The 135769-nt window shown below is 38.3% G+C and overlaps 20 protein-coding genes, 2 long non-coding RNA genes and 5 pseudogenes across 35 annotated transcripts in view; 9 read left to right on the top strand and 18 right to left on the bottom strand.

Moving 5' to 3' along the window:
- The window catches only part of LOC125471310, a 2355-nt gene extending 642 nt beyond the window's left edge, over nucleotides 1-1713 (top strand). Inside the window, exons 1-4 of one of the 2 annotated variants that reach the window (XM_048571591.1) lie at nucleotides 1-368; nucleotides 581-1018; nucleotides 1109-1415; nucleotides 1529-1713. The exon at nucleotides 1-368 is cut by the window's left edge and continues 642 nt beyond it. In XM_048571591.1, coding sequence (XP_048427548.1) covers nucleotides 1-368; nucleotides 581-1018; nucleotides 1109-1415; nucleotides 1529-1671 — 1256 coding nt within the window. In that variant the 3' untranslated portion in view covers nucleotides 1672-1713. Of the gene's footprint in view, nucleotides 369-580; nucleotides 1019-1108 lie in introns of both variants that reach the window. The other variant, XM_048571590.1, reaches the window with a different exon arrangement.
- Nucleotides 1714-2416: 703 nt separating this feature from the next.
- On the bottom strand, nucleotides 2417-8272 carry LOC103949906 (cyclin-dependent kinase G-2). Of its 4 annotated transcripts, XR_007253564.1 has the most exons (9): nucleotides 6496-8272; nucleotides 5866-6001; nucleotides 5644-5732; nucleotides 5343-5454; nucleotides 5159-5265; nucleotides 4917-5063; nucleotides 4497-4574; nucleotides 3826-3911; nucleotides 2417-2801 (listed from the first exon to the last, which is right to left on the bottom strand). XR_007253564.1 is itself a non-coding variant. In XM_048571588.1 (7 exons), exons 1-6 carry the CDS (start codon nucleotides 8226-8228, stop codon nucleotides 4964-4966), a joined length of 2277 nt encoding a protein of 758 aa, XP_048427545.1. In that variant the 5' UTR covers nucleotides 8229-8272; the 3' UTR covers nucleotides 4605-4844; nucleotides 4917-4963. The 4 variants fall into 4 exon arrangements, 2 of the variants coding, with proteins under 2 accessions (XP_048427545.1, XP_009359321.2); XR_007253565.1 differs by lacking the exon at nucleotides 4497-4574; XM_048571588.1 differs by lacking the exons at nucleotides 2417-2801; nucleotides 3826-3911; nucleotides 4497-4574 and adding an exon at nucleotides 4605-4844.
- Nucleotides 8273-11861: 3589 nt separating this feature from the next.
- On the bottom strand, nucleotides 11862-14736 carry LOC125471307 (uncharacterized protein At3g61260-like). The gene is made up of 4 exons (XM_048571582.1): nucleotides 13785-14736; nucleotides 12929-13748; nucleotides 12728-12809; nucleotides 11862-12203 (listed from the first exon to the last, which is right to left on the bottom strand). Exons 2-4 carry the CDS (start codon nucleotides 13720-13722, stop codon nucleotides 11994-11996), a joined length of 1086 nt encoding a protein of 361 aa, XP_048427539.1. The 5' UTR covers nucleotides 13723-13748; nucleotides 13785-14736; the 3' UTR covers nucleotides 11862-11993.
- Nucleotides 14737-18354: 3618 nt separating this feature from the next.
- LOC125471584 (2,4-dichlorophenol 6-monooxygenase) lies at nucleotides 18355-22735 on the top strand. Its single transcript, XM_048572192.1, has 11 exons — nucleotides 18355-19008; nucleotides 19420-19502; nucleotides 19611-19746; nucleotides 19965-20458; nucleotides 20545-20592; nucleotides 20744-20918; nucleotides 21011-21123; nucleotides 21214-21310; nucleotides 21396-21615; nucleotides 21690-21843; nucleotides 22115-22735. The coding sequence occupies exons 1-11, from the start codon at nucleotides 18807-18809 to the stop codon at nucleotides 22547-22549; spliced, it is 2157 nt and encodes a 718-aa protein (XP_048428149.1). The 5' UTR covers nucleotides 18355-18806; the 3' UTR covers nucleotides 22550-22735.
- Nucleotides 22736-23605: 870 nt separating this feature from the next.
- On the bottom strand, nucleotides 23606-25857 carry LOC125471297 (uncharacterized membrane protein YuiD-like). Of its 3 annotated transcripts, none has more exons than XM_048571552.1 (6): nucleotides 25697-25857; nucleotides 25409-25574; nucleotides 24836-24992; nucleotides 24514-24564; nucleotides 24190-24282; nucleotides 23606-24060 (listed from the first exon to the last, which is right to left on the bottom strand). In XM_048571552.1, exons 2-6 carry the CDS (start codon nucleotides 25522-25524, stop codon nucleotides 23980-23982), a joined length of 498 nt encoding a protein of 165 aa, XP_048427509.1. In that variant the 5' UTR covers nucleotides 25525-25574; nucleotides 25697-25857; the 3' UTR covers nucleotides 23606-23979. The 3 variants fall into 3 exon arrangements, with proteins under 3 accessions (XP_048427509.1, XP_048427508.1, XP_048427507.1); XM_048571551.1 differs by having other exon boundaries at nucleotides 25409-25619; nucleotides 25697-25854; XM_048571550.1 differs by having other exon boundaries at nucleotides 25409-25610; nucleotides 25697-25850.
- Nucleotides 25858-27624: 1767 nt separating this feature from the next.
- Nucleotides 27625-29650, bottom strand: LOC125471394 (annotated as a pseudogene).
- A 547-nt stretch (nucleotides 29651-30197) lies between these two features.
- On the bottom strand, nucleotides 30198-32077 carry LOC125471569 (geraniol 8-hydroxylase-like). The gene is made up of 2 exons (XM_048572134.1): nucleotides 31113-32077; nucleotides 30198-30966 (listed from the first exon to the last, which is right to left on the bottom strand). The coding sequence occupies exons 1-2, from the start codon at nucleotides 32001-32003 to the stop codon at nucleotides 30349-30351; spliced, it is 1509 nt and encodes a 502-aa protein (XP_048428091.1). The 5' UTR covers nucleotides 32004-32077; the 3' UTR covers nucleotides 30198-30348.
- Nucleotides 32078-35862: 3785 nt separating this feature from the next.
- On the bottom strand, nucleotides 35863-38185 carry LOC125471393 (annotated as a pseudogene).
- A 311-nt stretch (nucleotides 38186-38496) lies between these two features.
- On the bottom strand, nucleotides 38497-46206 carry LOC125471348 (geraniol 8-hydroxylase-like). Of its 2 annotated transcripts, XM_048571666.1 has the most exons (3): nucleotides 46124-46206; nucleotides 39166-39787; nucleotides 38498-38920 (listed from the first exon to the last, which is right to left on the bottom strand). In XM_048571666.1, exon 2 carries the CDS (start codon nucleotides 39734-39736, stop codon nucleotides 39170-39172), a length of 567 nt encoding a protein of 188 aa, XP_048427623.1. In that variant the 5' UTR covers nucleotides 39737-39787; nucleotides 46124-46206; the 3' UTR covers nucleotides 38498-38920; nucleotides 39166-39169. The 2 variants fall into 2 exon arrangements, with proteins under 2 accessions (XP_048427622.1, XP_048427623.1); XM_048571665.1 differs by having other exon boundaries at nucleotides 38497-39787.
- Nucleotides 46207-48848: 2642 nt separating this feature from the next.
- Nucleotides 48849-50186, top strand: LOC125471392 (annotated as a pseudogene).
- Nucleotides 50187-51280: 1094 nt separating this feature from the next.
- On the bottom strand, nucleotides 51281-53276 carry LOC125471273 (geraniol 8-hydroxylase-like). The gene is made up of 2 exons (XM_048571523.1): nucleotides 52227-53276; nucleotides 51281-52080 (listed from the first exon to the last, which is right to left on the bottom strand). Exons 1-2 carry the CDS (start codon nucleotides 53115-53117, stop codon nucleotides 51463-51465), a joined length of 1509 nt encoding a protein of 502 aa, XP_048427480.1. The 5' UTR covers nucleotides 53118-53276; the 3' UTR covers nucleotides 51281-51462.
- A 1755-nt stretch (nucleotides 53277-55031) lies between these two features.
- On the bottom strand, nucleotides 55032-57539 carry LOC125471390 (putative disease resistance protein At3g14460). Its single transcript, XM_048571715.1, has 3 exons — nucleotides 57237-57539; nucleotides 56692-56768; nucleotides 55032-56598 (listed from the first exon to the last, which is right to left on the bottom strand). The coding sequence occupies exons 1-3, from the start codon at nucleotides 57537-57539 to the stop codon at nucleotides 55032-55034; spliced, it is 1947 nt and encodes a 648-aa protein (XP_048427672.1).
- Nucleotides 57540-57683: 144 nt separating this feature from the next.
- On the bottom strand, nucleotides 57684-60881 carry LOC125471380. The gene is made up of 3 exons (XR_007253579.1): nucleotides 58959-60881; nucleotides 58712-58803; nucleotides 57684-58440 (listed from the first exon to the last, which is right to left on the bottom strand). It is a non-coding gene; the product is annotated as an uncharacterized LOC125471380 (long non-coding RNA).
- Nucleotides 60882-62799: 1918 nt separating this feature from the next.
- On the bottom strand, nucleotides 62800-64740 carry LOC125471667 (geraniol 8-hydroxylase-like). The gene is made up of 2 exons (XM_048572364.1): nucleotides 63708-64740; nucleotides 62800-63572 (listed from the first exon to the last, which is right to left on the bottom strand). Exons 1-2 carry the CDS (start codon nucleotides 64596-64598, stop codon nucleotides 62955-62957), a joined length of 1509 nt encoding a protein of 502 aa, XP_048428321.1. The 5' UTR covers nucleotides 64599-64740; the 3' UTR covers nucleotides 62800-62954.
- Nucleotides 64741-65232: 492 nt separating this feature from the next.
- Nucleotides 65233-66066, top strand: LOC125471668. The gene is made up of 2 exons (XR_007253767.1): nucleotides 65233-65374; nucleotides 65473-66066. It is a non-coding gene; the product is annotated as an uncharacterized LOC125471668 (long non-coding RNA).
- A 4719-nt stretch (nucleotides 66067-70785) lies between these two features.
- LOC125471225 lies at nucleotides 70786-72374 on the top strand (annotated as a pseudogene).
- Nucleotides 72375-73177: 803 nt separating this feature from the next.
- LOC125471259 lies at nucleotides 73178-79059 on the bottom strand. Its single transcript, XM_048571490.1, has 6 exons — nucleotides 78714-79059; nucleotides 78498-78606; nucleotides 77742-77862; nucleotides 76847-77638; nucleotides 74337-76389; nucleotides 73178-74033 (listed from the first exon to the last, which is right to left on the bottom strand). Exons 1-6 carry the CDS (start codon nucleotides 78907-78909, stop codon nucleotides 73606-73608), a joined length of 3699 nt encoding a protein of 1232 aa, XP_048427447.1. The 5' UTR covers nucleotides 78910-79059; the 3' UTR covers nucleotides 73178-73605.
- An 8315-nt stretch (nucleotides 79060-87374) lies between these two features.
- LOC125471359 (protein Iojap-related, mitochondrial-like) lies at nucleotides 87375-89636 on the top strand. The gene is made up of 4 exons (XM_048571682.1): nucleotides 87375-87771; nucleotides 88071-88158; nucleotides 88570-88667; nucleotides 89349-89636. The coding sequence occupies exons 1-4, from the start codon at nucleotides 87490-87492 to the stop codon at nucleotides 89421-89423; spliced, it is 543 nt and encodes a 180-aa protein (XP_048427639.1). The 5' UTR covers nucleotides 87375-87489; the 3' UTR covers nucleotides 89424-89636.
- Nucleotides 89637-90332: 696 nt separating this feature from the next.
- LOC125471356 (3-oxoacyl-[acyl-carrier-protein] reductase 4-like) lies at nucleotides 90333-93190 on the top strand. Its single transcript, XM_048571680.1, has 11 exons — nucleotides 90333-90698; nucleotides 90867-91012; nucleotides 91105-91158; nucleotides 91272-91352; nucleotides 91440-91485; nucleotides 91565-91659; nucleotides 91743-91775; nucleotides 91857-91991; nucleotides 92104-92197; nucleotides 92294-92376; nucleotides 92877-93190. The coding sequence occupies exons 1-11, from the start codon at nucleotides 90524-90526 to the stop codon at nucleotides 92907-92909; spliced, it is 975 nt and encodes a 324-aa protein (XP_048427637.1). The 5' UTR covers nucleotides 90333-90523; the 3' UTR covers nucleotides 92910-93190.
- A 533-nt stretch (nucleotides 93191-93723) lies between these two features.
- On the top strand, nucleotides 93724-94858 carry LOC125471358 (TLC domain-containing protein At5g14285-like). The gene has a single exon (XM_048571681.1). It carries the CDS (start codon nucleotides 94023-94025, stop codon nucleotides 94758-94760), a length of 738 nt encoding a protein of 245 aa, XP_048427638.1. The 5' UTR covers nucleotides 93724-94022; the 3' UTR covers nucleotides 94761-94858.
- Nucleotides 94859-95235: 377 nt separating this feature from the next.
- LOC125471355 (DNA polymerase alpha subunit B-like) lies at nucleotides 95236-99485 on the bottom strand. The gene is made up of 16 exons (XM_048571679.1): nucleotides 99310-99485; nucleotides 99146-99221; nucleotides 98798-98929; nucleotides 98295-98655; nucleotides 98113-98208; nucleotides 97930-98009; nucleotides 97584-97659; nucleotides 97308-97484; nucleotides 97050-97154; nucleotides 96857-96952; nucleotides 96672-96764; nucleotides 96513-96551; nucleotides 96378-96419; nucleotides 95956-96086; nucleotides 95718-95844; nucleotides 95236-95539 (listed from the first exon to the last, which is right to left on the bottom strand). Exons 1-16 carry the CDS (start codon nucleotides 99383-99385, stop codon nucleotides 95381-95383), a joined length of 1866 nt encoding a protein of 621 aa, XP_048427636.1. The 5' UTR covers nucleotides 99386-99485; the 3' UTR covers nucleotides 95236-95380.
- Nucleotides 99486-100535: 1050 nt separating this feature from the next.
- Nucleotides 100536-103334, bottom strand: LOC125471651 (annotated as a pseudogene).
- Nucleotides 103335-104367: 1033 nt separating this feature from the next.
- Nucleotides 104368-107701, bottom strand: LOC103949899 (E3 ubiquitin-protein ligase mib1). Its single transcript, XM_009361038.3, has 2 exons — nucleotides 106335-107701; nucleotides 104368-105873 (listed from the first exon to the last, which is right to left on the bottom strand). The coding sequence occupies exons 1-2, from the start codon at nucleotides 107037-107039 to the stop codon at nucleotides 104602-104604; spliced, it is 1977 nt and encodes a 658-aa protein (XP_009359313.2). The 5' UTR covers nucleotides 107040-107701; the 3' UTR covers nucleotides 104368-104601.
- Nucleotides 107702-109936: 2235 nt separating this feature from the next.
- On the bottom strand, nucleotides 109937-112836 carry LOC125471560 (glyceraldehyde-3-phosphate dehydrogenase, cytosolic). The gene is made up of 11 exons (XM_048572116.1): nucleotides 112711-112836; nucleotides 112521-112556; nucleotides 112321-112421; nucleotides 112091-112206; nucleotides 111871-111970; nucleotides 111325-111471; nucleotides 111172-111232; nucleotides 110978-111075; nucleotides 110725-110867; nucleotides 110526-110609; nucleotides 109937-110337 (listed from the first exon to the last, which is right to left on the bottom strand). The coding sequence occupies exons 1-11, from the start codon at nucleotides 112712-112714 to the stop codon at nucleotides 110202-110204; spliced, it is 1026 nt and encodes a 341-aa protein (XP_048428073.1). The 5' UTR covers nucleotides 112715-112836; the 3' UTR covers nucleotides 109937-110201.
- A 5010-nt stretch (nucleotides 112837-117846) lies between these two features.
- Nucleotides 117847-118611, top strand: LOC125471477. The gene is made up of 3 exons (XM_048571906.1): nucleotides 117847-117980; nucleotides 118114-118202; nucleotides 118296-118611. The coding sequence occupies exons 1-3, from the start codon at nucleotides 117948-117950 to the stop codon at nucleotides 118450-118452; spliced, it is 279 nt and encodes a 92-aa protein (XP_048427863.1). The 5' UTR covers nucleotides 117847-117947; the 3' UTR covers nucleotides 118453-118611.
- Nucleotides 118612-118747: 136 nt separating this feature from the next.
- On the bottom strand, nucleotides 118748-128238 carry LOC103960492 (hydroxymethylglutaryl-CoA lyase, mitochondrial-like). Of its 6 annotated transcripts, none has more exons than XR_007253645.1 (12): nucleotides 128079-128238; nucleotides 127767-127964; nucleotides 127471-127671; nucleotides 127065-127145; nucleotides 126815-126978; nucleotides 126047-126183; nucleotides 124555-124670; nucleotides 123482-123747; nucleotides 120375-120989; nucleotides 120081-120245; nucleotides 119649-119966; nucleotides 118748-119546 (listed from the first exon to the last, which is right to left on the bottom strand). XR_007253645.1 is itself a non-coding variant. In XM_048571902.1 (8 exons), the coding sequence occupies exons 2-8, from the start codon at nucleotides 127878-127880 to the stop codon at nucleotides 123499-123501; spliced, it is 1062 nt and encodes a 353-aa protein (XP_048427859.1). In that variant the 5' UTR covers nucleotides 127881-127964; nucleotides 128079-128238; the 3' UTR covers nucleotides 123340-123498. The 6 variants fall into 6 exon arrangements, 4 of the variants coding, with proteins under 4 accessions (XP_048427859.1, XP_048427860.1, XP_048427861.1 ...); XR_007253644.1 differs by having other exon boundaries at nucleotides 120375-120974; XM_048571902.1 differs by lacking the exons at nucleotides 118748-119546; nucleotides 119649-119966; nucleotides 120081-120245; nucleotides 120375-120989 and having other exon boundaries at nucleotides 123340-123747.
- Nucleotides 128239-129046: 808 nt separating this feature from the next.
- LOC103960485 (3-oxoacyl-[acyl-carrier-protein] reductase FabG-like) lies at nucleotides 129047-131160 on the bottom strand. Of its 2 annotated transcripts, XR_007253667.1 has the most exons (4): nucleotides 130779-131160; nucleotides 130019-130248; nucleotides 129332-129724; nucleotides 129047-129220 (listed from the first exon to the last, which is right to left on the bottom strand). XR_007253667.1 is itself a non-coding variant. In XM_048572083.1 (3 exons), exons 1-3 carry the CDS (start codon nucleotides 131158-131160, stop codon nucleotides 129446-129448), a joined length of 891 nt encoding a protein of 296 aa, XP_048428040.1. In that variant the 3' UTR covers nucleotides 129220-129445. The 2 variants fall into 2 exon arrangements, 1 of the variants encoding a protein (XP_048428040.1); XM_048572083.1 differs by having other exon boundaries at nucleotides 129220-129724.
- Nucleotides 131161-135769: the final 4609 nt, after the last annotated feature.

The following is a 135769-nucleotide window of genomic DNA, read 5'->3' as shown; positions in this document are numbered from 1 at the left end:
GAGGAGAAGAAGAATATAAAGACACGCAATTGGACCAAACCCTCCAATGGCTAGAAACGTTTCTCACTCTCTTGGGCTTCAACCAATCTTCTTGGTTGAGCCTTGCTCTGTCCTGGACGGCTCTGGTTCTCATCGGTGTGGCTCTTCCGGTGGTTGTGCTTGTGGTGTTCAACTGCTCCGACTGTGACAAGTATCAGATTAAAGGGTTCGAGCTCGTTATCGTGGGATCGCAGGCGGTTCTGGCGGCGGTCTCTGTGCTCTGCATCTCTCACAGTCTTCGAAAGTATGGCATTCGGAGGTTCCTTTTTGTTGACCGCTACAGCGGTCACATGGTTCGGTTTCGAAACGAATATATCAAGCAGATTAAGGTATAATTTGAAATGGTTTACTTGATGAATTGATTGTGTTAAGAAAATTATGCTATGCTCCGGTATATGGCATCCGTTGAATGAATGTAGCATTAGATGTGCGGCCAATGATTCAACGGCCACAGATGTAGGTGTATATAGCATGCTAGAATTTTCCATATATGAACGTAAAATGTGGTAACCAAATTTTCTTGGGACATATATCTTGGCAGGATTCTTTCTGCTTGCTCGTTCGGTGGGCGCTCCCATGTTTTCTTCTGAAGACTCTACGTGAGGTCGTTCGGATGATTTATGTCCATCAGGATTCATCGGGGTGGGGGATGTCGATTGGCGTACTGTTAGCCTTGGTTCTGTCATGGACTTATGTGAGTACAATCACTCTAACAGCCAGCATTTTGTTTCACTTGGTCTGCAATTTGCAAGTTATCCACTTCGACGATTTCGGAAGGGTCTTGGAGAGGGAATCTGACGTGCTGGTGTTTATGGAGGAGCATATCCGTCTGCGCTACCATCTCTGTAAAATAAGCCACAGGTTCCGGATCTTCCTCCTGCTGCAGTTCATAGTTGTCACCGCAAGCCAGTTTGTGACTCTATTCGAGACCACAGGATACAGTGGCGAAATCAGTGTCATAAATGGAGGCGATTTTGCAGTACGTTCAACGCTTTTTGTGTGTATCCGATTGTCGGTAGAGTAACTTCCCGCTCATAATTCCTTCCTATTTTTTCTCCCAAATTTTCAGGTCTCCACGATTGTTCAAGTTGTCTGCATTATCCTTTCCCTGCACGCAGCAACCAGAATTTCCCATAGAGCGCAAGGCATAGCGACAGTTGCCAGTAGATGGCACGCGTTAATGACATGCAGTTCTAACGATACATCTAACAACAGAAGCTCAAACGGCTCGGTGAACTCAGAGGCTGCCAATGCATTAAACTCGCTGCATATAAGTTACTCCGACAGTGATTTGGAGTCGATGGATTATGTTCAAATGCCTAGAAACACACAGCTGGCTTCGTACATGTCTTCGTACCACAGGAGACAAGCTTTTGGTATGGATCAGCTTTCATTGCTTCTGAAATACATTTCTTTGTATTCTCTTAGTTCGCTTGTGTTGGTTGTTGAAGCGGCGGATCACGATCCATGTTTTTATTCTCCAATGCAGTGTTGTACTTGCAAACCAACCACGGAGGGATCACAATATTCGGATGGACGGTCGACAGAGGCCTCCTCAACACGATCTTTTTCATCGAACTATCTTTGATTACCTTTGTGCTTGGAAAGACGTTAGTTTTCTCCTCAACTTGATACGTTCCCACTCTTTCCCGGCCACATTGGCGTTGAGAAACCGACCTGCGAAAAAAGAAGTTCAGGGTTCATGCCCAGAATCGTTGATTTGTTCTGGTTTGCATCGTCATCTCTTCACGATGTGGTACTTTGAAGCGTACGACTTGTTTCCGACTACAAGTCCAGCGGTCGGAGAGAAATAGGAAGAAACTTGTATGTTGTAAACTGTATACTTCAAATGCCAAATTCACGCTTCCTTTTTGTATACCTTCTACATAGGAGAAGAGTTTAAGATGATTTATTTATTTATTTATTTTGGTCGACGGTTTAAGTAGACTGGAAGGTACCATTTTTCATTGTTGTATTGAATGCCAAATTATGTAATTTTTTTCGGAAATTACAAAAACGCTCGAGTTTCTGCGTTCACTAACATATAAAAATATCATTTTTTTTTCTCAACTTCTCTCTACAATTACTTATGCGTAGAGTATCAAAAGTACAAATTTTCACTAAAAAATCGTATCAAATTATAAAAAAATAAAAATTGAAACGACTAGGGTACTAATTGTTCTGATTCCCTTTCCTATGCATTTCCCACTTTCTTCCAAATGAGGAACACGTTTGGCGAACCCGGTTGCACCAATTTTCACCTGACTACCCAGGTTTCATTGTCGCATGCCTAAACCAAACATCAAATTTTTGGAATGGACCGCTTAGCCAAATTCCCCCTTCCCTTAGTGTAAAAAATATCGATGAATTTAAAAAAAAAAAAAATATATATATATATATATATATTTGGAATGGACCGAGACAAGCAGTGAGATTAATACACTACAGACTAATCGGTGCGCAAATGCAAACTAACATTTTCGACAATGCAGACAGAATCGAGTCCCACAACGGCAGATCGTTAGCTGTGATTGTGCATAAACTTCATCAGCTAATTACCTGTATGTGCATGCGATGTCTCTACCGCCTTAATCTGCCTCTCGAGCCTCAATCAGCCACCACCTGCAGAAAAGCATATGGCAAAGTATTTGTCTACATTCCACCTAGGCTTACTGATTCTTCTCATACGATATTTGGTTAAGTTTATGGGAAGCAGACAACTACATTCCATCTTCAAGCAACCCATTCGACTCCAGCCGTGCCTATAATGGAATTACGATACAGATAAGCAACAATAACCGAATATCAAGGAGTGTCCTCTTATCCATTAAAGAGACGAAAATTCTGAAAACCCATTCATCGATACAAAACTACAAAAGTTGCACCATATGCCAACAAAGGTCGTTAAAATTGAGAATACATATTAAGGTGCAGATTAGTCATTTTGCAAACATATTCACATCTTCAAATGACCAACACTGTATTTGGAATTTGCATGAATCAAGGTAGATATATATATTTATAATCAGAAAAACATATGGATTGAAAACACACAGAAAATCAAGACAGCACAATTGGCGGAAAATCAGCTAGAGTTTCCTCTAAACCATGTATATAAACCGTAGTTTATATGCTTCGAGTTAGTCATCCCTATACATCAGCGGACCACCTTAACCCTAACTTTTTCTAAACATAAGTTTCAAACTTTCAAACGAATTACACCATCGTACTAACTTATATCCAAAGAAAAGACTCCTATAACTCTTCCAGCTTTCAACAAGATGGTGTTTGTGAACCAAGCCTTAAGTATTCGTAAGGATACATGCATTGGCTTTTCAAAGTTCATTATATAGAATAATTTTGGACCAGAATTCATATCCTCATTTATGTCCTAAAAAAAATGCACGAAACAAGACAAACATACAAAAGAAAGGGCTAGATGACAAAATATGTTTCTATCGCTACTATAACTAGCATTTCAGTATCTACGCATTCAGATTTTAAGCAGCATTGAATTTTATTCAATTATATGAACAACATAAAAGCAAGCTGAATGGCCACAACATGCTCCTGAAATTGTCAAATTTAGATTATGAACTGTCCAGGAATTGCAACCAGAATTGATTTTTATTCTTCATTTTCCTAATGCATTTCTCAATACACTTCTGGAACCAAAAAAAAAAAAAGCATACACTAAAATGCCGTCAAAATAATTCACAGAAAAAACCATTAAGATCCGAAGAAGATAACACCAAAATCTAAACAAACCAAGGGTTTGCATAGTACCTCTAGTTTGCCCGTAGGAACAACTAAATGAAGTTCTATAAATTCCTGGAAGTGCAGGAAACCTCCTCAATTTGCTTGCTTTGATACTGCAGTGACATGCGCAGATATACGTCATAAACAAATCTGGAACTAGTGAAATGTTGATTCTTCACCACCAGAAGCAAAAAAGGGAATAACTGGACAAAGTGAATCATTTTACATGTCCACGGGTACTGATGGAGGTCAAATACCAAAAATGACACTAACAAGGCACTGAAGTAAATAAAGAATGAACTACTACACCAACACAGGGTAACCATAGAATAGAATCAATTTGGTACGAACTCACTGAAAATTTGAAAATAAAAGAACTACACTAAGCAATAAAGTTGATATCTGAAAAACTCGATGCCTACCCAGCCCAGAAGCAAAAAGAGAATGAATATAGTTACAGTTCTTGTGCACATATATTAGAAAGGTAAATTACCATGTAAACAGTCATGTACAGCATTGTTTTTAATACGTATTTTGAGGGCTTCAACTTCCAAGAAGTAACAGAAAAGATGTTTGTTCACTATCCAACAAATGTTTTAAACCAATATATTGTCTATATTATAATTAAATAATACCCTTATGGCTTAAAATCTTCATCCCCCAGAACATTCCACAGATATCAGAGAGTAACATATTACCTTAAAAAATAATATGGTAACTGTCAAACTCTTCATCTAGAAAAAGCAAAGAATGCCCCTCCACTTCACACCAACCGCCTCTTGCAAACACAACGTGAATATTAAATATGTTCTAATATAACTGGCAGTGCTAATATTGAAAAGCAAAAGAGAGCTGTTTACAATGTACCAACAAAAATATGTTACATTCACGAGTTTCAGCTGCAATTGATTCTCTTTTCTAAAGAAAAGGCAATGAAAGTAATGTCACAGATGCATTCCTATACGATGATCAAAGATGAAAGGCAAAGTTAACCTCGACATGAAAGCAATGTCACAGATACATTCTCCAACCAAATCATGAAGTGCCTGCTAAAAAACAGCACAAATGATCATCTGACATAGAATGTTTGCAACTTCCGTTTGAAGCATGTCTCTCACCTCAGCCATGTCCAATATCAAGGCCACAGATCACTGATTCATTTCTACTAGCCAAATACTCCACCAGTTCCTATTTGCCCTTGCTGCAACTCCTTTCTACGTTGCTCTTCCAAAGGATCTGGACTTTTCAACACTCTCCGCGTGCGCCTATTTACAACATGAATTTTGTTAAATGTAGGAAATCAAGTCCCAAGTAATACCACATGTGGGACTTGTTTGTAGCAATAGATAGATCAAGATACCTGTCCTGAGCATGATGAGCAGGAAAGGTAGGCATGAACTCCTTCGTTGTAGGAAGAGGAACTTCACGAAACCACTCATGATTCAGAGCATCTCCAGCTGTAATTCTCTGTATAAATTACAGTACATGTATAAGCAACTATACCAATCATACCCAAATAAAGCAAGTCTAGGTAGCAGACTTACCTCTTCAGGGTCATAAGTTAGAAGCCTGTTCAACAAATTAAATCCAGCATCAGAAAGTACTGGAGATCCAGTAAATGGCGTAGCTGGGAACTTCTTGCGCAAAAGATTATACCTGAAAGAAACAGGTCAGAAGTTAATTCATAAATGAAAAGCTTAGAACTGAAAGCATCACCAATGGAGGCCAGATAGCCAGATGAGAATCACCCAAAGCTGGAAGCCTGGGAAAACAGCGGCAAGAATAAGAACATCAAGATGTCACAATGAAAATTTGGGAATTACTTCAAAAAATATTCATACTTACGGGTGCTTGACAAAGTTGACCTTCACTCCAGGAAGCTTGGAATATCCGGGCCAGATTGTCTCATTTGGTGTGCCAAGGATTCTAAAAATCTGTAGTGATTATAAATTTTTATGAGAAGTGCAGTGATTATAAACTTAAAGAATAAAAATAACTAAATCCGCAAGTATGTGAATGAGTAAGAAAGTAATCAAACATCAAGCACATCAAATAAAATTAACTTACCTTGTCAAGTTGATCAAATTCAGTTTTCCCATTGAAAAGTGGCTCCTTTGATAATAGTTCAGCCATGATACAACCAAGTGACCACATATCAATAGCTGTTGAATATTCTTTCGCTCCCAACAGAAGTTCCGGTGCCCTGCATTGAAATAGCATTAATGACTAAAACTTTTGAGGGTACACAAAAGTATGCATCTACGATCTACATATAACATACACAAACACACATATACATGCACACCAGGCAAAAGCAAACAATAACCCACACATAACAAATAAAACAAATCATAGGAAAGACAATTGTGGAAAACCGGACCAGCTATATCAATGGCCTTTATCACATTAAACCCATCATGACTAACATATGCTGAGATGGCATCAACCTTGAAATACAAAGAGAGATGCCAAGAATACAAAGTTAATTGTACAGTCAAATTACTTGAGAATAAAAAGAACTGAATCCAATAACAATGAAAACCCGTGAAACCATATGTCAATCTTGAAATTCAAAGTGGAAGTCGTCAACCAATTAAAAAAATCAAAGATGAATTAATAGGTTAAACTGATACGCATAAAACACCTAAAGGATGAAATTAAAAATAAAATAAAGAGCAATGGGCAGTTGCAGCTCACCTGTACCAAAGTGTAACCACCAAATGAGTATATGGTTTTAAAGGACTCCCGTACTGACGAGCCATCCCAAAGTCACATATTTTCAACTCACCCCGGTTATTCATAAGCAAGTTAGATGTCTTCAAATCTCGATGAAGCACCCAATTATCATGAAGATATTTCACACCTGCCAATAACTGAAGCATAAGGCATTTAACTTCACTCTGACTGAATGGCTGCTTCTTTGTCTCCATGAGTGCTTTAAGATCATGTTCCATGTACTCCATCACCATAAAAATACTATCAAGGTTACTCCCCACCACCACTTCCTTCACATCAACAATTGATGGGTGATGAAGCGAAAGAAGAATGTTTATTTCCCTAAGAGAAGTCAATGGGAAACCTTCTCTTTCCTTCTCCATCTTTACCTTCTTCAAGGCCACAATTTCTTTAGTTTTCTTATCCATAGCTCTATATACAACACCATAAGTGCCTTCATCGATCTTGTTTAGTCTCTCAAACTCGTCAACACTTCTACAACCCTGAAGCATGTTCACGCTTCTTTGTGGAGGAGCTGCAGGTTCTGCTGTCTCGCGAGAGTTATTGTCATCATCTGAATCTGTGTCTGACTTACTAACACTAGAATCATTATTACCATGATCCTTGTCAGTATCCATAAAGTCATCCCTCTCTGAATCATTATCATGGTAATCATCCCTACTGGAAGATCTTATACGGGCATCTGTTTCATCAGATTCAGATGACTGCGCTCTTGCTCGTTCGGACTCGTCTCTCTTAAGCTCCCCCGACTCTGAGTTTAATGAATTATTCTGTACTCTATCTTCCACTGACCCTACCAGAGGAGTTTTCTTCCTCCTTTTAGGCATTTCCTGGTTCTCTAAACTTTCACCTTCATCACCAGGTGATATGTTTCCTGCTGCCCATCTTGAAGATGATATATTACGGGTGGGGACATATTCTTCATCTTCTAGCTGCTCTGCTTCATGATCATCACCCGATTGCTGATTTGGTGAAGATATCCCTAGTGGAGACTCAGAGACACCATTACTAACATACCCAGACGCCACTGGCGCCTTAACTGGTGAGGAAGATTGTAAATTCTCGACTTGATCAATTTTAGCTGAAGATACTTGTACACTGATATCTGAAATAACATTAGGAGACTGATGATGTACCCTAGACAATGATGGTGGTGGAGGAATTGCTGCACCCGCCGTGGTGATCTTACTTTTTGATGGATTACTCACTCCTTTGTCATCTCTATCCCAGACAATTGGCGAAAACTTCCTTTTCTTCTCTTTTGGAGACTGAGTTCCATTCTCCACAACTTTTGAAACCATACTTTCTTTGACCTGCACTGCCGATTCAATAGCATCGTCAGACCCACTCTCACTCGACAATTCACCAGGTTCCCTATCCAATGCCCTAACCGAAAACCCACAAGGCTTGGGCCCACGGCTCACAACCCAACCACTGCTATTGCTTGAATCATTCCTAACCGAAGAGGAGCGATACCCACCATTAGCCGCATTCCCCTCCTTAATATCCTTCTGCCTAACCCTAATTTTATCTCTCAAATCCCTAGCTTGACCCATTTCAACATCAGGACTTCCGTTCCTAATCCTTTCATAGTCCTCTTTGGCCGTAGCAAAATCCCTCCTTGGAAAATCAAAACTGGACTCGCGACCCCTGAACTCATTTTCGCGATGGTCCCCATGTCTTCCAGCAGCCATAAATCTCTATATCCAAAGCTCTAAATCACCACGGAATAAGGAACCCTTATCCCAATTCAAGTTAGCTATAAAACACTAACCCTAAACCCCCACAAAATTAGCCCAACTACTTGTTCCCAATATTTGAATTGAAAATTCACAAAATTCGAAGAAATTGAACACGCAACCCTAAGTCCCAACGGACTCGGATCCAAAAACAAAACGAAATTCAAACAACAGAGCAGAAAACAATACCAGTTACTTATTCAATTCTCGAGCTATGCAGCCACGGAGATTACTCGATTTCGAAACGAAACCCTAGAAATTGAACAAGCAAAGAAATTGATAAATAGGTATAACTGGGGGAATTCGGGTTTGAAAGGAATTGATTGATACTGTTTCAAGAAGAGAGACGGCGAGCGCCGACTGTAAAGCGAAAGGAAAGCCCTCGACGGAAGACCGAGGAGAGGGAAAGAAGTGCGTACGCAGGTGCTTTGAGGTCGGATGGGCCTTTTGGCTTTGCCAATTTTATTTTCCTGCTTTTATTTTGTTTTTTGTTTTTTATTGATTTATTCAGTTGGCAAAATATCCGTTGACTCAATTTCCATTTTTTCTGGGGGCTGGGGGTGGAGTGGGGGTTGTCATGAACCTTTACTATCAAACATTTTGCCCTGTCAAAAGATTTTCTATTTGGGGCAAAATTTTAAGATTTCACTACAATACATGTGTACTTGAAGTATTGTGTCTTAAGTTTGGAAGAGCGGAATAAACGTGGATTCAAGAACTCATCTCAATACGATGCGATGGTTCTTAACTTAATTAAGTTCATTATTAGATTTTGATTGAGTTTTTTTAAAATGGCTCATTTCGCTGCTAATGAATCTATTTTATGGAAATGGAATATGCCTATGAATAGATAGTGCTTGTTGTTGCTGCTTTGATGTAGCGTTTTTGGTTTTGCTGTCTGTTTTTCTTGTGTCTACAAATCTTTGTTGCCTTTTTTTTTTATTTTTACAGTAGCACTTTGCTTCTTGTATTATCTTTTTCTCATCAATATATTTTATTTATAATAAAACAAATTTGTTGCAACCATTTCATTATCGCCTTTTCATGTCTCTCTCATTATTAGAAATAGAAAGTTTTAACGAAAAACTCACGGTACTGTTCATTTTAACGAAAAACCGTATTTTTACACTAAAACGTCAATCCTGGTACTATTCACTTTACCCTTTATTTTGTCCTTATCGTTAAAACTCAATGTTTTTAAGCCATTTTTATTAGTTTTTCTTATCATAGACTTCCAATATCTCTCTCTTGTTCATGTGATTATGTAACTGTGGCAAGGGCAATGTGGAGGCATTGGCTGCTATTGACCCTAATAACTTACATAATCTCCACTTTGAAATTTCATTTGACCCATATACTAGCTTAAGACAAATGAAATAAACAGACCCTTAATCAATATTTTTTAACTGACACAAATCAAAACTACGTCATCTATGTTATGTTTCACTTAAAAAAAAAATTAGCACGATTACGGATTAGTAATCATGTCATTAAACGCACGAGACTGATTTGATGAGAGCAAGTTACATGCTTTTCCTCCATACCAAACACACAGACATCCCCATTGACATACAAATTAGGGTAAAGTACAAAAAACTACCTCAACTATTGGGGTCACGACAGTTTCATACCTCATCTTTTAAAATTAACAATGTCATACAGCATCTTACGAATTTGTGACAATGTCATACCTCCGTCAAATTTTCTGTTAGTTTTTCTGTTAAGTGCTGACGTGGCAAGAGATAGAGATCACTTTCTATTAAAAATTAATAAAATATTATTAAAAACTAAAAAAAAATTTTAATATTTTTAAATATTAAAATAATAAATAAAAGTTAAAAAAAAAAAAAAAAAACCATTGTCGTCCCTTCCTTCCCCCTCTCTCTTCCCCATCTTCATCTTCTTCTTGCTTAATCTTTAACAAAAAAAAAAAAAAATTGAAAACACAACCCCCCCCCCGGGCCCCGCCCCCCAGGAAAAGGAGGAAGAACCGAAGAAGAAGAAGAAGAAGAAGAAGAAGAAGAAGGAGGAGGAAGAAGAGGAGGAAAATATATATATATATATTTGAAAACCCAACTCCACCCACGCCCGCCCCCCCCCCCCACCAAAAGGAGGAGGAAGAAGAGGAGGAATATATATATATATATATATATATATATATATATATATTTGAAAACCCAACCCCACCCACGCCCCCCCCCCCAAAAGGAGGAGGAAGAATCGAAGAAGAAGAAAAAGGAGGAAGAAGAGGAGAAAAAAAAATATATATATATATATATATATATATATATATTTGAAAACCCAACCCCACGCATGCCCCCCCCCCAAAAGGAGGAAGAAGAACCGAAGAAGAAGAAAAAGGAGGAAGAAGAGGAGGAAAAAAAAAAATATATATATATATATATATTTGAAAACCCAACCCCACCCACGCCCCCCCCCCCCCAAAAAAAAGGAGGAGGAAGAACCGAAGAAGAAGAAAAAGGAGGAAGAAGAGGAGGAGGAAAAAAAAAATGGAAACTGCAACCCAGGAAAAAAAAAATCCAGAAGAAGGAAGAAGAAAAAGAAGAAGAAGGAGGAGAAGGAGGAAGAATGAGAAGAAGAAGGAGAAGGAGGAAGAGGAAGAAGAAAACCCATCAACTCAACCCCCCTCCCAGCCCACCCGCGGAAGAAGAAGAAGGAGGCGAAGAGGAAGAAGAGGAGGAGGAGGAGGCAAAAAAAAAAAAAAACCCAAACTGCAACCCATAAGAAGGAAGAAGAAGAAAGAAAAATTAAAACATCCCCTCCTGCGGAGGAAGAAGAAGAAGAAGGAGAAAAGAAAAAAAAAAAAAAACCCAACCCAACCCAATTCATCCCCCCCCCCCAACACAACGCGCACTCATCTCTCCTTCCCCATCTTCATCTTCTTCCCCTTTTCCCTCTACCTGCAACCCATAAACCAAAAAAAAAAAAAAATCAAACCCAATTTCGCCCCAAGAAGAAGAAGAACCCTCTCTGTCTCCTCCCCATCTTCATCTTCGTCCCCTTTTCCCTCTACCTACAACCCAGAAACAAAAACAAAAAAAAAAAAATTCATACCTAGTTTCAGCTCAAGAAGAAGAAGAAGAAGAAGGAGGAAAAAAAAAGTGACAAATCCAGTTTCGGCCCAGGAGAAGAAGAAGAAGATGAAGAAGAAGAAGGAGGAGAGAGAAGAACAAAAAAAATTGAAATTGGTGTGGGTGAAGGAAAGGGGATGCCGCATCCCTAGGAAATTTTTTTGTTTTGTTTTTTTGTTCTTAATTTTTTAATATTTAATTATTAAAAATATATTTAATTATTTTTTAATGTAGCTGGATTAGTGAGTGGTCTCTATCTCTTGCCACGTTAGCACTTAACAGAAAAATTGACAGAGGTATAACATTGTCACAAATTCGTAAGATGCGGTATGACATTGTCAATTTTAAAAAATGAGGTATGAAACTGTCGTGACCCCAATAATTGAGGTAGTTTTTTGTACTTTACCCTACAAATTATTTAATTTTTGCTTTGTGCAACATAAGGTTGCATGCCAAAATACAAAATTATTGTAGAAAAAAAATGATATCGGTGAACTGGGGAGTCCCAAATTATTTTAGGAAAAATAAATAAACACGATAAAATTACACAGCGTTCAAATTACATATTCAACAAGTGGCAGTAAAGAAAAAAATGAAAGAGGAACGGTACGTGTACTATAAGCTATCGCTACCAGCAAAGAGAAGGCAGCTTGAAAGAGAAAGTAGAGGGCAAATGACCAGTCCTCCTTATGTAATCTGCCTTTTCTGAAGTCCTCAAAGCATTTTCATTGAGTTTGGCCTCTGCATTTGCCCTCTTTTCTTCAGCTATTCTTCTGGTTGCTGCGAGTTTATTCGTTAACTTTTCTTGGCCCCGAGTTTTCATTCTCTCCGCTTTCACCTGGTACCAAACAAAAAATAATGAGTCAGAAAGCTGCATTTCAGTAGGAATTGGTACATGGTTGAGTGTGTTTCTTATGGCCTATGATTAATACTATTGGGAAGTGGAAAAACCGAATAATGGCGGTCATCAAAACCATTGAGCTCGCTCTCAAGTTATTGATACAATTTTCCATTAATGTTGTAGTACTTGAAGAAGATGTTGATCACACTGGAGCTTTGATTCATCAACGAAGTGAGTGGGGGAAAAGGGGTTCACGCTAAGGGTAGTTTTTCGTTGTAATGATGGAAAATAACTTAGCAAATGTGAAACCAATGTCACTGATTTGGATCTGCATTTATCTTTTTCATGAAAAGAAAAGTGAGCTGATGCTAGTTCTTTCTGCACTAAGGAGAGAAACTTGAACTTTTCCGGCGACTAGTATTAGGTATCAACAAACATGTAACGCAGACAAGTAGAACAAACAAAAAATTTCCTAGAAGAAACTGAAAATCCGAACGGAATCTCAAGAACGAGTTATATACCTCCATTTTTTGCATTTCCATCTCGGCTTTCCTCTTCTCATGGTTTTCCCAGGCTTGTATTCTCAACTCTTCACGTTTATACCTACAAATCCAATAAACAATTGCCCCAATAAGTCCCAACATTTGAGTAGAAAATACTCAAATTAATTGCAACTGGTTGTAATTAACCAGCAAAAACAAATCAGAATGTCAGTAACTCACCTTGCCATATATTTGGCACGTTCTGCTTCATCCCAAGCCATTGCTTTTGTTTCCAAGGGACTCGGTTTCGTACCTTGATCTGAACTCGGATTCTCAAACAAATTCTTGCAAGCATTTGATTCTTCTGCATAATGTTTCGCTGTGCCGCTCCCTCTCCCACAAGAACTGGTCTGATCATGACTACTTCTTCCCCCATCAGTTGATACTTGATACCCCTGATGAGCGCCCTGCCTCCCATGCTGGCACTGCCTCGCCGGGGTAGATGACCCCGAAGATATAGGGCTGCGCGCGGCCAGAGTTGTTGCTCGAATAGGGGTGGTAGTTCTTGAAGGTTCCTGGCTTGCAGTAGGGGTCATTTCTGTCCCCATGTCCCTCAAACATATAGATCTCATAGTCGCCGTCGAGTTCTCCATAGATTTGTTGCTGCTTCTCCACACTGAATCATCACAATCCACTTTCTTCGTCTCCACATCGTACTGATTCGCCATAGCTGACCTAGGACAGCCATTTTCTTCTTGTTGGTGATGTTCTTCTTCTCCATCTGAATAGTCCTGCTCCTTCTGTGGTACAGGAGCTATGAGTCTCAAGTCATCAGCATTTGAGTTTCTGGGTTTGTTTTTTTCTGCTCCTCTGGACAATCCCACCAACCATTTTTGTGCATCATCCCATTTGGAAGGTGTTGGTTTTCCCAAGGCTGTTCTGTGATGGGGTGTCCTGCTACCTCCATTTGCTTTCTGAAACTCAAAATTTATACCAGTCCCTCCAGAAATCTCCTTATCCTCTATGGATCTCATTTTCCTCAAAATTCACAAATCTCTCTCTCTCTCTCTCTCTCTCTCTCTCTCTCTCTCTCTCCCTCTCTCTCTCTCTCTCTAAACTAGAACACCATCCCACAGTATCCACTCAACCAAGTTGCAAAAAAAAACTACTATTTTGCAGTCTGCAATTGCACAGAGCAGATTCTAAGCAAAACCAATAAGATTAAAGATTCTATCTTTCTTAATTAACTTGTCTAACTTAATACTAAAACAGATCTGGGATGCAAAAACCAGTCCAAATATCTCACCCCAGAAAAACAAAAACTACTAGGAATTATGCAGCTTGACAGATAACCATACAAAAATACATAGATTTTTTCAGTAACATGCTTAGAGCACATGAGATGTAGACACCGACTAATAATCTTCCTACCCACTAAGAAGTAGCTACAATGCAAATAGACAAAAACAACTACATGAAACCAAAATTAATTACACTGAGAAGCAAAAACCCAGAAGAAAAAAAATATCTGAAACTTCCAAAACTGTAGCAAGGGACCAGGGGCCCATCTGGGATTTATCCAAAAATGCCAACTAACCTCTAAAGATTAAAAGTTTAAACCCGAATTAACCTGAAAGGTCAAATTTTTAGGGCAGATAACCTATTTGTGAAATGTCCCAGCTGAGAATTTAGGTGCAACTGGGTCCTATACTCCTATGACCGTGAGAATAATAGACCTTTTAGGCATGGAATTTTGTGACTGCAGAATTTACAAATGAAAGTTCAGATCCATTCCGCCATTAAAATACTTAAAAGAAATGCATGGCGGTAACAGTAAGAAATGGACTCGTTAGAAAACGAATTTCTCTGGGAATTTGTGGACTGTAATTTACCGAGGCAACTACCAAGTTACAAATTTAACAATTCACCTTCACCGTCGTCACTACTCACACAAGAGGAATATTGGGCAAGGTTACAGTAAAAGCCCGCAAGAAAAAATTGAAACTTCTCGGCTCCCCAGACAGTGAGAAAGGTTTTGAAATACGGTTGCCTTTTAAACGGTAACTAGCTGACGGTAGAAATATTTCTTTCTATTAAGAACACCATCATCATTTCATTTCGTGTCTGTCTGATTTCGGGGGTATAAGAGAAAGCCGACTATGTATCACTTTATAGTTTAATATCAATTTTCGTGTTCCTGTGTCAATATTGTAAATTATTATACTAATTCACGAATAGTCTTACTTTTCAAAGAATCTCCTTAGCATTTTAAATATTTTAGGTTTGAGTGAAATAATACAATCAGTTATAACTTTTTCTGTACGTTGAAAAATTAAGAACTTTCATAACACATGTATATCTACATTGATTGTAGTACCACGCATTAAGAACTTAATGTATGTATAAATTTCATTTCGCATGATATTGTATCATGCGCATAGACATCAGATGGACACATGTATATCTACATTGTAGTACCACATATCAACAACTCAATGTATGTATAAATTTTATTTCACGTGATATTGTATCATGAGCACAGATATCAAGATGGCGATATACTCGTATCACAAAAAGTTATCGTAGATGAAGAAGGATTGATTCTCTGAGGCAACTAATATTTAATCTTTGTGCCAATACCGTCCAATAGAAAGTTATCACGTGTAAAAAAATATATCACTCGTTTAATAAACGATTGTCACGTAGTTATTATCTGTTGGTTTGATGACACGTGGACGGTGAGGATGGAGGAGAGTGTCAGTGCCCATCAGGTGCAATGTCGGGGTGGGATTTGAATTGCATTAAAATGTGGGAGACCGGGGCGTTTTCACTTGGATGTGGTGAAGAGTTTTTTTCTGCTACAAGGTCAGGGTGGGCACAAAATAGCTGCAATTGGATGATAAATGGTTGCATGTCGACGTCATGGACGATGTCGTTTCCGTACTGAATGCCAAGATAGTGATACTTCTATTACTAGCCAGTGAGAAGTGGCAAGTAAATTGCCTTTTGAAGGGTACCCGCTGGAGGGCGAGGCAAGACAAGGGCAATACCATGTGAATTACCTTTTAAAAAGTGATTGACTTTGTGCAAGTTCATCGGTTTGGCAAGGATGAAAACAAGAACGATTACTATTTACAAACACACACACACACACGTATAAGAAGCCTTTAAGAGAAGAGATTCTTATTTTTTTTTTTAATATATAAAAATAGGATTAGTTGTGGGGTTCACATCGCATCGAACTTTAATGATCTGAATCGTCTATTTTTCAAGTTGCACCTCATAGATCATCCTTACAAAATATTAGCAAAATCGAAAATATTTAAGACATCTAATTGGGTTAAAAAAAATAACGAATACTTTGTTATATAAGAAACAATAAAAATTTATCTTGAGAATTAAATAGGCAAATAATTTCGAATTGAATTTTTGCAAGGATGATATATGAATTGAGACTTACGAAATAGACGGTTCAGATCATTAACGTTCGATGTGGAGTGGGGCCCTACACCTAATCCCTATTTAAAAAAAAAAAATGGGGATCCATTTGCATAAAGGACCTATATATATTTTAATGCTTTGTAAGTGTGTTGAAATGTGTACTTTGTAAGTTGGTTATTTGAACATAAAAATTTATGTTTAACTCTAAAATTTAATTTTAAATACAGAGTAAAGCAAAATATAGCATTACAAACAAATGTAATTAACTAAAAATAGTAAATTGTAGCAATGGTCCCTTAACTTTAACTCAATTTGAGCAATGATCCCTCAACTAAAAATCCATTGCCATTGGTCCCTCAACTTTAACTCAATTGTAGCAATGGTCATTCCAACATAACTTATTTTGACAAAGTTGACAAAGATGATCATAACGACAAGTTTTGATGAGTTGATGGACTCCAATTGTAGCAATGGTCATTCAAACATAACATATTTTGACAAAATTTTGAAGAAGTTGACAAAAAGGACCATAGCTACATATTTTGATGAGTTGAAGGACCAATAGTAATGGATTTTTAATTGAGGGATCATTACTCCAATTTGATTAAAGTTGAGGGACCATTGCTACAATTTAAAAGGCAAACGAAGAAGATAGTTCAATATTTATACAATAAAAAAAATTTCCTAGTTTTTTGTATCTTTCTCCCTTCTTCTTTTATTTTTAATTATTAGATTAAGCTTGATCGTTGGATTATTATTATTATTATTGGATACGATGGTCTAAAACGTGGCACACGACCCAACAATAATTTTTTCAAAATTATTTACAATTGAAACCCAAAGGCCTGGATCATCAGGCTGTTGGAAATCCAACGGCCCTCATCTCGCCACATTAGTCAGCAGTTGGCACAAAATTTGAATCTGTAGCAACAGGGCTCATGCTATTTGAAGCTATTAGCCTATTCGCCTAATATGCGCATTATTTACATGCGTAAAAAAAAAAAATAAATAAATTAAAAAAAAAAAAAAACGTGGTTGACGTTAGCCTTGCCTATCGACGCAAGCCTTGGCTCAAATTGCTCAAACTTGAGGTTAAAAATAGTCTTACCTGTCGACGCAAGCCTGGGCTCAAATTGCTCAAGCTTGGGGCTGACGGCAGACTTGCCATCAATTGCCCTCCACAAAAAGGACCCACAAAGGGGATTTTTTGGGCTTTGGGTAACGGATGAACTTGCTCTGTGGGAAGTGGGGCAGTGGCGATTTGGAATTTGACAATAAATCACTTCACATGACATCACATGAGGGTCATGTTAGCAAATGCATTTGCTTCCATTTGCATTGTTAATAAGTGATAACATATATAGTGAGATTCTTATTAAATTCCACACCCCACACTTTGTTAATTTGTTATTTTTTGCAACACCATTATGCGCTTGTTTTCTAGTTATGAGCAATTTTGTTTATGTATACCATCGCTTTTATTTTGTAGACACAATTGTCTCATCATTTTGTTGCAGGTAAAGTTTTTATCAGTGGTAATAATAATCATAATACTATGCTAAAGTGAAAATTTTCGCCGACGAAACGTTATAACATTCTAATGACATTACATTTAATTTATTTCCCTTTGCGTTTTATGAATATATGAGCAACAAATTTAATCTCATCTTTAGCATCTTACGTGCTTGCTAACACATTTTGACTCTGATGCCGCTTAAATTTTTATTTTGTTTACTAACACATACGAAATTAAAATGCGTATAAGCCTGACATTACAACAGTGCAATATCCAGCAACTAAAAAAAATCAGAAATTATATTGATTAGGGGTAGTTGATAAATTCATTTTCTTACGTAATATTGACCCCTTGATTCATAATTTCTCAAAATTCACCCATAAATAGCCTAGTTTTCTCGATGTTCATGGGTTAATTTTTCTGTGTGCCTAGAATACAGCCCGATGCATAAAGTGTTATAATACAAATATCCAACTACTTGTATTATAAACACTTAATGCATGAGGTCATGTTTCCTGCACACTAAAAATTCTCTGATGTCTGCACCAAACATTATTTAAGGAACACCCAAAGCTACACCCATGAGCAGTTTACACATGTATTGGCCCAAGCCCAAAATATTTAAAATCAAATCTAAGCCCAAAGTATTCAGTCCAGTCCCTCAACCGACCTTCTCCAACCCACCAAGGCCCAAGCCAACCACCAAAGCAACTACCACTCCTTCGCTCTTTGATCTTTCTTGTTCCTCGCTTCAATGGAGATCTATGAAGCACGGATATGGAGGCGGAGGGATTCGGGAGCGTGAAAACTCAAAGAATCTTGATTTTGGAGCGGCGGAGATTTGCCAATTAACAAATATTAAAACTAATACGACACCGTTATCTATTTATACAAGGTCATCTTCTTCCATACGCGTCTGAAACCTTTCCGCCGTCTTCCCACCGTCGGCAACTGCAAACAAGCGAATGCCATCGGTCGAACCAGTTCGGAACACGATAAGCGTCTGAATGCACCAAACTAAATCGGAGCTGTATTTCAGCCGCTCCACAGCCTCACCAAGCAGTTTCCCAGCCGCATTGAGCCGTTGCAGTTCGTCTACAAATTGAAGCTCCCATTCTTCATATAAGGCGATGCTCTGAACGTCGTTTCAGCTTCTGGGTTATGGCGGTTTCGCGGTTGTTCAGGAGTTTTAGCGGCCTACACAAAGCCAATGCCAGAATACAAGCATACCCATTTGGCTACAAGCATAGCAGAGCCTTATCATCGGACTCTTTCAACAATGGAAACGATACGGTGCTTCCGGTTCTGATCGTCGGTGCAGGACCTGTGGGTCTCGTTTTGTCCATACTTTTAACAAAGCTAGGTATGTTCTTGTCCTAACCGACTGTTTTCCAGTCCTTAGGCCTTGTTTGGTTGCCTAGAAAATGTGGGATGGGTGAAGGAAAACTCTATAATGCTCTACTTAGCAATTTTTAATATTTTCACCTTCAAAGATACATACTTTATTATTTTTCTTTCAAAAAAAGTAATTGTAATCAAATTGTCTGTAAAGGGAGTAGTAAGTTCGAGTTGTCGAATTTTCGGTGCAAATGCTGTGCTATTACTCTTTTTAATTTGAAATCATGCTTGAGATTTTCTGGAGGTGTTTGGAATAATGTGAAACTTCTTGTTGGAAGTAAAAAACATTTCGCTTCTTTTGCAAGAAATTTTATCAGATGAAATGTACTAGGTCTTGTTTACTTGAGACATAATCATGCATTGTATCATTTTGCAGGGGTCAAATGTTCGGTTGTGGAGAAGAGCAAAACTTTCTCGAATCATCCACAGGCGCACTTCATCAACAATCGATCCATGGAGGTTGGTTTCATTTTTGGGAGATATAATTAAATTATGAGTTATTTGAGGGATTTCAAGCTTCATTTTATTGAGGAATTTCAAGCTTCATTTGAACTTGTGTATTAGTAGGTGTTTCGCAAATTGGACGGCCTGGCGGAGGAGATCCAGAGGTCTCAACCACCAGTAGATTTATGGAGGAAGTTCATATATTGCACTTCGCTCTATGGTTCAATTCTTGGGTCGGTCGACCATATGCAACCCCAAGGTGCATTTGAACTCTTTATTATTCCATTTTTTCCTTACTTGGCACTCAGCTTTTAGGTCTTACTTATGGGATTTTGAGATTAGACAACAAGAAATTCTAATTATTTGAGATATTCCATACAATGACCATTCCCATGTATCCAAAATTTTCAAACATTTATAAATATACTTTAGGATTTGGTATGTTAGCAGTTTCATTTTGATTTCACTTTGTCTCAGATTTTGAGCAAGTCATCAGCCCGGTCTCTGTTGCACACTTCTCACAGTACAAACTGATTAGGTTACTACTTAAGCAGCTTGAAAATCTCAGCTTCAAGTTCTGTACATCTGATGGGTTGGAAGGCCTCAACCATGGAACCTTTCAGGAAAAGCAACTATTAATGGGGCATGAGTGTGTTTCCATCAAAGCGAGTGATGATTTTGTTTCTGTGACTGCATCTTTTCTCAAGGATGGGAAGCTTAAGGAAAGGAATATCAGATGTAATATCCTTGTTGGTACAGATGGAGCTGGAAGTACCGTACGTAAGCTGGCTGGAGTGGATATGAGAGGTGAAAGGGACTTGCAGAAGCTTGTGAGTGTCCATTTCTTGAGCAAAGTTCTTGGGAAGTATTTACTCAATGAGAGACCTGGCATGCTGTTTTTCATCTTCAATACTGAAGCTATAGGGGTCCTTGTTGCTCATGATCTCGAGCAAGGGGAATTTGTATTACAGGTATTGCAGGCTTTAAAATTGTTTTGGTAAACAAGTTTGGGGATGTAAATGTGAAATTGCACTAATTATCTCTCGTCGTCTTGCAGATTCCGTTTTATCCACCTCAGCAAAACCTTGAAGATTTCAGTCCCCAGGTATTTTCTTTGCAAATAAGTTAATTTAATGGAAATTGTTCTACTTGATCTCATGACTGACACTAAGTTTAAGGGCATATTCTTGTGGCTATGATGAGATTATCTTTCTTTATTGTGGGTAATTGCTCAGTTTAAAGGTAAAGTTTTGTAGATATGTGCGCAAATAATCTTCAAGTTGGTTGGTCGAGAGCTAGGAGACATAAATGTGATTGACATAAAACCATGGGTTATGCATGCTGAAGTTGCGGAGAAGTTTCTAAGTTGTGGCAACCGAATAATACTTGCTGGCGATGCTGCTCATCGATTCCCTCCTGCTGGGGGGTTTGGTTAGTATTTTTTTTTTTGTTATGCGAATAAGGGAAACTCGCCTGGGATTAATCATTCAAATGAGTTTAGGCCTTTTATGTGATTTATACAGGAATGAATACTGGAATTCAGGACTCTCATAATCTTGCATGGAAAATAGCTTTGGTAGTAAAGGGTATTGCACCGTCTTCAATACTTAATTCTTATGAAACAGAACGTAGGCCGGTATTGGCTTTATCTCCTTCACTTCTATTCTTTAACTTTAATGTGAAATTAGAATGGATCTTAATCATCAAAATTTGCAATTTTTTCCAGATTGCCGTTTTCAATACAGAACTTAGTATTGAGAACTTCAAAGCAGCCATGGCTGTTCCTGCTGCACTTGGTCTTGATCCAACTGTTGCAAACTCAGGTAAGCCAATCTACTATTACTTTATTGCATGACAAGCTATTTTCCTTGTTTGTTGGAGACATGTCGTTACTAATTTCCCTTGCAGTACATTGCGTCATAAATGAGGGGGTTGGTTCCATTTTACCATCTGAATTACAGAGGGCCATATTGGATGGAATTTTCATGATAGGTCGTGCCCAGCTATCGGAATCTCTTTTGAATGAAAACAATCCACTTGGGTCGTCAAGGCTTGCTAATCTAAGGCGCATATTTGAAGAAGGAAAGAGCCTCCAACTCCAGTTCCCGGCAGAGGATCTTGGTTTTAGGTATCACATTATTCAAGCTGCTTTAGATTCAAAGTCTTGGAGCTTGACTTGAGATTAACTTGAGATCAATTTAGGTATCTAGAAGGTGCACTTATCCCTGATAGTGATGGTGGAATGAGTGCTCCAGAAGGACCTACTGGTCGCCGGAGGGACTATGTTCCTTCTGTGGTTCCAGGTGCAAGGCTCCCCCACATGAACGTGAGGATATTGTCAGATACCTCAAGTGAGGTATGTTGCTATTGTTTTCTTTCAAATGTTTACATAATATATGTCTTTTTGCTGTTGTTGCCAATTGTTTTCTTTTCCTCTTGTGGTGAAATCATCTCGGTCTGTGTTGGCGGGTTAGTGGCTCCATAAGCCACGAAGCTTTATGTTTTAGTTCCCAAGTAAAAGTAATAACGCAAAGCAACAACTTCTTTATGCCAGTGTCAAAACAGATTTGTAGAAGATTAACTGTATTGCCAATTTTCATTCACCTCAACGGTGTATTCTTCTGTAGGTTACTATTTCTACACTGGACCTTATATCTGGAGACAAGGTCCAGTTTCTCCTCATTATATCGCCAACAGAGCCGTCTTACCGTCTTGCTCATGCTGCATTCAAAGTGGCCGAGGAATTAAAAGTTTCTGCAAGGGTGTGTGTGTTGTGGCCTGCCGGCAGTGTTAAAGGAGTCGAAGTAAAAAGTAAGGCATCATTGGCACCCTGGGAGAATTACATTGACCTCGTGGAAGTTAAAAAGTCACCGAATTCGTCATTGTGGTGGGATATCTGCCAAATGACTGACAAAGGAGCCATCTTAGTTCGACCGGATGAGCATGTTGCTTGGCGTGTGAAGTCAGGGGTTGTCCGTGACCCTATAGCGGAAATGAGAAGGGTATTCTCGGCTACTCTCGGCGTAAAACCACGTATTAAAGATCAAGAAACTGACACATGACATTTGTTATCGAAATAAAACCACATACTAAAGATCAAGCGACTTGACACTTGACATTTGTTATCGAAATAAAAGTGATCTTGATGTGCAGGAGTAACGTATTAGGTTTGTCGTAACATTCGACATTTTGCAACAGAATGTATTTTTATGTATGTCACTTTGCAATCAAGTGAGCTATGTTCTTTCTCTCTCTGTCTCTGTCTCTGTCTCTGTCTCTCTCTCTCTCTCTCTCTGCGCACCGTACAAGTTGTAAAGGAGGGAGGGAGTGAGATTCAAAAAGATAATAAGAGGGCCAACTCAGAAAGACTCCAACATGATACAATCAAAATGGTGAAGGGACAATCAGAAGCTCCACTTGAATTAGACAAACAAATCTTCAACTTCGCCCATCATATCTCCAATCTTATATCTTTAAAATCTAGTATTATCCTTCTATAAGTCGAGGGGAATGATTTTTGTACATCTTTTTTTATTTTTTATTTATCTTTAGACACTCTTAACGATGGTCCTTGATTCTTGTATTATATAAAGAAAGAATTTAATATATAAAAGAACGAATGGTGTCCATAGGGTGAAAACATGAGTGCAGAAATCATTTCCCGTAGTTAATTCCAATTGCTTCCTTAGTTGAACGGTTTTCAATTCTTCTTGGATAGTGAATTGGTTACCTCCCAACGCTTCGGGATGTGCAAACATGCTTATCTTTTTTCTTCACGGGAGGGAAATCTGAACTTTGGAAGAGAAATATCATGTAACTCGTTTGAAAGTGTATATAAAATGAAAGTACTTTTGATGAAAGTGCCTTTAGAATCAACCCTTGGTAAAAATAAAAGGGAATCATGAAACAACACTTAAGGTGCTTCTTGCAAAAAAACACTTCAAGTGCTTTTGGAATCCCAAAACAATTTCACCAAAAGCGATTTCAGTTATTTTAAAAACACTTCCAAACGAGTTGCGCATAATTATAAAGTACCACGTGATAGCCTCCACTCACAAATTTGAGGAGATTTTGGTTTTCACGCAATTGAATGTATGAATGAGTGGCAACTTTTGGCATCATAAAAGTAAAGTTCTACTTTACGCCTTGCTTGGATTACAAAGGCAAATATGGACCTTTACGTGAGGTAGTACCAAGGCAAAATATGGTCATCTTCAGTCAACCGAGCATGGTACTAATAGTCTCAACAAGACCGTTTCGTCGCTAAAAACACTTTTAAGTCAATCAAATTACATCTTGCAAACAATTGTTTTTTTACAGAATGAAGACATGCTAACTGAATTATAGACAAGAAGGCCTATGTCTTCAACGTTGGGGGAAATACCGCGTATGAAGATGGATCTGCAATTCGCAATCCAAATGTATATCAGATGTGGCACTAAGAGATGATACCACAATATCAGTATCTATGTGGATGTAAACCACTCCAGGATCATGTTGTATGACTGATTGTTATAGTAATCAAATAGCCCATGCATGCTGTGACAATTCCAAGCAAACTGCCGGCAACAACCTGTCAAACAGGAGCAAGGATCATCATAAAAAAAAGGTTTCTTTTCATCAAAGTTTTCGGTATCCTATACTCGTAGATACATCATCCATTAAATAATTTTAAGAGCACATACTAATGCAATATAGAGACCTGAGGAGGGGTGTGGCCGAGAAGCTCACGTAGTGGTCTGCTCTCAGCCAAAGGATGTTCAGCAGGGAGTTCATATACAATTTGATTCAAAACCTGAAGAATATTCATATCCAATGTTAATGCATAAATAACCAAATCAACCAAAATTTGAATATGATACTCATAAAGCTGAATTTTATGAGAACATGATGAAAAACATGGCATTCAGACATCAAAGTTTCGACGAAGTTAATTCTTAGACAGAGTGTTGATAAGAAACTCAAGAAAACGAAGGAAAGGGTGGGAAAGAGCTCAAAGAGATCCAGGAGATCAAAAACATCAAACCTCTGCTTGGCGTCCAGCCTGTAGTCTTACACCGGTTGCATCATACATCACCTGCCACCAAATTTTCTACATTAGAGATATCCTATTGACTTGTACAATCTAAAAAACATGATAACAACAAATCTTTATCATTCATTTTCAAATGTTTTTGTCACTGAATATATAGATATGTGGATACACATATTCAGCTGGATTGATATAAAATTCAGTTCGACGTAAGCCCAAACGACAACTTCACACTTTAAAAAGTAAACAAATTGCTGAAAGAAGTAAGGCCAAATGCTAGCTGCAAAATGCTGCAGAAAGAAATGAAGGGTCTTACCACACATGCTAAGATCAATGCAATTGCAAAGAGTGATCCACCGACGCCTTCTTGGAACCCAATGGCTGTAGCAATAGCAGTAACAGTCGCCGAATGAGATGAAGGCATTCCACCGGATCCAAGAAGTTGCTTGAAATCCCATCTTCTTTCCTTGTACCTGCAAATCTATCAAGGTTTAAGAACTCTTAGGATAAAATAATAATACCAACAATCACAAAAGGAAAGAACAACTTCCCATAAATAATTTCTTCACAGAGGCTCAATTCCATATACCAATCTCACGGGAATCAAATTACCATTGTAACTTCGAAATGTGGCCAATATTTTACAGGAATCAAATTACCATACAAGCATGTTTTGATTAAAGATTACGTTTTTCTAAGCAAGAATCAAGATCTGGGAAAAACCCAAATGTCAACTAAAAAAATTCAACAATTTTATTTCGGGTACATTGAATGATTGAAAAGGTCAATAAAGAACAAGATCATGCAGCAACGCAAAAACCCAAAAATTGAGGAATTGGGTCGGATCCAAATTCGGAGAAATGGTTGCAAAAGGGAGAGAGAAAAGTACCAGGAGGTGAATAACTTAATGAATTGGGCAATGGAGAAAGCTACGAGAGCAGAGAGGAGAGGGTAGTTGGTGAAGATTGAGGACGATGATGCCGCCGCCGCCGCCGCCTCAACCATCGCGCTTTTATTGCTTTCTTTGTCTAATTCTTCGAACGCGATTGCAAATTCTAAAAGGTAAAATCAAAACCCAAATTCTGAAAAACCTGCAAAATCTGAAATCTTCGTTTGTTTGTTTCGCGGGAGGGAACGCGAGCGTGACGTGATAATTAAGGGAGGACAGAGGACTGACCGATTCCACAACGTTCTACGGCGTTTTGTTTGAAAACAAAGGAAGGTGGTCGGAGTCTCAGAGGTGGGAGGTGGATTCTTCTTCTTCCGGCTAGAGGCTACAACCAGAAGCAGCTATGACTACGAGCAATGGCGTACTTTTGGTTGATTTATAACTAACGGTCTTTGCCTCTTTCTTTTATTTATTAATTATTAATTATTTAACTGAATATGCCCCTTTGTTTGTGAAACATTTTGGTAGAATATACCCAAATCCCAAGGTGGCATGATATGGCTTCCCCTTCTAGGTTTTTTGATCTTTAGAAGGATGAAGAAGGAATCAGTGTTTGTGTTGTACAATACAAGTTTCACAAATTCAGATTTTTGTAGATCGTTTACATGGCTTGAATCTGTGACATTTTGATCATAAATTAGCAACATTTTTATTGTACTAAGGCTCGTTCTTGTTCTAATAATTTACAGTGTTTTCTAAATTTTAGTTTCTTCTATGGCTTAAATGCTTAATTATCTATGTTTTTTTTTATATTGGTTGAGGTGTACAGGTATGTCATTTGACCAATTTTTTATAGACTGTATATTTCACAAAAGAAAAAAAAAATCTAACATATTAATATTGGAGAATTATCTGTAGAACTTTCACATAAGAAGTCTAATGTTACACTTAATCGCTATTTATTAATCATGATGCCGTTGACAACATGTAAATTATTCGTTTTAAAAAGTTGAATTATAATTAGTATTTGTGAAATATTACTTTGGAGAAGCTCGTGATATGTCTCATAAGCAATGAGAACAAACACCTTTACCGTTACACAAACAACTCATCCTCGTAATTAACGTCTTTCTTATTTTGCATCCTTAATAATAAAGAAAGTTGACCTCGACTATCGGTTTGTTTTCAAATTTAATGGCTTAACAAAATTGTACCTAGTTTTAATGTTGTGTTAGTCGTGATCTATTGACTTAATCTAGGGTGTGAACGTAGAGGTTTTAGTCTAACAACCAAATAGCTATCACACTTTTCCTCAAAGGGTTTAGGAAATCACTTTTTCTGAAGGGTTGGGAGTTGGTACTAGCTAGGGCTCAAACTTCTTGAATGGTTAGTACTACCAATATATAGCAACCCAAAACAAAACAAAATGGCCGAACCACAAAGTGAAGAGATTTCCAGTGCACTTGGATCTGCTCATTTTCGTCAAGAGAACGGAAATCACCTTGTTTCCTACTCCTAGTCCAACAACAACCATAGTAAATGGGAGGTACTTGAACAGCATCAAATAATATATAGGCTTCCGATGATTATTGTCTGGTGTTGCTCAAGTCCCTCTCGTTTGCTATGGTCGTCGGACTAGTAGTGGAGTGGGAAACAATGTGACTGCATAGTTTACGTTTCTTTCTCTACTTTTGTACACGAAGGTCATCGACAATGACAACAAACACCTTCTCCACACACAACCTACTCCCGGAGCTCACGTCACATCCTTCTGAAAAATTTGTTTTGCCTACTAAAACGCAAATTTTTTGGTGTAACTTGGGTATATCCCTCTCTCTGTTTCTATGATTTTTATGCCTGATGGAGAGGAGATATATCCCGTTCACAAGGAAGAATCTCTGTCTCTCTTGTGTGTCTTGGGCATGCGAGTGACATGGCATTGAAGTCTCAACTTGAGAATCTTTCCACCAGAAGGGAGTGAAAGATATGAGTAGCTTACTGCTTACCTGCCATAACTGAGTTTCTGTCGGCGAAGAGTCATCAGTGAGTTCTGTGCTGGTGGGAGAAAAAAAAAATGTTCTCTTTTTCTTCTGTACTTTGTTTATCCGATCCCTAACTGCATGAATAAACTCCTTAAGCATGAGTTGGTTTGAAACATGTTTCTTGGTGTAATCTCGTATTCAACTGCTTTGTGTAATCAAAACCGCTGATTAGACTCACTTTTTCAGAATTGCAGCAACAACAACATCATTTGCAGCAAGCAAAGCTCGGGATGTCTGCATTCGTGCAAGTACCGCCATATTCAACCATCAAGAGGTCAGTTTTGTGACAATAATTCGAAGTTAAATCTTGGGAAATTAGAAACCTCAAAACATTTTTGCTACCTGCATTATGAAAATTCAAGGTGCACGTTACATTCAACGCTGGAAGTAAATGCAAATATCGTACTTCACCCAACTCCAGCTGTGTTAGAACTGTGAGCATCACCTGCCAAAACAAATACAATCAATAAATCATTTTAGTGCATGACCTCTTCTTTCATATCAAACTTGCGAGGTGCAGTTTACCAATGAACAAATTTTCCCACGCGATTTCTCATCACCGGTGAATACTTGACAGTTGATAGAGGAATTTGTTTACCATATATTCATCTGCTCCATCACTGAAAGTGAGAACACAATACATAAAACTGTGAACCATTTCTAAACCTATGCAAGCCTTTGAGAAAATTGAATTAACAGAAGATGTTACATATTTAACTACCTAAACATAAGACTGCGGAGTTTGAAATTTGTGCTCTCATCATAACAAAGATAGCAATTGGACAACCTCCCATCCCGTCTCGTCCAATCTCCTACACAATTTTTACCATTCATTTTGTTAACAAATCTAATATGAAGAAGCTTTTGAAAAAATACAGTGGTTTTGAAGAATCTTTCACCTGCACATACTCCTCCAAGCTTTCTGGCAAGGTGTTATGAATCACCTGAAAAAGATGATACCGCTGAGGTGACTCTAGTTAGCATTTTACGATAATGTTGTTAGATTTTTATCATTCCTACTTATTACAATATCAAATTAGAAAGACTTTGGCACAGCTCTTATAGGCTGAGCCATCTGCAAGGTGAGGCCGGCCAACTTCTTCATGTTCATGTTCTCTGGTACAACCCCATCTTCCAGCGTGCAGTCAAATGAGTTGACGAGTGAAAAATGTATGAATGGGATCGTAAATTGTACTGAACGAGTCAAAATTCAAAACTAAAATGGTTATTAGACATGCTGTAAAGTAGTGAATGGTTAGAAGGTAACAAACAAACCAGAAGCTTATGTTTAATTTGTAGCCTGTCCATATCCTCCTTGTTCACTTCACTGATGTTCAAGAGAGAATCCAACATATCATTACCTGTGACATAATCATTCGATTTTCTCGATTCCCACCTTTGTGTAATAATTTGATCAAAGAGCCGATCCATCTTGCGGAAACGACTGGGGGGTCAAGTATCCTAAGCAGAGGAAAATAGTCCCCAAAGTTTGGCTTCTCTGTCTCTTCCATTATACTCCACACCATGTCCTTGAACTCTCTAGTCACCTCACTCCTCGGTTCAGCTAAATCGATCGAGACAATAGTATGCGAAAACAAATTGAGCGTGGTTTTGAAACCAGGACTTTCAATTTCTACCACCTTACCTTTCACAACGCTTTCATTGACGTCGGCTATGAGCTCCTGCACTTTTAGGTGACCAATTGCTTGGTTGGCATCAAGGATTTTCATGGCAAACAATTGGTTGTTGCATATTTTGCGGAGGTTTCTCCATTTCGCGGACAACAGTGTCCAGGGCAAGCTGTCCTGGTGAAGGCCGCATGCTTGGATTGCATCATGGATGGTTCGGTTGCACAAGAATTTGTCTTGGGTTTGGAGGACTCCTTTAGCCACGGTTGATGAAGATACTACAACCGTGGTTTTTTGTCCGAGTTGCAGGTCAATGACGGGGCCATAGCGTTGTGCAAGGTTAGTGAGAGAGAGATTGGGTTTATTGCCAAGCTGTAAGAGGTTGCCAGTGACGGGAAATGGCTTTGGCCGAGGCGGAAGAAGAAGCCTTTTGGGGCTGGATATGAAAGCTTGAATCGATAAATACAAGAGAAAGTAAAGACATGGGATTAAGATACAAGAACTCAACAAATCCATCTCTGATCTGTGTCTAAGTGCAGACTCACCAATTGACACAAAACTTGAATTTACACCTTTTCCCCTTGTAGTTGAAACTTAAAACTTTGAGAGATGCTACAAAAGTTTTTTATATTCAGGTATGAGATACATGCACTCCCATTGTCTCAGCTGTTTCATTAGTACGGAACGCTAAAGTGAAAGTATACCAATTGTTGGAAAAATTAATTAGTGGTGAGATAAGGATTAGGTTCCTTTCCTAATATGATTAGATTGCTTTCCTAATCGTCGAAGGTTTGACATTACTTTCCTATTTGTTGTAGATGTGTCATCACAAGTGTTATCCATTACCCTCCAGCAAACCCTTCGTTGACATATCAGCCAGTTGGTCAGTGCTAGAGACCTGGTGGAGGATCAAATCCTTCCTCTGAACACGCTCCCGTACTAAATGGACATCAACCTCTACATATTTGTTACGGTCATGAAAAACTAGATTGTGCGCGACAATAAAATATTACTGTTGGTATTACTTTGTTCGATATTTAAAGATATCTCAAGTTCGAATTTCTCATTCTATTTATAATAGTAAAGCGTACCTAAAATAAGAAGAAAAGAAAGCTTCCATTGGCAAAATGAGGCTTTATTCTCCCTTTGCTACAATATTTGGTATATTTGGGTTATTTACATAAGCCTTGCTGTATCTTTTAATCCAAACAAAAAAAAACACCCACATAAATATAAAATTACAAATTAAAAGTTAATACTATTAACCATATCAAATTAGGACTTTTTTCGGCACAGCTCTTAGAGGATGAGCCATCTCTAAGGTGATGCCAAACTTCTCCTCCATGTTCATGTTCTCTGGTGTAACTTCATCTTCAAGCTTCCAATCAAATGAGTTAATAAGTGAACCCAGCATCAAGTGTAGCATCCGCATCGCCAATGGCAGGCCTGGACATATTCTCCTCCCTCCACCAAACGGAATAAGCTCAAAATTCTTGCCTAAAACATCGATTTGATGATCTAATCCGAAATACCTCTCCGGTGCAAATGAGGTTGGGTTGTCCCAAATGAAGGGGTCTCTGCCTATAGCCCATGCATTGACCAGCACTTGTGCACCCTTTGGGACAACGTACCCGCAAATTTCCACATCTTGTTTGGCTTTTCGAGGGATTAGAAATGGAACAGCCGGGTGCAACCGGAAGGTCTCTTTGATTATTGCTTGTAAGTAAGGGAGTCGAGCAATGTCCGATTCCTCAACTGGTTTTCCTTTGCCAATGACTTGCTCTAGTTCCTCATGCGCTTTCGACAGTTTTTCCGGGTTGCGTAGTAGTTCAGCCATTGCCCATTCCAGTGTGGCTGAAGTTGTATCCGTGCCCGCAACAAATAGAGCCTATATATACACATATTGCAGCAATACAACAATTAAATAATGGAATCCCAAATTTTAATGAACAAAATGATAACTGAAAAACCAAAATGATTATCAAACGAACCCTAAAATATCAAATCTGAGTTGCTAGAAATGAGAAAACTGACCAGAAGCAGATGTTCAATCAAGAGCTTGTCCATATCCTCATTACTCACTTCACTGATGTCCAAGAGAGAATCCAACATATCATAACTTGTGACATAATCGTTCGATTTTCTCAATTCTAACCTTTGCGTAATCATTCGATCAAAAAGCAAATCAATCTTGAGGAAATGCTTGATAATGCGCCGTCGAATGCCTTGGGGGTCAAGTTTCTTAAGCACGGAAAAATAGTCCCCCAAGTTTGGCTTCCCTGACTCTTCCATCAAACCCCACACAATCTCCTTGAACTCTCTGCCCATCTCACTGCTCGGGTCAGCTAAATCGACCGAGAAAACAGTACGCGACAGCAGATTGACTGTCGTCTTAAAAGCGGCCCTCCCAATTTCTACCGCCTTACCTTTCACAATGCTTTCATTGATATCCGCGACGAGCTCCTGCACTTTCAGGTGACGGTTGGCTTGGTTGGCATCAAGGACTTTCGTTGCAAACAATTGGTTGTTGCATATTTTACGGAGGTTTCTCCATTTCTCTGACACCGGTATCCAGGGCAAGCTGTCCTGGCGGAGGTCGCAAGCTTGAACTGCGTCAGGGACGGTTCGGTTGCACAAGAACTGGTCGTGGGTTCGGAGGACCTCTTTTGCCATGGTTGATGAAGAAACTACAACCGTGGTTACTTGTCCGAGTTGCAAAGAAATAATGGGGCCGTAGCGTTTTGAAAGGTTAGTGAGAGAGAGATGGGGTTTGTTGCCGAGCTCCAAGAGATTACCAATGATGGGAAATGGCTTTGGTCCAGGTGGAAGCAGAAGCCTTTTGGGATCGGATCTGAAAGCTTGAGCTGAGAAATTCAAGAGAGAGAGAAGACATGGGATTATCAAGCAATAACTCAAGAAATCCATCTGTGAGTCGAGACAGAACTTGAATCTACAACCTTCTCTCTTTTTAGTTGAAAATTTGAGAGGGAGCCAACTAGTAGAGAGAGACGTGTTGCTGTAATCAATGCGCCCTTGTGCTTATTTTTTATCTTGGCACGTGGTTCCTTCTAATTTGTTTATGTATGTGCAGTGATCCGGATTTTTTTTCCTAATCCATCAAGTCTGAGGGTTCGGATTATTAAAATTTGATCAAACAGCTACATATAGAGGCCTACTTTAAACGTTATAATAATTTTAACCGTTAGATCAAATTTCAATAACCCTGATCCCTAAACTTGGTAGATTAGGAGGAAGGGATCAGAAGAATATTCATTTTCGGTTGTCGAATATTCTGTACGGGAAAAGGACTGTGGCTTCTCTCTGATCACTCTAACAACGCGACACTTGTCCATCAACCTGCACACCTTAACTGTATTAACTCCTCTGTCATCTCCTAAGTTTGTAAAATGAACCGACAAAAAAGCCATGAGGCTGCTGCGAGTGGGAGTGTAAATTGGAGCGTCTGGTGAATGTATATTGGAGCAGCAACTTGGCTGCCGGCGTTTTCCATCCCAGATACAAGACAAACCAAAGGACACAAAAAATCTACGTAAGTTGAAAAATTGGACAAAGTCCATTATTTACTGGTTTACAACAAATCAATCAAACTCAAAAACAAAAAAAATGCAAAAAGCATGAACCTTGATTCAAAAGAATAAATCATTTCTAGTCATGTATGCAAGTTTCACACAAAGCTTGAGTACTGCGCAAATAATAATTTTCTCGTTTATTTTAATTTTTAATTTTGCGCATTGCGTTTGAGTTGAAAAAAAATAGGTCTACCCAACCCAAACCAGAGTAAACTCCAATGTCCGATCTGAATACTTCAAGACTCCGGTCGTCAATGGTCACATTGGTCAAAGATAAATCTTAGATGTCGTCGGGTTGACTTACATCAACAACCAAGAAGGTCTTCTCTTGTAAATCCCAAAAGAAATCATAAGACAAACATATACTGATTATGCGGCTTCGTCGACGTCAGCAAGAAGGGGAGTTGGCAAGACAAATGCTAGAGATGATTGATTTATTGATTTTTTTTTTTCGAATTTGGGAGATAACAAAGAAGTTCACACAGTTAACGTGCATAAGTAAGTGGACAAATGTCGCGTTTCTAGAGAAGCTGCCGAGAGCCACAGCCCCTTTTCGATGCATAAGATTTGAAATCTGATAAGAGTAATGCAAGATAAACTAAATTTAGAAACTAAATGATGTGTCACCAATAAGAAATAAGCACGTTAATCAACACTTGAGTAATAATCCAATAATTAACTCTCATGTCATTTAGATTACAAAATTTAGTCTACACATTTAGTCTTTCTAGCATTACCCATCTGATAAGGGTACCCACAAAATTGACCCAAGAAAAATAGGATACCTTTCAAAATGGTTTAGTTTTACTTATATTATGCTTTTTGGAATTCGATTTAATCTCACTTTACTCATTGAAACTCAAAAGTCATCACTTTGCTTACTGGAACTCGATTTCGATCTCACTTTGCCCCCTGAAACTTAAATGACACACCCTGATCTCGATGTTTGTGAGACATCTGGATGGTCACGTGTTGGCCGACACCCGAAGGTGACGCAAGCCATTTACGAATTCAAATGCTGAGAACATGTGTTCACATGCATGTAAATTTCGCTCGAATACTAATATAATAAAAAAAAATTCAATTGCAACAATGAAAACATAATGATAGTGCATGACATGTTCAGAGCATACATCTAGTACAGAGTACAAGCAGAAGGTAAGATAGAGAAGTGCTATTACAATAGATGTTAAGCAGAGAGAATAGCATGATGTCACAGGTCGGGGAAAGCATTGTAGTGCGAGTCGTAATCCTCGCTCCTATGTCCTGAGGGGGCACAAAACAAACATGAGTGTACCAAGTTGATATATATATAAAATACTGAAACAGTTATCAACATACTAACCCCCAAAGTTTTATGAAAACTCAATAGCATAATCAGTAATAAGTTTTTCTGAAAACCCTAGCATGCCATAAACCTTTCCAGAAACATATCTCATATACAGTGGGCTAAATAGTGATATCTAGTAACGATATATCCTGGCCCAATGTTAGCTCCATGTCTCTGCGCCCGTAGCTAGAGATTATTTCTCCTAGCCCAATGCTAGCTCTATGTTTCTCGGCCCGAAGCCAGAGATTATTTCTCCTGGCCCGCAGCCAACAACCATAACCCTCGCCCTTGGCGGTATAGTGACCACTAGATAAGCACAAAACCATTGAACATAGACTTTCCAAACATACATATATATATATACATACATATATATATATATATATATATATATCTCAAAAACATCTTCATAGTATAAAGTCATCTATCATCTATACTATAAAGTAGTGTGCCAAAGCATGTTCATAAGCCGTATAATTCATTCATCATCTATACTACAAAGAACATGAGTTCGATAAAATAGTATAAAACTCACAAATCCAGTCAAATAGTGTCACATCAAAAGAAAATTGAATTTTCAAACATTGTATAACATATTTAAAAAAATAGCAAAAAAAATTCCTGGGTTTCATCTCTCCGATTCCGACCCCTCTTTCCCATTTCTCTCTAATCTTTGTCCATACATTGATTCATTCTCTCGCCATCTCTAGCCACCTTATCATTAATTCCATTGGTTTTGCTTTTTCCTATGTTCTTATGCAATTAATGGAGGTGGCTGATGAAGAGAAGATGATTTTTTGTTCTTTTTTACTATTAATTTATTTTAGAGAAAATTTGACATATTACTAATTATGAATTTTAAATAAATGAACTTATTCTAAAAACAAGGCAATGTAGAGCGAATTTTGAGTTTTAAGTAGTAAAAAGACAAGTTTTGAGTTTCGGAGAACAAAGTGGGATCAAAATCGAGTTCTAGGGAGTAAATTGGCTTTTCAGTTTCATGGAGCAAAGTGTATTAAAATCGAGGTTGCTGTTTTCAACAGTTAACTCTATCGGGGTTGCTTAATTTCATCGATGGGCTGTGGTCAAGCTGCGGAGATGAGAGGAGAAACTAGATACTGCATTGTTGAGACCAGGGCGCATGGATATGCACATTCACATGCCCTACTGCACACCATGTGGATTCAAGATCCTTGCTTCTAACTACCTTGGAACAAAAACTCACCATCTCTTCGACGAAATTGAAGAATTCTTAAAGCAGCTGGAGGTGACTCCTGCAGAGATTGCAGTTGGTGAAAAGGGAAGATGCCGGTAAGGACTTGTTGCATTCCTCGAGGAACAAGAAAACCATGAACTGCAATGCAGAAGCCAAGATTGAAGAAACAAAAGAAGACAACGAATAAGAGAAATAATGCTTGGAATACAAGTAATAATTCTAAATTATTAATGTGCAATACAAACCAATTGGATTTCCTTCTTTCACTAACATAAATGTGAAACCCAGAAGAAAGAAAAAAAAAGTTACCAAACGAGCTCTATGAACTTTTGAGTAACAAGAAAATCCAATAAGATTCGGTCTTAAGTAAACCCTTTTATCTTTTTGATAACCTCTAACTTTAGTCAAAGAATAAGTCGTTGGCGCCAGAGGGAAATATCAAGTTCAACGACAAAAATTAGCAACAACACCAACAAAAGGGATTAGAATTTTGTTGTTGAAAGAATAACTCGTTGACTTTCTTTCTTTCTAATCTAATTCTCTTTTTGCTACAACAAATATTGTGTTATTTCACTGGTGCATCTCTTAATCCAAAAACAGCCACATAAATAAAAAATTTACAAATTAAAAGTTAATACAATTACCATATCAGATAAGGACCTTTGGCATAGCTCTTAGAGGATGAGCCATCCGTAAGGTGAGGCCAAACTTCTCCTCCATGTTCATGTTCTCTGATATAACTCCATCTTCAAGCTTCCAAATAAATGAGTTAATAAGTGAACCCAAAATCAAGTGTAGCATCCGCATCGCCAATGGCAGCCCTGTACATATTCTCCTCCCGCCACCAAACGGAATAAGCTCAAAATTCTTGCCTAAAACATCGATTTGATCATCTAATCTGAAAAACCTCTCCGGTGCAAATGAGGTTGGGTTGTCCCCAATGCAGGGGTCTCTGCCTATAGCCCATGCATTGGCCAGCACTTGTGCACCCTTTCGGACAATGTACCCGCAAATTTACACGTCATGTTTGGCCTTTCGAGGGAGTAGTAATGGTGCAGCCGGATGCAACCGGAGGGTCTCTTTGATTATTGCTTGTAAGTAAGGGAGTCTAGCAATGTCCGATTCTTCAACTGGTTTTCCCTTGCCAATAACTTGATCTAGTTCCTCTTGCGCTTTCGACAGTTTTTCCGGGTTGCGTAGTAGTTCAGCCATTGCCCATTCCAGCGTGGTTGAAGTTGTATCCGTGCCCGCAATGAATAGAGACTATATAAAAACATATTGCAGCAATACAATGATTAAATATTGGAATTGTAAATTTTAATGAACAGAATGATAAACCAAAATGATTACCAAGGGCATCGTAAAATACTGAATCTGAGTTGTTAGAAAGTAGAAAACTGACCTGAAGCAGATGTTCAACCAAGAGCTTGTCCATATCCTCATTGCTCCCTTCACCGATGTTCAAGAGAGAATCCAGCATATCATTATTTGTGACATCATCGTTCGATTTTCTCAATTCTAACCTTTGCGTGATCATTCGATCAAAAAGCGAATCAATCTTGAGAAAATGTTTGATCATGCGCCCTCAAATGCCTTGGGGGTCAAGTTTCCTAAGCAGAGGAAAATAGTCCCCCAAGTTTGGCTTCCCTGCCTCTTCCATCAAACCCCACACAATCTCCTTGAACTCTCCGCCGATCTCACTGCTCGGGTCAACTAAATCAACGGAGAAAACAATACACGACAGCAGATTGAGCGTCGTCTTAAGGGAAGCCCTCTCAGTTATTACCACCTTACCTTTCACAACGCTTTCATTGACATCGGCGATGAGCTCCTGCACTTTTAGGTAACGGTTGGCTTGGTTGGCATCAAGGACTTTCGTTGCAAACAATTGGTTGTTGCATATTTTACGGAGGTTTCTCCATTTATCTGACGCGGGTATCCAGGGCAAGCTGTCCTGGCGGAGGTTGCAAGCTTGCATTGCGTCCGGGATGGTTCGGTTGCACAAGAACTGGTCGTGGGTTCGGAGTACCTCTTTTTCCACGGTTGATGAAGAAACTACAACCGTGGTTATTTGGCCTGACACTAGGCCTTTAGCCTGTTCACTTGTTTGAGGGGCTGTAAGATAAAGGGGTCTTGAGTGAAGTCAGGCACCATTAGAATGTTTCTTCGTAAGTTTCCCTCATCCCTTGGAAGTAGGAAAATTTGGTCAAAGGCATGTGGCCTTTCCCTAGATTTGCCGCACTCGCTTCCAGGACGTGCCCATTGGAAATCCTCCGAGTCTCCTACACCTTCTTATCCCTCCAAGGCTTGTCATTCTTTTCTTGGAATGAGGGCTGGCCTACGTTATGGTAGGGGACTGAGCCCTTCGATGACTCTTGGGTCTTTGATCCTTGAGCTTAGGTGGATGGGGTTTTCTCGATGCTGCCTCAAGAAGTCTCAACAGTTGTGATAAACAGCCTTCGATTCTTCCACTCTTTCTGTGAGGAGGTGTCTCTCTACTTCTCATGCTTTGAGTCGAAGCAGTTGGGTTAAGAGAAGTCTCGCGTTGATCAACACATTGATGGGTAGTTCACTCCTCATTAGAAGTATCCATGTTGAAGACCGGTGACCCTTCATGTTGGAGGGCACACATATGATGGTTAAGAGAAGTCAAAGCAGTTGGGTTAAGAGAAGTCTCGCGTTGATCAACACATTGATGGGTAGTTCACTCCTCATTAGAAGTATCCATGTTGAAGACCGGTGACCCTTCATGTTGGGGGGCACACATATGATGGTTACCATTCACAGGGGCGATGAAATTGTGAGATTAAGTCTGCCTAGCCTCGTGGAGCATCTCAAAAAGTTTCTCATACTGTTCTTGGAGGATCTTATTCTTCATTGCTATCTTGTTATTTTGAGCCTCAAGCTCTTCGACCTTAGCCTGAAGAGCAAAATTTTTTCTTTCCTTCCTTCGCTGTCTCACACTAGGCATGAGGGGGTGTCATTCTTCGTGTCGTGGCTTCCTTCGCTTCCCATGTTGGAGAGGGATACCTGATCAAATGAGAGTGTACAAACGATGGAAACTAGCTTGACAAAGCTGGAGAAAGTAGAAATAAGTGTCATACCCACAGACGGCGCCAAATGTTGATGCACAAAATCAGTGAAGACTTTGAAACAACGTAAAGTGTCAAGTTTGTGACCTTCGCTCGGTTGCTCCGGTCAGTAGTGATGATAAATATGTAAAGAGATAGGAAAGCGAACACAAGATGTACGTGGCTCACCCTAAGTTTGGCTACATCCACGGAGTAGAGGAGTTCTCATTAATAGTGAAAGGTTTACACAAATACATAGGTTCAAGCATAATCATCATTAGTGAGTTCTAATGAGTAGTTTAAGTACAATAATGACATTAGGGATTCATTGTAGGAGAATAGTCTTCTTTTATAGTTTAGGAGAGTCTCTAGCTTTTGTCCGCGGTCGATGTGAGACTCTATGAGCTTTATTCTGACATTGACATGTGTGGTGTTGTGATTGGCCTCCTAGTTGGAGGGAAACTTTTGTGCTTCGGCGAGGGTGCCTCAGCATAAATCCCTCAATAGATCTTTGAAGGTATGAAGTTGACCGGTACTTGGTAGTTTCAGGATTGGTCAAGTATGGTACAAACATTATCCATTACCCTCCAGAAGCCCTTCGTTAACATGTGAGCCAGCTGATATGTGCTAAAGACCTGATGGAGGAGTAAATCCCTCATCAGAACACACTGTACGAAATGGACATCGACCTACACTTGTTTGGTACGATCATAAAAAGCTGGATTGTGCGTGAGAGCAAAAGCTTCAATATTGTTACACCAAACAATAGGTGGCTAATCAAATATATATTTGTGTTATTTTACATTAGTCTTGTTGCATCTTTTAATCCAAAAACAACCACAAAAATATAAAATTACAAATTAAAAGTTAATACTATTACCATATCAAATTAGAAGGACTTTCGGCACAGCTCTTAGAGGATGAGCCATCTGTAAGGTGAGGCCAAACTTCTCCTCCATGTTCATATTCTCTGGTACAACTCCATCTTCAAGCTTCCAATCAAATGAGTTAATAAGTGAACCCAACATCAAGTGCAGCATCCGCATAGCCAATGGCAGCCCCGGACATATTCTCCTCCCGCCACCAAACGGAATAAGCTCAAAATTCTTGCCTGAAACATCGATTTGATCATCTAATCTGAAAAACCTCTCCGGTGCAAATGAGGTCGGTTTGTCCCAGATACAAGGATCTCTGCCTATAGCCCATGCATTGACCAGCACTTGTGCACCCTTTGGGACAATATAGCCCCAAATTTCAACGTCTTTTCCGGCTTTTCGAGGGATTAGAAATGGAACAGCCGGATGCAACCGGAAGGTCTCTTTGATTATTGCTTGTAAGTAAGGGAGTCGAGCAATGTCCGATTCCTCAACTGGTTTTCCTTTGCCAATGACTTGATCTAGTTCGTCTTGCGCTTTCGACAGCTTTTCAGGGTTGCGTAGTAGTTCAGCCATTGCCTATTCCAGCGTGGCTGAAGTTGTATCCGTGCCCGCAACAAATAGAGACTATACTGTTAGAATAAGCATTTAGTCAGCATTTAGTCCCAAGCTAAGATTACAATAAACAATAAGATGATTTGAATGAATGAATCAGTGTATATATATATATATACATGCCTGCAGAAGCCATAAGAATAGTGCGATCACACTGCAGAAGAAGTTAGCAGAAAGTCTTCTACTCACACAGCCCTTATGTCCAATACTAGTGATAGTCTAGTGATCAAGTGGACTTCTTCTGGTGAGCAGGGACGTTCACATTTATAGGCTATATTCCTAACATGATCCCAGCTATCATGGGATCAGTTAGTACCTATTATATTTTACATCCAAATGGGATAATATTTAATACTCCCACAATCCCTTAATTTAAGGAGATTAGTCTCCCACATCCCTCAAATTAAGGAGACATGTTGTTGACATGGTCATGACTTCTAATTGATTTAATCCACGTTTTTAGGTATCCTTATCATGATACGGAAGTTCAAAACCCAACATTCTCCCACTTTTGAATTTCCACTTATCATGTTCCTTGTCCAAACGCATTAAATCAATCCCTTTAGTGATCACTTGAATCATTTCAACCATACAACAATTCATATCTGCCATGAAGAGTTTCAAAGAGTTGAACCCCAGAAAATTCGTACGTTATAATTTGTACTAACACTCTGAGATCACATCCCCCAAAACTGCTCATGCATGATATTCACAGAGCAAGCAGACATATTCATCATGTCATTCATTCACACTCCCACTGATCAAGCCAAACATCATTGTCAAGCTTTTATTTAGCTCCAACGATAAGCCTTTTACAACGACCAACTCATTAAATCTTGGTTTGATCAGTAATTCATCATTTCATAAAACTGCACATATATATTTGTACATATACACAGTAGTTGAAACAATCATATTGAATTCATTGTCATAAAATAAACCAACATATGAATACAATAACTCATGCTTATTAAGCTTTCATGAAAAACAGAAAATGATGAGAGAAGTTAACCTTCATTCACGCATCACATAAGCATCAAAGGATTCCACAACACCCATGCACGTAACATGATCTTTAAACACTCCAACTCCAAGAGGTTTTGTGAGAGAATCTGCCAACATTTCCGTTGTATTAATGTGCTCAATGGAAACTATCCCAGCCTTCACCTTTTCTTTCACTGACTGATATTTCACGTCCATCAACCTAGCTGCATAAGATTTTTTATTGTTTTTGGAGAAGAACACGGCTGCCTTATTGTCACAGAAAATCACAATTGGTCTTCTTATGCATTCAACAACCTGCATTCCAGTGATGAGATTCCTCAAGAAGCTAGCTTGTTGTGAGGCTTCAAAACATGAAATATACTCAGCTTGCATTGTTGAAGTGGCCAAGGTTTTTTGTTTTGCACTTCTCCAAGATATTGCACCACCAGCCAACAGGAAAATAAACCCACTCGTGGACCTCCTGTCATCCTCACAACCTGCGAAATCAGAATCACAGTAGCCAACCAATTCTAATTTCTCAGATTTCCCATACACCAACATGTAATCTTTTGTCCTTTTCAGGTATCTCATAACCTTTTTAGCTGCTGTCCAATGCTTTTCTCCTGGATTTGCTTGAAATCTTCCAAGCATACTTATGGCAAAGGCTAAATCCGGTCTAGTGCACACTTGAGCATACATTAGACTGCCTACGATAGACGCATATGGCCTGTTAGCCATCCCTCGCATTTCAATCTCATTACTGGGGCATTGAGATTTGTTTAATTTATCTCCTTTGCTCACTGGTGCTTCACCCTTTGAACAATCTTGCATGTTGTACCTCTTGAGCATTTTCTCAATATAGGTCTTCTGTGAAAGACCCAAAAGGCATCTGCTTCTATCACGAATAATTTCTATACCCAAAACGAAAGAAGCCTCACCCATATCTTTCATTTCAAACGTTCGTGACAGCAGTTTCTTTGTTTCCAGCAAGAGATTAAGATCATTACTTGCTAATAAAATGTCGTCAACATACAGAATTAGAAAGATAAACCTCGAGCCACATACCTTGAGATACAAACAATCATCAATTTTGTTTTCAACAAAACCAAAACTGGTTATTTTCTCATCAAACTTTAAGAACCACTGCCTGGAAGCTTGTTTCAGCCCATAAATCGACTTTCTCAGTTTGCACACCATTTGTTCTTGCCCCATTTCAACAAAACCAGGTGGCTGGACCATGTAAATCTCCTCATCTAACACTCCATTTAGGAACGCAGTTTTCACGTCCATTTGGTGGAGTTCTAGATTGTAGTGAGCAACTATAGCAAGGATGATTCTGAGAGAATCCTTTGAAGAAACAGGTGAGAATGTCTCAGAGTAATCCAATCCTTCCCTTTGAGTATACCCCTTTGCAACTAGTCTTGCTTTATGCTTCTGAACCTTTCCTTTTAAGTCTTTCTTTGTTTTGTATACCCATTTGCATCCAATGGGTTTTATGGACTCATTTGCTTCTGTCAAGACCCACACTCCATTCGAATACATGGAGTCCATTTCTTCTTGCATGGCTATCTTCCACTGCTCAGCCTTTTCACTTGTCATCGCTTGCTTGAAGGTGACTGGATCAATCTCTATGCCTTCCTCATGTTCAGTTCTATCTCCATTTGCTTGCTGAAAATCAAGTGAGTCATCGACAGTCTTCTCTAGTTTCTCAGCTTCTCCCACATAAACAAGAAAATCTCCTGAAATTGGAGACTTTCTTGTACGTTGAGGCTGCCTCCTTGTTGCAGGAACCATTACTGATTGCATGGTAGTTGTACCATGATTTTCAACTCCATTATTTTGCATGTTGCAGACTTGCGTATTGCTGCTGCTTGATGCATGCTGGAAACCAGTAGCCCCACCAAAATCACTTTGATAAAAATCTTCATGGACTTGGTTTTGCGTGTCAAGAGTTGCAAAATCAATTTTGGTTGATGACATTGGGGAAATTGTTGTCACAGCCTCTTCTTCTTCTTCAAAAATAAAATCACGAGCCTTATCTCCATTTGATTCTTCCGCTTCAATAAACCTTGCACTATTTGTTTCAAATATTCTCGTATGTAAGGTTGGAGCATAAAACCTGTACCCCTTTGATCTCTCGGGAAAACCAATAAAACTGCAGCTTACAGTCTTAGAGTCAAGTTTCTTTGCCTCTGGATTGTACATTTTTGCTTCTGCCTTACATCCCCATACATGAAGGTGATTCAAACTAGGTTTTCTTGAAGTCCAAAGTTGAAATGGAGTCTTGTGCACGGATTTACTTGGGACTCTATTCGATATATAATTTGCCATTTTAAGAGCCTCACCCCATAGAAACATAGGAAGATCAGTCCTACTCATCATGCATCTCACCATTTCGATCAAGGTCCTATTCTTTCTCTCGGCTACACCATTTTGCTGTGGTGTTCCGGGAGTAGTATACTGAGCTTGAATCCCGTTTTCTTCCAAGAACATGGCCATTGGACCCTTTTGTTGACCTTTCTCTGTGTACCTGCCATAATACTCCCCTCCACGGTCCGATCTCAAGATTTTAATTTTCTTTTCAAGTTGTCTTTCCACTTCATTTTTGAAAATTTTAAAACAATCAAACACTTGATTTTTCTCGGATATCAGATATACATATGCATATCGAGAAAAATCATCAATGAAAGACACAAAATAGGCATTTTTGCAGATTGTTTGCGTGGAGAAAGGTCCACAAACATCTGAATGGACGACTTCTAAGAGGTTAAGACTTCTTGTGGAACCAATTTTCCTTGTGTTTGTTAATTTCCCTTTCCAACAGTCAATACAATTTTGCATATCATTAAAATCCAACGTTGGAAGCATTTGTTCTTTAACTAGAATTTCTAATCTTTGCTTGTTAATATGTCCAAGCCTTCTATGCCAAAGCATTGAAGACCCTTCATTTGTCAGAGATCTTTTCAAAGATAAATTTGATTCCACTGTCAAACATTTTGAATTTAACATTACTTGACAATTCATCCTCCAAAGATCATTGTTTAAAAAACAATTACCAAGCAAAAGATTCATATTACTTTTCTTATAAATCCGTACACTTTCATCATCCCCAACAAAAACATAACCGTCTTTTACAAGCTTTGAAGCAGAAATTAAACTTCTAGTTAACTTAGGAACATAAAGAACATCTAGCAACTGTAAAACAAAACCACTTGACAACTTGAGCTTTAGGGTGCCTATTGCCTTCACAGCTACTTTATTCCCATCCCCAACGTGGACATCATAGACCTCATTTCTTGAAATTTCCCTTCTTGTGAATCCCTGCAAAGAATTGGTAATATGCACCGAACAACCAGTGTCAAACCACCAAGAATTTTTAGGGATTTCAACAAGATTAACATTAACACAGACAAAAACATTTTCAATTTTATTACCTTTCTTAGGTGCCCATTTCTTTCGTTTTTCACAGTCCCTCTTCAAGTGACCAAATTCTTTGCAGAAATAACATTTAATATTTTCAATGTTGCCTTTAAAACCTTGAGATCCCTTGGAGGATGATGGAGTATCATTTCCAGCAGCATGAGAATAGGAAAAAGGTTTATATGGCTTACCAGATGTCGAGATAGTTTTCCTCGTAGTCTCTGCCTTTATGAAATTCACTGTTTCATTTGACACCCTTTTGATCCTGCTTTCTTCTTGAACACATATGGAAATGAGATCATTCAGACTCCACTTCTCCTTTTGTGTGTTGTATGACGTCTTCAGTTGTTCATATGCATCTGGGAGGGAATTAAGGGCCATATGAACAACAAAAGCATCATCAATGGGAACCTCCAGGTCTGTGAGCTTCGCAGCAGCCTCCACTAGCTTCAGAATGTGTTCTCTGACAGTGCCTTTCCCATGATATTTCAGAGTTGTCAAGGTAGTCATGAGGTTTCCCATTTCTCCCTTCTCTGAAACCTTAAATTTTGCCTCAATTGCCTCCAGAAAATCCTTTGCTTTGTCAGTTGCAGGAATGCCTCCTCTAACAGCTTCACTAATGGATCGTTTGATCACCAATAGTGCCATGCGATTCGCTTTCTCCCATTTTTCAAATTTCAGCCTTTGTTCAACGGTGCTATTGTTATCCAGTGCTTGTGGTTCATCTTCCCTCAGTGCCAGATCGTAGTCCATTAGTCCAAGAATAATCTCCACATCCTGTCTCCATTTTTTGTAATTTCCTCCACTTAAAGGCTCAATAGAGGAAAAATTCATTGAAGTGGGATTCACTGCAGAAGCCATAAGTTAGACATTATGAAAACAATGAAGTAGGGAAAACACAGTAAGATACAACACCTTTGGGTGAGGAACATTTACTGCAAGAACTTAATCCATGCATAGCCATTTAGTTATTTGTTAAAAATATTTCAAAACTCAAGTCTTTAGACAAGAATCCGAAACACAGTTAACCATTCACCAAAACTATGCCCTATTCCATTAATCGAACCATTCATACGTTGCCTTCTTTAGAAGATCTGATATGCATGTTATGATTAAATGAACTATGAATTCCCATACTTCTGATTTCTTAGTTTAACATTTCAATATGAACCCATTTTGATGTAGTTCATACGATCAATTATACTAAGAAAACAAATCCACACTCGATCCTCCTTTATTCTGCAGAAGCTGCAGAAGCCATAAGAAATATAGATACATATATACAAAAACTTGAATCTCAGTGAGACTAAAAAGGCTCTGATACCAATTGTTAGAATAAGCATTTAGTCAGCATTTAGTCCCAAGCTAAGATTACAATAAACAATAAGATGATTTGAATGAATGAATCAGTGTATATATATATATATACATGCCTGCAGAAGCCATAAGAATAGTGCGATCACACTGCAGAAGAAGTTAGCAGAAAGTCTTCTACTCACACAGCCCTTATGTCCAATACTAGTGATAGTCTAGTGATCAAGTGGACTTCTTCTGGTGAGCAGGGACGTTCACATTTATAGGCTATATTCCTAACATGATCCCAGCTATCATGGGATCAGTTAGTACCTATTATATTTTACATCCAAATGGGATAATATTTAATACTCCCACAATCCCTTAATTTAAGGAGATTAGTCTCCCACATCCCTCAAATTAAGGAGACATGTTGTTGACATGGTCATGACTTCTAATTGATTTAATCCACGTTTTTAGGTATCCTTATCATGATACGGAAGTTCAAAACCCAACATATACATATACATTTTGCAGCAATACAACAATTAAATAATGGAATCGTAAATTTTAATGAACATAATGAAATCTGAAAAACCGAAATGATAATCAAAAGCGGTAATCTGAGTTGTTAGAAAGTAGAAAACTGACCAGAAGCAGATGTTCAATCAAAAGCTTGTCCATATCCTCATTGCTCACTTCACTGATGTTCAAGAGAGAATCCAACATATTAGCCGGCCTGCTTTTGCCGGCCTGCTTTTGTATCAGCTGGCCTTGTACTTAGTAGTTTATGCTAGTATTTGTAAATAAAATTTTGTAACTAAATGATATGAAAGTTGATGGTTGAATTATTATTTAAAAGTTAATAAACGTGCTCATTCTTATTAGTCACATCTTATTTAAATTGTAAATTTTGTTTACAAATTTAATTTCTTAACAATAATCTTTTATTTTTTGCGTTGCACTTCATCCCTTTTGCTTTGTTTATGTGTGCAGACTGTGCAGTGCGTTCATAAGGGTGCCTCCCAAATTTGACCAAGAAATAAGAAATGAAAAGTACCTCCCAAAAACTATTTGAATCTTTTTAACTTGCCGAGTAATGTGTGCCGAATTTTATGATGTTTTGAAGTTTATTATGCAGTGGCAGAGTCAACATTGGATTATTAATTGTGTATGATCTCAATATCTTTAAAAACTTTATATATATTTTGTCATGTTTGGCTCATATATTTAAGCTTAATTATGGGTTGGGAACAATTTTGAAGGCGTGACTTTTGTTTGCTTCGGTTGTGGCATGGAAGTTTTCTTTCAAGAGAAGACATGGTGACTGTCACAGGCAAAGTTGGAAGCAAGTCTTGACTCTGTGTTTGCTTGCATGCAATTGTGCATGTTTTATTTTCTATGCATTAAATTGCAAATGGAGAAAAAGTTGAACTCTATAGGCTAGGTATAGAAAAAGGGTGTTGAATATGCTATGGCCATTTGAATTTAAGATTTTCATTTTTTCGGAAACTTAAGATTTTCTTGGTGTTGGCTGTTGGCATAATTGTTGGTCCATGCCTATAAGTGAAGGCAATAGTCATGCATGGTGGGTGCAATCGCAGGAGAACACAAGGGAGAGAAAATAGAGAGTGAGAGTGAGAAACTCTTGGGGTAGAGCAAGGTTTTTGCAAAAATTCTGTGAGTGGATGTATAAAGGATTTGGGATTGGGTTATGTCAATTTAACTCACGTGTAACTTGTATTGTTATTCTCATAGTGAAGAACAATATTTCTCTAGAGACGTAGGCAGGTTTTTGCCGAACCTCGTAATTTTCTTGGTGTCTTTGTTTCTTGTATTTTATTCTGTACTGTGGGTTTGTATTTTGTGTGGGTATAATCTGAATCTCGGTTTTGCACTTGACGGGCCAAAGCACAACATATTTATATGTGTATTGTATTAGATCATATTAACAATTGGGCAGACTAAATTATTCTACTTTTTTTAATCATTGATGTCTTCTTTTTCTCTCTTCTCATGCGCGACTATTGTGTGCATCAATGCTCAATGAAATGCCTCACTTGACGAGTTTTGATAGTCTTCAACATTACTTTACAGTTTCCTATAACCACCATTGACAAGCTTCTGCTTGACATACGTTGACATAAGCCTAGAATCGACATGTTCCTATCAGATACTCAATGAAAAGATCCAAAAAAGTTTTTTTTGTCTAATCATGACCCCATTGTTCGAAAATCCTGCATCCGTCACTGATGTTATGTTTTGAGATTTTTATCTGTTAAGTCTTCTACGAATCTAATGATTGAAAGCCCCAAACATAAGGTCCACCGGAAATTTTCATGTGTGGGTGCATGCAAAATGCAAATTGTTCGCTAAGTGGAATTGTTTTTAATGGTACGTAGCAACAAGTGATTTGAAAAATTGTTAGTTGAGATTAAAAGAAAATATCTAACAATTATGAAAATCAAATCTAACGACTAACACACTCGTAAGACTACTTAACGTTTGGTGTTTCTTTAGGCGATGCGTATGGCCAGCTACAACTTGTGGTTGTTTTTAGTTGTTTTAATTTATTGGATTCACACGGAGCAGGCTTTTAAGTCTCTTTAATATATACATCAATTGTAGCTGTAAAGGCTTCATATACATAATTCTACATAAAAAAAAAACACCTATACATAAATTAACATTAATTAAGAAGAGCAGCCAAAAGAATATGTTAGTACTGACACTTTGAAATGGGATACAATCTCTAAGAGAGTTTGAAGTTGCAACAGTTTTCAAACAACTATCTAACCTCCTCCTCCCATGAAAACAGGGACGCCATTTTTGCAGTAACTTAGATCAATTATGTAATGTCATCTCACAAACTTAAAAACACGTAATGATGCTTGATAAGTAAAAAATGCCACAATGGCATATTAGGGAGAGATTCTACCATAAAATGATTCCATTATCTCTATCTCTTGTCAATTCACGTAAAAGTTATTTCAAAATGTCGAACCAAAATTTTAAAATGAAATTATAGATAGAGTAATGTACATACACACTCTAAAAAATAAACATACAATGATGCAATCCACTTGTATTTACACAGTGTCAGTTTTATACATCTAAATAATATTATTGTTATAGATAACAGATTGTGAGATTGTCCACCGAAGTCGACTCGGCTCTTTTTCTTGGTCGTTTTTTATAGTGAAAATTGCTTGTGAAGCTTGTTTCTCTCATCTGGAAGATTGAATTGGCTTGAACAAATTTTAGTCAAACAGCTCCATGTGGAAGCTGCTTTTTCCACGTTTTCATGAAATCCCTTCACCAATATTTCGAACTCAACTCAACAAACCAGCAAATATAAAAACTCACACATTGAAAGATGTTTTCTCTAGCAAACATGCCTTCAACGACATCAGTCATATCAAGCTACACAACTTTTGCTGCAGAAGCAATGCTGGCCAGGACAGTGATCAATGAGGTCCAGACCAGAGCCAGCCAGTTCATACCCTGAAAATTCCACGACAGAATCATGGCCACACTCAGAGGCCTATTCGGAAACCTTTCCCAATTCTCAAATGACTCTCATCATTGATGAGTTCAGCGACATCTCTGTCAATGAAATTTACCAGGCTTCCGAAACCTACTTGAGCACAAGGATCACCCCTTCTGTCGAACAGCTCAAGGTCTCCAAGTCCGTTCAACAGAACAACTTCTCCGTCACCATCAACAAAGGAGAAAAGCCCATTGATGGATTCGAAGGAATCAAGTTGGTATGGAATTTCTGTTGTACTGAAACGCGAAGATCGGAATTTGACTACGAGCTGAAATCCACCTCACTAGAAGTGTCTGAGAACAAATCAATTCAGGTCAGTTTCCATAAGAGATACAGAGAAAAGGTGCTGAACGCTTACCTACTGTATGTAGTAGAGAGATCAAAAGCCCTACAACATGAAAACAAGGCGGTGAGGCTTCGTGCTCTTGGAAACTTTACCAGAGAGTACAATGCAGGTCCATGGGGCTCTGTTGTCTTTCATCGTCCGTCTACTTTTGACACATTGGCAATGGATCCCAAGCTTAAGGAGGAGTTGATCGATGACTTGGTGAGGTTCGTGAAGCAAAAGGAGTTTTACAGGAGAGTAGGCAAGGCATGGAAACGTGGATACTTGTTGTATGGTCCTCCCGGTACAAGAAAGTCCAGCTTGACGTTGATGACTTGAGCTTTTGCAAATGCGTAGCAACTCCGAGCTCAGGAAGCCGTTAGTCTCCACTGCAAATCAACCGATACTCGTAATCGAAGATATTGATTGCAGCACTGGAATTAGTGACCTAAAATGTGGAGGCAGTAACAACGACAGCCAGGTAAAGACCAAGATGAAAGTGATTTTACCTATACAAGAAATTCTATCTATGATTCTGTTCTAAATAAGTTGTCTGTTTTCGACGGTTAACGCTATCGGGGTTCCTTAATTTCATCGATGGGCTGTGGTCAAGCTGCGGAGATGAGAGGATAATCATGGACAAACTAGATCCTGCATTGTTGAGACCGGGGTGGATGGATATGCACATTCACATGTCGTACTGAACACCAAGTGGATTCAAGATCCTTGCTTCTAACTACCTTGGAACAAGAACTCACAATCTCTTTGACGAAATTGAAGAATTGATAAAGTAGCTGGAGGTGACTGATCCTGTAGAGATTGCAGTTCATGAAAAGTGAAGATGCCGATAATGTGCTTGCAGGACTTGTTGCATTCTCAAGAACAAGAAAATGATGAACTGCAATGCAGAAGCCAGGATTGTAGAAACAAAAGACAATAAACAAGAGAGATAATGCTTGGAATACAAGGAGCAAGAATATATATATATAGATTTTCTCAATATATTTTCTCAATGATGATCATAGAAGAGAAGAAGAAATAAATAAATGAATTCGCTGACTTTCTTTCTTTCTAATTCGGTTGATTTGTTGTAAGGATGACCTAAAAAATAGACAGCTCAAATTATCAAGCAACATTGCAGTATGAAATTGAGAATTGAAAATGTAAACCGAGAAGCTCCTAAGTAAGAAGACTGCTAGCATAGCACCCCTGTATTATTTGGCACTACCTGTTTCTTTTCTTCACCTGTAAAGATTTGAATTAAGCCTCTCAGAATCTATATTATATAAGAACCCACCAACCCACTAACGGGAATAGTTCCCACCAAAAGTAGAAGTGGGTGTAGAAGATAGCAAAGAGTTGGTGCTTAGCTTCACTTTGTCTATATGGCTCTTTAAAGGAAGAATTTTTTTCTTCTGGGCTAATCGGCTATGTAAGTAGCAAATCCTACTCATTCAACTTGCACTGAATAAACCCTAAAATTCACTGAAGTCGTCAGTTAAACTTGCACTGAATAAACCCCAAGATTTTGTGGTGAGATAAGGATTATGGTTCCTTCTTATTTCTAATACGATTAAGATTAGGATTCCTTTCCTAATATGAGTAGATTACTTTCTAATCTTCTAGGGTTTGAGATTACTTTCCTATTTGTTGTGGATGTGTCATCAGAAGCGTTATCCATTACCCTCCAGCAACCCCTTCGTCAACATGTCAGCCAGCTGATCAGTGCTAGAGACATGATGGAGGAGCAAATCCTTCCTCTGAACACGCTTCCATACTAAATGGACATCAACCTCCACATGTTTGGTACGGTTATGAAAAACTGGATTGTGCGCGAGAACAATAGCTAGTGAAAATATTATCACACCAGGTAATAAGTGGCTGATAAAACACTATTATTGGTATTAATTTGTTCAACATTTAAAGACATCTCTATTTCGAATCTCACATTCTATTAATAATAGTAAAGCGTACTTGAAAGAAGAAGAAAAGGAAGCTTCATTGGCAAAATGAAGCATATTTGTGTTATTTTACATAAGCCTTCCTGCATCTTTTAATCCAAAAACAACCACAAAAAGATAAAATTACAGATTAAAAGTTAATACTAATACCATATCAAATTCGAATGACTTTTGGTACAGCTCTTAGAGGATAAGCCATCTGTAAGGTGAGGCCAAACTTCTCCTCCATGTTCATGTTCTCTGGTATAACTCCATCTTCAAGCTTCCAATCAAATGAGTTAATAAGTGAACCCAACATCAAGTTTAGCATCCGTATTGCCAATAGCATCCCCGGACATATTCTCCTCCCACCACCAAAGGGAATGAGCTCAAAATTCTTGCCTAAAACATCAATTTGTTCATCTAATCCCATAAACCTCTCCGGTGCAAATGAGGTCGGGTTGTTCCAAATGCAGGGGTCTCTTCCTATAGCCCATGCATTGACCAGCACTTGTGCACCCTTTGGGACAATGTACCCGCAAATTTCCATGTCTTGTTCGGCTTTTCGAGGGAGTAGTAATGGAGTAGCCGGATGCAACCGGAAGGTCTCTTTGATTATTGCTTGTAAGTAAGGGAGTCGAGCAATGTCTGACTCCTCAACTGGTTTTCCTTTGCCAATGACTTGCTCTAGTTCCTCTTGTGCTTTCGACAGTTTTTCCGGGTTGCGTAGTAGTTCAGCCATTGCCCATTCCAGCGTGGCTGAAGTTGTATCCGTGCCCGCAACAAATAGAGCCTATATATACACATATTGCAGCAATACAACGATTAAATAATGGAATCGTAAATTTTAATGAACAGAATGATAACTGAAAAACCAAAATGATTATCAAGGGCACCCTAAAATATCGAATATGAGTTGTTAGAAATTAGAAAACTGACCAAAAGCAGATGTTCAATCAAGAGCTTGTCCATATCCTCATTGCTTTCTTCACTGATGTCCAAGAGAGAATCCAACATATCATTACTTGTGACATAATAGTTTGATTTTCTCAATTCTAACCTTTGCGTAATCATTCTATCAAAAAGCGAATCAATCTTGAGGAAATGTTTGATCATGCGCCCTCGAATGCCTTGGGGGTCAAGTTTCCTAAGCAGAGGAAAATAGTCACCCAAGTTTGGCTTCCCTGCCTCTTCCATCAAACCCCACACAATCTCCTTGAACTCTCTGACCATCTCACTGCTCGGGTCAGCTAAATCGACTGAGAAAACAGTACGCGACAGCAGATTGAGCGTCGTCTTAAAAGCAACCCTCCCAATTTCTACCGCCTTACATTTCACAACGCTTTCATTGACATCGGCGATGAGCTCCTGCACTTTCAGGTGACGGTTGGCTTGGTTGGTGTCTAGGACTTTCGTTGCAAACAGTTGGTTGTTGCATATTTTACGGAGGTTTCTCCATTTCTCTGACACCGGTATCCAGGGCAAGCTGTCCTGGCGGAGATCGCAAGCTTGGATTGCTTCAGGGACGGTTCGGTTGCACAAGAACTGGTCGTGGGTTCGGAGGACCTCCTTTGCCACGGTTGATGAAGAAACTACAACCGTGGTTACTTGTCCAAGTTGCAAAGAAATAATGGGGCCGTATCGTCGTGAAAGGTTAGTGAGAGAGAGATGGGGTTTGTTGCCGAGCTCCAAGAGATTGCCAATGATGGGAAATGGCTTTGGTCCAGGTGGAAGAAGAAGCCTTTTGGGATTGGATCTGAGAGCTTGAACTAAGAAATACAAGAGAGAGAAAAGACATGGGATTATGATACAATAACTCAAGAAATCCATCTGTGATCTCACCTGTTGACACACAGAACTTGAATTTACAGCCTCCTCTCTCTTTCTAGTTGAAACATTGAGAGGGAAACAACTAGTGCAAGCGTGAGAGAGGTTGTGTCATATAAATTGCGTTTTACATCGGAGAAAGACATTGAGAATCTGAAATTGTGGAAATTTGTCAAAAGTTGTAGATATTGTATATTTTGTCACACCGGTTAAGAGATTCTGATCCGTTGCACGTGGCCACTTTTGCTTTGTTTATGTAAGTGCAGTGCTTTGAGATGCCTCCCAAAGTTGACCAATAAAAAAGTTACCTCCCAAAAACTAGTTGAATCATTTTAACTTGCTGACTAATGTGTGGCGGAAGATTTTATAGTGCTATGGAATTTCTTGTATTTTTAAATTTTTAACTTTTAAATTTTGATAATTATATATTTAAGAGTAAATTACATTTTACATCTTTAAGTTTAGACGAAATTACAGCCTCATACAACATTTTTAAAACATTTCAATTCTATAGATTTACTATCATTTAATTTCAATATCATATGTTCCGTTGAAAAATATGTTAACTTACCGTTAAATGATGACGTGTCACATAGGATTCGCATTTGTGCTTATGTAGTTAAAAAAACAAATAAAAAATAATTAATTAATAAAAAACACAATGGGCCCCGCCACCCATCCATTCACACCTTGAATCATTCCCCTCTGTTCGTCCCCTCCCTTCACCACCAAAACCTCAACTTCCCCCTCTGTCTGTTCCCCCTCCCTTCACCACTAAAACCACATATGCACCCTAATTCCTTTTCCTTCCATCCATCCCCCCGCCTTGTGACATCCCACATCGCCCAGGGGAGTGATCCTTATATGTATATTCTCATCCCTACCTAGCACGAGGCCTTTTGGGAGCTCACTGGCTTCGGGTTCCATGGGAACTCCGAAGTTAAGCGAGTAGCGCGCGAGAGCACTCCCAGGATGGGTTACCCATCGGGAAGTTCTCGTGTGAGTTCCCAAAAACAAAACCGTGAGTGCGTGGTCGGGGCCCAAAGCGGACAATATCGTGCTACGGTGGTGGAGCGGGCCCGGGAAGTGGTCCGCCCTGGGCCGGGATGTGACACGCCTTCACCCCTAAAACCACATCCACAACCTCGTCCTCTAATCCAAAACCCTCGAAATCACACCCAATTCTCTACAATTCAATCTTTTCTCTTTGCGATTCAAGCTCGTAAAAACCCTAATCTTCTCTCTCTGCAATTTAAGATCATAAAAACCCAAATTGCAGTAAACCCTATTCTGTTCTCGTACAGAGCAACAAGGGAAGCTCGGTCATCATGCTTGAGTGCTCACATTGCTTAAGGCAGTGAGAGATCTGGGAGTGGATTGGAGCCTCGTCTCAATGAGGGTTCGTGAGTCGGGTCGAATCGAGCATTGACGGGTTTAAAGAGTGGTCCGGTTCGGATAAGGGGAAGGGTCATTGGACTCGCAGAGCAAAAGCTGGAATAGCTAGGATATTTGGGACGTGGGTGGCGTCGGAGGTGGGACGTGGTAGAAGTTGGTGTGAGTGGCGGTGGTGGGCTAACGGGAAAGAGATATGTGTTTTATATATTTATAATCTGTTTTATAATTTAGGTGGTGGGGGCCCACTATGTTTATTATTAATTAATTGTTTTCTTTTAGCCACATGAGTATAAATGTGAATCCATATGTGCCACGTCATCACTTAATAGTTAAGTTAACAGATTTTTTAACGGAACGTATGATATTGAAATTAAATGATAGTAAATGTATGGAATTGAAATGTTTTAAAGATGTTGTATGAGGTTGTAATTTTGCCCAAACTTGAGGGGATAAAATGTAATTTACCCTATATTTAACTATGAATCAAATGATTCATAACCCTAATACATAAATTTGTTACATTCATAGATTTCCATCTCCATGGGGGAAACCCACAAATTCTGGGCACTCCTTTATCTTCAAATAATAGAGGGATGGGAATTTAGATTCTTCCGGAAATGATTTAAATTCTTTACACCCTTCTATGGATAGAGACTGAAGAGACGGGAGAGAGGTGTGCATCTCATCTGGACATGACCTGAATTTGTTACATTCTTTGATTTCCATCGTCTTCAAGTTGAGCGCTTGCAGTCCTCCTTCATGGTGGAAACCCACAAATTTTGGGCACTCCTTTATCTTTAAATCAAAGGGGGATGAGAATTTAGATTCTTCCGGAAATGATCTAAATTCTTTGCAAAACATTATGGACAGAGACTGAAGAGACAGGAGAGAGGCGTGCATCTCCTCTGGCAGTGACCTGAATTTGTTACATTCTTTGATTTCCATCGTCTTCAAATTGGGCGCTTCCAGTCCTCCTCCATGGGGGAAACCCACAAATTCTGGGCACTCCATTATCTTCAAATCATCGAGGGATGGGAATTTAGATTCTTCCGGAAATGATTTAAATTCTTTACACCCTTCTATGGACAGAGACGGAAGAGATGGGAGGGAGATTTGCATATCTTCTGGCACTGACCACAAGTTTTTAAAACGGCACATAGATATCTCCTTCAAGTTGGGCGCAAGCAGCACTCCACCACCCACAAAACATACCAGATTCGGGCAATCTGATATTTCCAACTCACGGAGGAATGGGAGTTCAATATTGAATTTATTGCATTCATGCGAACAAGCAAGGGATTCGATATTAACTTCCTGCAAGCTTAGCCGCTCAAGTCTTGGGAAGTAGTCTAACGGTATTTTCCCCGTTAGTTTGGAACAACAATGCAGACGAAGCTCGCAAAGATTAGGAAAATGTCCGCCTTCTTCTTCTTCACCTCCAGGGAAACACCACTCTTGCCATTCCTGCATACTGCGGAAACTCAGAAACTCCAGAGATTTAAATGCAGGTTTAATTCCCCCATAAAACTGAAACCCCACTGATTCCACTCCATTTAATCGATAAATTTCAAGCCTTTTGAGGGACGGTAGCTGCCCCAATGCTGGCAGGGAGAAACAATATCCACAAGTCTCAAGTCGGAGAGTGACAAGATTAGAGAAAGACTCATCTCCTAACCAACCTGGAAACTTTGTACCTCCGTATCCTTCTATAGCCAGTACTTTTAGGTTTGTATTGGGCTGTAGGTTGCCCAGCACTTGACTATCGTTTTCAGAATCAATAGTGTCATCTTCCCATTTCAAACGTATTTCACTGAGCTTCTTGTCCCTTAGTTTGGCCTCCAAAGCATCCTCAGCACGTGTGATATTTTGAAGCCCTGAAATATGAAGATTTCCTCTCAAATGCTGAAACCCCTTTAACTCATCAATGTTTCCCCCGACATCTTTGCTCAAGACAAACTCACCCCCAAATGTTTGGAGATCTTTCAACTTGCCCATGTGGGGGGGCATCTTTTTTATTTTTGTACCTCTGAAATCAAGATGGCGCAAGTGGATAAGTTTTCTCAAAAAGGTGGGCAGCTCAGCTAGATATCTACAATCCGACACCAACAATGTTTGTAAATTATACAAACTGCATACCGCGTCTGGTAATTTATGGATTGGAGTGTAACACAAGTCGAGGTACCGTAGATGCTTCAAGTTGCTAATCGAATCAGGCAACTCGCTGATATCATTCCCTCGGAGTTTGACAACTCTTAAACACTGTAGCATTAAAAGGTGATCAAGTCGTACTGTCGGCAATGAATAGAGATCGCCAAGAATGAAGGTGCGCAGATACTTAGCTTCATAAATAGTGTCAAATCTCTCAAAATCAACATTAGATGAATATTGCATATAAGAAAAATGGCGACCCTTGCCCACAACGTCCAATGAAAAGTTGTGGTCTCCCAATCTAATGCAAAATTCTCCAGATACGTAAGTCGCCAAATCATGCATCAGAGCATGCATGATGAAACAATCATAACCCTAATACATAAATTGCTCTCTAAATTAAAATTTTCTTTAATAGTACGTAGCATCAAATGATTCAAAAAATGGTTGATCGAGATTGAAAATAAAAAATCTAACAATTATGAAAATTAAATTTATTGACTAAAACATTCGTCATTGTCGAAATTGTGTAGCGTTGTTGTTTCTTTTGGGGATGTGTATGGCCAAAAGTAAACCAACCCCGTGGACTGCTACGAAAAACACTATCAGATATTTTTTCACAGTAGCGGGATCGCTATAACTGACTCCGTTGAGTTCGCCGCCATAGAACTCGACAGTTACACCTACTTGTTCGACACTATATTTAGATTCCGCCCTTCTAAAAGGAACATCGGCTCTAACAATTCCGTCTCCGTCTACAAAAACAACAGGAAATGTTTCAAAAAAAGTAGGCATACGACGTACAAAAAGTTCGCGCCCCTCTTTATCTCTAAAGATAGGATGTCCTAACCACCCAACAGCTATTCCATCCCCGTTGTCCATTGAGCCCGCTCTGAATAAGCCACAACTTGTGGTTAATTTTTAGTTGTTTTATTGGACTCACATGGAGGAGGCTGTAAAGGCTCGCCTATAAATAAACCACATTAATTATTTGTTAACATTAAGTAAGAAGAGCAACCCAAAGAATATGTTAATACTGATACCTTTTTATTTTTTATTTTATCAAATACTGATACTTTGAGGGACATAATCTCTAATTGAGATCCTGAGTATTCTGCTAAGAGAGTATTCAAGTTGCAAAAGTTTTCAAGCAGCTATCTAACCTCCTCCCAATATATAGCAACCCAAAACAAAACAAACCACAAAGGGAAGAGATTTCCGCATCCTGTTGGTGTGCACATCATAATATCTGTCGCATCATAATCCCATAAGAGGAGCAACTTCCATCTCGCCTGCACAGTTTACGTTTTTCCACATGAAAGTCATCGGCTGACTACAAACACCTTCTACACACACATCCAACCCCCGGAGCTCACATCACATAATTTGTTTTGCCTACTAAAACGCAAATTTTTTGGTGTAACGTGGGTATATCCTTCTCTCTTTTTCTTCCGTACTTTGATTATCCGATCCCTGACTGTATGAATAAACAGAAAGACAACATCCTTCGTTTTGATTGCAGTGAGAACTTAATTGGTGAGAGAGTATTTTGCTAAACAAAACAGCCATGCCTGATTGCCTGATTCTAAGCAGCTTTGGCTGCACTGTTCCCCACAACCGCCTTTGCCGTGTCCATTACCACCAGGAAGTCCATATTTGTGTATCTTCCCCTGTAATGCTGATTTAGCATGTCAGCTCAAATTTGTTCGTAGTGAAGAACTTGATACCATATAAAAGTGCATTGCCAGGCGAGTGACTTGGAACACTTCAAATGGGGTCAAACCTGTTAATACGAAGAAATAGAAACCATAGTTATGAGAGAGGGTAGCAGAGAACAGAGAGAGAAGTAAGAAGGTAAAAGAGATTTCTGAATTCTTTAATTAATGTTGAAGTAATTACAAGAGTATGTCTTTATAGTGAACTAGTCACTCTAACAGACTTCCTAACAAACTAACTAATCTAACAAACCACCTAATCTAATTACAAATGGCAAGATCTCATCCATACAACATTATACTCTAACAAAACCCTGCGAATCAAGTTTGTTTACGTACCACAAGGATAGGATGGACTTGCAATCCCATGAATTATATTCTTGCAACAGCTCTGTGGTGAATTTGGCCTGTGAATGGCTCTGCAGAAACTCCTGTCATTCCAAGAAGAGCCAGTACATTAATAATTTAGGATCTAAGAAAACGTAGGTCCTTACTTTTATATCTTCATGCCAAAACTAAGCATATGGACAAGCAGGACGATCCAAATGATTTTAAGTTTCGACAACAGGCTAAGAAGAATACCAACCTGGATTTACCCATCGTATTAGGGAGTTCAGAATTGTCATCTACATTGAAATATTCCATAATCTTCTTTTGCAAACTTTGTGTGCGTTGGGCATAGCAACAACCTTGCGTCTTTCCATTTTCAACTCTCAAAATATGATTCTTTCAAAGCATTTTTGTAAATGATTTGACAAGACGATAGCTGTAACTTCAATGCTATTTGCCACAGCCGGTACTTCAAACACGTACTGTCCTTGCTTAGTCTCGTACCTTAAATTTTGTAGGTGGTTTGAAACGTGTTTCTTGGTGTAAAATGTTGAAGATCAACTGGCCTGGGGGGCGGTCACACTCTAACGACACCGATAATGTCCCCAATTTTACCACCTGCCCAATCAGTCAGGTGTGAGGTTTCTCCACTCTAACGAACTTTACACAATCCATCAGGTGTGAGGTTTCCCCACTCTAACGACACCGATATTGCCCAATCAGTCAGGTATGAGGTTTTACCACAAAAGTCCTTGATATTAGTTAGAGGGGGTTAATCTTATTTAAACCCATTGGTTTTTTTTTTATCCCCACTGATGTGGGACTTTAACACTTCTCCTCAAGTGTAACCCCATTCAATGGTTCACACGTGGAGATCCATACATCGGCAATTAAGACTCAAAGGTAACGACACCGATATTGTCCTCAACTTTACCACCTGCCCAATCCGTCAGATGTGAGTTTTTACCACAAAATGTCTCGATATTAGTTAGAGTGGGGTAATCTTATTTAAACTCATTGATTTTCTTTATCCCCACCAATGTGGGATGGTAGGTGCATTATTTATCATATTAATTATTAATTATCCCCAAGTTTTGTTAAGGAATTGATTATAAAAGACCCTTGTTACTTTCCTTTTCTCAGTTTCAGCCAATTTGCGCACTTAGAACGTTTTTGGTGATAATTCAACTGATCACCTTTAGGAATTTTGCATCTAGAGAGTTAGATAAATCTATGAGGATGACCAATCAATTAGGTTTATTGGAACTAAGATTAAGAAGAGTAGACAAACTAGCGAGGATGACCAATATCAAGCTAGTCATACTTGGTTGACATGATTCTTCTATACTTAATGAGTTTTTATGTGTTTAATTGTATGCCTAACCAATAGGATATAATTATCATGTAGAGATACAAGAGTTAATGTCTGACCACGGATTAATTCATACCTTAGAAAGAACAACATTTAACATTGGCATGGTAATTAGATAGTAGTTGGCTCTAGGAAAAGTAAATATGATTGTTGTCGGTGGATTTATAACCTTGGGCTTCCATTGTTTCTCAATTTCTTCTTGTGTCGTGTGTTCATTTTAATTAATTGTCTTTTCTCTTTTTGTTAATTTTAGTCTTAATCAATTACTCAATTATTTAATTCAATCTATCCCTGTTTGTTTAATTAAGTCTAGCGTAATTAATCGGTTAAATTGATGTTAAAGCTGTTGGAGCAATATTAGAAAATATGAAAAATAACAATATAATTCCAATGATAATAATCATAAAGAAATTCACAACATCAAATATATATATATGAGATTAATATAAACAACTAGAGAGAAAGTTAGAATAACTGACAAACTTGAAGATTGAGACTTGCATAAATGCAATGTCCTAAAGATAGAATTTCGCACCATACTTTTGTGCTTGTAATTCGGTAGGAGTCCATCTCCAAGGATTCAACAATCTATAATCCAAAGTCAAAGCACTTCAATCTTCGGACTCTGGCGAAATTTTTATATTCCGTACTCTCAAAACACGACTCGAAATTTGACTCACAAAGCATGAGAGAAACAAAGTGGGGAAACCCTATTTCTCAAGAGTAAAAATTAACTCTAACTTTCTATATTTAATACCAATGGTTTCATGGGTTTATATAGAATCCAACTTCTACTTATTAAAGAGATGTAACTTTTCATCTATAAGTATACATCACTTATCAAGGGAATACACCTAAACAACATAACCTTTCTAAGAAATTGATTAACAATATTTTTCATTCAATTATTAAAATTATATATTACAATATTTCATATTATAATATATAATTTCCAACAAAAGCAATCTTTGTGGGATCGACCTCGTATTTGCATATATTACTACAATTGATTCATGCTCTTGCGAGTTTAATTTGATCTAATTTAAATACACATCACGGGACTTTAACATAAAAGTCGTATTCAACTGCTTTGTGTAATGAAAACCGCTGATTATACTCATTTATTCAGAATTGCAGCAGCAACAACATCATGTGCAGCAAACCAAATAACAACTTTATTTTGACTAAATTCCCAACCACATTAGCTTAGAATTGATGTATTCGGTTCATTAATCTTGGCTTTTTTTAAACCTCAATGGTACAAGTGAAATTTTATTGCTATTGAAAAAAAAAGAGTTACACCTAGTTAGGGAGATATAAACCTAACCACTCATAATATAAGAAAAAAAAAAGATTAAAAAAACACATAAAAAGGAAAGGGACATAAACCTTATCCTTCACAACATAATAGGTGAATAATAAAATATTATGCATGAGAGCAATAGCTTCAATATTATTACACCACATAATAAGTGGATATTAAAATATACAGAAAACTAGATTAACATCCTTTCACAAGATTCAATTAAAAAAAAAAAAAAAAAAAAACCGAGTGTAAGATCTAATATTTAATTTTGATCCTTTGATTTTATATTCAACTCATCAACTTTCCATATAAGAGTTGAAGAGTCAATTAATTAAAAGAATTATTTTTGTTTGTTCCTAAATCGCCATTTTCCTATGATTTAGCTAATAAATATTGACTATTAGGCGTTTGAGCTTTCATGTTTATTTTGAAATCAATAATAATAAAAAATTACTAAATGTCTATATATACGAGTTGCACAATTACTCTCATTTATGAAGAGCAATATGTCCAACTCACATACACACTTCTTCTTTATATTATCTCCTATCTGTCTCAATTATATATTCTCATGATTCGTATGTTTCTTGCATTATGGAACAACTAAGGTTTTCAAATCTATTTTTTACTTATGAATTGTGTTTATTCATGTATGATAATTTTTTGTCTATGGAGATTGACAAGTACATATTTTTAAATCTATGATTTGTGTACTTATATGAAGATACATGGAGTAAAGTTTGCATACCGAAATTACGTACCTATGTTTATGCCCTCATACTTCCGTACCTATGCCTAAGCATTATTAACTTCCATACCTATGTTTATGCCCTTATACTTCTGTACCTATGCCTATGCACTTATACTTCCGTACCTCTGGTTATGCACTTATAGTTCCGTACCTATGCTTATGCACTTATACTTCCATACCTATCCTTATGCACTTATACTTCTATACCTCTGGTTATGCACTTATACTTCCGTGCATATGCTTATACACTTATACTTCCGTACCCACGTATAGCACTTTGTTAATGTACTTATAATTTTTGCGGGTGTTCTTCTTTTTTCTTATGGAGATGGGAATTGTTTTAGTGATGATGTTTTGCTTTTCTTTTGTAATGTATTTTTGTCATTTCATTCACGTTTATATTCACAATTAATCAATATAAAAAATTTCATTTATTTTCTTGTACCTATTAGTACTTTCCAAAAATTTTAAAATTTCAGAATTTTGATTTAAGTGTATTAATGGATGATTTGAGTCTGAAAGTCAATTTCCAATTTTTAGTCTTAATTATGAATAGAATAGGAAAATGTGGATGGCAAGTTTGGAAATAGCATATGTGATAGAGGCAATTAAATATGACATGGCGTTAAGATTTTAAAATAGGGACTTAAATTGGATAGAGAAAATCATGCAGGTTATAATCGAAAAGTAATCTTATTTAGGTCCTAAAATCTACAAGCCCCTATATTTGTGTTATTTTACATTAGTCATGCTGCATCTTTTAATCCAAAAACAACAAAAATATATATAAAATTACAAATTAAAAGTTAATACTATTACCATATCAAATTAGAATGACTTTCGGCACGGCTCTTAGAGGATGAGCCATCTGTAAGGTGAGGCCAAACTTCTCCTCCATGTTCATATTCTCTGGTACAACTCCATCTTCAAGCTTCCAATCAAATGAGTTAATAAGTGAACCCAACATCAAGTGCAGCATGCGCATAGCCAATGGCAGCCCGGGACATATTCTCTTCCCGCCACCAAACGGAATAAGCTCAAAATTCTTGCCTGAAACATCGATTTGATCATCTAATATCAAAAACCTCTCCGGTGCAAATGAGGTCGGGTTGTCCCAGATGCAAGGGTCTCTGCCTATAGCCCATGCATTGACCAGCACTTGTGCACCCTTTGGGACAATATAGCCCCAAATTTCAACGTCTTTTCCGGCTTTTCGAGGGATTAGAAATGGTACAACCGGATGCAACCGGAAGGTCTCTTTGATTATTGCTTGTAAGTAAGGGAGTCGAGCAATGTCCGATTCCTCAACTGGTTTTCCTTTGCCAATGACTTGATCTAGTTCGTCTTGCGCTTTCAACAGCTTTTCAGGGTTGCGTAGTAGTTCAGCCATTGCCCATTCCAGCGTGGCTGAAGTTGTATCCGTGCCCGCAACAAATAGAGACTATACATATACATTTTGCAGCAATACAACAATTAAATAATGGAATCGTAAATTTTAATGAACATAATGAAATCTGAAAAACCGAAATGATAATCAAAAGCGGTAATCTGAGTTGTTAGAAAGTAGAAAACTGACCAGAAGCAGATGTTCAATCAAAAGCTTGTCCATATCCTCATTGCTCACTTCACTGATGTTCAAGAGAGAATCCAACATATCCTTGCTTGTGACATAATCGTTCGATTTTCTCAGTTCTGACCTTTGCGTAATCATTCGATCAAAAAGCGAATCCATCTTGAGAAAATGTTTGATCATGCGCCCTCGAATGCCTTGGGGGTCAAATTTCCTAAGCACAGGAAAATAGTCCCCCAAGTTTGGCTTCCCTGACTCTTCCATCAAACCCCACACAATCTCCTTGAATTCTCTTCCCACCTCACTGCTCGGGTCAGCTAAATCAACCGAGAAAACAGTACGCGACAGCAGATTGAGTGTCGTCTTAAAAGCAGCCCTCCCAATTTCTACTGCCTTACCTTTCACAACGCTTTCATTGACATCGGCAATGAGCTCCTGCACTTTCAGGTGGCGGTTGGCTTGGTTGGCGTCTAGGACTTTCGTTGCAAACAATTGGTTGTTGCATATTTTACGGAGGTTTCTCCATTTGTCTGATGCGGGTATCCAGGGCAAGCTGTCCTGGCGGAGGTCGCAAGCTTGGATTGCGTCGGGGATGGTTCGGTTGCACAAGAACTGGTCGTGGGTTCGGAGGACCTCTTTTGCCACTGTTGATGAAGAAACTACAACGGTGGTTATTTGTCCGAGTTGCAAAGAAACAATGGGGCCGTAGCGTTTTGAAAGGTTAGTGAGAGAGAGATGGGGTTGGTTGCCAAGCTCCAAGAGATTGCCAATGATGGGAAATGGCTTTGGTCCAGGTGGAAGCAGAAGCCTTTGGGGATTGGATCTGAGAGCTTGAACTGAGAAATACAAGAGAGAGAGAAGACATGGGATTATCAAGCAATAACTCAAGAAATCCATCTGTGATCACACCAGTTAACACAGAACTTGAATTTACAACCTTCTCTCTTTCTAGTTCAAACTTTGAGAGGGAGGCAACCAGTCCAAGCGTGAGGGAGAACACGTATTCTACTCGTACTCGTGTCTTATAAGTTACTTTCCGTATCGGAAAAGATAATGAGAAAATGAAATTGTCGAAATCGGTCAAATATCAGCCGCCCTTGTAATTATTTTTTATTTTATCACACTGGTTAAGAGATCCAGATCCGTTGCACGCGGTCCCTTATGCTTTGTTTATGTATGTGCAGTGCGCTGAGGTGCTTCCCAAAGTTGACCATAAAAAAAGTTACCTCCCATAGCTGAACATAAAAAAAAGTTACCTCCCAACAACTATTTGAATCTTTTTAACTTACCGACAAATGTGTGGCGGAAAATTTCCTCGTTTGGTTCCAAAAAAGAACTTACAAACCACAGAGATTTCTCCAGATTCCACCCTTTGGTAAACCACGGAGATTTCTTCGTTTCTGGCTTCGATTTAATTCGTTGCTCTGCAGAAACAAGTTTCTTTGATTTTCTCAACTGGGTTTTGTGAAGATCAAGTTTTCACCTTTTGCGCAGCATCAGAGCTTGGTTTTCAACTTTCTGACTGGCAATTTCAACTCCACCATCAGGGAAACCACCGGAATTCATTCAGAACTCGCCCACACCAAAAACATCGGAGCTTGCTCACCCAGGAAGCAAAAAGTCCATGTCCATGTCCATGCTTTACAAGGGAGTCAGTGCAGCCAAAAACCCAGGTGAAATAAAAAAATCCAATTTTGAGTTTAATCACTGAACATCATCAAAATCAAATAAAAATTATGCCAAAAACCCAGATAATGTCTTTCCACAACAGGAACACCGTGACTTGGATTCGATCTGCCACCTCTGGACCGGATAAGCAAGCGGGCCTAAGGTGTATAAAAAATGGTTTGGCCGGATTAGTAATCCGGTGCTTATTTAGTCCAAAACTCACCAAACACCTGTTTTGTATTATATAGAACTATCATGTGTCTTATATGGTGTTCCAAATGAGGTTTATGGTGCTATTGAATATCTTGTAGGCTTTTTAGCCAAAATGGTTTCTGAGGTTTGCATAACTCATCACTTTGGTCATTGAGATTTGAAATCATTAAAAGTAGTCCCTGAGTTTGTCCACCATCAATCATTAAAAAAAACTAATGAAAAGAGTTTGAAAACTTTGAGTTTGAACGATAAGGACTAAATAAAGGTGAATGGTACCAGAATTGATTTTTCTAGTGTAAAAATGTGGTTTTTCCGTCAAAGTAAACAGTAATGAGAGTTTTTTGTTAAAGTTCCTTTTTTTTTTTTTTATCTATTTTGTGATAACCAGAGTGGGCGGCCGCCTAGGTTTACATTTCTGAGGGCCCCAAATTTTATGTAAATCAAATGATGTGATTGTTGATAATTGAATTATTACTTAACCGTTGATTAATGTGTTTACTTTCTATTGGTTGTTAATGATTGAATTATTACTTAGTCGTTAATTAACATGTTTACTTCCTTGTGTTTGTTCAAATATAAAGTTTATAGACTTTGAGAGGTACGCAACTAGCTAAAGCTTGAGAGATAAGTTACATGATTAAAGGTTCTTTATCTATTTTATGAAAACTGTAGTAGGTGGCCACCTAGAGCCTCCATTCCTAAGGGTCCCCCAAATATATTTTATTTTAAAAATATAAATTAGTGTTATAAACTTTGTATTTGTAAATCATATGACGTGATTGTTGTTGATTATTTTCCCTAACATTACTTGTTTGAAATACATATATTGTAGCTGGCAAGGCTTCACCTAAGGGCTGGTTTTGTATTATTGTGCTTTGAAAAAAAAACTGATTATGCATTACTTTGAGAATAAGCAGCAGTGAAATAAAGCAGCAGAGTGTTTGGTAAATTTTTTTTGTAAAAGTACTTTTGGAAAAAAAGCAGTATTATAATGTTTGGTAAACTTTTACGTAAAACAGTTATGACTGTGTGAAATGACCAAAAAAGATATAATACTAGATGCACCATTAATTTAATTTTCTTAACAAATAAAGATGAATTACTAAATATACTTTATTTTTAAAATAAAAATATTTATAAACTTTATCTTAAATATTAATTAGTATGACAAACTACTTCAATTGAAATATTTTAGACTGAAATATTTTTTATTCTATTTTCTTCTCCAAGGTTCGGTTCTCCTCTTTTGCAAAACTTGTCTTTTCTTTCCTCTTCCGCCGCCCATTCCCTTTCTCATCATTCTCTCTCTGTCTCTCACTCCCATCTAGAATTCTAGAGTCATCCTTTTTGCCTAATTTTTTTTTTTTTCATATAATTTTCTCCACTCTGAGGACCACATCGTCCAGAAGTTCCTTCTCATCTACCTCAAGATCGACTTTCCGATTTCTTAGACTGAGATTTCTACCTTTTTTTTCCCTAATTATATAACTTCCACTACCACTAGTTTCCCAATTTCATCTCCTCTGCCATCCACTACTTTCCCCATTACTTTTCGATCCACCTTCCTCTTAGAGTTGCAGAAAGAGCTTGCTATGAAGATCTGTTGTGTGAAATTGTGCATCTTGAATTGAGCACTTGATGGTTTTTGAGAGCTGGGTTTTGGATTTGTTTCTTTGGTCTGCGATGCGACGGCGAGTTGGAAAATACTCCAATGGGATTTCAATTTAGAAATTTGAAATCCGGCGAAATAAGAATATCAACGATGAGGATTCGATCTTCAACCCAGCAAGAAGGAGAACCAGAGGAGGGTATTTTTGAGATTGTGAAAGTTTCATTAAATTATACTATTCACCGGCCTCCTTGAAAAAAACAGTTGGCTTTGAGAAGGCATTTTGCTGCTTCTACTTTTTGCCACTTTTCAATTTAAAATGACTCGTGACTTTGAAAATAAGCAGAATTATCAAACACAAGTTTTACTCCAACTTTTTTTCATCCCTTCTTTTAAAATAATTTAAGCAGTATCAAATCCTACCTAACACCTATACATAAACCACATAAATCAACATTATTTGTTAACTTGAGTAAGAAGAGCAACCAAAAGAATATGTTAATACTGATACTTTGAAATGAAACATAATCGCTAAGTGAGATCCCGAGGATTGTGCTGAGAGAGTTTCAAGTTACAACAGTTTTCAAGCAGCTATCTAACCTCATCCTCCCATGAAGTAGGGACGCCAATTTGCAGTAATTCATGTCAATTATGTTTTGTCAAAAAGTTAAAAACACGTAATGATGCTTAATAAGTCTAAAACATCACAATGGTGTATTAGGAGAGAGATTTTACCATAAAATGATTTCATTATCTCTATCACTCGTCTTATCATGTCAAAATTTTTCAAAATGTCGAATCAAATTTTTTAACTGATTATGGCAACCACATTTAGTGTACATTGCCCTAGAATTTATATTCAAAAGTCTCGTTTATACACCTTGATGTCTCCCTCTTATATTTGATCCATTATCCTATCCTTGCCCTCTCACATCATCAATTTCAAGATTAGGACTTTTTAACACTTTCAGCAACTCTTCAAACAGTCCTTGTCCTTATTTGTTATTTCTTCTTTTTTACTGAAGTACTATTCACATCCACACATCTTAAGATCAAAATCATTTGTTCTTAGTGGCTAAAATCAAAAGTACAATCAAGTATCACAATAAAATATTTAGGTTATTTTATTTTTCAAATGGTTGCACCCTTGATTTCACAAGATATCAACAATATCATCATTATGGATAGTATGACAGAGAAAATGATTCATTATTTTGAAAATGTTGAAGATAATTCTTTATCAATGAATTAGATTCAGCCATCATTTCAACTAGGCTGATAAATTTTCCTTTACTTTCTTGATAAAGCCTCTCGTTCTTTCCACGAAATGCTAGTGTGTATTTAGCTAAATATTTCATAATGGAAATCAACCTTCGTAGTAACTCTCTCCAATGCTCTTTTTCTTTCTTGATCTGGTCTTGCACAACTTTGTCAATGTTTCATTTTTCTTTTCTTTTCTTTTTTGTAATCTAAGACGCAAATCAATTCAAGTGTTCATGTTTGAGATATGATCAGAACTGGTTCCATGCTCTTTAAGCCTCACACTGAGATGTGTCCAATCTTTGTAGCCCTCATTTGCTACTTGAAATGATGCATTAAAAAGCCTATTAAACTGAACTTTAGGACTTTTCTCAATTAATAGATCTCTTGCAGGATCTTTTTTTGCTAACAAATCAATCCATTTTGGATCTCAGACCATCCCAAATTCGAGGATCATAAATGTTCAAGGGAATTGACTCAATTGGTTGTTCGGTGAAGACATTAGAAGCATCCTCATGGCCCAAATCATCAACTAGTTAATTGTGTTGTTCATTAACTAAGCCCTCCATTGAACTTTGTAGTTTTTTTCCTTTAACAGAAAACTTGTCAATAGCTTCTTTTTCAGATTGTGTTGGTTGTTCAACTTTTCTTTTCCTTTGACACTTCAAGTAGTCAGATGAATACTTTTTAGTATGTGCAATCTTTTATATCTCAAATAAGATCACAATTAAATTATAATAAGTGTGAACAATTAAACCTAGTAGTCTACAATGCGTGTGCGCCTAGTAGATTTTTTGTGATTACTCACCTCTTGCTATGATGATTACCTAATTAATTTCTCTAAGTTTTGCCCTGAAAGGTACAAAAGAAAAAAAAATATCATTATAGATCAGAAATACCTAAATCTTCAATTTTCAACTTAAAGTAATAAATATCTTAATTTAATCGAAGTCTGCATCACTTTACCACTTAGAGTAGCTCCACTAAAGCTGATAGCCTAATGGACTGGCTATCAAACAGTGCCAAAATGCCCAAGCAAGAAGGTCCAACCCAAGCTAGCGATTGAGCCTGAGAGGCCCGAGCGAGAAGCCTGTGGGGAGTCATTGGGCCGAGAGCCTGGAGTGGTTATGATGCAAGGCTGACGTTAGGACAACGTCAGCCACGTTTTCTCTCTTTTTTGCATCAAGCGCAAGTGGGCACGCGTCGTCTAACATGGTTTCAAACGTGGGGCCCGCAACGCTTTTCTGAAATATTACCGTTGGGGAGGCCATGTGGCTTTCCACGTCTGTTCGATTTCAACGGCAACATTTTATGGACCGTTGGATTTCCAACAGTAAAAAAAAAGTAAAAACCTTATTTAATTTCAGTCGTTGGATCTGAAATCAACGGTCCATGTTATTCAACTTTATAAATTTTAAAAAAACAGCAGTTTAAAATTCTGAAATCTCACCGTTGTGAAACGTGGCATAATCTGGAGTGTTGGAATTCAAATTTTTTTTAATCCAACGGTAGAGATTAATTATGTGAATAAAAAATTTAAAAAAATGTAAAAAATTAATAAAAATCCTAAACAAAAGTTCTGAAAAATTTTTAAAAAAAAATTGATTTTACTTTTCTATAAATACCTTCTCATTATCTTCTACATTACATCACAATTTCATATTTTGTCAACTAGTTTCAACCACATTCCTATCTTTCTCTCAAAATTTCAAAAAGATAACGACACGTGGCACGACAACATTGGATAAAAATTTTATCGAAATTCATCACCAATAATTGTCTTTTCAGATAATGACATGTGGCGCAAAGAAAATGATTAAAAATCTTATGCGAAATTACAAATAAAATTATTTTGTATTATTTTATAAATAAATATTAATATTAATATTTTATTGCCTATTACTAGGGCTGTTCAGTGTAGGAGTGGAGATGCAAAAGGTAGTTACTGTTCATTAAGGGCAGTTATCATTCACTGGATGGATTAAATAGTAAATAGCCCTAGGGACCCTTGCAACGGTGGAGTTGCTCTTAAATTGTCTCAATAATTTGGAATTTTATTTTCAATTGGCATGAAATTGTGAATCAAGGATTAATGGTGTATGTGAAAAAAAAGCAGTGGACTCGGCACTCTCTCTTGGTCGTTTTTTATAGTGAAAATTGCTTAAGAAGCTTGTTTCTCTCATCGAAAAGATTGACTTGGCTTGAACAAATATTATGGTGAAAGCTTTGTAACATCTTAGTCAAACAGCTTCGTGTGGAAGCTGCTTTTTCCAATTTTTGTGCTATAAAATCCCTTCACCAATATTTCCAACTCAACTCAACAAACCAGCAAGCACAAAAACTCACACATTGAAAGATGTTTTCTCTAACAAACGTGCCTTCAACGGCAACATTCCTATCAACCTCCACAACTTTTGCCGCAGGAGCAATGCTGGCCAGGACAGTGATCAATGAGGTCCAGACCATAACCACCCAGCTCATACCCCGAAAACTCCATGATAGAATCATCGCCACACTCGGAGGCCTATTCGGAAACCTTCCCAATTCTCAAGTGATTCTCATCATTGATGAGTTCAGTGGCATCTCTTTCAATGAAATTTACGCTTCCGAAGCCTACTTGAGCACAAGGATCACCCCTTCTGTCGAACAGCTCAAGGTCTCCAAGTCCGCGCGACAGAACAACTTTTCCGTCACCATCAACAAAGGCGAAAAGCTCATCAATGAATTCGAAGGAATCAAGTTGGTATGGGAATTCTGTTCTACTGAAACACGAAGATCAGAATTTGACTACGAGCTGGAAGCCACCTCAATTGAAGTATCTGAGAACAAGTCAATTCAGGTCAGTTTCCATAAGAGATACAGAGAAAAAGTGTTGAGCGCTTACCTGCCGTAAGTAGTAGAGAGATCAAAAGCCATACAACATGAAAACAAGGTAGTGAAGCTTCATGCTCTTAAAAACTTTACCAGAGTACAATGCAGGTCCATGGGGCTCTGTCATCTTTCATCATCCGTCTACTTTTGACACATTGGCAATGGGTCCCAAGCTCAAGGAGGAGTTGATCAATGACTTGGACAGGTTTGTAAAGCGGAAGGAGTTTTACGGGAGAGTAGGCAAAGCATGGAAACGCGGGTACTTGTTGTATGGTCCTCCCGGTACAGGAAAGTCCAGCTTGATCGCAGCCATGGCTAATTACCTTAAGTTTGACGTCTATGACTTGGAGCTTATGCAAAGTAGCAACTCCGAGCTCAGGAGGCTGTTAGTCTCCACTGCAAATCGATCGATACTAGTAATTGAAGATATTGATTGCAGCATTGAATTGAGTGACCGAAAACTTGGAGGAGGCAGTAACAATGACAGCCAGGTAAAAACCAGGATGCACGTGATTTTAGCTATACAAAAAGTTCTATCTATGACTCTGTTCATATTAAGTTGTCTGTTTTCGACAGTTAACTCTATCAGGGTTGCTTAATTTCATTGATGGGCTGTGGTCAAGCTGCGGAGATGAGAGGATAATTGTGTTTACAACAAATTACAAGGAGAAACTAGATCCTGCATTGTTGAGACCGGGGCGCATGGATATGCACATTTATGTCCTACTGCACACCAAGTGGATTCTTCACCTTCAACGAAATTGAAGAATTCTTAAAGCAGCTGGAGGTGACCCCTGCAGAGATTGCAGAACAACTCATGAAAAATGAAGAAGCCGATAAGGCGCTTGCAGGACTCGCTGCATTCCTCAAGAACAAGAAAAACGATGAACTGCAATGCAGAAGCCAAGTTTGAAGAAACAAAAGACAATGAACAAGAGAAATAATGCTTTGGAATACAAGGAGCTTGCGCGCGCGCGCACACTCACACATATTTAGATTTTCTCAATGATGAACACAGAAGACAAGAAGAAATAAATAAATGAATTCATTGACTTTCTTGAGGAAATTGTAGTAATGGTTTCTCAACTATAATTGAATTGCAGTAATAGTTCCTCAACAAAAAATCTGTGACCATTAGTCATTTAACTCATCAAAACGCGCAGTTATGGCCCTTTTCGCCAACTCTGTCCAAACTTATGTCAAAATAAGTCACATGTCACATACACGAAGCTGAATCAAGGGGCAAATAGACATTCCTCAACTTTAACCTGATTAAAGAAATGGTCCCTCAACTTTAACCAAATTGAATCAACGATCTCTCAACTTTAACCTAATTTGAGCAAAAGTCCTTCCACCATAAATTATTTTGACAGAAGTTCTGACGGAATTGACGAAAGGAACTACAGTTGGATACTTTGATAAGTTAAAGGACCAATGGTTACGGATTTTTAGTTGAGAACCAAACATCCAATTGAGTTAAAGTTGAGGCACAGTTGCTACAATTTTCTCTTCTTTCTTTCTAATTTAATTGATTTTTTGAAAAAAAAAAAAAAAAAAAAAAAAGGAACTAAAAAATGGAAAACTAATGAAAAAACTTGAAAACTTTGAGTTTTAACGATAAGGACAAAAAAATAAGGTAAAGTGAATAGTACCATGATTGACTTTTTAGTGTAAAAATATGATTTTTTTGTTTAAGTGAACAATACCTGAAGCTTTTCGTTAAGATTCCCACTTAAAAATAGACGGCTTGAACATCAAGCAACATTGAGTATGGAATTGAGAGTCAAGAAGTTAAAACAAGAGTTCCTGAGTGAGAAGATTGCTAGCACCTCCTATTATTTTCGCTTCCCAAATATCTAGTAATAATAATCAAGGTATATTCTAAAACAATCATAATGAATATGAATGAATTGAGTTCTCGCACACACACGCACACTAGTGGAGGAATTGAACCACATCGAACTTACTGATTCCCTAACAAGGCCGGAGCTACCACAAACCTCCGATGCCTCACACCACTACCAGCACCTAATGACAAAGGAAAACTTTACAATTACGTCGTGAAAACATCGCCTTGTTTTCACGACGATTAGTACAAATATATCGGAAGATTCGGAACTGATAAAAACATTTGGCAAGTACCCCCAAACCCCTTCAAACACAAAATACAAGTAAAATACAAGTACTCGGCACCATCTCCATAAATATGGGCTGCACTGAACTGCTGAAGGAAGTGGCCAAAATGCACAGCGGGAACTTTAAGTGGGATTAGAATGGAGACTTTCACATTATAGTACAGTTGCACTTGGATTCCAGCTTTGGAGGCTTCATGCTGTCTACCTTGGGAAGCCCTACATTCCGTTGCAAAGACTCGTCAACATTCTCATCGTTCTCAGTCTTACTAGCAGGAAGCTCAGCATCTGTTTCCAACTGCTTTGGCTTGCCCTTTTGAGGTTTTAAAGAACGTCGACTAACAGTTCTGCCCCGCGGTTCCTTTCTCTCAGGATTGGATTTCCCCAAAATTGTAACTGTAGGCCGAAAACCTTCTAACGGGACTGAGGTTTCCTTTTCCATTGCTATGGCTGCAGCCTCGTAGGTCAGATTGTGGACAATGGAACTGCAGAAGAGTATTGTATCTGTTGCCTCTTCTAGTGTCAGGCTTCTCGTCTTGCTTCGACCTTGATACTCAACCATTACTGTTGATTCCTCTTCTGAAAAAAATGTATAGGCATGTCAGCTGTTCACTCTAATTCCATATAATGTGGTCAGGAAGCAGAAAAAAAAAATAGGGAACCATGCTTATTCCAAAAACTGGAAAAATATCAGTGCCAGACAGCATGAGGGAGAGCAAAAAAAGTTGAACCCCGAAAAAAGTTTCTATTTCTGATATTGTAGTCCACACAATACTCGCCACCCTCATCGAGAAAAGTTTTAAAGTAAAAAATAAAAATAAAAAATGTCAAACATTAACTAGCAAGAAAGAAAAAAAGTTGAACACAAATTTGAAATCATACCTAAGATGCCATATGCATTATTAGAGGTGGTGTTCTCTGGAACTGAAGGTGTCATATAACTGTCGGAAGGAATTGGAACTGAAGGCTCCTGACACTCCTCAATCGTGCTTTTTGACTCAATGGAAGCATCACTGTTCATTGAACATTGAGCACTGTGATTACTTTTTTCAGCATCCACTCCGTCAACACTGCTGTTGAGAGTGGTGTTTTCCTCCTTGAATGAGTCTGGATTTACAACTGATACTTCTGGATCTGTGGCACTACTTGCATAGTTTTGCAATTCTTCACCATTCTCATCTGAAGCATAATTTTCACAACCCGGTGCTACCCAATTCTCCTCTAATGGAGTCCTAACTGCATGATTCGACAATTCTGTGGTAGAAGCATCAAATCGTCCACTGGTAGAACTGAACACAGTATCATCTTCCTTGACTACAGTCGTCCTGGTAGAAGCTGTAGCGGTAACATCTGGTTCTGTACATTCTGAAGCTAGCAAGGATTTTTGAGATGTTATGGGAGCCACCTCTGCGACATCATATTCCACATTTCCCACAGTAACCTCAACATCATCATCATGTGTGTTCGACAAAAGACCTAACATTTGGTAGGCATGGTTTGGATCTCCATATGATGATGATCCAATGCCTTGGGGTTTCATGTTTGTGTCATTTCTGTGATTCTCCATGTCCGATGATCCAACACTTTGGGTTCTTGTGTTTGTGTCATGCCTGTGGTTCTCCATGTCTAATTTCTTGCTGCTCAACTGTCGCTGCACACGAGTCTCCATTTGTCTAGCTGAGCCATAATCAACTGAAGATGATGCAGAGAAACTATCCATGTCTGATTTCTTGCTACTCAACTGTCGCTGCACACGAGTCTCTGTTTGTCTAGCTGGGCCAAAATCAAATGAAGATGATGCAGAGAAACTAGCATGGCCAATGGAGCTTCTCATACTGTTTGAACTATCTCTAGCATATGACAGATCCTCGTAAGGTATGTTAGTGGCTGTTAACGTCCTGCCCTGAATAACATCCCCCTTGGGACTGCTTGTCCTCTTCAGCAGTATGGAAATGCCTGCACCTTCTGAAATGTCAGCCCTTGTAATTGGATAATTGTTAGAATGATGCAAATTCTGACTCACGGTCGCACTATTAGGTTGGCTACAACCAACAGTTAGTGCACCCACCTCTTGCTGGTCGGCTAGCCCTTTCCCTACTCCCTCCTCCACTGGTCTTACAAGAGACTCTTCTTGTAAATAATTAGGGATTTGCTCACCGTCAATAGTTTGGCCTGAACCGATGTTCTCTTCACCCTGGGATTTGTTTGGAATTCCCAAATCAGAAACTTGGGGAGATCCAGGCACAATCACCATGGTTTCCTTTGCATCCAAAGGTTTTTGTTCTTCCACAATTTCGACAGACAAAGCTGGGGAGTTTTCAGGAACTTCAGTTATCTCCGGAATCAGGACAGTCAAAAGTTTATCTGTCCTGCACTCCGGACAAAATCTAATGTTCTGTTCCACCTCATCAGAAACATAATACCTGTGACCACATTTAAGACAATGTTCCATGCCTTCGAGACTATTGATTTCTGAAAAATCACCCTTAACATGAGAATCTTCAGAGGTTCGACTGACTTCTGTGATGTTATCGGGGTGACCATAATCTTCGGAGTGACCAGCTCCACACTCCACTGTACTGGTGCCTCCATTGAAGTCACCATGATGAATGTCACGTGAGCCATCATGGACGTCATGCTTGGTGTCTTCATCTACTACATCCATCTTGTCAAAGCCAAAAATTTCTTCATGAACATCAGAGTATGGCACTTTCTCAGATTCACTGGCCATATCATCCTGGTTGTGATCACTCCCTTCCGTATCATGTGCAACACTAGCACCCAGATCAGTACTCGCATTGCTGCTAGTTGTGACTGAGGAGTTCCTGGAAATCAGAGGACGATGCGCAGAGTTTGCTGTTCCAACATAGAAGGTGCTAGTGGGAACACTAGATAAGAGTGGCCGAAACATATTCTGGGGACCTTTCCGTTGATCCTGCATGGACGTGGTAAGGCATTAACCCTCTGATGTGGATTTCTATACCGTATGAACGGAAATATCACAATGAGTGAAGTGCAAATGTAACATTTAATAACTATAGGATTTCAAGGTGTTAAGAACATAATGGCAACCTAAGAAATATTGAGAGAGAGAATATTACAATAATTCAGTGCGGTTTATGTTTTCAGCATCTTTTTATAACTCTGGTTAAACCCAATGTAACGTTATTACTTGAAATAGGAAAGAAACACACCAGAAAGACCTTGAATTGAAAGCTAGAGAAAACTTTAGCAGACAAGAAGTTCAGAAATTCTAAAGAATTATATTGCTTAGTCATTGGATAAGAACTTAAGAAAACTATCCCTACTTTCAAATAGTTGCCTCTCATCGGATGATAAAAGAATTATTTTATCATAAAGGATGCAGTTTAATGCAGTAGATCATAAAGTACCATTTGTCGAAGGGCAGAATCAAAGGATCTTTTTGGAGCAGAAGATGAGGACACCACTTTGGCTGGTCTCTTGGAGAAGGCCATAGCTCTGTTGTTTGAAAAAGTACCAACTCTTATTGAAGTTGATCGGTCCAAACTACCCACAGGAAGAGATTGTAGAGAGTCTAGATCATCATCACCGGAAGATGCTATAGAACCTTTGCTGTGAGAACTAAATGGGTCTCGATCATGACTATGAGAAGAACTGACACTTCTAGAAGCAGTTGGAGACATTGATTGCCTTCTGTAGTTGGAGGAATTGTCCCTACCGTTTCTAGATGCTGGTGAGGAACCCCTCACATATGTTGCCGGTCGATCAGCAAGAGAAGTACGAAGATTGGGAGGTGCATCACAGGAGAAGCCTGGAATATTTGTTTGCCATGCTCTTATTTTTGGTGAAGCAGAGTTCCCCCGACTTGTCTTTGCTGGGGAAGTTCCTCTCGTCCCAGGTGAAGCCCCAGTATTACTGGACCCAGTGCTCATCCTCCGTGGTGTGGGGGTAGACGACCTTGGAGGAGGTGTTGGGGATTTACTTGGGGGAGTAGATGGTCTCTGTGAAGGAGGAGATGGTCTCTGTGATGGAGTAGATGGTCTCCGTGATGGAGTAGCAGGACGTAGACTTGGGGTTGGACTGGAATGGCGTACCGGTGATGACCGTCCCCTTGACTGGATTGTACTATTCCCCGAACGAGGGGATGGGCTTAAGCGATTAGGACTAGCACTGCCCCTGCTGCTTCGGTAACTCTTCTCCATCTGCATTAAATGTACGGAAAATAAAGATATCAGCATAATCTTCAAAGTCTACAAGATGATGACTAACATAATCGAGTCCCATAAAAGTGATTTGACCCCCTACCGTGGATGATCTTGATATAGAAATAGGTTGACTTCGAGGTCTGCCCCTCTGTGGTGCATTAACTGGTGGTGGTTCATCATCCAAGGAAGGAAAAAGAGGAGTGTCGGGAGGTGTTACCAACCTTTGAAATTTAAAAAACAGATCATTCCGTCAGTAAAAAGACATAAACAGGACCAGCGCTGATAAGCATCAGTAAAGGAACAAAATGCAACCCACTTCTATAACATGTTGATCATTCAGTTTTTGCTCTATGAATAAATGGACAAATCTCAAGCAGTGAAATTTTCCAGCTATTTGACAGAAACTCTTAAAATCTCAGCCAGATAAGATGCAAGAATGAAAGTATGCATGAAACAGACAAACCCTCTTAGTTTGCAAGATCATTTTGGCACCAGAAAAATCACTTCCCACACTCCTCTATTTTCTCACACGTGGGGAGTTCATAAGGTTGTTTAAAATTGTTTTTGGACTGCCAAAATCATCACCCAATTTTTTTAGGAAAATAATCTGTGTTCTTTGTCCTCTGACAAAGTAAATTATTCTGGTTTACCAAAAAATTCCCAGTTTTAAGGCAGGACACTCGTCTTACAATTTACAACCAGGGCATATCTCGTGCTTACAATGTAAAACGCGTGCAAATTGATCCTGGATGAAATTTAATCATTTCTTTAGTACCTAAGAATGAAAAGCATATCCTAAACCAATAATATAGCATCGATAAATTAAGGTATCAGATAAAGAAAAAGTATAATTCACCAATCATAGTCATTTTTCTCCCCCTCCACATTAAACAGGTCGCTACTCTCTCCACGTGTCGGAATGGTGATTCCAAGCTTCACATCCGAAAATTGCCTCATATTTGTAGCTGTAAATTTAAAAACATAAATGAAACCCTGTCAGCCCTATCACCAGAGACAAAATCCTGAACCTTACACTTCCTAGCAAATGATGAAATGGTGGATGACATCTTACAGAATATAACTTCAAGATCATCTGACGACTGAACCAAGAAATCCTCTTTTTCTCGGGTCTGCATTTCGTTGAACAAGGCAAGATCTTCATCTTTCTCTTTCAAGAACACTCCACTTTCAAAACTTTGACCCCTTCTGTGATGGTTTGCTCTTGGCTCTCGTCCCGGAGAGCACCTCAATGATGGCGAAGGAGGCATCTCTCACAATATAAAAACTACACAGTCAAAACCGACGCCCCAACCGCTCCATACAACGCAAATTGAAGCAGTAACCCATCACATACACCTAGCTAGTGCTCACAATGCCAACAATTTAAGCAACCAAGCTTCGTTTCCGATTCCCCCACAACACAAAATGCACCAAACTAATTTAATTTCCAATTCCAACCACTCAATATCAGTGGGAATCATACATGCCAGGTCCAAGTCAACTCAAACCCCAAATATTAAGTAAAAATTAATACAAAATTGCATTAATTAACGCAGCAACTGAAACAACCGTACCAGTCGCAACGCAGAGGCTGAACGTCGACGTATCTAATCCAATCAAATCAAGACCTTCATCGTGTACCGAAGTCTCAAAACCCTAGATTCTGCCATTTGAAGACACCAAAAAAGGGCAACCACCGCACCCGCCACCAAAAACCTAACTCCAACTCCAATTCAGCTCCCGCCAACCACTACGCCGCCACTGAACCCGAATTCACACCGCCATTGACGAAACCACTTCCGGCGCTTCCACAGCTCGACGACACACAGAGAAAAATAGCTTCCGCAAAACTCACTGCGATCCCAAGAAATCGAAGCTCGACCGCAGCGAGCTCGAAGACGGCAACCGCAACGCGACGAATGCTGTATCAGGCAGTCGGATCTAAAGCATTTATTGCTCTGCCTAGGCGCGCACGGATCGGAAGACGAATGCGGTAACGGATCGGTGCGGCAGGAAATAGAAAGTGGAAAATTTGAGGAGGAGCTCCTGAAAACTGAAAAGATAAAAATAAATAAATAAAAACTGGCGATTTGCTTTCGTCTGGATTTGCCTGTTTCCTCCACAACAAGCTTTCGTTTTCTCCTTTTTGTTTCTTCAGTTTTCTCTTTGCTCGTCCATTTTTTTTTCTTTTCTTTTTCGTGATTTTCTTTCTGTCAATTGCACTTTCTCTTCTTCTTCTTAATTTTTACGACCGTTGCCACTGCCGTTGTAGTAAGTAGTCTCTACTTAATCATGTATTTGTAACACTCCTTTTCATATGGTTATTTTCCAACTAAAGTAGTCAATAATTTGTATTTTTTCCGAATGATAAGTGTAATTTATATATATATTTTTTCGAACGTTACACTAAACTCACCTTCATTTTAAAAAGTAATCGAATAATATTAGTGGTTCATCAAAACGAGGAAAGTCTAACTCAAATGATGGTAGATCACAGTGTTCTAGTCAACTTAAAATTTGTAAATAATCTGTACTAAATAAACCCAAAATTGATTTAAATTATTCTCACCGAAGAAAATCAAGAAATTTTCCTACCAACTCTATTTATGGCAAGTATTGTGACGCATTGCTTTTTTTGGTGGATTTACAATTATATGATGCACGCAAAAGTAACGCATTACAACCATATAGGTAAAAGTTATGCATATTTGTTGAATTGTGATTTGTCTGCAAGGAGGAATGACTTCTTATATATAATGAGTCAAGTATTTTCCTTTCGTCGTAAGAAAACCCTCATGCTCTATGTCAGTTTTTCGTACACTTTCATTAGGTACAGAAGTTTAGTAGCAAGAATGAATCATATTGTCGGATCAAAAAATAGTCATCAAGCATACACTTTCATGAAGTTTAATTCCTCGATCATTATAGAGCATAAAATCTTTTGTTGTGTCAATCACATGCTATTCTACAAATCTGTAATTGAAAATTTATGAAATTCCCTCTCATAACATAACAAGTGATGCTAATGGAAACAGATTCTCTATGAATTCGAACCATACGGATCATGTGAACCAAATAATATTAGCTATTCACGTAAAATCGTGCAGTTGCGATCACTCTTCTCCTTCAACTTTCTCACTCTCTCTCTTTCTCCTCAACATTGTTGCCTTCTTCTCCCGCAGTGATTGACGAAAAAGAACCACATGGAAAGAAAGAAAGAAAGAAAGAAAACGAAAAAAGTGGGAGGAGTTAAAGGTTGGGGAATTATGCAGTGGGATTGGGGTGGGAGGGGAGGGAGAGGTTAGTGATGGTAGGGAGGTCCGTATGATACCGATGGTTCGGATCTGGAGATGATCAGTTCCGGTGCTAATGATCACATTAGATAATGAGGTTGTTATATTTGGATAAAACAATGCTTAATTAATCATTGTTGACTTGGATAATATCTACAAAAATGTAGATTGTAAAATGAACAAATGAAAGATAACCAATAAGTGTCAACGAGGCATCCAATTAAACCCTAAATAAAGACAGTGGGACAGCGATGGAATTAGATAAAAAGCCGATGTACTACCAACAACCATGTGTTAATGTTATCATGAATTTGTGCACTAAATGGAAAGGACGTCGTTTTAATTGGCAGGTGATGGAGAAAGAAAACTTAGAAGCCTTCAATGTAACCACAACCACTATGTATTTTTTTCCCTTTTATATTCAATGTGCGGCTTTCAACTAATCTTATGTAAAACTACACTCATAAAATATATAAAGTATTTGTTCAATCAACCCAACTAATTAAAGTATTATACAAACCAATTAAAACTCTCGAGAAAAATCACGACCGTAGTGTAGTTTTGTTTTATTCCGTCTTCGAACGATATTAAAGAAATAGGAGTGGATCCATCGCACCTTTTTTTTTTTTTACACAATTTTTGACGCAAATTTTTGTTGGTCCCACTCAGTGATATATTCCAACCATCCAAACGGTTTATTTTTTATAACATTATTTATATATTATCTTTGCAAAAAAAAAAAATAGACAAATCCAAAAGCATAAAGACATTCATTTGTAGTGAAGAATATGGACGAATACGTTTTCTACAAAGAAACCTAAATTCTTAATTCAACTGTCATATGGTTCAGATTTTGGTGATTTTTGATAGACATAGTCTTTAAGGAAATACCTAAAATTAAAGAAACGGTTCAAATCGTTAAAATACATTACAAATTGTGTTTCACAAAAATTTGTGTAAAAAATATTTTAAAAAAATAATATCACATACCCGTCTCTGAATAAATAATAATAAATTTGAACCTGCTTAGCAGAACGACTTGAGAAATACTATATGTTACAACTGCATGCATTATTTATATTATGTCGAATATATTTTGTCCGTCCGAGTAGAATAACAACTTGAACTAGCATTAAAGTAATAAATGTTGAAGAAAAATATAGGCTAAATAGGGTTCTTGGATGATCAGGCCAAAATTTTAAATAGTTTTTTCTGCTGATTGTATTGGGTATTGGGCAATGGCATACAACGTTCCACAAAGACGTAAGGAGATGGAGACATATAATTTGGTAGTATCCAGCTGTGTATTTGCTGTATATTATATACGAGGATAGTGCGGGAGATCAAATTTTTTTTAATTAAATTTGTAATGTAAATGATGTGTTTGTTGATGATTAGATTATTACTTAAACTTTGATTAACGTATTTATTTTTTAGTGATGACACATTATTTGATTTACAAATTTAATTTAAAATTTTGATCTCTCTAGCATTACCCTATACACAAATGTATAAGTTCTATTGCATTTGCATGTACAAGTGACATATTTAAGCTCGAAATAATTGAAACGCAAAACCTAATACCGAACTAATGTACACCTTATTCAACAAAACAAAATGAAATAAAATAACGTGTATATTATATATTGGTTTGCATCGTAAAAATTTGGTCTACTTAGCATTATTCTGATTTATAATAAACTACATAAGAGATCATCTATAATAAATTGGTATCTAATTGCTCGTATGCAAAAATTGAACTTTTAGACTATGCATTTACCATTAAAAAAACCTACTAAGTCCATCCCTAAAGGAGATGTCAAATACGTCAACTAAGATGCAAGGACATCAAGTGTTCTTTAATAGAGATCTCATATATGACGTGACAGTCGAGCCATTTGACTCCTTACTTTCTAACTGTTTTTTTTTTTTTTATAGCAAACAAAGATGGAGTGAAATATATTTAATTTGATTTTTTAGTGCATGGGTTTCATTGACAACCAATAAGATGAAAACTAAAACTAATTTTAATTATTTTTAATAGCTGTAACATCTATTAATAAAATAAATATTTGACATATCTATTGGAAATGAAGAATATTTTACATTTATATTCTGTACATATCAAACATCAAATAAAATTTTAACATATTATATTTGACATTTTCTTTGAAAATGCACTAATCGTAGTTTTAAGCGACCTATTATCCTTAATTTTGATTTGAAAAATTAAATGAAATTAACTATTTGGTTGAGAAATTAAATTAAATTGGCTATTTGGTTGAGAAATCAAATTAAATTGGCTATTTGGTTGAGAAATTAAGTTAAATTGGCTATTTGGTTGAAAAATTAAATTTAATTAACTTGGCTATTTGGTTGAAAAATTAAATTAAATTAACTATCTGTTGAAAAATTAAAATAAATTAAAATACTAATATTACCTGTTCCCGATGCAACCAAATGTCCTAACTCAGTTCAACTTAAATCCTCGCTCTCCTTTTCCAAGCACACATGAACTTGAAGTTCGTGTTATTCGTTGACATTTACCTATGTGACACTATTTATTTTTGACCAACCCTCACGTTATTATTTACTTAAGAGTACTTCCACCGTTGGGTTTAGCCCGGTGGACTACCCCTATTTGTAACCCAATCACCTCCCTTTCTTGCTCCAGCCTTGCGGATAATTGGGCTAACTGGGAGTCCTTGGGAAAGGGCAGGCATCAGTCCAAAGCCTGAGTGCTTGAGGGTTCTATGATGCAAGGCTGACGTCAGGATGATGTCAACCACGTTATAAAAAAAAATTGCATCAGGCGCTTGCATAACACACGCACGTGGGGACACGTCACCGATAAGATTTCAGGCGGTTGGGCCCACGGTTTACACTCTAATATGTTACCGTTACTGGTGCCACATGGCACCCTCTTGACCGTTGGATTTCAACGGCTCTTTTTTATGGACCATTCGATTTCTAATGGTAAAAAAAAAAAAAAATTCAAAACTCCCCCAACGGCTAGATGACTTGGCACAATCTGAGCGGTTAGATTCCAGATCAAAAGTCCACGTTTTTCAACTTTAAATTTTTTTTTTAAAAAAAAGAAAAAAAAATGATATGTTACCATTATGCCACGTGGCACAATCTAGAGGGTTAGATTTCAAATTTTCAGTAACCCAACGGTAGAAATTAATTAAGTTAATAAAAAATTGTTAAAAATTAATTTTAAAAAATTGTTTTATTTTTCTATAAATAACTTATCATTATCTTCCACCTTACACCATACTTTCATATTTTCTCAAATGCTTCCAACCACATTCCAATATTTCTCTCAAAGTTTCTATATACTTTTGTTTCCAAAAAAAATGGCGAATGATGCAGGTACGAATTGGACACTTATTGAAGATGTTATGTTGTGTTCTAACTGGGTTGAAGTTACTCATGATCTGATTACGGGTAATAAGATGCAATTGCAAGAAATGTGAAGCAATATTCATCCCCTTTTTCTTGAGAAAATTGGTGGCAAAAGAATGAAACAATCGCTCTCAAGTCGTTGGAGAATACTCAGCCAATCATGTACTCATTGGAGAAACGCCTTGGCACAAGCTAGCACTAATATTCGAAGTGGGGAAAATTACGTGGATCAGGTAACAATATATTATTTGTTTGTTTGTACTATAACCAAATTTACATTAGCTACTTAGATTATAATTTTTTTTTTCTCTCACATTTTGTAGACACTTCAAGCACAAGCTTGGTATAATGCCAAAAACAAAAACAATTCATTCAACTGGTGGGAATGTTGGAATATTGTCAAGGATTGTCCTAAATTCAGAGTTGTGCCTATCGATCCACAAGTTGTGATGAACAACACTCATTTACTCTCTACACTATATCACGACTCGCATGTTCATGAAAGCAACACAGAACAAGTGCGGGAAGTGACCCTTGAACAAGTGTCGGGGTCGACCTGTTATTCACTTAGGCCTCAAGGTAAGAAGGCTTCAAAGAGAAAAGGGAGTTCTTCCAAGAATGATTATACAAAATATATAGAAGAACTTCCTCGCCAAGTTGAATTGACTTGGTGCGGGAAATGGATAAATTTGAGGCTGATAAGGCTAGAGATGAGGCAAAAGTTGCAATTACTGAGAGATTATTTCGAGCTAATGATAGAGAAAGAGAGCTACTTAGGCAAGAAAGGGAAGAGCTTAAAAAGGAAATAAGGGCTCAACAAGATCGTTACATAATGAAGGAGCCTGTAGATGCGATGTCTCCGAATTCTAAATATTTTTGGAATTCGAAGAAAGCGGACGTGGTGCGAAGGAGGCATACAAGTAGAGATGGTCCTAGCACCACAAAGTGGTTAGGTGATGATTTTCCATTCACGACGGACTAGGGACTTTGTTGTATAATCGGAGCCCATATTTCCAATCACTTTGGGTTGTAATTTTGTATTTATGTAATTTGGTACTTTATGTAATTTCGTATTTTGAGTACTTTGTGTAATTTCATATTTATTTAATTTATTACTTTATTTAAACTAAGAGAATTTGTATTCAAAGAATATAAACACACCAAATAAAATTACATAACACTAAATGAATTTTAAACACACCAAACAAACTAAGAGCATTCTTCTTCCACCACAAGCTTGTTTTTAAGTTTCTTGAGCTTGTTTCAATCCCCACAAGTGCTCTATCAAGTCACTTTGCCAAGCTTTGTGATATGTGATGAATGTTCGAGTGTAGTGAATGACGAACTACGAATGACTTGATTCCTGTTTAGGATACGTAGGCAGTCTAAGAAGAAGGTTAGATGCAACCATAATGCATACAAAAAAGTACCACACAATTAGATCGTGAGAGTGTGTATGGCCCCTATCCTGGAGACAGGGTATGATAGAAGTACGGGTATTTGGTGACGTTATGCATCGATCTTGGACGTATATTGGGATCAAGGCGTGACATGATAGCCTCTGAAGTGTTTTTCCTTTTCACTTTGCGAACTTGACATTGTTTTGACAAACGATGTCCACCTTAGGTAAATGTCGTTTGCTAAGTAGTATGCTCCGTCGTACTTATGTCCATTGACCCAATACGTGACTTTCGGTGATTTTCCTTGCAAGACATCGTTGAACACTAGGAATTGGGTAAGGACATTGAGCTCCTGGAACACTGAAAAAAACATGCTAAATCCATGTATCAAATGATGTCATCGCCTCCAAAATGATACTTTGTACTCATTTTATGTCCTATAAGCTCATTGCCATGCACTTAGACAGTTTTTCTAGGTCCAGTGCATACAATCGATTCTTCCAATCATGCAAGGAAAACCTTACATCTCACCCTTCTTCAGAAACCTTTACAAGTCATTGTCCTAAGTCTCCATGAGGTACTCTTTGGTGTAGATATATTCGATTATAGAGAAAAACCTCATCAGGGACTCAAGAATGGTTAATTTCCCCATCCTCACTATCTCATCCACTTGGTCTGCAGATGCTCCATATACAAGCATCCACAAGGCAACAGTAATTTTTTGCTCAGAAATGAGACCTATGACACCAAAAACATCATTCTTTTACACAAAGTAAGAATCATGGTTGCAAACAGCAATCATGATTTTGTTGAACAAATGTTGTCGCATTCTAAAATGACGTTTAAAGTACATATTAGGAAGTGCACTGTTACGGACAAAATAATGTCGTTGTTGCCTGCTTCTATCAATGTTTGCAGAATGGTTGGGCCTGGAGATCTCAGCCATAGCTTGGATGACTTGGCAAGAATGTGAGGCTCTTTGGCTTCTTTCTTCATCATCTCTCATTCTACGCTCCTCATCCTCTTCCTTTTCCATCTCATTTTCGCCCTCCTGGAAGTTGAACATTTCTTCCCCTTGCTTAAACAATTATTTTTCTTGCTCATCGATTTCCCACAACATCATTGATGAAGACATTGTAAGAAAGAAGCAGAAACTAATATGAATAGAGATTTTAAGATATTTTGATTTTGGTGTGTGATTTCTTAAGATGGATGGTGGGTTATATGGAGAAAAAAAAAGAATTAGGTTGTACATAATGTCACGTGGCACGTCGTGATTCGTTAAAAATCTTATTGAAATCTATCCTCAAAGATTATAAACAGATTGTGACACGTGGCACAATGAGATTGGTTAAAAATCTTATCGAAAATCTATCACAAAAAATTGTATTTTCAAATAATAACACCTGACGTAACAAGACAGGTTAAAAATTCTATCTGAAATTACAAATAAAAAATACTAATATTTAATTGTCTATTATCATGGTTATTTAATTTAGGAGTAGAGATGTAAAAGATAATTACTGTTCATTAAAAACGGTTACCATTCCACGAAGGATTCAGTTGCCAATTAAGCCTTCGTACTATGGAAGCGCTCTAACGCCAACACGGTGCGTTTTGGTTTTAAAGATGACGCTTCTGGAAGCAACATCCCGAAACGCCGCCGTTGCGCGCCACTCACTCCACAACGTTCTGAAACGCTAAAACCCAAAACCAGCATCAGCGCACCGCCACAACTAACACCACCATGTTGGCGGCTCTACGATCTCGGTCAGTCTCTCTCTCGTCTTCTTTTTCCTCGTCGCTCCTTCAACAATGGAAGCTAGGGCTTCCAGTTGAACTCTCCACGTTCGCCGGAAGAGGCCTCCTCGATCTCCAAGAGGTCGAGAAGGTTCTCAGCGACGTGAAGGCCGACGACGTGAAGGTCATACCGGCGGATAAGCACTGCGAATGGGCCGATTTCATGGTTCTTGCCACTGGAAGGTCCACGTGGCACGTCAAGAACATTGCTCAGGCCCTAATTTACAAGGCAGGTTCGAATTTCTCTGTAATTTCTATTCCTAATTTGTGATTGGTTGCCTAGAATCGGAGGGAAGCGGAAGAGAGTGAAACGCTGAGTCTTCTTTTTGTACTGGTTTGTTGATTTCTGTCTATTGCCGATTGGGTAGAAATGGAGTGTAATCTTATTATCTGTTTGGTTCTCTAGAAAATTTGAGTTTACATTTTCCTGTTGAATGCTGCTTTGTGATTAACTAGGCTTCATTGCCTTGGTTTTCGATGATGAACTCGATTAATAATCTTTGCCTTTGTGTGTGTTTATATGAGCAGTCTAAGCAAAAGCAACAAGGAGCTGAGCGGTTAGTGCTTCCCAGCGTGGAAGGGCAAGAGGGAGGAAAGTGGATTGTTATTGACTCTGGTATGTTCTGAACTTTGTAGGATCGTCGGATTTCGTTGTTGAAAAATAGTTTTGATTAAATATTTACTTTTGTTATGGTATGTTTTATCAATTGCATAAACCCACCACCACAATAGTTCTGGAAGACTAAAAATTGTTTTTATTTTTATGGCAATGTCCAGTAGCCATACCGGGGCTCAGACTTTCTGTAGTGTGCACTTTAACTAAATTTGTGAACGACAAATGCCATTTTTGTATTTCCTATTGTCCTTGTGTAAAAAATGAAATCTTACAAATAGTAGTAGGATATAAGAATCTTGCAGACTTCTGTATAATTTTCGAATAATGTTCCCCACGAATGCGCAGTACTTACATGCCTCCTTCATATTGTTTGTTCTTTTCTTTTTGGGTTTCAATAATGGGTTTCTCTAGGCAAAGTGATAGTTCATGCTCTTGATGAGAACGCTAGAGCTTATTACAATTTGGAGGCTCTTTGGACCTCGAAGAAGTCGGAAAAAGAAACATTGGAGGTAAATTGCTATACTTACTTTGAATCATATTTTACTTCGTTATGCCAATTGGCACCACTAAATGTTATGAATGATGTTTCTGGGAGATCAGACCACCTGAGCACTTTTTCACTAGGTATAAGCCCCCTTTCAGAAATAAGGACGTTGATCCAACCAAATATCTTAGTGAGCTGTAGAATTCAGTTTTATCTCATTTTTATCATAGAGCAAGTTTGATGAATGGAAAAGTGATTTTGGTTGGCTGAAAATTTGCATGATGGTTTTAAACTAATTTTTGCGGTAATTTAGGTTATCAACTTTTCAGAAGTTCTTGTATAAAAAATGAAGACGCTCTTGTATCGTTGTAGTTACCATCATCCTGAAATCAGTTGTCATTAACAGATTATTTCTACAAATTTTAAAGTCAATTAGTTTCTTAGGGTTCACTGGCATTGCAAAGCTAGAAGTAAAGTTCTTATATGGGTGGCTGAAGTCAGTGTTCTTCCTCTGTTTTTCCTTTTCGTGGACTTTAGAGGAAAACTGTTGTACAGCCGTGTTAAAATTCTGTTAGTTTATTGATAGTTTGTTTATTTGTTCGGTTAACATTACCGAATTGGTAACCTATCTCCTCAACTCTCATGTAGATGCGAAGTCCTTGTGCGCAAAAATTCCTCTAAATTTCTTGTTTTTCAATTTGTTTAGGATTTGGACAAGGCTTTTGTGAAGATTCGTCCCAAGAACAACTCCAAGAGGAAACCGACAACGAAACGGGCATAATCATCAAATTTCATATGTATGAGAACCCTTGCCATTTTATCTTTAACATCATCAAGCTCCATGCTTGTTCTAAATGTACATTGTGGTTGTCTATCTAGTTGAAATTTTCTTGGTGTTGAACTCAGACATATACACTGAAGACATCATCGGTGACGTTTAATGCCCCTTGCGTCTGATTTGGTTGATTTTTAATAGCAATAACTCTTTCTTTAACCGTCCTTATTACAGTTTTCTAATTAGCCACGAATTTTGTTAACTTTCGGGCCACAAAGTTTGTGGCAGGGGTGGACATCGGGTTGGTAGGGCTGGGTTGAAGCTCGGTAGGGCTGGGATGAGCTTCAACCCATGCACGAACCCGTCTTAATGTACTTTAGATCTTGTATTGAGTTTTCATTCAAGCAATATTAAGGGAGGGAATGTACTTGGGTTGTTCTTGGATTACCAGATTTCATAAATTTCTTACATGGTATGGGAATACCACCATACGAGCTAATGAAATAAAAATAAGTGGACAAAAACTTACCACGGGCCGCCACCACATAAGTCCTCCTGATTCAAGGCAGTTGGTGGACCAGATCCGGTCCACTTCCTTAAAACTATGACCCAGCCCTCCGTCGTAATACCGCCAAAAGCCCAAACGATATTTGGAGCCAACAAACCGTTGCAACAAGTTTGGTCCTGAAAATTTTCAACAAAAAAATAAACCGGGTCGAATTAGTTGAGCGGAGTTACCTAATTATTCTGCCCATCAGTCTTAAAATCCCACACAAGTCCTCAATTCAACCTCAATATCACCATCCTACCCCTCCCAGCAACACCCTCATCACTGTCATCAGTGGCTGCATGGTAATTAAATGAAAAAGCAGCCCCACTCGTCCATCCGAGCAGCCACCTACTAAGAACCAGCTCGAGCTTCACTCGACGCCTTGTTTCCATCGCCACTTCCAACCGTCTCGACTCTCTCCGGAGTTCCCAAAGCATTTCAACGCAGAAAAAACCGCACCAAAACGCACTCGTTTTATAAAAGCCGAACGGCATTGCCTCGCATTTCTAGCTTCTCACTTCTCCCTTCGCGTTTTTCGATCCTCCCGAGCTCTCTCATGGCTTCCATCGCTGCATCAAACGTCGTTGCTCTAAAGTCCGCCGTTAAATTTGGAGCTCCCGCCGACGCCAGGGCCTGCCAGTTTAAGCAATGGGCCCCGATTGGCGGCACAGCCGGATCGGGTCGGAGCATTGGGCTTCAGTACAGATCCAAGCGCTCCTCCACTTCCTCTGGTAATTCGATTTTCAATTAGTTATAGACAACGATTCGTATTGTTTTGATTTAGCCTGATTAGGGATTTAGAATATAGAAATCAGAAGGCAGTTGGCAGTGTTATGTAAGAAATTTGGAATTTGAAATGAAAGCTGGAATTTGATGGTGATGGTGGTGACACGTGACAGGTCACGTGAGGGCTCAGGTGGCGACGCTTGAGCAAGCGAGCGCCGGGGAAGCCAAAATCGTGGAGGGTCCGGTGGTGGTGGTTACCGGAGCTTCTAGAGGCATTGGCAGAGCAATTGCTCTGTCTTTGGGCAAAGCTGGTTGCAGGGTTAGTTTTTTAGTGTAATATTCTTTGCTTCTGTATTCTGGGTTTTGGTTGTTGATTGTGAATTGATGATTGATGATTGTGTGTGCATGCAGGTCCTCGTTAATTACGCAAGGTCATCAAAGGAGGCCGAGGAGGTTTCCAAAGAGGTACAGTCAAATCATCTATGCAAATTATACGAATTAGTCTTTTTGACTTGAAATTTGGACTAAATTTGTGTGCTATGATTAGTGAATGTGTGTTTGGTTTTGTGTTCTTTCAGATTGAGGCGTTCGGTGGACAAGCTATTACTTTCGGAGGAGATGTTTCAAAAGAAGAAGATGTTGAGGCGATGCTCAAAACAGTAAGCAAATGTTCCTTCTTATGATTAATTGGGTTGTTTTGGCATGGTTATGCTAGTTTGGTGTGCTTAATGATTTTGCATCTGCAGGCGCTTGATGCTTGGGGAACTGTTGATGTACTGATAAACAATGCAGGTTATTGCAAACTTCACCTACTTTTTGTGTAATGTCCAATTTCAAACACAATTGTCTAACTTTTGTACCATGATTTCAGGAATTACCAGGGATGGTCTATTGATGAGAATGAAGTTAAAACAATGGCAGGAGGTCATTGATCTAAATCTTACTGGTGTATATCTATGCACCCAGGTGTGTGCTTTGAATTTTCATTTTCATGGAAATGCTGCTTGACTTCAATGTGGAACTGAGAAACTTAAACTTGTTTGTTTCAGGCAGCAGCTAAAATCATGATGAAGAAGAAGAAGGTGAATACCATTCCTTTCAAAAAGAGATTCCCCGCCATTTTCTTCCTATGTCTTATTTCAGTCGGATAATGCTTATTGCAGGGAAGGATTATCAATATAGCATCCGTTGTTGGTCTAGTTGGAAATGTTGGACAAGCCAACTACAGTGCTGCAAAAGCAGGAGTAATTGGTCTGACAAAGACTGTTGCTAAGGAGTACTCTAGCAGACACATCAATGTGAGTGCTCCATGTTTTTTCATATTTGCTATACTAATCGACTCATCCCATGATGATATTAATGCTGTTTTATGGAGTGGGTCATAATTAATAAACAATGGATTTCCTTCAGGTTAATGCTGTTGCCCCGGGCTTTATTGCATCAGACATGACTGCCAAGCTAGGCGATGACATTGAGAAGAAAATTTTAGAGACTATCCCATTAGGTGAGTCTGGGGAAACTCTACTTATTAAAGTCAGATATTTTGTAATAATACTGATAATAGATTGCTCATATTATTTCATGGTGGTTGTGATTACAGGAAGATACGGCCAACCTGACGAAGTTGCTGGACTGGTGGAATTCTTGGCCCTTAGTCCAGCGGCCAGTTACATGACCGGACAGGTATGATCTTTTTGTTTTTAATTAACCACATTTAAGTAACTGGCCCTTAGTCCTGCGGCCAGTTACTTAAATGTGACTTGTATGGTCTATGAAACGAGAATAGGAATGCAGTATATGCCACCTATCTTCAACCCATGATGGATTTGACTTGGACTCAAGTTGATGGTTTAACTATAAGTGATAAGTTTGAATGTGATGGAGTTTAAATGTTTTCTTTGGATAAGTTTAGCCTCTTTTCCCTCAAACATCATATCAGAAGTTCTTTAGTTATTAACATACTGCGTTTCCCTTCAAAATGATTTATTGAAGAGATAAGTGAAGGAGATTTTTGGATCATCAAAACTAATTAGAATAGAAGTGTATCACATTTTGGACAAGTGACCCTAGATCACGACGGCAGTAGTGCGTATTGTGGTGACTATGTTGCAATTAAGGAACTTTTGTAGGGCAGTTTATTAGAAACCTTTCTTGAAATTTATTTAACGATGCTGTTCTTGCAGGTACTCACCATTGATGGAGGGATGGTGATGTAGGTCTACTCTACCGCCAGCCTCGGAGAAGTGTATTACAGCCTTTGAGCTTCAGGGTTCGGATTATACGAGATGGATTCAGTGGTTTCTACTATGACAGTAAGAACTTAAATGAAAGCTCAACAAGTTACAAATCTTTTGCTTTAAGTTAGTTCTACAATAAATTTTATTGCAAGTTTTGATAGAATTTCAGTTTTAGCTTGTTAATGGCACTAAAAAATCTCTGTAAAATGACACTGTTTGTGGAATGTGTTTGGTAAAATCGATTATGTTGTGACACCGAATTCCGAGGATGTATTGCCTCCAAAACTATGCACTCCGTATATTTACCGGCATCTAGACTAGTAACATTGCATTGTACGTATGTTTTTTCTCCGCATGACCTGATATAATTAAATCGGGATACCGCGTAGCGATAAACTTCCCTTGTTGTTAAGCCAGCAATTGGAATCGAGGGTTTGTATAGTACAACTCTACTTTAGTGACCATAGAAAAAATAGATGCAAAGGAATAATTCTTTATTTTTTTGGTTGGAAGCATAAAAGATAAGAGTATAACGTGTTAGGATTCCAAAAATTGACATCCGAATAATCGACTGCCGTCGAAAGTGAGTAGAAATCCATTAAACTTGTATTCATTGACTTTCATGTTTAAATAGCCATTATTTTATTATTTTTTTAGAGACTCAGCTAGATTTAAACAAATTTATTATATTTAGAATAAATAAGTGTTCTCTTATATTAAAAAAAAAAAAAAAACATAATTATATATTTATATTATGCATAAATTGTAAAATAAAATTACATATAAAGTAATTAGACATTGGACTTTGGACCCCTCTTAAATTCTAATCTACATATAAATATATAATATTCAAGGTAAAATTTACTTTTGACAAACAACATATATTTACCTTGAATATTAAATTTTCTTGAATCAAGTAGAGTTAAACAAAATTATAATATGATTAGGATTCTGTTTAATGCCGGTCCACCACCAGACCTCTCACTTTAAAGCTTTCTCACTCATCATCTTCAAAAGCTGGTAAGTAACCTTCTATCCACTCAGCTTCTCTCTCTCTCTCTCCCCCTTCTCTGCAACTGGTTTTTAATTTCCATGGAGACCTCAATTCTTCCCTCCCCAACACTTCCCACTTTCTTCTCCATTTTTCTCCTCATCTACCTATCTGCATACTTCCTACTCTTCCGCAACTGGGGCCCAAAACACCGACCAGAAGCATCAAGCTGCCTCATCTCTCTATCCCACGGCACCGCCGCTGCCGCCATGGCCGCCCACGCAATCCTCCGCAGCCACAAAGCCACCACCTTCGCCTCCCCCAACACCCCCACCCAAAACACCGTGCTCGAATTCAGCGTCGCCTACTTCTCCCTCGACCTCCTCCACTACCTCCTCTTCTTCCCCAACGACGTCCTCTTCATCCTCCACCACCTCGCCACCCTCTACGTCTTCACCACCTGCCGTTACGTCGTCCGCCACGGGGCCCACGCCATCCTTGTTCTTCTCCTCCTTGCTGAGATCACCAGCGGCTGCCAGAACGCCTGGACCCTCGCCGGTTTTCGGAGGGCCGATTCGCCCGCCGCCGCCAAATTGTACGACTTTTTGTCCCCTAGATTCTATGCCTTGTACAGTGTTTTTAGAGGGATTTTAGGGCCAATGTTCATGTACAAGATGGGGGTGTTCTATGTGAGCGGAGCGGCTGACCCCGTGATCCCCAGATGGGCATGGGTTTCTTGGATGGTTGTGATTTCAGTTGCCATTTGTCTTAGTATTTTGTGGGTATTGAATCTTTGGATTGATTGGTGCAAAAACAAAGTGCAAAAGAAAAAGAGGTAGAAATGCCTTGAAGGATGCTCTGTAATTTGCTAATTGTATTTGTATGTATCCCTAAATGTAAATACATAAATCAAAATTGGAACCGTTATGATTCTCGACTTCTCTGCGGTTTACTGAAACATGGGTATTAAAACGATTCCAATACTTAAATTTTTGTGTGTTCAGTAATACAGACGAAGTTTAAAACGCCCTAAAAATCAAGAATCATATCAACTAAGGGGGCTAGTTGAGAACTTCAACACGAACCAATCAGAGATAATAATGCTTTTTAATTTCTTATATGATAATGTGTAATTAGCTTAGAATACTATCAGCACGGAATCCCTGTTACATTAGACAGGCTGGTCTTCGCTTATTGGTTGTCATTTATGGAGAAGGGTCCAAACTTCCTATCAGGGTCTCACATCGACTCTTAAAGCCTACGCGCATGAGTTTGATTCTTCCTTGGGGAGCCTATCACAGAGTGTGACTAATATTTGCATGAAATGCACCATAAATTTATCACCATCAGTCGTTACAAAGCACATAAATGACGTGCAATCGACGCTAGCCTATGGAGCTTTTTGAAACTTACTGCAAATTGAGTACAAGTTGCAACAAATTTAACTTAAATCCGATGTTTATATGCTTACAATCGAAGCATTCGTTGTGTCAGGATTACCGTAGTACTCAAGCTCGACGAAAGTACCTCCTCCTTCTCCCTTGGCAAGTCTTCCCGGATTGACACAAATGCATTTAACCTGATCTTTCTCTTCACCTCTTTCGCCTAGGTTCAGTACCTATACTCAAAAAAGTAAAATCCCCGTTAGCTTCTGTAGGCAAACATTTCAACATCTTGGTTACATATCTCTCGGTCGCAAAATTTAAAACCCAATCTCTATCGGCGCGAGGTGAGGTGCACCTTTCTGTACGACTTATTGGAATTGCTTTGACATTGAAATTGGAATAACCATTTACCTTCACAAAATACTTCATGTCAGAGGGTAAGATAAGAATATCTGGGATCAATGAGATGTTTAGAGCTTCGGGAGCAAGCGAAAAATCCAATGGAGTGTCTTCTGCTGGTGGATACAGAGGATAAAAGCTGTCCCAAAAAAATTGCAAAATAAGTTTAGAATATCAGATAGTAGAGCCCCTCAAACCATATAGACCTACTACCATCATGCGCTAGAACTTCTAAGAGATTAGGACGTGCCTGCGTTGGCTAATTATATGGTTTGCAAGTCTACTCATGCGGTCACTGGTTTTTCCACCCTTAGGAACACGCGAAATCTCTTCTGCACTAAGGTGTTTGAGAACATCCAGAGAGCAGCAACCTATCTTGACCTGAAACCAGAATGTGGATGAAAACTTTGTCCATATCATATCATACTTTGGCTTATCAATGCAACTAAAGAAGGGATCGAAAGATTTGTAACGCCGATAGATAATATAAAATGGTCATGGATAGAGCTCAATCAAGTTACAGTTCATTTGTTTGCCAATCCATCTCTGTTGGCCAACCTTGTCTGCTAAATTAGAATCCAAGCCCTTCAGATAATAAAATTTTGGACTACCAAACTGATAATTCTAGCATCAGCACTCATTTTAGCAAATTTACAGAGGTGGTCATTTTACCTGATCTGCCTCGAAAATCCCTGGATTTGTGAGACTGGTTATCTGAGTACGAATGGTAATATCACTTTAGTAAGCATAACTGCAGAAAATTAATGTGTTCTGAATGATGAAAGATCGAAATCTACAAACATGTACCTGATGCTTAAGATCAGGTGGATGAATATCAAAGGCAGGCTGCACAACCGAGATATTACATTCTATTATCATCTCAATTGTATACAAATTATTTACCCAAAAAAAAAAGGTAAGCAAATTAAACAGATATATACTACTTTTACTCAAAAGTAACATTACCTGAGGGAAAACAAAATCGTGGTTAGCATCCCGTATAGATGGTACAAGAACAACGCGTGCATGTGAACCCATGTATTCAACATGATCTTGCAACTGAAAATAAGATAAAACGAAAAAGGGCATGAAAACCAACACATAGACAGAGTTCTTCAGCACAACTATTACACAACGCTCTGAGAACAAACCTTTCTCAGAATCTCAGTTTGGAATATTTCATCAAAGCTCCTGTCGACTGTTCCTTTCTTAATTTCTGGATGTTCAGAATCAATAAATGGTCCTAGCTGAGAAAAAAAAAATTCAGTTTGTAAACAACATGAATGGTTCAAGCAGTATAATCTTGTTGAAGAAAAATTCAATTCAAGAAAAGTTGGTACTCACCAATATAAGCAACTGAGGCAGCTTTTTGCTTGCATATGCTAGAAGCTCTTTCAGAGGCTCAAACAATAAGTTGTCTGTTGTGGTAAACGGACCTGATGCGATGATCTGTTTAAATACAGAAATTATAGGCTACCAAACACTGATAAACAAACTTGCACGAAATTATGAAAAGTTAGGAAAAAAAACAGCAGTAATTAATAAGCCAATAATGTCCACAGTTGCCCCTCATCAAGTAACATAGACTAAAAGCTTGCATACCACTGATAGCTCTAGTTGTTTAATGGACTGATCAGTTGGCAAAATCTCCTGATCCAAAGCTTGCTTTTTAGCAGGAGGCAAGTTTGCATCAGCAGCAACAGGTAAAGGGACCGAATCTATCAATTTTGAAGCAATGAAGCAGTGTCCACTAGGATTGGTCCCTTCAAAACCTACTATCTGCAGGAATGCAATCCTTCCATGTTAGATTTAGACTACAGTATTTCAAACTTTAAAATCTGACCATGGTTCTATGTCTTTCATGTCCAATTTCCATACCTGGCCTGGAAAGATTGAAAATTGGCTCAAATGTTGTAATTCCATACGAACACGTTGGCCTCCAGAATGCTCTGCACTGTCAAAGATTGAAAGGGAAAGATAAAAACCTTATCTAAAGAAAAAACTATAGATTAACAGAAGTCTCTCAGCTGTGTACAGAAGTAAAACATAGGTAGTTGTGCTTCACATTTAACAAGTCCTTTCCAAGAGTGTTGCCTGAGGGAAGGCTAAGATCCTCAGACACTATTGTTTAATAGCTAAACATATGCAAGGATTGCTTTCCCTATTTGGATGTTAGTAAACTGTTTCACATGAAGAGTATAAAGGAGCGTCCAGGACTTTCTACCTGCACTGCAACAAGGTGGATTTGTCGTTCAAATGGCCCTCTCCATCACAACAGATCATGCCAGCAGTAAATATAATTTTCTGAAACAAAACAAGTTTACATCATCAACAGCTTCAGGATGACTTGCAGAGGTTGAGTTTCCAAAACACCTTCCCACTATCAGGGGAGGGGGAGGTACCATACCTGAGATGAAACTGTAGGGTCCAGCGGTTCCTCATACTGGCCAGATGAAACTAATGCAGTTGCATACTTTCGAATTCGGTTTTCAAGTGCGTTAAACTAAATCAGCAAAAGATTAAGTTAGTTCAGAATATATAATTATATATGGAGGTTAAGATCAACATACTATAATAAGTTTCACTTACCCTATCTTCAATTTTATCGTACATAAACCTACAACCTATTTCAGGTCCTGAACCATGGATTACTAAAGAACACCTCTTTCCAGGTTTAACCTTCCTGATGAATTCATCATCCCCAGGATTCTCATTACCTTCCTTCTCCCCATTCTCTATATTTGGCTTATTATTGATGCTGAATTTCACAACAAACTTGTCTGTTCGTCGCCCAAAGGGAGTTACAAGTCTTGATGGTTTTCCAGAAGAAGGAACACTCCCAATTGTTTGTGGCATTGAGTCAGACGTCTCTGAGTAATGGTTCTGAGATTCAGATGGTGGAGTGCTAGGAACCTCGTCCTTTATATCTACATACTCATCATTCAGAATCCTGCACGCAGTTTCTTGTCAAATACTGAATTTTGAAACTAGAGTCACAATAACCCCATATCTACAATAATTCAAGCCACCACAAACACACAAACAACTACAGATATAAACAGAAAAGTGAAAAAACCATATATTGTGCTCACATGTCCACATCTCTGCTTGAGTAGATATGCAGATTGGGCTCTGGTTCATCGATGGCTACTTTCTTCTGTTCTTGCAAATACCCTAAAAACCCATCCATTTCCACATCGTGTACCACCGTTCCATTCATTTGCCTGTCCCAAAATCAAAATTTAGCCGATTATAATTGGCAACACAAGTTAATCACCAAAAAAAGAAAAAAATTGGCAACACAAGTCTGTACAAAAATTAATCACTTTCTCTGTTGAGTCAGCGACCATAACAAAAATATAGCCTCAGATACAAAACTGAATCACTCCAAACGTTTTAGTAAAAATCGTAAATTGGGGGAAATTGGGAGAGAAATGAACCTGTTGAGGTAGTAAATTTCCCAGCTCGTAACGAGATCGGAAGGCGAAAGACTCAAATTTATGCAGAATGTAGCACCTAATCGACAATTGAGCCATCAATACGCACTCTTTTGTAAAAATTAGGGATTGAATTCAATTGGGAACAAAAATGCGAAAGATCTTACATTTCTTTAGGATTTCCTTTTCGTCGTCGAAAGTGAAACCGCTGCTGCTGAACTCCTCTTTGATTTGGCCTTCCATGTTGCGCGCTCTGGTTCTCTCTCTCTCTCTCTCTCTCTCTCTCTCTCTCTAGGGTTTCAGAAGCTGCCACTCTGGGAGTTGCAGAGAAATGGCGGGAAGATTGAGATTTTTGGTGGGTAAAACTGTTCTTTATTTCCTATAATGCCCTTTTTTTATTGTCGATTCCCACGTCTCATGACTGCAACGACATGTCGTTCATAATTTCAGACTAATTGTTCCGTCTTTTGGTACAATTTGGGCCAAAGCGAAAAAGCCCACCTGTAAACATTGGCATTAGTAAGCCGAGCTATATTCACCCCAAAAAATGCCCAACTCTAGTTGAAATCCTTCTTATGAACGTAATGTGGGGTTACCTCACCCAAGCCATAACGTGTGCATTTCTATTAACATTATCCAATCATCACCGGATGGTTCAGTGGTCGGAGGGGAATTTCAAGTTCGTATTCTACACGGCATGTTTTGGGTTCAATTCTTGGCCTGGTGATCAAGAAAATGTTAAAATACCTCTATGATTCTTGTCAGCCCCTGGAATGGTGGATTGTCGTTGCAAAGCCACTAGCTGATCTCCTTTTTAAAAGAAAAAAAAAATATTCATTTGTGCAATTATAACTCGTAATGCTTAAATAAGTAACATTATGTGTGATTTTAGTCATAGACATTACAAGTTCTTTGTGATGACTTGATCTTAGTCATGCTCCGAATACCTCCATCACTTGTTTTATCATTCCTCATTTCAATCATTCTGTCAAAATCCTCTATCTGAAATTTTCACTTCTTGTATCATTCCCCATTTCAATCATTCTCTCAAAACCCTTTATCTGAAAATTTCATTTCCGCTATTATGCGCTATTGGATCACTAAAGATTGAACCTTCTCCAAATCCGCCATTGTTCTACATCTTCCTTCTTGGTTAGATGCAGTGAGCTCTATGGCTGCCTGACTTTGATTCGTGGTAGTAGTAATGGTTTAAGCTTCATAGGTTAATTTAAGGTCTTAGTTCTTTTACGTAGATTGGATACATATATCATGCTATATATGTATGTTTTTAAGTTGTTTGTGCGACTTTTAATTCGGAATGTTATTTTAAATTTTTTTGGTTTGATTTAAAAAAAAAAAATTAAAAAAAATCTGTAAATGGAGATGATTGTGGAAATATCTCTACTGCACGTTGAACAATGCTTGCATACCAAGTAATCTAATTCCCTTTTTTTTTTTCTTTTTTTTTTTTTTTCATAGTGTTGTGTTGACATAAACGATTAACGAATTAAACAAATACTATTTGGACATGATTATTCTGCAAGAACTCTCCAAGAGGAGGTCGCCCTTGTCTCAAATCCCATAGTGATCGTCGGACGGTACCAAAAGTCAGTTAATCTAGAAACGCTGAAGGGTTGCCTTAGTGGTCAAGCAACAGTGATCATATCTGTCTAACTTTGAGCTTTGAATATGAGTAGAGATGAATGTTTTGCTGCGGGTAAAATTTGCAATTTAAGAGAAGAATTCGTAGGTTTTCGCTTGCAAGATGATACTCCGTAGGGCACCGATGGGTGCTAGAATCATCAGGGTAACTCCCAGTATAATGCATATCTGAAATAAAACTATAAGTCAGCACTATGAGTGAGCCCGAAGAACAAGTAATCGAAGCAAAAGAAAGCGCAGCATACCCAGTTTATGAACCAAGATAGACTGAAAACTCTCGGTTTGTAGATGGCGAGCCACATGATGCAGGGAAGCTGCAGATTAAGAGCAGCATTGGAAAGTTAAGCTCTATTTGACATGTTATCGAAGCGTTACTGCAAATTCGCAAACCTGAGGAAGGAAAAAGGGTACGTGTGTGTGTGTTTATGTAGGGAAAATGAGAGCATTCAATCCTTTAATTTTCTTACGAAGTATGTAGTTGGGGCAAAAGCAAATCCTCCAAAGAATCCGAGAAGGCCACCAAAGAAAGGGATGGCCATACCGACGACCATGGTAAATGCTTCCAAATTAAGAACACATTATATGGTCAGTACTGAAAATTAGCATGCAAATCAGGAAAGCACTTTGCAGTAGTGAGGAGAATTGTAAGCTAACTCAATTCACGTACCAACATATGTCGTGCGAGTAACGAAGCGAAGGATGAAAGAAGGCTCAAAGTTCATTTTCGTGACGAGAAAAGTTTCAACCATGTCAAAAACTCCCATTGCGAAAACTTGGTAGCTTCCAATGACATGGATCACAACAAACATGTTAGCCGCTGCAATTAGCCAGACAGGTTTTTCGAGTGAGATGAGGACGTTGTCTTCAACAGTGTTTCCGTAAATATAGTAGCCAACAAAAGAAACAGGGAAGTAGCACAAAGCCACCACAATGTATGCCACAATCACTCCTTTCCACATTGGTCCCTTGGAAGGCTTCTCGGGTGTGGAAGGAATCGTTGCTTGGATCTCCAAAACGACATTGTGGCCGGCATAGGCAAATGCTATCTCTCCCAAACCACTAAAGAAGTTGAAGACAGCTCCGGAATTGGATTTAGCTTTGTAGCTGTAGTCCACATCCGGTGCCTTCCCCCTGTGTATGGCAGCTCCCCATGCAATCGTTGAGTAACTGCATATGATCACAAACAAGATCCAACACAGGAATGGTAAGAAATCGGATCACAAGAAAAAGTAACCCAAAATTTTTGTCAAGGCCAAATGATTGTGCGCAGTAGCGTTTGAATAAACCTACGTATACATACGAACAAGCAAAACACTGTCCACTTCAGTTCGAATTATAAAATTTTGGGAATTTGGTTTGTAATTGGTCTCGATAGCATTACTTGGGAATCAAGAAATCTCTAGAATTAACGATACTAATTGGGGGATTTAATTAATTACCTCAAGGACATGACTGCAGCGGCAAGTGAGATACCAGAGACGGAGTTTAAGTTGGGGAGGTGGGAGATAACAAAGTGGACAGAAGCAAAAATAAAAATCCATAAGGTGAGTTTGATGTCTTTGCAGCTAGGGCAAATCACATCATGGAACTTCTTCAATGATTTTCCTCCTGTGACCATATAGACAATATTGACACCAACTTCCACAACTAGCTGTTGGGGTACCACAACCCAGAGCCCCAGCTTCTCCCCAAAGGCATGCTGTCCCAGCTCGTGGTACCTATCGAACCGCTTCCCCGGCACCATTTCATGCATCTCAACCATTTGCCATAGCGTGTATAGGGTGATGATCCATGACAGAAGCATGACAGCCACACCAGGACCCCTGTGATTTTAATTTCCCAAAAATGGAAAACCCCATTTAATTTTGTTAGGAATCAAAATTCTGTTTGAAATTGGCAGAAAGAGATCATATACAAAAATTGTAACTTTGTAACATTCAATTTGGAATGGATATGGCTAAATGAGGAGTGCCAGAATCGCTACACTGCGGATGTTAATTCCAAGATTCCTAATCAAATTATGGGAATGAAAGTGACAAAACAAAACAAAGGGTAGTTTAGTGATGTTCACACTCCCGTTTTCTCCTCGTGCACTCATTTTCTTGTTTCTGCCCCTTGATTTTCCTCTGATTTATTCGGTCCAAAGGTTAGCGAAAATAACTTGCCATGAAACGAACGTATAGACATATACATACCATCCAAGCTCAGACATGGCATACGGAAGGCTGAGGACACCAGCCCCAACCATGGCAGTGACATTGTGGAAAGCCGAGTACCACCATTTGGCGTTCCTAGCAGAAGTGACCGGAAGCCAATCCTCAATTTTCTTCTGCCTCGCCTCTTCGGCTTCCATCGATGATTCTGCCATTCTCTCTCTCACTCTCTCTCTGTCTCTTTCTCTCTCTCTCTCTCTTCTCACCAACAGATCGAACTCATAAATGGCAGAAAAATGGGACGATGATAGCATAACTTACACAAAGCCATGACCTTTGTTTATATACTAGTCAGTAGAATGCAAGAATGCCCAAAATAGCAAACGCGTTGGCCAGATTAGGAAAAGGAAAGCCTTCCGTTTAGGGGGAGTCTTTGATCTGGATGACAGTATGGAAAATTACCACCAAGCCCCCATTTTCTCACTCCTAGTCCTTGACAACTTGCTCTTGCCGTAAACTCCAGAGGGTTCAAATGTAAAATTACCTGTGAAAGCCAACCCTAAGTCCCTCCAGCCTAACGGTCTCCAAACTCCTGGGGGGACTTGACCTCTGAGACCCTTCAAACATGGTTCCAGGGGGACCATGTCCTTGTCTTTAAGACAGGCTCCCACATTTCTCTCTCTCTCTCTCTCTCACTATCTCTCTAGGGCATCCCATCCACATACTATGCTTATCGGTGGCATTATTTTGGTGATCTCAACTCTTTTATTTATTTATTTATTTTATTGTTATTAAGATATTTTTCGAATAGGTCGAATCCACAATCTATCATAATCTAAACCGCTAACCAATCATAACCCTAACTCATTTTTCGTTTATGTTTAATAGCTAGGACATAACTTATGTCAACGTGTCATGTCGAGAGCGAACTTTGAGTTCCGCATTGACTTTGCATCCTCCTATTTGTAATTTGGGAAATTTGGGTAACTGAAAAATGGAAAAAGAGAAGAAAGTTGAATGCCGTACGAAATTTCTTCTGGCAGATGACTCCTGTAAAGAGGAATTCTGGCCGGTGTATCAAGTACACATCATGTTACAGCAAACTAAGAAATCAAATTTGTGGACGGAAACAAATCAGCGATATATGTTAACGCGAAAATGACAAACATCTTGAACATCACCTTTACGTACGTGATCTGCTTTAGTGTTTGTGATAATCTGAGTTTTAAGTCGATTTTACAGAATCATAGAGCAGATTGTGGTTGTTAGCAGTAATCTGATATCGAAAGCTTTACAGAGGTATGAAAGACAGAAGCGAATTCAAAGCATCCGCGAATATATTCATGTCTCTAACCAATAGTTTGATGAAAAGAAAAACGAGAACAGCAGGGAAAATACAATATGCACAGATACTATAAAACATGTAACCCTTTAACATTTCTTGAACATTATTCAGACAACTTTTACAACTGGTATGAAACTATGCACATATCCACAAAGATTATAAAAATATGTGATCGGTAAGGGGGGAAAGGATAATAAAGAAAGAAGTGTATCGATAAAGAAAAACTTTTTGAGAACTCACCACAGTTCTAATCTATCTACAGGCCTAAGCAAGAACACCAACCCGTTTATACATACTGATCAAGTAACTAGAGGACCAGAGTGTTTGTGACTTTGATTCGACCAAGTGGAGCTAATTGATTCGTTCACATCCAGACCTTGCGCGCCAACAGACAAATATTGGTTTATTAACTTCTTACTGAGGGAATTATGTTTGAAGCTTGCTTGTGGATGTGGTGGTTTGCCATTTGAGCTAGAGGGTCCCAAAATGTCAACACCCTTCTCTTTGTCCATGAAAGTAGGGGAAGACAGTGACTCAGCTGGAAAAGCCAAATGGGGCCTTGCCTGAATCACACCGTGTGATAAACCAGCAGTAAATTTCATTTTAGTGTATGGGCTCGGAAGAAAACTCCTTACAGAAACTGTCCTTTTGTTGTTTGGGAGGGAGGAAGATTTGGCATACATCTGCCGAAGAGGGATTGGATTGTCGTCCAAATCTACGCAGGTGCTAAATGACTCCACCGAATCATTATCTCTTAAGTATATGCTAGATTCCTTTTTTTCTTTCCTCCTCCGCCATTGAAGAAGAAACTTAAGGCGCCTTGCAGCATAAGTTACAGAACTTGACTTCTTATTGTTTACTGTGTTGGGTGAGCCAAATTGTCTTAGCTCACCTGAGAATGTGTTGAATTGCACGCCTGACTGATCGCAATTGGCATCAGAAGCATTGTCAATGCCTGTGTATAAGAATATCTCTGCATCAGGAATTCTGAAAGAGGTTCCCGGACTGCCTCCAATACCCTGCATTCTCAAATGGGAAACAAGGGCGCTCCTTGCTTTACGGTCCTGACGATTGGAGATCCCTCCAGCTGAAATCAATTCCTTGATCAGAAGTTCGGACGATGCTGACTTTGGCCTTCGTTTAAGAATATCTAGAGGGGTCATGCCGCCAGAGTCACGGATGTTCAAATCAATTGATGGAACAGTCATGAGGAGTTCCACCAAATTAGATTGAACATTCTCAATTACAGCCATGTGAAGAGCAGTTCGTCCATCATTGTTCTTAACATTAACAACGTCCTGCATGTTCGCAATATCACCACATACTAATTGCTTAATGAGCTCAATCTGTTTGTCCAGTGGCCGGAAACCAGGGCTTCTGAAACCAGACACTGCCAAATGCAGAAAGGTGTCTCCATAATTGTTTGATGACGTGGTTAACGAGGGAGATGCACGAATTAGGACATCCACCACAGCCAAGTGACCCCTATAAGCGGCCACATGTAGAGCTGTGTTCCCTTGATTATCTACTATTGTGATGGTATCGAAGAATGCTATTATATACTCAACCACCTGCACGAAAGGATGATCAAACTTCAACATTAACATTGCAAGTAATAGTTCAATGATTAAAAGAAAGTACAAAAATCAGTCAGCAAAGACACTCTGCATGTTCACCAACCGATGAATGATATATTCGCAGGTTCAAATCTTTATATCACCGAGCAAGAAAATGAATTAAACAGAAGAAAAAGAGACTTCCTTTCATGTATAGAAAGAGTATTTCAGTCAAGTTTTGGTGCCCGTGAGGACATTAAATTTGGTGAGCAGCCATCACGATGTTGAAGCCAAATAAGCACACACATAAACTGAAAAAATAAGAAAATAAGTGAAGAAAAATCTTTCCGTCTTCTGTAAACCTTACTAAGTTTCACATCCAGAGTAACTTCAATTACATCAACATTCTACAAAACGATACCAAAGTAACCGAATTCAATCATCTAACAAGGTAACAAGCATATATGTGACCTCACCTCAACCTGCCCTCTGCCAGAGGCTGTATGCAAGATGGTAGATCCCTGAGCATCTCTATAAGCCAAAACATCCTCACAATCCCCAAGCAGGTCCCTCAATATCTCCAAATTGCCACCTCTAGCAGCGGCATGAACCGCCCGGTTCATCATTTCCCACTTGAAATCCGATGTAACATCACCCAACCTCTCTTCAAGTTCTCCATTACTGAGGCTAAACCTTGGAGACACTGAGAAATCAAGCAGCAGCCTGAAAACCTCAGAGTTCTTGCTCCTGGCAGCAGCATAGAAGATGTCAGTGACTCCATACTCTCCTTCTCCAAAAACAAGAAGAGGGTCTCTCCCCAGCAACTCTCTGACAAACCCTACATCCCCGGCCGAGGCCGCAGTGTAGAGAAGCCATCCGCCGTAGCCGGCCCTGATGAGAGAGTTATGTCCCCTCTGCATTTGGCACTCGTGGAGGAGCCTCTTGGCAACTTGTGACCGGCATTTGGCAACATCATCGAACTGAGCCTCGTCGTCCCAGACAGTTTCAAGGCGGTGGATGCGGCGCAATGAGGTCAGCTTGATGAGGAGGTTGGTGTCAAGGTGAAGAAGCTCACTGACCAAATCATATAAGCCATTGGCTGCTGCCCAATCGATTGGTGATGCATACCACCATTGGTCTCCGGTGCTTTCCCACCTTAAAGGGAAGTAAGATGGTGGCATTGTAACACAAAAAATGGCTACCAAATACTCAAATAGCAACTCTCAGAGGAATTTAGTCAAACACATGGAGGCAAAACACAAAACCCAGAAAAACAGAGCACGCAAAAGCAAATCAGAGATGAGACATAAAACGAAAGTGGAAGGGCCCAAGAGGGTAAGAAAGGAAGTTCATTTTGGTGGGAAAGTTGCAGAAAAGCTAAAGATTTAAGCTTTTTATTGGCTTGAAGGTATGAAAACCAATGCAACTGAGTTTGTTAAACCAAAAAAAAAAAAAAAAAAAAACAGATGGGAGAAGTGACCCATCAACTGTATGGGAACAACATGCAGTTTTGGATCAAACCCAATAGATATTGTACTGAGAAATTGAGATTGGAGGACTGGGAGGAGAAGATAAAGCAGGAAAGGCCACTGTTTCCAGATGAAGCTCTGGAGGTGAAAAGATAAGCAGGGGAGAGGAAAAGTGAGGAGATTATAGGAAGATAATAACAAAACAAGAGGAAAATGGCCACTTGATTTGATGGGGATTTTACTAACTTATATGGTGGAGGGAAAGTTCCAGACAAAAGCATCGAATGATACAGATTAGCTTTGGGTCCCTGAGAGTCCAGTGCAGATTGAGAATTGAAGTGACAGAGTGAGAGAGAGAGAGAGAGAGAGGGTGTTTTATAATGTTTGCATAGGTGACTGGTGACGGACCAAACTAGGAGAAAGTAGTTTGTTCAACTGTTTTTAGCACATTTTTTATGAAGGGATAGATTTCAAACGACCGGCGGTGCCGGTTCAATCGACTCTTGGTAAAAGCTTCTCGGTAAAGTCTTCCGTCCGCTCAAGACACACACAAAAGTCAGTTTCACACATGTATAGCACTTACCTCAAGGGTTGATCGTGTTAGTTGAGCTGGGTACTCCCGTCCCTTAATTTTAAGGAATTTTATCATTACTTTGATGTTATTTAAAAAGATCGTCATTTAGTACTACGGTCTGGTGGTATTCTTCTTCATTTGAAAGTGAGAGGTCTTACGTTTGAATCTCATGTTTGGCGAATTCGATACCAAATTAGGCTATCCATTGTGTGGTTTAGTCAAACTCTCCTTCCCTTTAGTGTAAAAATATTGATGTACTCATAAAAAATAAATAAAAATAAACAAGGGGTCAAGTAGGGCAGAAGGAAGGGTCGAGGGGTCACACCGAGGGTCGGGGTATACTATGGTAGGGTTGTCCTAATAATCAAGGTGTATAAATAGAAAGTTGGGAGGTTGGTTTTTAAATGAGAGGACAAAATGGCATGTGCACAGTTTGATTTGTTGTCGTTGAGAAACATGAATGCATTTATCTCCCATTTCACTACACACTCATGAGAACTTCGGCACTTCATCGTTAACTGTCACTAAAGCCAATAATAAATTGGGAGTTCATCAAAAGTGGGTGGCAAGGGCAGAGTCAGAAAATTTCGTAAGTGACGGCTATAACTTTTGTTTCCTTTGTAAGCCTAATGGGGTGGACTAACTTCTTTTTCACTAATTAGGAGAACTGAATCGAAATTTGCACTAAGTTATAGTCTAAGGGTACGTTTTTGCTCACTATTCTCAAATAGTGGTAATAGTCATTAACCTATTTATTATTGTTAAATGAGTTTAAATTTTGAGAAATTATAGCTAAAAAAAGGGCTTTGTCGCTTAGTGGATGGTCAGAATGGTCAGAAAGGAAGAGTCATAAGAACTTTTTTTAATTTATGAATACGGACATGTCCTTAGTTGGTAGAAAGAAAAAAAAGTTAAGAAGAGTTTCAAAGTAAGTTAGTACCAATAGAATAGTTGGAGGGTAACATGGCTTAGCAAATTAGTGTGGTGCTCCAGTACAGCTTAATTCACGTTCATTTTATTGTTTGTTTAAAAAAAATATTAGTGGATCACGAGACAAGTTTAATTAAGTGAAATTCATATAATCTTTATTTGTTTATTTGAGATACAGAAATGGAAAGATGAGTTAGGGTCCACGTGATCCAACAATATCTCGAAATGCAGCATCACCTTCTAACAAACAGTCAAAAGATTCGTCCAGGATAACAACGACAAATGCAAACGAAGAAACGGATAACCCCATCTATCCAATCATCTATGTCCAAAATTTCATTGAATTTAGCAAGTTGTCCAAGTTAAGCCAATCCTTAACGCCCTAGGCGCGGCGTCTGTAGCACTCTCCCCCAATGCACACAAAGCCGGTGTGTCCAGAATGCAATTTCACCGGAGATGATGTAGAAGCCGAGGTCTTTCACTCGGTGTAAATTCTTGATGGGATTTCACCACTACAACAATAACCCAGCCTTATATAATCATACAGCTCCATTGCGCCAAGTCTTTCGTTAGCTTCAAATGCTCCACATCTTTTTTTTTCGGTCTCTTTCAAATTCTTCCTAGGTCTTCTTCTACACTTGCCACAAGCCTATGTCTCATAATTGCATATTCTAGCCAGAGCATGTAAGTCTTTAATTCACATATCTAAACTATCGTAACCGATTTTCTCTTGTATCAGATTTTTTATGCCTTTGCCATATGCCTCCGTCTCATAGTCTCCACTACAACAGAATTCGGAAAAATGGCACCGACACCAAGGCAGTGGTTGGTTGGGACTTCGACACTGTAGACTGCTGTTGATAAGGAATAAACCACCTTAGCTAGCATAGCTGCAATGATCTATTAAACTTAGCATAATAAACTTACCGCTACCCTACAATATATGTTTGCCAACCCGACGAGAATCGGACTTAAAATCAAACACCGTTAATTGTCTTCGGGTTGGCAAACATCACAATGCTTATGCTAACCAAAGAGAATAATAGCAAGCAAAATAACAAACAAGGAATCGAGGGTAGAAGCAAAATAAGAGAAACACATTCCATACGACAACCCCATCATTTTTGCCTTTATATTCAAACTTCAAAAAACTAGAGTACAAAATGCCATATTAGCGTTTTAATCAGCAAAAAGGGTAGGAGAGGAGGAACTCATAAAACTGACAATGTCTAAAGCATAAAAAGTAGAAAACTCCGAGAGGACGCACGATAACACTTCTTATTCTGAACTCCAAACCATAACACTTGAAAAGCCTAGAGACACTCAACACTACGGAAAATAAAAGCCTTGGATCCTCAAGGATTATAGATTTAGCAGGTGGACGCTACGTGCACGATCAAGTCAACCACACGGGAACTGTAACCCCACTCATTGTCGTACCATGAGACGAGCTTAACAAAGTTATCGTTCAATGCAATTCCAGCCTTGGCATCAAAGATGCTTGACCTGCAAGAGCACCAAAACACCTAATTAGGCTACATTCACGGTATCTACCAAACAATCAGCAAAAACAATAAAGGAGAGCATAACAATCCCACGTTTTTTATGGGGCAAACTTCGATTCAAAACTGTTTTTAACATATTGACAATGGATAACAATACCAAATTCATCAAAAATGGATTTAATATTTTACCTGCTGTCACCAATGAAGTCAGTGGACACAACATCATCTTCGGTGTATCCCAAGATACCCTTCAGCTTGCCCTCAGACTCCTCTCTGTTCATGACAGAATCACAGATAAAAAATAGCACCACAACAACGTCATGGTTATTTAAACAGCAACATCCTGATAAAGGATAGCAAACATATAGAAGAACAGAGCAAAGCTTACTTGATAGCAGCCTTGATCTGGTCATAGCTTGCAGCCTTCTCAAGCCTGACAGTAAGGTCAACAACTGAAACATCAACAGTGGGCACACGAAAAGCCATTCCAGTCAATTTTCCGTTAAGTGCTGGGAGCACCTTTCCGACAGCCTTCATAAAACACACAACATCCAAACACATTAGTCAAGATAGCATTGCAAGACACCTTAAAAGAGACAGTCAATAGTAAAGAGCATTGTTAATCAAAATTCACCAATTACCTTGGCAGCTCCAGTGCTGCTAGGAATGATGTTGAAGGAAGCAGCACGTCCACCTCTCCAGTCCTTCTGTGATGGACCATCAACAGTCTTTTGGGTGGCTGAATAACAAGGTAAACATTAACTTAGGTTAGTTTCAAATTCAATTCATGTTATAAAAAAACCTACAACTTCAAAACTCAAGAGTCAAAGCTCACCAGTGATGGAATGCACTGTGGTCATGAGACCCTCAACAATTCCAAACCTGTCGTTGATAACCTATGAACAATTGAAAAGAAAAACAAGGTAAATCACAAACATTCATTAGTGCTGAAAGCAGTAACCACCCACAACAACAAACAGACTCAAACCTTGGCAAGGGGAGCAAGGCAGTTGGTGGTGCAACTAGCATTGGAAAGAATGTGGATGTCTGGCTTGTATTCCTTCTCGTTCACACCGACAACGAACATGGGAGCATCCTTGCTGGGGGCAGAGATGATAACCTTCTTTGCACCTCCCTGGATACAAAAATCAAACAATTCAGCTCTACAACTGAAAAGTAATCATCTAAAACCATATGAACTCCACATACATAGACAAGATCACCATAGAGGCTACAACAGATCAAACAAAGGTAACTTCGGAAGTAACAATTAAAAAATTCCAAATGCCTGCATCTTATGTAGGATCTATTAACGAAATCATAATCACTATATAGGCTACAACAAGAAGTAAGCCCAAATAACCTAAAAAGTACTAAGTGAATTCCAAATGACTAACACAGATACAAGAAGCGCAATCACAATATGGACAATCATGATAAACCACCATAAATTTCACATGCTATTTTCTTAAATCAAAGCATGCCGTACTGATCAGAGCAATAATATCACAAAACTAATGGAAAGAGAGTAAACCTTGATGTGCGCAGCGGCTTTCTCCTTGTCAGTGAAAACACCGGTAGACTCAACAACGAAGTCAGCACCGGACTCACCCCATGGGATCTCCTCTGGGTTCCTGTAAGAGATCAAGCAATTAAGCATTGAAATCTATGAAACAAATCAAACATAGCACCAAAAAACAACAAAGTGGGTTCTATGCTAAGTTCAATAACTGAGAGTAAGAAACAAATTGTACCTGATCCCGAAAACGGTGACGGGCTTCTCACCGAAGAGAAGGGTCTTGGAGTCCTTGACCTTGAGCTCATGATGCTTCCATGGACCATGGACTGTGTCGTACTTGAACATGTAGGTCTAAACACAAAAACAATCACACAAATCACTAATCAAATCCGAAACCAAAAACCCAAAACCCTAATTCTGAAAACCCTACAAAATAACACAAAAAACTTCAAGTAAATAACTCACCATGTAGTCGGTGGTGATGAAGGGATCGTTGACAGCGACAAGTTCAACATCATTCCTCTGCAGAGCGACCCTAGCAACCAATCGTCCGATTCTACCGAATCCTAAACCATTTCAATTCAAATCTCAATCAATTCACAGATCAAATCAAAAATGAACAAACCAAAAATCAAAACTCAAGGCGCCATGGATCTAATCATCACCGTTGATTCCGATCTTGATCTTTTTGCCAGATGTTGCTGATCGATACAAACAAGAACAACACAGAAATGGTCAGAAAAACACAAAAAAATTACAGAAAAATCAACAAAAAAAAAAAAAAAACACAAGATCTGCAGCAAAAATGGCGAAATCGAAATCAATAATTGAGAATCGAGATCAATAGATCAATACCCATGACGATTGTAGAGAGAGAAGGTATAGTCTAGAGAGAGAGGCAGATAAGAAGGCTGATTGAGGGTTTTAGAAGGTAGTGTGAGAGAGTGTGAGTTACGAGAGAGTACATATAGCGGCGAAGGGGTAAAAGTAAAACCGGTGGGTGGTCCTGATCACGTGGAGTGGTTTTTATTTGACAAAAAGAAAGTCGCTTTGCAGCCGTTGATTACGTTTAGGGCTTTGTATTAGCCGCTGGATTTCCGCTCTCCCGCCGTTAGGTCACGCGACGAATGCGCTTTGGAGATTTCGCATTCATGGGAAGTGCGTGGTGAGCAAGTTGGTCTGGGTGCACGTTGCGCGCGTGAGGGTGGGGTCCGCGCTTTTCTTTTTCTTGGAATATGCGGACCACGATGCGGTGTAGAAGATGACGTGGCGAAATTGAATTGGGCTTGATAAGTGAAAAGTCCAATTGGAAAGAGTGGTTCAGGATCCTCTCTTAATTTAAAAAAAACTTAATTTGTTGAGCAGACAATTATGATCGTTAAAATTTGATCTAACTGTTATAAAAAAAAAGACTTTTTAAAGTAATAATAATTATAGTTGTTGGATTCAATTGTTACGATTTATTGCTCAACAGACTCAGTTTTTTAAAGGTCATAAGAGGATCTGATCCGGAAAGAGTGGCGTGAGAATGAGCTCATGTGAGCTTGAGCTTATAGGATTACCGGTCAAAATTGACCTAGGGTAAACACAACTTGCGGATGTTCTAGATAATTCTACGGTTTTTCCAACTTTTTTTTTACGGTTTTATTGCGAGGAAGATGGTGTTCACATGTTACTTTTAAGTAATTACTTTTAAATTTAAGGAAAATTAATGAAAATTGTTTGAAAATTTTGAGTTTTAATAATAAGGATAAAATAAAGGGTAAAGTAAATAGTATATGATTGACTTTTTAGTGTAAAAATATAATTTTTCGTTAAAGTGAACAGTACCACAGGCTTTTCGTTAAAACTCCCTTTAATTTACTCAATCTCAACCTTCTAATGCACTTTATTGGCATTTCGAACAAATGCATGTCTATGAGCTTATTTGAAAATACATTTAAAATAACTCAAAACGTTTTTAGGGAAATTATTTTTGAGTTCCAAAAAGACTTCAAGTGTTTTTGAAAGAAGCACCATATTATGTTTCTTGCATTAAGCACTTTAAATATTTTTCCAAAAACCACTTAAATTTTTACTAAAAATTAACTTCAAAATCACCTTCACAAAAAATATTTTCAATTCTTTTAAAAGTCCTTTTGAACCTTATTATTTGTGGAGTGTGGAGTGATTGAATTTGTGTGGTTTTTCTTTGGGAGTTGTTAAGTGGGCCAATTTCATAACAATGGACGCCAAACTTTTATTTGTCTACAAGTTTGCAATAGTATGGAGCCCACTAAATTTGTGGTTCAACTCCCATATGCATGTTTTAGAAGGGCTTCAAACATAACCTTTGATGTGGCATATTCTTCTATTTATTTGATTTAACGGTTTAAAATTAATAAGGTATGTAAGAAGTAAAATATGTGTATTAATAACACTACCCAAGCAATAATGTATTCTTTATGACAACTTGGCAAATATTAAATTATTTGATTAGACGTAGCAAAAACAAATTTTCCTCGAGCAATTAACAAATCAAATAAAGCAAGTAACCAACTAAATAATAACAAATATAACACCTTTTGAAATTGATTTAACAATGCCAAGTTGATGGTTTTTTTTTTTTTTTTCAAGAAAAGCGAATAGCTGAAGGCTTCGCTGCAATAGTCTACTTTTTCGAATCTTAGAAAAACTCACATAAGCATTTTTGTCTCTCCATGACCATCATCATGTAATCCGCAAGCATAAAAAATTGAACTCATAATATGTTATATGAAATATAAATATGAAATTCGTCGTCAATCAATGAATCACCTTATGGTAACTTTATCGAAGTTGGTGTCGAAGTTGGAACTTGGAACACACTCTAAAAGGCACAATTCTGCTACAAAACAAACTCCACAAGAGAATTTTGAAAGATTGTTGTTGTCATCATGCCTTACCCATGGATGATGATGCATCAACTCACTCACAACCATTGCGAATTGACCTTTAAACTTTATCAAATAACTACTAGTATTATAGACAGTATGCGCAATCATCCATTCCAAAGTTGGAATAATTTATATACGAGACAATATGTATTTTTACTGTCCCAATATCATAACCATAATTGTTTATTTTCTTTTTCACAACTCAATTTTAATGTTCGTCTCTATCAAAAAAAATGATGATGACTCAATAATTGAATCATCATGATAGTGTTAATTTTTATCATAATCGTTGATTTATTTTATACATCAGGTTGACTAAACAATTCTTTATTTTAATTGACTATTAGAATAATTAAGGGAATAAGAGAATTCCGAGTCAAGGACGGATGGGGGGAAACCAAATACTCTATCCACTAGAACATAAGTATCATTCTAAGTGATAGATTGGAAAGAAAAAAAGGTGGTAAAAAATTTATGAGCAAATGGTGAATTACTCTGGTGATTATAGTACGTTTATATGAAGTGGATTTGGACTTTGACCTATATATTCTGACTTTTATAAATTTTTAAAAATTTGGTGGGTAAAAGTTTGACATCATTCGTCCTGCATGGGCAATGCTTTGCCACAATCGTGCTATCAAATTATTCTTGCTAAAAATAATATTAAGTTTCAATTCTTTCAACACAGAAAATAAAATACCTAAATATATAGCTAGGCGTGCATGAAACATCACCAACAACCAGGTAGAGGCGTCGATTGACGACCGATTGGTAGGTAAGCATTTTCAATAACAAAAGTCAACCATGAAATGAAATGAGACGCTCAAGAGTAATGGCTAAGTAATTAATCAGTAAGTAACTTGTAGTTTAGTTTGTTAAGCGTATTTGGTTTTGTATTCGAAACTCTACTAAGAATTTTCATAATTTAGATGAACCGGTGTAGTTTATTTTGTCAATTGTAAAAAAAATAATCTATTTTAAACATTAATTAACATAAAAAAATTACCCTACTCTAACTCAACACACACTTAGAGCTGTTTGTGACTATTTTTGCAAACTGAATATGCTAGTAACTGTGTTTTGCTAAAAAGTTGAATAAAAAAAATCGAGTGCTTCTAAAAAAGCATTTGAAAGTTCTTCGTAAGCATAGATATAATGTGGCTTCTCTAAAGAATACTTATCCGACTTAGAAATCAGTTTTAAGTATGTTCTTCTTATTATAGTTAAAATTATTTTTGATTGTCAAAAAATACTCTTATACAAGCAATCCAAAACTTAATCATGCTAAAAAAACTCAATGAATTTGTTACAAAATTGAACACACACTCAGAGCTTGTGTGTGACTATTCTTGCAATCTTAATATGTTCATTATTGCTTTCGTTAAAAAGTTAATTTTTTTTTAAAATGCAAGTACATCTGGAAAAACATTTGAAAGTTCTTCATAAACATAAACATAATATGACTTCTCTAAAGAATATTTATTTTGGTTAAAAACACTTTTGATTGTCGAAAAACACTCTTAGCCCTTATACAAGCGATCCAAAACTTAATCACGCTAAAAAATAATCAATCAATTTGTTACAAATTATATCAGACGTGCATGATGACATAGAACAGGAACAAGACAGTGATCCAATCTTGTCAGTGGCTTTGTTTAAAAACTTGTTGAGATCTGCTAAGTTCTATGCCAAAAAAAATAAAAAACTAAGAATATTATGTATCGCCCAATGATCGATGAACTGTTTGAAGGAAGCTGGGAAGGGAACAATTGAATAAAGTCAAAGGAAGATGCCAGAAATTGTATTAAAATTTGCAGCCGACGGAGCAAGAGAGAAAGCGAGAAAAACAATAGGAATATAACACAGAGTTAGCTGGAAATGTTGGACCTTGATAGTTTGCTTTGTACTTTTCTCAAATTATATAAATTTAGTTCGCTTTGTTCTTAATCGACCAAATCGTGCTTATAGGTACCTCCAGTTGCCCAGCTCATGATGTTTGAACGGATGGAGGGATAGATAAACCCTAATTTGATAGCAAAATTCTCAACGACTTGGATTATGAGTCTATGGCACTGAGTGTTGTTATATATAATAAAGTGACTCAATAGCATACGAGAGTTGGAAACTCAATGAAACCATAAGGGGTGGTCCAAGATAAAGAAATGACAACAATGAACATGAAGGTGGGTCTCGATTTGTGGTCAAGGCAGATAATGTGACGACAAGTGACTTCCTTGTTGGATGCATCATGCCTTAGGCAAGGGCAAGGGATGATATACCTTCAGCTAGATAGTCTTTTTCAGTTGTTTTGGGCTCCGACCCAGTCCAAAATTTAAAAAGGGCATACAATCCGATTTTGGGCCGGACTACGATGCTACTTCTACTTGAGCATTGTTCTGACAATATTATGGCTCACTTGGGTAAAGTCACATTGGTTAGAATGGATGTACTTCTTTTACGCACATGAATAGCTCATGTAATATAGAAGGCGAGGAATCAAATTGTTAGACTTCTATCGTATTTTGTTACTCAAGTGTTCATTCTCATGATTATCGATCCACAAGAAGCACATAACTGGTCTAGAGTGGCAGAAAGCACTTTTCATAAAAATGTTTTTGAAACCAATTCTTAGTTAAAATGCAAGTTAATCTTGGAAAACATTTAAGGTATTTATAGCAAAAAGCACATAACTGGTGCTTATTGTAAGAAGCACTTCAAGTTCATTTTAAAACCCGAAAATATTTTATGTTAAATTGTTATCAGTCATTTTAAAAACACTTCCAAACGAACACAGGCAAAAAAATTTCTTTGAATAGACATGTACGAAAGAACTTCCATAGGCCTATTGGGCCAAAATGTAGGCCTCAATTAACTTGTAAATATGGTGAGGACCCAAACAGAAACTTAGTCAAATAGTTCCTCAGGGAAGGCCACAAACTTTGAACCGAAAATTTAGAATTAATCGGAATTTGGATAAAAATAGGTCAAGGCTGTGCTTTTTCTTTGGAATCTAAAAATGGGTAATTAGTGGGTGCTATAAATATATAGAGCTCATGGTTGTGAAAAAAACACAGGTTGTTCTGCCTTGTCTCTCACGCCACCTCCAAGAAAGAGAAGGGAACAGTTGTTCAATCATCTTCTCTTCTCTTCTTCTTCGTTTCTCTCAACAGCTTTACGATGGCTTCCTCCTCCAGATGGATAAGGCCCGAGGTACTGGAATTATTTCGATTCTCGACTTCTTATATGTTTCTTAAAGGTCAGAATATTGGTTGCTTAGAACCCTAACTAATTAATGTGGCACTCATATACGTGAAATATTTTTTTTGTTGGCCTGGATGCATAGGTGTTCCCTCTATTTGCTGCAGTTGGTGTAGCTGTTGGCATTTGCGGCATGCAGCTTGTTAGGAACATCACCACCAACCCTGAAGTCAGGTACATAGACCCCTTTGCCCGTATGCACAAATAGAAACGATTACAAATAATTATTCGATGGTGTTGATTAATCTCGTGTTATGTATGTTTCAGGGTTACCAAGCAGAACAGAACTGCAGGGGTGCTAGAGAACCATGCAGAGGGTGAGAGATATGCAGAACATGGACTCCGGAAATATGTCCGAAGCAAAGGCCCCCAGATCATGCCATCCATCAACAAATACTTCTCAGATCCAAAGATTCCAAAGTGAATCGAATGATGCGATTCATAGACCTTGCCGGGATTGGAGAACGTAGGACACAAAATTTGTTTGGTAAAAGGGTTTATGAGACGAATTCTGTGCACTGCGAGCTGCCAAGTTGTTGGTGTGTGTATGATCTTGTTTCTCAATAAAGTTCATATTATTCAACTCAGGTCTAAAATTAATTTCCTACTTTGCTTGTGGGCTAAGAAACAAAACCATAGCAGTAATATGAACTGAACTTACAAATCAATGAAGTTAAGACTAATAGAAGAGTTGGATTGGGATACCCAACTAATCAACATTAGGTAAAATATCGTAATCTTATCTTAACACTGAACTCGAGTTTTTACAACAATCGCTTCCCAATAGGCAAAATTCAGGAGCAAAAGTTAATGAAAAGACCATATAGTTGATGAACTAGTTTTGGTTCTTAGCTCTAGCCTGCCCAACCAATGGAAATATCATAAATTTAATCAGCATGGACGTAGAAGCAATCGGGGAGTTCTTCTCTTCCAGTCACGGAGTTTTTGGCTTATTCCACTTCTAGTGTTTGCGGTGCTGTTGGTTCTAGCAAGTCAAGCTTACTATGTTGCATACTCGACGAGATTCCAAATATTTTGTGACAGGAATTCTGCTCCAGGGAATCCAGATTAGTCCTCACAGTTACTTGAAATAAGGTTGAATCTTGAGTCTTGCAACCCAATTTTGAAATGTCTAATTTGTCAATGAGAATCTTCCCTCCTGATGGTTCTACTATTCGGAACAGTGCTTGAATCAAAGTAGACTTTCCACTTCCTGTCCTTCCCACAACACCGACTTTCATATTTCCCGGGAAGGTGCAGGTGACCCCCTTGATCACCATTGGGAGAGCTGGGTGATACTGAACTTGCAGGTTCTGAAGTTCGACTTTTCCTTCAGTTGGCCAACCAGCGTTTGGCCTAGAACCTTCAATCACAAGCGGTGCCTCACTTGGTATTCTTGTGAATTCAAGAATTCTCTCAACTGATATCATTGAGTTTTCGACATTGAATAGATTCCAGATAACCAAGCCTGAAGGACCATGAGGTTAAAGCAATAAGATGCAGCCAATCTTGTCAAACCTGAGATTCAAAAGCATTAATCCCAATCAGATTGAATGAATTAATAACATTTTCCTCTTAAATCTTGGTTTAGTAAAACATAGGGGACACAAAGGGGCTTACTGGGATAAATGGCGGATGCAGGCAAGGTCACCAAGATGATGAGGACTATGAAAAAGGCTAAGTTGAAGAGAAAGTTCATTCGCAGAGAGAGCCACGAAATGGCAGAGAGAGCCATTTCGTGGTTGCATAATTGTGAAAGGCTACTCCTGAAAAATCATCAATCACACTTCTTACTTTCTTCATGAAGCGATCTTGTTCTTGATTTTAACAACGAATAGTTGCAGCCCTCGTGATTGATTCAGAAAATTGATGCAGTATTGGAGCCTTTTGAATTGCAACCATCCTGGATAATTCTCAGGCAGTGCTAATGCAGTACACCTGGGTTAAAAAAAAAGCAAAGCAAAGTACTTATGCGTTTAATTTTAATCAAGAAACAAGATTATGCATTGCAATTTTAAGTGTGGAACGAACTAAGGTTCTCTTCTTGTTTACCATGTACCACGCAGAGAGCGCAAAGACGACAAGGAAAAGGAGGATGACTTGCCAGGCCACTACAGACATAAGGATGACGGAACCTATTAGCTGGATGAGTGCAAATACTAATCCAGCTAATCTGAATGGAATATCCGTGTCCACTGTGCTTTGATCAGTCGAAGACTGTAATATTCATAAGTTTATGTAAGCAACAAGAAAAGCCAAGTTTTGGAGTACTCTTAGAATTTGATTTATAATTCAACGAAACAGTTTAACAAAATCTAACGTTGAACTAGGGAATATCTTACTTACCCTATTGAGGATTCGACTAGAAGGAGTGGAATCGAAAAACACCGTAGGTGCTCAGAAAACTGAACTCACCACCCATGCAAGAGACGCTGGGAAGTTTCAATGGTGACGGCTGAAGTTATAACAGCCCTTACCAAGATGAAGACACAGCTCCCTCCCTCCCTCCCTCCCGATAACAAAGCGAAAAACCAGATCATCTCTTCTATGGTAATTCCATTTTCCTTCTTTGACGCCCAAACAATCCAGTAGTTTCTTACTATTTCAAGCCCCTGGAAGAGAACTCGACAGAGCAAGATAACAGGAACAAGTGTGCCTCCATATGCACGAGTCACGAAGGTCGAATACACACTCCACTTACTCGTCCTGTGTGAGCTTCTTCTTCCTCTTCTCGGCTATTCTTATTAACAACAATGTCGTTAATGGAAGTTTCTTCCACTATTTCTACGTGTAATATTTTAGCAGTTCTGTTTGTATTACGGCAAGAAGTAGTGTGTTCTGAAGAATCTTGCGGACACGTCCGAACTTGCTGTAGAGATTTTGTATGTGCTGTCATTTGCCTCACAAGTTCACCATTAGGATCTGCAATCAGCTCCTTGTACGTGCCTAAAACAATTCATACTTTTTTAATCACCAAACCGAAACCAAATATATGTATCAATCGCACTTGGGCTCATAGTATGGATAACCACTAAGTAAGCACATAAAATCATGAACATAATATTTCCAAAATATGTGTATATATCTCAACGGATCTCAATAGCTCAACATCATATCTTAAGTCATATTCATGAATATCTCAATAAGCATAAATCCAATGAAGCATGATATTTCATAAAGCATGAATCCAATTTTCTCATAAACGTTTCATAAAACGTATTCATAAAATCATGTTTTTCATGTATGCATTTCTAGCAATTAAAACAAGCAATTTGGAAGGGGTCCACTCACAAATACTCTGTCGTCGAAGAACTGTGCGAAATAGGAAGGATGGAAACGCCGCTAATAGACGCACCTAAGCACATAAAGGGTCCAATTAATAGAACTCTACCATAACAATTGAATTTCGGAAATCGAACGTCATAAACGGATTCAAGACGTCGAAACATAAGAGGGGACCTTGTGTACCCCCCCGCGCCGCCACAGGGCGGGAGCCCAGGCGGCCACACGCAGTTGGGTCGCCTGAAAGTTGGCTGGAAAAGTCATTGGCGCCGCCGTGGATGGTAGCAGAGCACAGTACCTTAGGTGGAGGCGCGTGTGCTCCATGCGTTGGCCAAGACAGGCGCCCACGCACGCCCACGTGCAGGCCCACGCGTGGACCCTCGCGCTAACTGGGATTCTGGGTTGGGCCAAAGGTTTGGGTTTGGGCTTGGCTTAATGGGCTAAAACTCTGGGTTGGGCCGGGTAGCAGTTAGGTTTGGATCGGTTTAGGGTTATTGGATCGGGTCAACCCAGTTTCAAGCTGTGAGTTGGCCAGTTTTTAGGTAGAATTTTCAACGCTCATAACTTCTTTGATACTCAACCAAATCAAGTGATTCAAAAACAAAAATCATAGTTCTCAACGAGATGAAGAGAATGGTACCTTGCACAATGGCTAACTCGCCTTGGTTTGGCCGGAAAATGCCTTGAAAGTGGCGGTACTTGCCGGAAAACTGGGAAAAGCTACTCTAAGTTACTTTCTACGTTTAACACATTGTACAACTTAAAACAAGTTTCGATCTAACCTTAAAACACATCCCAAGGGTTTCTAAAAGCCTACCTACGTCAGAAAATTCACAAAGTACGTCAAAACTCGCTTGAAGAGACAATGCACAGTAATCCCGTCACTGTTGGGGTTCCACGACATTTGCCCTGGTGTCCTCGAGGTTTCTAAGTCCAGGTGATGGTGGTTTGTTGATGCGCAGATGGAGCTTAGAGAGGAGAATGAAAGTTTGCAGAGAAAGAGAGAGTCTGGGGGTAAGAGTTAGAGAGAATGAGAGAAAATGAGAAGTAAGAAGAGAGAGAGAGAGAGACTATTTAGGTGACGACTGAAGCATTTATATACAAAATTAGAAATTGTTTATTTCTTTCTAAAAATCCAACTAAGTTTTGGTTTATGTGTGAGTGCAGCTTGCTTGCTGGTATGCATTGTGTTCCATAATAGTCGATATGGTTTTCCGACTCCTAAGGGTTCTAAGAATCTCTTCATCCATTTTTTATGGAGCAAGATACTAAAGTCATACTATTCAGTGAAGTCTTCACATAACATTCGAATTTAACAATGTTGTAAGTGAACCAATTTACTACTGAATTTTTTATACCATCTAGTGAAGAAATTAATGGCCTATTTGGTATCGTATTAAAAAAAATTCAGAATTTTTAAAAGCATTTCTTAAGAAAATATTTGAATATAAATTCTTTAAAAAATAATAATGTAGAAATAAAATTGTTGGGTTCAAATAAAATTTCCCTATGATCCCAATTGTTGGCTTGTATCGACTCAAACACTGATATTGTTGAGTTCCTGGAGTTCAAGTGTAATCTTTTCAGTGTTAATTCAAAGTAATGGATATTGTTTCAATTTGCAAACCCTTGTTTATTTTTCTCTCTCCATTCCTCTTTGAGTTAACAATCCAAATGCCAAATATAAATAGTGAATATGAATGTACATAAGCAAAAAAAGAGTGAAGATCACTTAAAAACAACCATTGTCACTTTCTGGGAGTCCCCTTAATGGCCCGTTTGGTGGGCTGGATGAGATTGAGCCTTAAGAGATAGCAGAGACTTGTAAGACAAAACTTGTAATTCACTTATATGGATAGGTTTGGTAACCCACTCTATTTTAGATTTATAACTCATCATGTCTAATCTTGTCCATCTCACATTTTGACCCAACAAACAACGAACTAGACTCAAGTCCATTTTAATTGGTCACAATTTATCCCAACCAAGCCACCAAAGAGGCCCCAAGTCTCCATCTAGTCCTCTTCAATTCTCTAATTTGATTCACCTCACATTTCAATTGCACAAATGTACTTGTATCAATACATCGCACACCACCAAAACAACTTAAAGTGACTCCCCCTCTTTATTTCAGGTATCAAGTATATTTGGGGCGAAACACATAGACTTACACAAGAGTGGTGGTACCTCATAGCTTTGAGGCAGGAGCTGCGATTTTACTCAAGGCAACTGCCGTCTTTGAACCAGACGAGCGCCCCAAGTGCTTACTGATATAGTCCCCAGCCAACATGAGCTTTTTAAGATCTACATTGGTCTTCACTCCAAGTCCATTAAGCATGTACACAACATCTTCCGTGGCAACATTTCCGGAAGCTCCCTTAGCATACGGACAACCCCCAAGACCTGATACTGAAGAATCCACTGTGCTGATTCCTATCTGCCAATACAATAAATGTCATTGCAATTATATTACCCTTTTTATTGCATGCAATTCTATTATCCTAAACATTAAGATTCGTCGGAATTCTAAAAGTATAGTCCACAGAATCATGTAGTCACAAGAATGGGAATCAGTTTGGTGGTTTATAATTGTTCATTGTTTCCTTGGGAACCAACTTAATGTGTTTAAGTGCCGATAAATCTATTGTCTTTCGTTTGAGTTCAGAGTCCAAATATTGCTCACTTTCTCAAGTTTGAGTTTATAGTTTGGATTATGCACCTTCACGAGCTCCATTTGCTTATTTTGATGTTCATCATGCTCTACTGTGAGAAGCTCAGGACTAGGTAGATGACTTCCAATCCAATATTGCATGCCCGTTCCAACTTCATTGAGCTTGTTATCACTTCATTTTAGCAACTATGTACCCACAAGAACTGCTAGCGCTCCAAACTAGTCCTCTCAGACCATTGAGTTGGCAAGGGCGTATTAAGTACCCTCCTTGTCCCTTAATAAGTGCCAAATGTACTTTGTCGTACTTGCCCTTTAGGTTTTCAATATCTATTATTAAGGAATACACTTTGCTACACCTACTAATTAAGTCTTTGCACTTTCCTGCATGAATTCTGAAAACCTTTCAAACAAGAACTGTTTATTGATAGGGTTAATCGGGGTCAAAAATTTCAAGACAAACACAATTAGCCTGAAGACTAACACTTTAATTTTGTCTGCTCAAATCATATTAAAAATTACAACGACCTACATATTATAAAATTTCCTGCTAAATTCAAAAGCAATCTGGATTACCTGGAGTGACGCTAGTATGTTTGAAAGAGCTTGCCCATAAGTGTCGTGAAAATGGACAGCAAGCTTATCAGTCGGGACCACGTCAATAACAGCTTCAAGCATTGGAATGACAGTACCTGGAGAGGGAAAAAACCCATAGAAGTTAACACACAAAATACATGGTTAACCTTACGGTTTATGGTAGCTCAATCATGTATATACAAGCGGAGAACTAACTAAACAAAATTAGGAAATTTAGTTTTGGTCACAATTCTATGTTCTATTTTTCTTAATTGGAAATGCAGTAACCATATTCAACGTACTATGTCTAAACAGTGGTGTTCTATGTTTAATTACTTTTGGCCTAATTTTAAAACATAAAAGCGGATGAGACCCTTTTTAAAATTATAAGAATAATATTAGTTAAACATATATAATTGTCATTCAACCGTAAAACAAACAATTCAACCAAACCATCAAACTTAAATAGAAACGAAACAAGTATAATAAAAAAGAAATTAGGAAAAGAACAAATCTACTTCACTCATTCTAGTCTCTTCCCCCGCATCATTAAGATAACAATGCAAACTACCATCACAATCATTGGACTTACAAAGAGAGTTTCAGAAGTTTTTCCAATTACAACCTTTAGACATCTTTTGGGGAAGTTTTATTTTATGCTTTCAAAGTGTTAGTTTATCCCAGAAAGCATATTCCTGGACGAATACACCTCAGCCAAATAGTGTATGCTATATGGAATAAATGCTAAAATGAGTCTCGTCAAGAAGTGAACGGCACTCCACGACCCGAGCCTCAGGGTGCACATTTTGTGCGACTTTTGATCTTGAACTTCTAGTTTGCCTTTTAAACTTTGTCCAAAAACCAATAAGAAAAATATTAATCTGATTGGTTCCTAGTATTGAGAATAGGGTTTTTACCTAAATGAAACTAGCCCAAGAAAAATTAATTTTCCCAAAGTCAACAACGCCCGATCACTGGCTGGAAAATCCACATAGCATGAAAGTTTAGAAAGTTTCTTTTTTTCTCCCATTTTGATCAATATGCTAAGAGAGTATTTAGGATGGCATAAGGAAATACTAAAGGACCACAGGTACATGTTCGAATAGAAGCTAAATACAATGCACAGTCAATTGTCGGGCTGTGCCTATCCTTAACTTGAAAATATTCAAGTGCGACACACAAATTAATGAATATTTTATCTATCTGGTTAAAGAAACTAGCAGTCGTCACAGTGTGGCGGCATCTTGAGCATATTTGTATTTTCTACATTATAAAGTATATCAGATGCTTTTTCTAGTCTAGTTTGAAGAGTTGCTCATGGAGTTGGATAGATGCAACATTGTGCACTTTTAAATTCAACCAAGTGATTGTAAGCTACAATATGAAGGTCTAATTGCATTCAATATCAAAGAGTGTCTGAGAATAAGTTCAACAAGAGCAAAGGCATGACAACCAACTAAATCAACAAGAAAAAAGGTGGCACGAAAATGACCTGGAGTACCGACACCAATTGTATCACCAAGAGAAATTTCTGAGCAACCCATATCATAAAGTTCTTTCGCCACATATGCTACTTGTGATGGGGATATCTTTCCTTCCACCGGACACCCCACAACACACGATATATATCTGAAAGGCAATATATTGGAATATTGCTCAGAAACTATATAATTTTACTTCTGTTTGATCCATAAGCAGTGTCCATAAATTAAAAACGTCACCATTTGAAATTCAAAAGTTGTCCCCACAAACATAAGCAATGTGTAACAATTTGATATTATAGACAATACTGAGAAAGAAAAGGAGAAAGAATATCATGAACATTGGGAGTTTATACTTTTGGATCAGGCAGTGAAAATCAAGCACAGAAAAAATTTGGAGGCAATGTAGGTGGCAATGACAGAAGGGGTTAGAGATAAAAATCGTCATTGGCCAACTCTAAGAATCACAAGACATTGTGCGAACAAGTGGTCCCCGGAGAAGAATAAATAAATAAATGAAATAGTCTGCTTCTTAATACTAGAAGTCTCTTCTTAAAATAGTCCCTTAAAATGATACTTGAAAGAAAAAGAATATAAAGACTAACCCATTCATATTTGAAACTGTTTATTATTAATTTAATATAAGCATACCAAAAGATAATAGAAATTAAATAGGTTCATATAAAAATATTATTAAAAAGAAAGTAATTTAGTTCCACTGGGAGTGAGAAGAACCCAAACCCCTTTCCCCCAACTACCAAAGGAGTTAGAATATATACCCACGAACAGGAATTGAAAGCTTTCTGGCAGCAATAGAAACATCACTATATCGAACAAGACTATCTTCAATACTGCAATTTATATTTGATTTTGAGAAAGATTCAGAAGCTGAGGCAAATATGGCGACTTCCTTTGCACCAGCAGCAACAGCTGTCTCAAATCCCTATAAGAAGCTAGATCATGAGATGAATTAGTAACGTATCTTGTTATCAGTTTATAATGGTATCCTTTTCACTAGAAAATGCTTACTTTAAGATTAGGGGTTAGGACGGGAAATCTAGCACCTTCAATATGCCGAATAGCGGCCATTACATCTTTTGCATCTGCCAGCTGAAATTGAAAGATGAGCAAGACAGGGAAGAAAGTCAGCCATGAAAACCCATAGCCAATGAAGAATAATTTTAAAGATGCTTCAGAGATTCCTTTGACAAATGAAAACTTGTTAGGGTTTCAAGGGGGCGCAACGGAACTACACAAACCATATGAAAGAAGAAAAAAAACAAAGAGAAAAGCATTAGAAAACAAAGAACTGATTGATTGCTCAGAAGCGGCAGATGTGAAACAACCACAGAAGAACAACATTTGTCCAACGTATAATTGAATATGCTACATAATTTGAATTGATGGAAGAATAGACACAATATCGAAAGTTAACCTGAGGAACCCATTTTGGGGAGACAAAACTTGTAGGCTCGACAACAGGCAAGCCAGAAGAAACAAGCATTTGAATCAATTGAACCTTGACAGCGGTAGGAACAATGTTCTTCTCATTCTGCAGTCCATCCCTCGGACCAACTTCTACAATCTTTACACATTCCGGAATGTCTTTTAAAACCCGATGCTGCTGCTGCTGCTGCTGGGATCATACAAATTAATTACGACAAAGAACGAATTAAAAGATGGGTGTAATTGTTGAATCATATGGAAAAGAGACGGATATAGAGGCATTACAGTGCTGAAATTACGACTTGACAAATAGGAAGCCTCAAATTTCCCCCCACCGAATCCTGCTAGTGTTCGCTTCACATTCCTCATTTGTCTTGACAACTTATGCAAACCAAACATTGCACTTGCAGGCAGGCAGCCACCACACTCAATCGCAATCGCAGACTCAATCTCAATCTCAATCTCAATCTTAATCCACAAACCCTAACATTTTGATCAAACCAAGTTAAATGATACTTACAAAAATAATAATATTACTCCTAAAATTTCCCAACGAATTGATACATTGATATTAAAATTGAATTGATAGCCGCTAACCTCAATGACGACAGTTTTCCGGGAACGGGCACAGTCGTCGTCGCCGGTACGAGATTGATCTTGTATTGTGTAATTTGTGCGCGCGCGCGCACAGGATAAGGTTAGTGGCGGAGATAACAGCAGGGAGGGTCATGAGGGTAATACGGTAAAACTACACGGCTTCCTTCCTATTTGACCAAAAGGACAAAACCAAATAGATAGTGTAGAAACCCATTATTACCTTTTTATTAGTGTTTTTTCATTAATCTTCAATTCATTCGATCTGATAGTCAAAAATTGATTGAAATGTATGAGAAGTAAAAAAGATGCGTAGATAGCACTACCCAAGTAAATATGTGCAAACTCCCTTTTGGTGCTCTATGTCTCGTCACTCCCGCCCCATAAACAGCTATCAACCCATGACTACAATCCAGTGTCCAAGATTCATGGACGGATGCAACGGATTACATTTACGGGACGGGAGATTTGGCATTTTGTAGGGCAAAATTATGATGAGTATTAGCCCTAGTTTGATACTGAGGTGATTCTGAAAAAAATAGATATAAAAAAAATTGGGAGCTTTTTTATGTTTGGTAAACATTCAGCTTCAACTATTTTTTCATAATTTTGGATGAAAAAAAGCCAAAAACACAAAGCTGCAAAACCCAGCTTTGAAAAACCAGTTTTTTTTCACATCTGTTTTACATATAAATTTATCAAACACTGTAATACTGCTTTTTTTTTTTTTTTTTTTTTCAAAAGCACTTTTACAAAAAAGTTTACCAAACACTCTGCTGCTTTATTTCATAGCTACTTATTTTCACAACACAACAGAAGCAGTTTTTTTTCAAAGCACAGCAATACCAAACCAACCCTTAGACAAGGATAGCTTGCCATCTAACTTATTACAATCTAGGGACAATTTTCTGTGGCGAGTTTGTTTTGGTTTGTGACATTAAAGACGGTAAGCTAAGCAAGCACACACATCGAAAGGAAATCCTTCCTTATTTTGCTCCAAATGTATAGATATGGTCATTGGATGTCATTACAGCGTATAACCGTAGCCAAATTCTCAATTTTGATTTTTAGTTTTGGTGCAGTGTACCATTTCTTAGTATACATTTCTTCCACATCTGTCCACCATCCTTCACTCTTCTTCATGTCTGACGAAAAATTGAAAATTAAAACTGAAAATCTGTTTTGCAACAATGTCATACATGATCTCAATGCACATAAAAATCTGACAGTATGTCCACAAATGAATTCCGCCAGACCTTGTATTATTCATAAATCTTGAACTTGCGAGGGGCTTCCATACGTATTCATCGTACGTTTATTTATTTCTCTACTCTTTTCTGTTCCTCATGAATACAAATCCACATGAAACTTCAGAGGGAAGAGTAAATAGGAACACCTGGCAAGCTGTTTCCTGCATCAACAATGTAAACGTTGCCAGACACATATTCAGAAGAGTCGTGTAGCAAATATCTAACTAGCGATGTCAGTGCTGGATCCGAAGTCCCAAATGTTCGTAAAGGGACAGTTTTCATAGCCACATTGCGTAGCCATTCTTTTTGCATAAGACCCTCCGTGATTTCCGACTTGAAAAGTCCAGGTGATATTGCGTTCACTCTGATATTGTGCACCCCCAACTCCATAGCCATAGTCTGGTTAAAATAATAAGATTCAGTATAGTTCCATCAAAGCCGTCACCCACATTACGATGTGCAGAGAACTACAGAACATAATCCTTAAGAAATTCTCGAAACGAAATACAAATAGTGAAACTTATGAGAGAAAAAGAAAACAACGAGAGAATAAGCAAAAGGTAGTGCCGGTGCTATGACAAAGTTGAGGATAAAATCTTATATTTCATTTGTAGGCCAAAAGTAACAAACATAGAATGCCTTTAGCCTACGCGGTTGATACGATTTTCACTATGAGCATGTTAGAGATAATACCTTTGTTAAGGTGTTTACGCCAGCCTTTGAACAATTGTATGCTGTAGCTCCAGGCAAATATCCACGATTAAGACCAGCAATGGAAGATATATTGACGATTGATCCTCCCTGATCAGCATCTCGCATGCGTATAGCAACAAACTTTGACACCAACCAGGAACCCGTTAAATTTGTCCTGAAGACATTATTCCATTCCTCCTCAGACAATTCCAATGCAGTCTTCACCTTACCTAAGAAACACAGATGGTAGTAAGCATCTTTGATACACCACTACTGAAATATACGCTCATAGAAAATTGAGACTTGTACTACTAATGAAAAGAACATCATATTTAACTTTCACAAAATGATAATCAAACCCGAACGAACAAAGTGTTGAATTGAATCGTACCAGTCTCTACTGGGGGTCGTGTTCAATTCAGTAGTCAGCATTGTCATTGGTAAGTTCATTTTAGTTCATGAACTAAAACAATCAAACAAGCAATTTGGATTATTCTAAAGTGAAACTAATATACATAAACCAACGAATGCTCGCCCAACAGGATTCCTATTGCATTCTATGTATCGTTTTGCTTACAAATTCGAGCTTCCGGGTTTTCCTCTCGGGTCCAAACTCTATGAATTTAGCATGGAATGAATTCTAAGAGCCCATATGCAGCTTAAATTTGATCGTTGGTTTCTCTATAATAATTCAACCCCGAACGGGAAAGCAAATTCAAAACAAATAACATATAAAGGCAGGGAAGCGAACCAAACCAACCTCTAATACCGGCATTGTTAACAAGGGCATCGATGCGCCCAAACGCGTCCCAAGCGTTGTTCACAGACTTCTCAATAGCTGGGCTATCGGCGCTGACATCCAGCTCAACAGCCACGGCCCGCGGGCCTCCACCAGGAATATTATCAGCAGCAGCAGAAGAAGAAAAAGACGGAGCCGTGATGGAGAGCTGGTTGATTTGATCGCAGACGGACTGAAGGCGGTCGATGCGGCGAGCGGCGGCTACGATTCTGCATCCGGCTTTAGCCAAGTCTAAGCAAACGTCGCGGCCGAGGCCAGAGGAAGCGCCGGTGACCATGACGACCTTACCGTGGAGGTGGCGCCACGGCTCCAGGTGGTCCGACACTTGATGAGAATTCTCCATATTTGATAATCAACGCTCAACTTTCAGATCTGAATCATAGATGTGAAGAAGAGATGCATGTGCAAGTGTTACTGCTAACTCTTGATATCCACATGTGCAAGTGTAGCCTCACACCCACACGTATGTCAAGATATTTTTATTGAGAACAGTAATACTTTAATGCATGGGACCAGCGAACTATTTTCCCACACTTTTTGTTATTCAATTTTAGCCGTTTCATTAAATAAATTAAACAAAAATAACCGACAAAAATAAGATATGTAAAAATAAATGGTCATTTACTACATGATGCCCACTTGTTGCCAAGCCCAGCGAGTTACCCAACACACCCACGTGGGCTTGCTGCCCACTTGTTGCCATGCAAACATGAGCCTAACGACTCTACTTTTTATTGTGTGATCCGATTTAAACGGGCCGTTGGTTCACCTAATTGTCTATGTTCAAACTTTTTTTTTTTAATTTTATATTTATTTATTTATTGAATTCAACGGTTTAGATTGAATATGATCAAATCTAACGGTAAAAAAAAAAAAATCTAATGACCCAAATTTAAATTCAACGGCTAAAATAATTTAAAAAATTTATTTAACTCAAAATTCACCCAAAAATTCTATAAATACTTATATATATTTGTTCAAACATCCACACAAAATCACCTTTTTCTTACAATTCTTTCAATTTTTCTTTCTACCATCTTCCAAAACCATTTCTATTAATCATGGTTTATTAATGATCCAATTTAGTGATTTTTCCATAGTGCTTCATGAGTTTCATGTGTTGATTTAGTGATTTTTCAATATTTTTTGGTTAAAATGTTCTTAAAATTAATTTAGGATAGTCTATATAATTTTTTTTTTTAAATTGCTTAAATTCATTCTTTAATAATCTAAGGCTAAAATTTTAGGCCAGAAATATTGGAGCAGAATTGCTATTTCTAAGTTAAAACCTAAATTTCCTGGGCTAAAAATTTTAAGTTTTACTCCAAGGGTTGGAGATTATCTAAAAGTCAAATTTGCTTCACTTTTCCCCCTGAAACTCGATTGTTGTCACATCCCGGCCCGGGGCGGATCATTTCCCAGGCCCAACTCCACCACCGTAGCACGATATTGTCCGCTTTGGGCTTACCATTCCCTCACGGTTTTGTTTTTGGGAACTCACGAGCAACTTCCCAGTGGGTCACCCATCATGGGATTGCTCTAGCCCCCTTCTCGCTTAACTTCGGAGTTCCTACGGAACCCGAAGCCAGTGAGCTCCCAAAAGGCCTCGTGTTAGGTAGGGATGAGAATATACATATAAGGATCACCCCTGGGCGATGTGGGATGTCACAATCTACCCCCCTTAGGGGCCCGACGTCCTCGTCGGCACACCACGACCAGGGTTAGGCTCTGATACCAATTGTCACATCCCGGCCCAGGGCGGATCACTTCCCAGGCCCAACTCCACCACCGTAGCACGATATTGTCCGCTTTGGGCTTACCATTCCCTCACGGTTTTGTTTTTGGGAACTCACGAGCAACTTCCCAGTGGGTCACCCATCATGGGATTGCTCTAGCCCCCTTCTCGCTTAACTTCGGAGTTCCTACGGAACCCGAAGCCAGTGAGCTCCCAAAAGGCCTCGTGCTAGGTAGGGATGGGAATATACATATAAGGATCACCCCTGGGCGATGTGGGATGTCACAATCTACCCCCCTTAGGGGCCCGACGTCCTCGTCGGCACACCACGACCATGGTTAGGCTCTGATACCAATTGTCACATCCCGGCCCGGGGCGGATCATTTCCCAGGCCCAACTCCACCACCGTAGCACGATATTGTCCGCTTTGGGCTTACCATTCCCTCACGGTTTTGTTTTTGGGAACTCACGAGCAACTTCCCAGTGGGTCACCCATCATGGGATTGCTCTAGCCCCCTTCTCGCTTAACTTCGGAGTTCCTACGGAACCCGAAGCCAGTGAGCTCCCAAAAGGCCTCGTGCTAGGTAGGGATGAGAATATACATATAAGGATCACCCCTGGGCGATGTGGGATGTCACAATTGTGACCCCATTTTGCCTCCTGAAACTTGAAAGACGTCTCTCTAAAATCCAAAATTCTTCCACATTGCCTTAGATTTGTTAATTTATTATGTGGGTTTGATTTGGGTGCGCCAGGCTACTCAATTTCTTTTTTATTTTTTTTCATCTCTTCAGTTCCCTTAAACTTTTTACTTTTGGATTGTTGAATGTTATCGCATAATGGACATTTCAAATTTATTGCACACATGTCATAGTCTTATTGGGTGTTGCATCCCACATATGTTTCACGAGGCTACCTATAAGTTTGAGGGAGAAGAAAGAGTCCACAAGTTGAAGTGTAACAAATTTCGAGTTTTAGATAATAAAGTGATAACTTCTGAATTAAAAGGGGCAAAGTGATATCAAAATGAAGCTCCAGGGGCACAGCTAAAAATAATCATTGTTTTTAATCAAAAGCACTCGAAAACCTTTATTTGATATAAATGACACAAATTATAAGGATAAAAATTTAATAAAATATTTAAAAAGACTGGAGTTGACACGTAAGCCAACCACGTGTGAGGTCGCGCTCTTTTTTTTACTCGTCTCATCGTTTCTCTCTCCCCCATCCCCACCGTATGAGTGTTGTTTCTCTCTCAGTCACCCACCCACCTGTCCCAGCCTCTATTCCATGTTTTCTTGGTTTTTGTTTTGTCTTATCCAAGCTCTCTCTCTTACGTCACTCTTTCTCTCTTTATCTCAATCATGTGCTCTTTCTGACCCATTTAAAAAATAGTCACTACTTAAAAAATACTAATATGTTATGAAATTGAGGTACGTGTGCAATGGAATATAACGTAAATAAGACACATTATTTACAAAGTTCGGCAAGTATGCCTATGTCCTAAGGGTAGCAATAGTACTTTCTTTCATTATTTGAAATAATAGGAGTACAATGATAACCCTCACTATTTTCTCTTCTTTCTCTAGCCCAGCTCATTAGTAATTTCTCCCGCATCTCTCTTATTTCCTCTTCTCTTCTCTCTGTCTTTGATATTGAATTGTTTGTTTACAATGAACGAATGAACCTCCTTTATAGAGTTTTCATCCGATAGAATAATGTAGCAACACTATTCACTTTACAAAATTTCTTCAAATGAATAGTGCATAAATAGTTATCCATTTGATTTTTTTAAAGATAAATAGTAAAGAACTATTCATGTGGGGCCATCCACATATTACATTACAACACTTCCCCTTGGATAACCAAATGTCAATTTCAATTGCCTCGTTAAAACCTTGATTTGTTTTGGATGCTCCCCCTGATGAGTATACTCTCCTGATTTTTAATTCTTCAATCTGACTTATTACTAAGTTAATGTAATATGATACCATGCATGATAGTTAGAGTGTTTGCTTTTGAAAGTGGATCACATACACTCCAAATTCTAATGGGCCACAAGTATTAGCCAAACACATTCATGACTAGCTTCATGCAAATATGTATTTATGAGAGATATGAAGATGTAGCAATGGATCCTCACTTCCTTCATCGTTGCAGAATCAATCTATTTACATATGTAAATACAAATTTTTTATGAGAGCGATTTGTATGCAAGCTAGAGAGATTTAGATTTTGCTTGCCTAATAAGACCATGGGTATTAGTGATTTCATTGGAGTACAATAAACACATGTCTATTGTTTCTTGAAGATATCAATAGATAAACTTTACTTCATTCTAATACTCATATGTTGGTATTGTGCTTCACATGAAATGTTACATTTGATTCAATGTATTGTGTTAAATACAATAAGGCACATACTTCACTAAGATATGACACTTCTGGACCAAATATCAATTCATCATTTCCCTCACAAGGACGAATGATCTTTCTCAATGTCTAAATATTGGTTATTCATTTAAGTATTCAACTCATGATCTTCAATCCATATAGTTTTCTTTAATACCATGAATATTTTGATGGATAAGAATCGTGTTGGCATATTGTTCGATTTGCAGCTCAAGACAAGATCCCTTCAACACTTTATAATTTTTCTAGACTCTTTAGGAGTCCCAATCTAATATCAACTCTTCCAAGAGATTTAGTATGTTGCAACAGTATCATAATGATAGTACTTACTAAGGCAATTTATACCATTCATTGGTATTGAGTACATAATTGATGCTTTACCCTTCCAATGTTTACTTTAAGTAATTTGAATCCTTCAAGAATTTTCTACACATCATGACACATTCTCCTTTGAAATTTATACACAACAATTTGCTTCTATTGTTACTTGAAGGATTTACTTATGGAGATTAGGGATGGCAACGGTTCTGTTTAGGGACAGAAAAGCTATATTCATCCTCATAACCACGAAAATTAACTATCAGGGATTGTCCATAACCATACACACCGGATAACAGATTCCCCATCAGTTAACAATTTGTTTGGACCTAAAATTACACCATCGGCCCGTGCAATCGAGGCCGTTGAGTAAGCATGATTCTAGACCGTCGGATAAGAAAGTTAAGATAATTTTGTTTTGAGATAATGTTATGGTTTTTAATCATAATAATTATCTTTTAATAAGTTATCTCAAATTTTCTTGTACA

This window comes from the organism of the source record quoted next, unplaced genomic scaffold, assembly GCF_019419815.1.
Source record: "Pyrus x bretschneideri cultivar Hongxiangsu unplaced genomic scaffold, Pyrus_bretschneideri_v1 Contig6, whole genome shotgun sequence".
NCBI classification, from domain to species: Eukaryota; Viridiplantae; Streptophyta; class Magnoliopsida; order Rosales; family Rosaceae; genus Pyrus; species Pyrus x bretschneideri.
Note: the sequence above shows the minus strand (reverse complement) of the source record. Positions and strands in the feature narration are given on the sequence as shown.

What these genes read in the sequence shown, in the direction of transcription:
- LOC125471667 (XM_048572364.1), bottom strand. Translation starts at nt 64,598, where the DNA reads ATGGATTTCTTGAGTTATTGCTTGATAATCCCATGTCTTCTCTCTCTC. An exon ending in TGATTGAACATCTGCTTCTG is followed by an intron (nt 63,573 to 63,707) that starts GTCAGTTTTCTA and finishes GTATATGTATAG; the next exon opens with TCTCTATTTGTTGCGGGCAC.
- LOC125471307 (XM_048571582.1), bottom strand. Translation starts at nt 13,722, where the DNA reads ATGAGATCCATAGAGGATAAGGAGATTTCTGGAGGGACTGGTATAAAT. An exon ending in CGTGCCAAATATATGGCAAG is followed by an intron (nt 12,810 to 12,928) that starts GTGAGTTACTGA and finishes TTGGATTTGTAG; the next exon opens with GTATAAACGTGAAGAGTTGA. An exon ending in TGGAAATGCAAAAAATGGAG is followed by an intron (nt 12,204 to 12,727) that starts GTATATAACTCG and finishes GTTTGGTACCAG; the next exon opens with GTGAAAGCGGAGAGAATGAA.
- LOC125471569 (XM_048572134.1), bottom strand. Translation starts at nt 32,003, where the DNA reads ATGGATTTCTTGAGTTATTGCTTGATAATCCCATGTCTTCTCTCTCTC. An exon ending in TGATTGAACATCTGCTTCTG is followed by an intron (nt 30,967 to 31,112) that starts GTCAGTTTTCTC and finishes GTGTATATATAG; the next exon opens with GCTCTATTTGTTGCGGGCAC.
- LOC125471356 (XM_048571680.1), top strand. Translation starts at nt 90,524, where the DNA reads ATGGCTTCCATCGCTGCATCAAACGTCGTTGCTCTAAAGTCCGCCGTT. An exon ending in TGTACTGATAAACAATGCAG is followed by an intron (nt 91,486 to 91,564) that starts GTTATTGCAAAC and finishes CCATGATTTCAG; the next exon opens with GAATTACCAGGGATGGTCTA. An exon ending in CCAGTTACATGACCGGACAG is followed by an intron (nt 92,377 to 92,876) that starts GTATGATCTTTT and finishes CTGTTCTTGCAG; the next exon opens with GTACTCACCATTGATGGAGG.
- LOC125471259 (XM_048571490.1), bottom strand. Translation starts at nt 78,909, where the DNA reads ATGCCTCCTTCGCCATCATTGAGGTGCTCTCCGGGACGAGAGCCAAGA. An exon ending in ATTCTGCCCTTCGACAAATG is followed by an intron (nt 76,390 to 76,846) that starts GTACTTTATGAT and finishes ACGTCCATGCAG; the next exon opens with GATCAACGGAAAGGTCCCCA. An exon ending in TAATGCATATGGCATCTTAG is followed by an intron (nt 74,034 to 74,336) that starts GTATGATTTCAA and finishes CATTTTTTTCAG; the next exon opens with AAGAGGAATCAACAGTAATG.
- LOC125471348 (XM_048571665.1), bottom strand. Translation starts at nt 39,736, where the DNA reads ATGGCTGAACTACTACGCAACCCTGAAAAGCTGTCGAAAGCGCAAGAC.
- LOC125471477 (XM_048571906.1), top strand. Translation starts at nt 117,948, where the DNA reads ATGGCTTCCTCCTCCAGATGGATAAGGCCCGAG. An exon ending in CCAGATGGATAAGGCCCGAG is followed by an intron (nt 117,981 to 118,113) that starts GTACTGGAATTA and finishes CTGGATGCATAG; the next exon opens with GTGTTCCCTCTATTTGCTGC. An exon ending in ACCACCAACCCTGAAGTCAG is followed by an intron (nt 118,203 to 118,295) that starts GTACATAGACCC and finishes TGTATGTTTCAG; the next exon opens with GGTTACCAAGCAGAACAGAA.
- LOC125471297 (XM_048571552.1), bottom strand. Translation starts at nt 25,524, where the DNA reads ATGGTTGAGGCGGCGGCGGCGGCGGCATCATCGTCCTCAATCTTCACC. An exon ending in AGGCTGGACGCCAAGCAGAG is followed by an intron (nt 24,283 to 24,513) that starts GTTTGATGTTTT and finishes AATATTCTTCAG; the next exon opens with GTTTTGAATCAAATTGTATA. An exon ending in TCGGCCACACCCCTCCTCAG is followed by an intron (nt 24,061 to 24,189) that starts GTCTCTATATTG and finishes CCTGTTTGACAG; the next exon opens with GTTGTTGCCGGCAGTTTGCT.
- LOC125471355 (XM_048571679.1), bottom strand. Translation starts at nt 99,385, where the DNA reads ATGGAAGGCCAAATCAAAGAGGAGTTCAGCAGCAGCGGTTTCACTTTC. An exon ending in TCCACCTTGTTGCAGTGCAG is followed by an intron (nt 97,660 to 97,929) that starts GTAGAAAGTCCT and finishes AATCTTTGACAG; the next exon opens with TGCAGAGCATTCTGGAGGCC. An exon ending in AAACTGAGATTCTGAGAAAG is followed by an intron (nt 96,765 to 96,856) that starts GTTTGTTCTCAG and finishes TCTTATTTTCAG; the next exon opens with TTGCAAGATCATGTTGAATA.
- LOC125471359 (XM_048571682.1), top strand. Translation starts at nt 87,490, where the DNA reads ATGTTGGCGGCTCTACGATCTCGGTCAGTCTCTCTCTCGTCTTCTTTT. An exon ending in CTCAGGCCCTAATTTACAAG is followed by an intron (nt 87,772 to 88,070) that starts GCAGGTTCGAAT and finishes TTATATGAGCAG; the next exon opens with TCTAAGCAAAAGCAACAAGG. An exon ending in CGGAAAAAGAAACATTGGAG is followed by an intron (nt 88,668 to 89,348) that starts GTAAATTGCTAT and finishes CAATTTGTTTAG; the next exon opens with GATTTGGACAAGGCTTTTGT.
- LOC103960492 (XM_048571902.1), bottom strand. Translation starts at nt 127,880, where the DNA reads ATGTTTGGTTTGCATAAGTTGTCAAGACAAATGAGGAATGTGAAGCGA. An exon ending in CCCCAAAATGGGTTCCTCAG is followed by an intron (nt 127,146 to 127,470) that starts GTTAACTTTCGA and finishes TTTCAATTTCAG; the next exon opens with CTGGCAGATGCAAAAGATGT. An exon ending in ACATACTAGCGTCACTCCAG is followed by an intron (nt 123,748 to 124,554) that starts GTAATCCAGATT and finishes TTGTATTGGCAG; the next exon opens with ATAGGAATCAGCACAGTGGA.
- LOC125471584 (XM_048572192.1), top strand. Translation starts at nt 18,807, where the DNA reads ATGGCGGTTTCGCGGTTGTTCAGGAGTTTTAGCGGCCTACACAAAGCC. An exon ending in CCCTCCTGCTGGGGGGTTTG is followed by an intron (nt 20,919 to 21,010) that starts GTTAGTATTTTT and finishes TGATTTATACAG; the next exon opens with GAATGAATACTGGAATTCAG. An exon ending in ATGAAACAGAACGTAGGCCG is followed by an intron (nt 21,124 to 21,213) that starts GTATTGGCTTTA and finishes AATTTTTTCCAG; the next exon opens with ATTGCCGTTTTCAATACAGA.
- LOC103949906 (XM_009361046.3), bottom strand. Translation starts at nt 8,228, where the DNA reads ATGGCTGCTGGAAGACATGGGGACCATCGCGAAAATGAGTTCAGGGGT. An exon ending in TAACTTATGACCCTGAAGAG is followed by an intron (nt 5,266 to 5,342) that starts GTAAGTCTGCTA and finishes TAATTTATACAG; the next exon opens with AGAATTACAGCTGGAGATGC. An exon ending in GCTCATCATGCTCAGGACAG is followed by an intron (nt 5,064 to 5,158) that starts GTATCTTGATCT and finishes TGTTGTAAATAG; the next exon opens with GCGCACGCGGAGAGTGTTGA.
- LOC125471390 (XM_048571715.1), bottom strand. Translation starts at nt 57,539, where the DNA reads ATGGACAACGGGGATGGAATAGCTGTTGGGTGGTTAGGACATCCTATC. An exon ending in TTTTCGTAGCAGTCCACGGG is followed by an intron (nt 56,769 to 57,236) that starts GTTGGTTTACTT and finishes TTAATGCTACAG; the next exon opens with TGTTTAAGAGTTGTCAAACT. An exon ending in AGCAACTTGAAGCATCTACG is followed by an intron (nt 56,599 to 56,691) that starts GTACCTCGACTT and finishes GTCGGATTGTAG; the next exon opens with ATATCTAGCTGAGCTGCCCA.
- LOC103960485 (XM_048572083.1), bottom strand. Translation starts at nt 131,160, where the DNA reads ATGGAGAATTCTCATCAAGTGTCGGACCACCTGGAGCCGTGGCGCCAC. An exon ending in TAACAATGCCGGTATTAGAG is followed by an intron (nt 130,249 to 130,778) that starts GTTGGTTTGGTT and finishes TGTGTTTCTTAG; the next exon opens with GTAAGGTGAAGACTGCATTG. An exon ending in GCGTAAACACCTTAACAAAG is followed by an intron (nt 129,725 to 130,018) that starts GTATTATCTCTA and finishes TATTTTAACCAG; the next exon opens with ACTATGGCTATGGAGTTGGG.
- LOC125471560 (XM_048572116.1), bottom strand. An exon ending in TCATCACCACCGACTACATG is followed by an intron (nt 112,207 to 112,320) that starts GTGAGTTATTTA and finishes TTTTGTGTTTAG; the next exon opens with ACCTACATGTTCAAGTACGA. An exon ending in CAGATCAAGGCTGCTATCAA is followed by an intron (nt 110,610 to 110,724) that starts GTAAGCTTTGCT and finishes TGTCATGAACAG; the next exon opens with AGAGGAGTCTGAGGGCAAGC.
- LOC125471273 (XM_048571523.1), bottom strand. Translation starts at nt 53,117, where the DNA reads ATGGATTTCTTGAGTTATTGTATCATAATCCCATGTCTTTTCTCTCTC. An exon ending in TGATTGAACATCTGCTTTTG is followed by an intron (nt 52,081 to 52,226) that starts GTCAGTTTTCTA and finishes GTGTATATATAG; the next exon opens with GCTCTATTTGTTGCGGGCAC.
- LOC125471358 (XM_048571681.1), top strand. Translation starts at nt 94,023, where the DNA reads ATGGAGACCTCAATTCTTCCCTCCCCAACACTTCCCACTTTCTTCTCC.
- LOC103949899 (XM_009361038.3), bottom strand. Translation starts at nt 107,039, where the DNA reads ATGCCACCATCTTACTTCCCTTTAAGGTGGGAAAGCACCGGAGACCAA. An exon ending in CTGGCAGAGGGCAGGTTGAG is followed by an intron (nt 105,874 to 106,334) that starts GTGAGGTCACAT and finishes CCTTTCGTGCAG; the next exon opens with GTGGTTGAGTATATAATAGC.